Source organism: Lepidochelys olivacea, assembly GCF_965140295.1.
Source record: "Lepidochelys olivacea isolate rLepOli2 genome assembly, chromosome: 8".
NCBI classification, from domain to species: domain Eukaryota; kingdom Metazoa; phylum Chordata; order Testudines; family Cheloniidae; genus Lepidochelys; species Lepidochelys olivacea.
The window spans coordinates 61,296,056-61,440,234 of record NC_140418.1 but is presented as its reverse complement, the minus strand read 5'-3'; the positions used below and the strand labels follow the sequence as shown (position 1 = coordinate 61,440,234).

The 144,179-nt window shown below is 41.6% G+C and overlaps 3 protein-coding genes across 9 annotated transcripts; 2 read left to right on the top strand and 1 right to left on the bottom strand.

Annotated features, from left to right (window-relative positions):
• Positions 1-8,248: 8,248 nt before the first annotated feature.
• On the top strand, positions 8,249-13,725 carry GLRX2 (glutaredoxin 2). 4 transcript variants are annotated; one of them, XM_084636428.1, is made up of 4 exons: positions 8,249-8,336; positions 9,694-9,757; positions 11,550-11,726; positions 12,425-13,724. In XM_084636428.1, exons 2-4 carry the CDS (start codon positions 9,695-9,697, stop codon positions 12,569-12,571), a joined length of 387 nt encoding a protein of 128 aa, XP_084492554.1. In that variant the 5' UTR covers positions 8,249-8,336; position 9,694; the 3' UTR covers positions 12,572-13,724. The 4 variants fall into 4 exon arrangements, with proteins under 4 accessions (XP_084492554.1, XP_084492553.1, XP_084492556.1 ...); XM_084636427.1 differs by lacking the exon at positions 8,249-8,336 and adding an exon at positions 8,525-8,657; XM_084636430.1 differs by lacking the exon at positions 8,249-8,336 and adding an exon at positions 8,689-8,810 and having other exon boundaries at positions 12,425-13,725.
• Positions 13,726-23,022: 9,297 nt separating this feature from the next.
• RO60 (Ro60, Y RNA binding protein) lies at positions 23,023-52,077 on the bottom strand. 3 transcript variants are annotated; one of them, XM_084635744.1, is made up of 9 exons: positions 51,469-52,077; positions 41,955-42,555; positions 40,840-41,060; positions 40,386-40,532; positions 36,222-36,359; positions 33,463-33,579; positions 32,282-32,395; positions 30,172-30,318; positions 23,023-28,732 (listed from the first exon to the last, which is right to left on the bottom strand). In XM_084635744.1, the coding sequence occupies exons 2-9, from the start codon at positions 42,532-42,534 to the stop codon at positions 28,580-28,582; spliced, it is 1,617 nt and encodes a 538-aa protein (XP_084491870.1). In that variant the 5' UTR covers positions 42,535-42,555; positions 51,469-52,077; the 3' UTR covers positions 23,023-28,579. The 3 variants fall into 3 exon arrangements, with proteins under 3 accessions (XP_084491870.1, XP_084491868.1, XP_084491869.1); XM_084635742.1 differs by having other exon boundaries at positions 51,506-52,077; XM_084635743.1 differs by having other exon boundaries at positions 51,760-52,077.
• A 180-nt stretch (positions 52,078-52,257) lies between these two features.
• On the top strand, positions 52,258-83,445 carry UCHL5 (ubiquitin C-terminal hydrolase L5). 2 transcript variants are annotated; one of them, XM_084635745.1, is made up of 11 exons: positions 52,258-52,506; positions 56,267-56,330; positions 57,858-57,963; positions 70,810-70,935; positions 71,031-71,092; positions 71,180-71,310; positions 73,906-73,969; positions 74,554-74,656; positions 75,093-75,206; positions 79,166-79,264; positions 82,763-83,445. In XM_084635745.1, the coding sequence occupies exons 1-11, from the start codon at positions 52,425-52,427 to the stop codon at positions 82,805-82,807; spliced, it is 996 nt and encodes a 331-aa protein (XP_084491871.1). In that variant the 5' UTR covers positions 52,258-52,424; the 3' UTR covers positions 82,808-83,445. The 2 variants fall into 2 exon arrangements, with proteins under 2 accessions (XP_084491871.1, XP_084491872.1); XM_084635746.1 differs by lacking the exons at positions 52,258-52,506; positions 56,267-56,330 and adding an exon at positions 64,268-64,351.
• The last annotated feature ends 60,734 nt before the right edge of the window (positions 83,446-144,179 follow it).

The window sequence follows — 144,179 nt, the reverse complement described above, 5'->3', positions numbered from 1 at the left end:
TGACTGTGTAATATTACTGTGCATCACCAGATGGCATCATTACAGATAGTTTTACAAATTCTGTTAAACTACGAAGGACTGTATAATATTCTGAAGAAATGCTGATTGTTAACTATGGTGTAGTTCTTTTTATTGGGAGCTGTTCATGTTAGACAAGATTTTCAAAAGTGACCAATAATTTTGGGTATATCAATGGAGACACTCCAGAAAGAGGCCCGATTTTCAGAGCATGGGGCCTGACAAAATTCTAAAAAAGTCAAAAGAAAAGGAGTACTAGTGGCACCTTAGAGACTAACCAATTTATTTGAGCATTCGATGAAGTGAGCTGTAGCTCATGAAAGCTTATGCTCAAATAAATTGGTTAGTCTCTAAGGTGCCATTAGTACTCCTTTTCTTTTTGCGAATACAGACTAACATGGCTGCTACTCTGAAACCTAAAAAAGTCAGGCCCCTTTAAGGTGTTTCAAGCTGGGCACTCAAAAACTGATTTTCTTAAAATCATTAGTCACTTTTTAAAATTTGGCCATTACCAAGAAAGTAGGTTCTTTCTGACGTAGTCTATCTGACTGGAATCACCATGTGTAATAAGGACAGGTATTGCTGCTTAGACAATGGCAGCGTTCCAATAAATCCTTAGATTTTTGTAAGCAAGTATTACAAAATCCACACAAGCAAGCAAAACTGGATGTTGTCAAAACCTTATAAGAAACTTAATGGTAATTTAATGTCAATATTGCTCTTTCACTGCTGATCAAAGCACACACAAAAGATGGATGATCATATGCTGATTTACACCATCGATTGAGCAGCATCTCATTTATACATCACAAGTACATAGTTTGGGCTGTGAATAGAGCCTGGTGTAGCATACTTGCCATTAACTATATTGTCGTACTGCAACAACCTACAATTTTTTTTAAAAACATTGTTGTTCACAATGACTGAACTATTAGTTTGCTAGTTATAGTGCTTAATGAGATGTCCCAGTGTTAGAACCACTTTGGGAGACAAGTACAAATGCTTTTGGAACCTCTACGTATTTCCAAGCACTGATCCTGGATTAGAGAGTGTGGTGTATTGACAACTGCATTAAAATTATGATCTGTCACTTTAAATGCTCAGGGCGGTTTCCTGGTCCTGCTTGCAGATGAAGGAGTTCTGTAAGGAAGTGTAAGATTTGGGCCAAGCAGACTCAATTTGAAGACCAGCAGCCTAGAAAGAAGAGTAAGATGAGATGAGTTGTGCCTCTCTGTCTTAAGGAACAACCTGCTTTCTCTGTGTGTGTGTTTGGGGGTTCTTATGTATTATTCTGAATTGTAAGAAATAAAATGGTGTAATGTTGCAACTGTAGGGACCAGGCTGTGGGTAGTCTAAGGGTTAGAGTCAGGAGTCTGGAACCAGCACTGGGGTCAGCGTCAGGTGCCAAGCCAAAGGTCAGAACCGAAGTCAGAGTCTGGAGTCAAGCCAAGAGTCAGGAGTCAAGCCCAGGGTCAGAGTCAGTGTCAGGGGTTCAGCATAAAAGTAGGGACCTGGAGCGAGGCAGGAAACAGGAACTGAGAACAGACGGGGGTCTGGAACAAGGAGGGCAGGAATAGGAAGGGAGGCAGGAAACAGAAGTCAGACAAGTAGGTAGGGCCTGTAGTAGTAGCCAGCCAGGAATTCATCTAGTTGCTCAGACAACTTCCTGTACTTCTTTCTGGCTTAAGTTGTGTGCCCAGCCAATTGGTGGGGCTGGACATCTCCCCCAGTGGATGAGATTCTTTGTGAACTAAAGCTTTGCTAGCCCCGGCTTCTCCAGCCATTTGGTGAGCTGTGGCGGCCACATTCTGAGCACTGCCTGGGGACTTGTGGGCCCATGTTCAAGGCTTACCATCCTCCACAACAACCTTCCAGCAAGAGTAGCTTATGCTTTTATCTAACTTGTGTATGTATGTCACAAATGTAACAGAGATCAGAAAATGTTTTGAGACCTGGATAGAAGGCGAAAAGTGGGACAAATTTGAGGCTTAGCAAGCTTCTTGGCACTGTTCCTTTAAAATTAAAGGTGGCATCAATAATAGTAAAACACATCACAACTAATGTAGTACAAAACAAAATGCTAACAAGTCAAATACCACAGCATCATTATAGTAGTGGGAGAAGAATTAATATTTATTTTCTCTTGGTATCTGAAAACAAACCATAATAATAACAGTAACAAAACTTCAAGCAAACATCACAATCACACATTTACTGCCACTACTTTAAAAAAAAATCATGTTATCATGTTTCACTTGTTACATTGGGTTTGAATCTTGGGGAAATTAAACAGTTGAAGTGGTAGCAGATCTCCTCTGGCACATTTATCTGTTTTCTCATGATCGCAGAGTACAGTTTCTTCCATTCAAGTCTATACACACTGGAAATCCTTTATGTTTTAGTGACACCTGAAAGTGAGATTCTCTCACCTCCTCAGGAATAATATAACACTGAATTGTTAGGCCTACAGGACAGTTCAACAGCTGACATTCAAATCCTGGATGCTTTGAGGGTCCTTAACATTTTTCAAGACCAGCAGGAACAAAATGAGAGACTCACAGAATTCATGTTCTTCAAAGTAGAACACCATGAGCATGGTGAGATGCAGAGAATCAGGCAATCTTTCACAGCATTTCCTGTTCTGAGATGCTAGAAATATTATAACAAAAAACTATGCAACATTTAATATATATTACATATACATATCATGAATCACACATATTATATCATAATGTAACATATGAATGAATATACTATGATACAGTGTTTCTCAACCAGGGGTCCAGGGCCCGCTTGGGGGCCGCAAGCCATTTTCAGGTGGTCTGTCAAGCAGGGCTAGCATTAGACTTGCTGGGGCCCAGGGCAGAAAGATGAAGCCCCACCTCATGGGGCTGAAGCCCAGGGCCCCGAGCCCCACCACCCGGGGCTGACGCTGAAGCCTGGGCAACTGGCAATTGCCCTGATTGCTACCCCCTAACGCTGGTCCTGGCTTTTATATGCAGAAACACAGTTGTTGTGGCACAGGTGGGCCGTGGAGTTTTTATAGCATGTTGGGGGGGCCTCAGGAAGAACACGGCTGAGAAACCCTGCTACAATACACAGTAATATAATTAATTACATTATCTACCAAAATGCTATCAACTCTGAAGTACACTGCAGCAAAAGTTTAACTTGCATAATGCAACAGTGCACAACTATTTAGGAGGTGAAGAACTAACATTAAGGATAATTTTAGGTAGGCAGAATTTAATTGCCCAAATTGGAATTTGCTCATGTCACTGGAGCTAAAACCCCTTCTCTTGCAAAAAACTGCAATGGAGCTTTTAGTGTATGCAAATGGCCAGGACCTTAATTTTATGTCCCATCCAAAAGACAGTACTTTTTAAAACACAATGGCTTCAAACTGTTTGTTACATGCCATGCAGGCTCACACATAGATTTGCCAGTACAAAGTACACTTAGAATACACGTAGATCTGTATGGCACATCTTTAGTCTGTTTGTACAATCTTCCTTTATCCACTTTTCACAATCATCATAGTTCTGATGAATAAAAAAGTACTATATATACGCATTCATTATAAGCCGACCCCCCAAAATGGGTAGGTAAAAATGGCAAAAACTGTATGACCCTTTCATAAGCCGACCCTATATTTCACGGGTCGGCAAACTTCGGCTCCCGGCCCACCAGGGTAAGCCACTGGCGGGCTGGGACGTTTACCTAACAAAATGTCCCGGCCCGCCAGCGGCTTACCCTGACAGGCCGGGAGCCAAAGTTTGCCGACCCCTGTTGTAGACCACTGATGATGGAACGTCAATTCTGGATTTGCTTCTTTACAAATGTTCTAAAATTTTATTTTTACTTAAATTGTATATTTGTTATGTTATAATTGAGATAAAAGAAGTATTAATATAAATAAAACATTGGATATCGATTATATAATTTTTCTCAGTTCATGTCCATGTAAATAAAGAACTTAAAACATGTGCTTCCGTAAAGTTCAATTTTCCTAGTACTAGCTGTTTACTTTTCTTAGTATTGTTCTACTACAGGACTATATTATAATTATTTTTATAGCGCATACTTATATTGATCGTCAAATAATTTATTGATGTCAATATTGCAGCTGTTTAAAGTTGCAAAGGCTTTGTTTAGTGGACTAGATTGGCTTGAAATGAATGCTAAAAGAGCAGTGCTACAGATCTGCATGACATTTGACCCATGCATTTCACATAATGCTTCACCTTACAAGCCAATCAGAAAAACACAATGAATGATAGTACTATGGCACTGGTGTCAGTCCATTACTCTGTAATTTGATCTCTTCATGTATTTCTACCAATGGTACTTGTAAGTTTCGAGCCAATCTGAAAATATAATGTGCAGAATTGATGGAATCTGTAATAAAATTTAAATAGCCTGTTATCGTGACAGACGTGCCAATCTACAGGGCTGCTTTGAAATAAACAAAGAACAATAATAATTTGACAGTGATAAAGCAGGTGACATTCCTATATAAAGCCCTACAAAATCTATAACTAAATTATTATTTTCTAAGATTTTCATACTAGTATTTAAAATGAACGATGAAATCAAAAGAAAATGGTCTGCTTATAATGCAGCTTTCAAACTTAAAGTTGTTGAATATGCAGAAGCAAACAATAATTGCGCTGCTGCTCGTGAATTCTGTATCAATGAGAAGCAAATAAGAGAATGGCAAAAAAATAAAACAACACTAAAAGACATGCTAAGAAGCAAGAAAAAATGTCCAATGAGGTGCGCTTCATTTCCTGAGATGGAGAAAGATCTCAATGATTGGGTTGTTGAATGTCGACAAAATGGGTACGTCGTCACTAGAACTGGAATTCGTCTGTGTGCTCTGCAAATGTTGAAAGACAACAAATACAAGTCAGTAAAGCTGTCAATATTTGTCACATCAGCAGCTTGATGTACTCGCTTCAAGAACCATCATGGTCTCTGTCTTTGTCAGCAAACAAAGATAGTGCAAAAGCTGCTGAGAGATTTGGAAGAAAAAAATCGAATCTTTCCAAAGGCTTATTATAGAACATTGAAAGTAATACGCATTTGAGCTGTCACAAATAGGAAATATGGATGAATCACCGATAACATTCTATCTCCTGAGCAACAGAACAGTAACTGGTGTTGGTGAAAAAACAAGTTTTAATTAAAACCACTGGCCATGAACAAATCAATTTTATGGTGATTTTATTGTGTTTGGTAAATGGATCAAAGCTCCATCCTGTTGTTATTTTTAAAAGAAAAACCTTGCCTAAAAACATGGAATTTCCTGCTGGTGTCTTCATACGTGCACACAAAAATGGATGGATGGATGAAAGTGGGATTGAATGGCTGGAAAAGTGTGGAATAAGAGACCAGGAACACTTTTCAAGAAACCTGCTATGCTCATTTGGGACATGTTCAGAGCACACAAGACAGATGAGGTGAAAAATGTGGCCAAAAAAATGAAAACTACTTTGGCTGTAATACCTGGAGGCTTAACTTTTGTTCTACAACCGCTTGATGTGTGCCTGAACAAACCCTTTAAAGACAGGCTACACAAAATGTGGTCTGAATGGATGTGGTTAGGCATGGTGAAGTTGACAAAAGGCGGGAATCCTATGAAGCCCAAAATCAATCTAGTGGCCCAATGGGTCAAGGATGCATGGGGGTCCATTTCCTCGGAAATGATAGAAAAATCATTTAGGAAATGCTGTATCAGCAATGCGCTCGACAGGTCAGAAGACGATGCCATATTTGATGACGACACAATAGAGGTTGATGATGAGAAGGAATCTGAGGCTGAAGATGACACTGCTGACATCTATGATGAAAATGCCGGTGCAGCTGTCACTGAAGCCGAGTTTAATTAACTGTTTGGTGAATCGGAGACTGATTCGGACTTTGAAGGATTTTAAGATTTTTAAATAAGTACCTTAGACCAATATGAGACTTTAAAATCAGTAAATGGATATTTAAAACATTGACTGTAATTTTGAAGGTGAATACATATTTGTTCAGTTATTATTATAAGGACAACAGGTTTTTTGTTAGAATACATTAAAATAATTCTAGTGCTAGTACGAGAGACTGCTGAATTGGAATTAATTTGCAAACTGGATACAATTAACTTAGGCTTGAATAGAGACTGGGAGTAGATGTGTCATTACACAAAGTAAAACTATTTCCCCGTGTTTATTTCCCCCACTCCCCACTGTTCCTCGGACGTTCCTGTTAACTGCTGGAAATGGCCCACCTTGATTATCACTACAAAAGATTTTCTCCCCCCCCTTCGCCCCCCCCCCGCTCTCCTGCTGGTAATAGCTCATCTTAAGTGATCACTCTCCTTACAGTGTGTATGATAACACCCATTTTTTCATGTTCTGTGTGTATATAAATCTCCTCACTATATTTTCCACTGAATGCATCTGATTAAGTGAGCTGTAGCTCATGAAAGCTTATGCTCAAATAAATTGGTTAGTCTCTAAGGTGCCACTAGTACTCCTTTTCTTTTTTTAAAACAAAGATGTACTGGTCAGACAACATGGACTCAAGTGCCACCAATAGGCAGATGACACACCTAACTATCCTTTACCATATATGACCACACCACTGCCAACAAGCTGGCCCAGTCTTGAATGAGATCAGCTCATGGATGAACAGCAGGGAGAAGTTTAGCTGAACCTGAGCAAGAGAGAGAGAGAGAGGATGCTGGTGGCCAGAGGAAAGCCCTTTGAAAAGTCTGCAAACACAATGCAGTCTCCTTTGGCTGAAGGTACACACCCAAAATTGCTCAATTCAGTCTGTAGTTAAGAAGTAATCTTGGATTTCTTGCTGATGCTAAGCTCTCATACAGAAGTATCTGAGAGTGACTCATTCTATCATCTCCAATTGCTAGAAGATGATGTCCCATGTTGGTCAATGATGACCTGGCCTCAGTTATTCATTCCTTCATCAGCTGAACTACAGAATGTGATATACCTGGACATGAAGTCTTCAGCACTCAGGAAACTCCAACTAGTATACACCACTGCACCATGTCTTCTCAGCAAGATAGGCTGCTGCAAGCATCTCATACCTCTCCTCTCTAAATTGGCTTCCCATAGAATACCAAATAAAGTTCAAGGCCTGATTTTCAAAGCATGACATGGCCTGAGCCCAGAATATCTAAAAGACCCCTTCAGCGCCAGGGAGAAGAGTGCTGACAACTTGCTCTTGTGGCTCTATAAATAACAGGGGTAAAACTTCATGCAAGAAACAGAACTTTACCAGTGTCCGGGTATGTCTACACTAGAAACTTAAATTGACCTATATTAGGTCAGTTTACAGTCACCACATTAATTACTGTGGTGGTGTATGTCCACACTACCCTCCTTGGTTTGGTGGTGTGCGCTCTCACAGGGAACGCTGCCACCAACCCAAGAGAGGCAGCGCAGGGAGCTGAGAGATCTCTTGTCTCTGCTGGCAGCTCCCTGGTTTCCGGGCAGGATCCCAGGTTCCGGGCAGGCTGCCTCCTCCCTCTGCTCCCTGTTCCTGGCCAGGAGCTGCGCAGCTGGGGCTTCTCCCTTCCCCATTCCATGCCAGGAGCTGGGGGAAGCCATCCAGGGCTTCTCCCCTCCCCATTCCCCACTGGGAGCCAGGGAAAGCCACCTGGGGCTTCTTGCCTTCGGGGAGTGGGCTCCCCATGCCTGGCTTCTTGCGCTTGGTCCTAGCTGGGAGTGGGGAAGGGTGGGGGGAAGCTGTGTGGGCTTCTTACCCTGGCTCCATTCTCTCCGGGCTTCCAGGGGAGCAGGGGGCAGCTGAGCTCTAGTTGCCTGGCTTTCTTGTTAGTTTCAGGGCTCCTGCCCTGAACTTGACAAGACAGCCAACAGCCAATGAAAGGGATGCAGTGTCTGCAGTGATACACCTAACTACACAGACATAAGCCTAATGCCTCTGGGGGCGGTGGATTTATGATGTTGGTGTAGTAGGCACTTACATCAGCGGGAGCAAGGCTGTCATGTAGACATAACTAGGTCGAGGCAAGCTGCCTTATGTGGACCTCGCTGTGCAGTGAAACCAACCCTAAGACAGTGGAATTAACTCCCCCAAGAACCATCACAAACCTCGCCACCTTCTGCTCCCTGGGCCAAGGCGTTTCTCTGACACCAATACATAAGAATGTGGGTTAACACCTAACTAACCCCTCCCAAAACAAGCCACTGCACTGTGCCCACCTCTCCCCCAGGGTACAGGAGCGCGCAACCACGGCCGACAGACGTGCCTCCCGTCGCTTAATGCAGTAGCAGAAGGCGGCTGAGGTACCATGGCCAGGGAGAGGGACATGTTGGGGGGCGGGTTGTGGATGAAGGAGGTTGGGGGAGCCCAACAAAGGGCTGCCAGGAGCGGCGCAGGGACTGCTCTCCCGGGCCAGCGCTGTGGGATCGGGGCTGCAGCGGGCGGGGCGGTCCCTGGGCTCCGAGGGACGCTGCGCCTGCCGCGGGGACTGGGGGCCGCGCGAGACGCGGGCAGGCAGCGCGGCGGGCAGCCCAGCTCGCGCAGGAGGCGGCCGGGCTCCTCCCCCGGCGCGGCGAGCTCATGGCCTTGTGGGGAGCCCTGCGCGCCGCCGGCAGCCGGCTCAGGTCCGTGCGGCGGGGTCGGGGCCTCGCACCCACCTGAGTCCCCGGGGAAGGGCGGTCCTGGCCCCGCCCCCCCGTGCGGTCGCCCGCTTGCACCGTGCCCGCTGCGGACTGCCCCACTGTCACCGACCCCGTGGGGTCGCCGCCGAGCAGGGGGTGCGGCCCGCTCCCAGCCTCGCCGCCCATCGGGGCAGGCCAGGCCGTGCGCTGGTGCCGAGCCGCGCTCAGGATCCGCTCCCCTGGTGCTGGGCACTCCGAGCCCGGCAGGGAGCGAGCCAGGCCGGCTGAGCCTGCCAGCAGCTGGTCCGCCGGCTGCCGACCCCCCCACGGGGTCTGCCTGCCCCACGGCTCTCAGCAGCTCCGCCACATCTGGGCAGATAACACAGCCGAGCCCAAGGCAAATGGGGGCCATGCCCCCCGAACCGCCCGGGCATACCAGTACCGGTCTGGTCTCCTCTAGCACTAGGAGAGTTACACTGGTATAGTAAACTGGGGGAGGGAGATTGAGTGGTGTTGGTGTGTTAAGGATAAAGTTACACCGCTCTAATCCCTAGCACGCAAACTAGGACCACTGCAACTGCATCCTGGCTAGGGTGGGTTTGCCGCTTTAATTACACCAGCATAATTAAATAAGCAAAACATTCTAATGTAGATAATCCCTTCGTTAGGTGGCATTTTAAAAAGGAATGTTTCTGTAATTCACTTCAAACTAATGGCTGCCCTGCAATGCCAAACCCTGCAGAGACAAGATCTTGGGAAACCAGTGGGTTTCTGATGTATGATAGACTGAGTCAAGCTGTCTCTGTTCTGGGCACTTTGCCGATATGTAAAAATGGACAGTTTTTGCCTCCAAGAACTTTCAGTCTTGAACTAGACCTTAGTAATTAGAGTTTAAAGAAACCAACATATAATAGGTTGAGGGTAGTGAAGTTGTTTTGACAGAAATCCTTAGTATCATATTTAAAATAACCTGAGGAGAACCATAAAAATGATTGTTTTTCAAAAAGAGGTTTTATACTTCTAACATTTTTGTTTTTAGAATGGGAAATAATCCATCTACTTCAATGGGATTGTCTAATGCTGCTACTGTGAACAAGATCCAGGTAAATAAAGGGGTCATTTATTATTCAGAAAGAATTATTATTTCTAGCCTTTGAAAAATGGATAGTAATTTACTAACTTTTTTTTCTAATCAGTACAAGGATTGTTTTTTTATGACATAAGTCTATAGAATCTGATCTGTAAACTTAGTCCAGTTAATAATGTATTATGCTTTTGAACTTCAGTTCTGCAATCTAATCCATGTGGGCAGACCCTTATACTTTCAGTGTCCTGTTTAAATCAGTTAAGTTCAGCACTGGTGTCATTATTGAAAGATGATGTCAGGGGAGGGCTAAACCCTGTTAAGCCTATTAATTAAGCAATATCTCGGGTTTAGCTCCAGTAAAGTAATAGTCTTACATTTCTGGAAAGAACTTTATCCTTTTATCCACATTCATCTTTTGACTACACAGCCTATCAGACCTGCATCATTTTTACCTTTAGGTGACTTATCACAGCCATCTTACCCACAGCTCTGTTATGTTTTTGGGGATACTTGGAAGGGTCCATGCTGTCATGCCAGACCCCTACAGTGTTCTGTTCCTGGGGGTTTGTCATACCTTGTGTATGGTCTGTCTTAATATCTCTTTGGAAGTGTCTTCCTTGGACCACCCTTGCATTTTATCACCCAAACAATATAAAATGACACATGCACATTATGTTAAAAATACATTATTAAGGTTGCAAAATCAAGAACTCAAGTCAGGAAACATCAGAATTAAGGTAGCCTGCCCCTCTAACTGTTGAATGTCTTTTGGAGGAGAATGCACTTTAGTGGTCCCTTGTGCCCATTACCCCCCTCAAGTAGGGGCCCCTTCTCATCCATCTTTTACAATTTGTCCCTGTGCCAGTCCTCTCTCTTCCACGCTCCTGGCTTCTCATCCCTCGCCCTTTCTCCTCACCCACCCAGTCTCCACTCCTCAGGCTTCTCATCCAAGTTCTACTCTCCTTGTCCCACCAGTCCTAGTTTCCCCTCCAGCTCTTTGTGCTAGTCTTCTTGCCTTGCTTCATGGTCAGAAGGAGCCATTGTGAACAGTTAGAATGATCTCCTACATAACACAGGCCATAAAATATCCCTGAATTAAATTCTTGTTTGAACTTTTAGAAGGGTATCCAGTGATGGAGAAACTACCACAGCCCTTGGTAACTTGTTCCAGTGGTTAATTACCCTTGCTGTTAAAAATGTATGCCTCACAGAGGTAAAATAACACCTCTACTCATATTCACTATTCCTTTGATTCATCCAAGAATTGTATTAGCCCTTTTGGCCCCAGTGTCTCACTAGGTGCCAGAGTTGAGCGGATTATCCACCACCCCCAATCCTTTTCAGACTCTCCTCTTCCCAGGATAGAGTCCCCCGTACTGTAAGTACAGCCTACATTCTTTGTTTCTAGATATGAACTTCACATTTGGCCATTTCAAAACACACATTGTTTGCTTATGCCCAGCTTACAGAGTGATCATGATAGCTCTTTAACAGTGATCTATCCTCTTCATTATTTACCACTTCCCCAATCTTTGTGGCTCTTGCAAGCTTAATCAGTAATGATATTTTGTTTTCTTCCAGCTGATAAAAAATGTTAAACAACATAGGGTCAAGAACTAATCCTTGTGGGACCCCACTGGAAACACCTATTTATAACTTTTGGTAGTTGTTACCATAATGAAAAGACAAAACATATTGCCTTTGTCAAAGTCTTTATCTGTAAGAATGTGATAAATTAATTAAGTAAATTAGTACCCATGTGCAGAATACATTGACTCAACCTTTTTTTTAAAAAAAAAAAAATACAGGAAACCATTTCGGACAACTGTGTAGTGATTTTCTCTAAAACAACATGCACCTACTGCAAAATGGCAAAGAAACTGTTCCAGGATATGAATGTAAATTACACAGCAATAGAACTAGACATGTATGAAAATGGAAGCCAGTTTCAAGACATTCTTCATCAAATGACTGGCGGCAGGACAGTGAGTACATCTTTTCAGCTGTAGTAACTAAAATAGATGGGGGCTAATTCACTGAAGCACTAGCTCACCAACTGTGACCTCATCAGATCTTGTGTGCTCGCTGCATTGAACCTTATACATGAGCTACTAAGTAACACACAAGGTGCTTCAGGAAGCTGTAGTAAAGGTTCTGTAAGGTATCTCACATTCCTTATGGTACTGACATACCACTCCAAAGTTATGATAGTTACTGTACTGCTCCTCCTGCTGTCTTTCAGATGAGATTTTAAACAAAGGTCACATCAAAGACACAAAATTGAAATTCATCAGGAACACTTTTTGCTTGGGTAAAAGTGTTAGCCCCAGTATCCTAGCAACTTTGGGAATTACATTCTGTCTTTGTAACAAGTCCCTGTAACTTCATTTGAATCAAGTGTTTTTTCACTGCATGTTCTAAACCCATGTGCAAATGATATATCTTACTTTTAAGGAGAAGGTGCAGTGATGCCTCTGTTTAATGTAAAGCATCTCGGGACCTCTTTTATAGAAAGTTATTATGGAAATGTAAGACTGTCCACTAATATGGTGCATCAAATAGGAATGCTAAGCTTTTACGTACATGCTAAGTTTATGTGGCACTGCGGCAGCATGCATAATCACACTTGGTTTTTATCCTCCCTCCAACAAAATAACGAATGTAATTTTCATATACTTAACAGGTTCCAAGAGTGTTTATTAATGGGGCTTTTATCGGAGGTGCTACGGATACTCAAAGGCTTCACCAGCAAGGCAAGCTGCTTCCATTAGTTCATCAATGTCAAATGAGAAGAGTGAAAAATTCTGATCTGCCATGTGGCCTACCATAGCCTTAGTTACGAAAGTGCCCCTAATCTAGATGTTGGATACCTAATATCCATCTTTAGGCTTCTAAATAAATGGCCTGACTTTCAGAGGTGCTGAGAACCCACAAGGTCTAAAATTAGGCCATTTGTTTGGGGGCCTAACTCTGAATTTAGGTGCCAGTTGTTAAGCACCCAAACTTGAAAATGTAGGCCTATGTGTGCAGCATGGTCTACTAATCTAACTAGGGTTTGGAGCGGGTAAATCGTCAATTTGAAATCATTTATCTAACACAGACATTACGGCCTTGGGCAATACTTAAACCCTCCCTGCCTCAGCTTCACCGTTCATAAAATGGAAGTAAAAACAATTACCTACCTCACATAGCTTTTGTGTGGATTAGCTAATATTTTTGTTACAGTGCTTTGGAGACATAAAGGACATGTTTTAAATATGTTAAAGTGCTACACGAGGTTCTGTGAAATAGGTGACAAACACAACTCGTGAAAACTTGCACTGCTTATCACCTTCAAGACATTGTAGTATCCTATTGATTGTAATGTGAGTTGGTTTGCTAAACTTTCTAGCTAATTTTACTGTAATTGTGTTGGAACAAAAGATGACAGTGCAATTTAGTGTTTCCTATAGAATCAAGTCAGTGCTAAAGATTGATTCTTCTTTGTTCAATTACGTACACGGAAGACACTAAAAAGAACCAGTTAATGTTTATTTATATGAAGTCTGCAGTTACTGAGATTTTAATTACATTTCTGCAAATGTAAACGCTCTGTTATTAAAGACAGATCATGGTAAGCTACAGTAGTTGAGTTTTTCTTACAGTTCTGTATATACTCTCAAGTAACAGTTGGAAACTTACTTTTTTAAGCATAATGTTAAGTTCTAATCACTTTGAGACACTTAACAACCAGTCTGTTCTGTTTCATTAATGTAGTTAGTACATCTGCTGCGAACTCCCCTGCCAATTTTAGTAGTTTTACAATTATTCTCTGTTTTTTTTAAATGTGGTGAAGGTCCAACATACACGGTAAAAGTGAATCTGACTATATACAAATATATAAGGTAAACAAAGCTTTGTCTAATTGTTCAGGCACTGTAATGTTACATGTAACTATAGTAAGTAGATTTCATATAGAAATATGATGTTCTATGTCCATCTGTGTTCAATTGTCTGTATGCAATACATATGTACTTTTAAAAATATAAGTTACATACTGACTCACAGTTCCTGTGTGTAACTTTGAAATAAGCGTTTTTTTTCCCCCCGGCTGTGCTTTCCACCTAACTTTTTCAGGCCCTGACATATCTCACAGCTATTTACTTACTACTTAGAAGTCAGCATGCAAGATTGGGGTGGTCTACCTCTGGTTCTGAGACAACAGCTCAGATGTCACATGTGCTGCCCCGAGCTTTTCCAGCAGTAATGTGATATTCACTTGTCATTTCCTCCACTCCCCTATCACATTCTGTCGAGAGAGCTAATACTTTGTTTGCTGCTTGGAAGAGCTTTGAGCAGTCCTGGGGGACTGAAACAATCTGTCTTTAGTCAGGAAGACAACATTGCTTCAGTTTATTCAAATTCACCTCACAATCATATGGGCTAGAAACTTAAAAAAAAAAAATAAAAAAAAATCAAAAAAAAAAATCTGAAAACAGATGGTTTAGGCCTCTTCAAGTGCCAGGAAAAGCCTCACTTATCAGTTGCAAGTAGATTTTAAGTCATGAGTTAAGTTTTGGCAGGGAACTGTTGGAGTAATACAAATACAGTAATTTAACTAGTGTTAATACTACTAACGCGTGGTAAAGGCACCACCATTGGGTTGTCAGAGCTCCTGCAGTTTAACGGTGCACACTAATCAGGTAAATGCATGGCTCACATAAGTGTTGTTATGGTACAGAAGTTACTTGCAGAGGAGAGGCTTTCAGACATATGAATAATAAAAACAGCCTGGGAAGCTATGTAGTCCCTATGCACAATATTATAGGTCAAACATTGCAAATTCTGTACTAATAGCTAGAACAGTATAAGATGCTATACTGTTAACACAATTAAAACAGGGTAGATAGATGGTCAAAGGAATTTTCTGAGTTGAACAGTTGGTCATAATGTTGTCACAGGGATAAGACAGTGAACTGGGACTCACCCTTGCTTTATTTTTGGCTGGGCCACTTAAGTATGTGACATGGGGCAAATCACTTCACCTCTCAACTCATCTGTAAAACGGGGACAGTTATAGTTACTTTACTCTGTAAGGTGCTTTGAGATCTTTGGGTAACAAGCACTGTGTAACAGCTAATTAGAGTAAATCTGCTATATTTCTGCTATGCTTCATTCCTTTCCCTTTCAGTTCTCTATTTGTCAGCCCACTTCTCCCTCAACTGTATGGTTCTGAACATTTCCCTGCTGTAGTGTGACAGACTCATCCTGCATCTTATACACCAGCAGTTACATTGCAGCAGCGTAGTAGACACAGCGTGAGATACTCCTAAAGCTTCATCTTAGTATAAAACGGCACAGCTGTTGCAGAAAAGAGCATTTTTTTTAAAAAAAAACTCCCTTGGTTACTACTATCATGCATATCTGCCTTGTTACATAGATATCAGTCTTATAGCGGCTAGCGATCTTAAAGCTTGGTGCTAAATTGGCATGGGAGGGAGGAGCTGTTAAACATAAAGGATGCCTTTTAAAAAAAAAAAGGTTAAAAAAAATTAGGTGTATCAAGTTTAGTTTTCCTTGGCTTTGTTATAAAACAGTATTGATGCTCTGACCCCCCACAAGCTTTCCCTAGCACTTCAGGAGGCCTTTAATTGAAGGCTATGTCAGATTTTTTTAACCAAGACATCCTTTTTTCTGTCAATTAAGCATTGGAATTAAATAGGGTTTAACAAAAGTTCTGAACAGACACAAAATCCCTTCCCCTCTTAAATGCTCCACTTCCAGTCTCAATCTCATGTTTCACGTGTTCTTCAAATCACCACACATTCTATGAGGATGGACCCACCCTGAATGACTAAAGCTAAACTAAGTCAAGCAAAATTTTGAGGACAAAATCCTGCCTTTATACATCATAAAAAGAACCCAAGACCAATTTATTATTCTTTACAGATCATGATTAAGGTTGATTGTGGGAAGAGGGAAAAGTATGTATGTTAAATGTATTTCTATTTTTAAAAACCCCCAACTTTTCAGTGTTTTAAAAATTCTATTTTCAAGTTTTCCCTCTCTTCCAGTTTGTTGATACGTATCCACCTTACCTAGATGTTTAGTTAAGCTCTGCAAATCAAAAGGAGGCCACATACAACTTACTAAACTCTGTACCTAAGATGTACCTCACAAAGCTGGCATTATTTCATTTGCATCAATTCTCCAGTCCTCCACAGAGCTTCTGGTGCTGCTAAGGCTTCTCCTGAGATCTCCAACTGCCTGTAGCATGTGGCGAGGTTCTTGCAGCTGTCTGAGCAGGAACATCACTCCTGGTCAGTCTTATGTTCTCTCTGAATTTGAAGAGCAACTAGCAAAAGACTCAAAAACTAACACCATCTTTTTTACGGGCATCAGAAGCAAGAAGCCTGCCAAACAATGAGTGGGGCCACTGGACAATCAAGGTGCTAAAGCAGCACTCAAGAAAGAAAAGGCCATTGTGGAGAAGCTAAATGAATTTTTTGCATTGGTCTTCACTGCCCAAGATGGGAGGGAGACTTCCCACACCTGAGTCATTCTTTTAAAGTGACAAATCTGAGGAACTGTCCTATATTGAGGTGTCAATGGATGAGGTTTTTGGAACAAATTGATAAACAGAAATAAGTCACCAAGACCAGATGATATTCACCCAAGAGTTCTGAAGGAACTCAAATACAAAATTGCAGAACTACTAATTGTGGTATGTAAGCTATCACTTAAATCAGCTTCTGTACCAGATGACTGGAAGATAGCTAATATTATGCCAATTTATAAAAAAGGCTCCAGAGGCGATCTTGGCAATTACAGCCCAGTAAGCCAGTTTCAGTACCAGGCAAATTCATTGAATCTATAGTATTAGTAAAGAACAAAATTACCAGACACATAGATGAACATGATTTTTGGGGAAGAGTCAGCATGGCTTTTGTAAAGGGAAATCATGCCTCAATAATCTATTAGAATTCTTTGAAGGGGTGGGGTCAACAAACATGTGGACAAGGGGGAATCCAGTGGATATAGTGTACTTAGTTTTTCAGAAAGCCTTTAACAAGAGCCTTTGGTGACATTAAGCAGTCATGGGATAAGAGGGAAGATCCTCATGGATCAGTAACTGGTTAAAAGACAGAAAACAAAGGGTAGGAATAAATGATCACTTTTCAGAATGGAAAGAGATAAATAACTATCCCCCCACCCCAGGGATCTATACTGGAACCAGTGCTATTGAACATGTTCATAAATATTCTGGAAAAAGGGATAAACAAGGAGGTAGCAAAGTTTGCAGATGATACAAAATTACTCAAGAAGGTTAAGTCCAAAGTAGACTGCAAAGAGTTACAAGGGTTTCATAACACTGGCTGACTGGGGAACAAAATAGGAGATGAAATTTTGTATTGATAAATGCAAAGTAATGCATATTAAAAACATAATCCCTACTATACATTCAAAATGATGGGAGTCTAAATTAGCTGTTATCCCTCAAGAAAGATCTTGGAGTCATGGATAGCTCTCAGAAAACATCTGCTCCATAGGCAGCTGCAGTTAAAAGAGCTAATAGAATATCAGGAAAGGGACAGATAATAAGACAATAAATATAATGCCACTCTATAAATCCATGGTACGCCCAAATCTTGAATACTGTGCCATTTTGGTCACCCCATCTCTAAACAGGTATAATGGAAATGGACAAGGTACAGAGAAGGGCAACAAAAATTATTAAGGGTATGGAACAGCTTCCACATGAGGAAAGATTACAATTGGAAAAGAGACGATGGAGGGGGGATATGATGGAGGTCTATAAAATCATGAATGGTGTGGAGAAAGTGAAAGTGTTATTTATCCCTTCACATAACACAAGAACTAGGTGTCACACAATGAAATTAATAGGCAACAGGTTTAAAACAAACAAAGGGAAGTACTTCTTCATGCAACACATAGTGAACCTGTGGAACTTGTTGCCAGGGGATGTTGTGAAGATGAAAACTGCACCTGGATTCAAAACAGACTTAGATAGGTTCATGAAGGATAGGTCAATCAATGGCTATTAGCCAAGATGGTGAGTGATGCAACTCTATGCTCTTGGTGTCCCTAAGTTTCTGACTGCCACATGCTGGGACTGGATGATGAGATGGATCACCCGATGATCCCCTGTTCATTCCCTTTGAGGCATCTGGCATTGGCCACTATTGGGATACTGGGATAGATGGACCATTGGTCTGACTCTTAATGGCTATTCTTGTATTCTTATGTAGAGGGGCTAGCACACAACCGTGGTGGTCTTGCCCCTTGTGGCTCCCCTTCCTTCTCCTCAGACCTGGATAGACCCTTACTTGTCCTGTGGGAGTTAGGTATCATTAACTGGTACCTCTCCCTCCCTTGGGCTTGGGAATAGAAAGGATAAGAAATTTATGAAACAGTTCCAACGGAACTAATCCAATGCTTCAAGCTAATGTGGAACAAGGGTGTTCACGTGTAGAGTTGATCAGGAATAGCTATTTTGGAATAACTGTCCATGTTGACTAGCCTTTATTCCAGAAGTGTCCACATGAGGAACCATTCCAGAATGGCTGTTGCAGAATAGCTATCCCAGGCAAATTCCCCATATAGACAAGCCCTAAATAATTTCACTCAGAACTAGTGAAACAAATTTGGAGTTGGTAGGCTAACTTGTTGTGGTTTATCTGGGTCAATTTCAAAAAAATTGAAATCTTTTAATCCCATCTCAAAGGTCATGACTGATTAACTTGAAATTTCCATCCATAAACTCTGCTTCAGAAATTTGGGATAGATATGCTATGACTGAAGTTGAGATCAAAAGTGAATTACTTGCTTAAGTATGGGGAGACTACTGTCAATGGAAGCTTGGCAGTGGCTTCCAATGAAGGATTTCAAAGTGGTGTATAAACACTAGTGATATAGCCTCACAATATCCCTATATGGCAGTCAAGTTACTAACTCTGTTTTAGAAAACTTAAGTGGGGGACAAAGCATTGCACTTCATGCTGGAAGCATGTAATTATTAAGCAAGTTCTATAACTAATATTCTGTATTGCACATTTCACACGTCAACCAAAAAGATGGGAGGCAGGTGTTTTTATGGGTATTGAATTAAATGTGTTCTGTGTGCCTTAACTGAATTTTCATATTTCCAAATGCTCTGATTTCTTGAAAGTTCAACGTTAGTAGTGAAGTTCCTGGTTTGTAAATGTGTTAAAATAAATTTAAAAAATGACAACATTCTGGTCAGAAATGTTACCCAAAATCACCGATATGAACTTCCCCTTAAAATCTGTGTCTCAGAAGAAGTGAGCAGTTGTTCACATTGTTCAAGTTGGATGTTGTTCATGTTGACTGGATGTGTCAAACTTGATACATCATAGTGGTCAAGATTTTAAATATTTTCCTAGAGACCATTCTTCAAAGAAGCCGATCTGGGGCCTGTTAAGAGGGTTGTGTGCACATTCTGTTCAATTTCAGGTTGTTTTAATATGATTATCTTCTAAAGGTTTGGGGGCTCATATAACCCGCAAGAAATGTGGTTGCTTATTCAAATTTATGGAGGGCTCTCCACAAAGGTCTTCCATCTGCAACCAACTTCCCCTAATAGGGTGCTTATATCTGTAATTGTCTTCCAGGAAAGAAGTTCCAATGAATTGCTACCAGTCTCAAAAAATCTTACAAGACTAGGAAAGGGCTGTTTAAGTCCTCTGTTTACAGGAGATAGGTGAGAATGAGGCTGCTAACTTAATTGCTACTTTTGAGTTAAAGGAGATTTGGATTTTGCCTTCCTCCCTCATTTTTCTGTGTCCTCCTCCTCCATTATCTGGGCCACAAGATGTAAATCCAAGGCCTTGAGAAGATGGAATATACATTTTTATGAAATTAGAGGGCATGTGTGCTGGGCAAGTTATTGATACCTCTCTGTTTCTCCAATCTGTACTACAAAGGATCTGTTTTTCCAGCCCTGGCTGAGCAAACAACTACACACCATTTTCCAAATATAAAATCAAGATTACGGTTTCAGGATCTAGGCAGATTTTTGCTCACACCAAAATGCAGAGCCATGGGTTTGTTTAATATGACTTCACCACCATATGAAAATAAATAACTAAACAAAATATAGTTTGCTATTCATAGAGTTTATTTAGTACTCGTATCAAATTCTACAGTCATAATGCAGTTTATTAGCATTATTTCACTTGCAAGTAAACGTCTAAAAATAATAATTTCAATATAATGTACATCTAAGGCCAGGATATTGGTAACAGCAAGACCCTGCAGTATTTGAGAAATGTTGTTAATATGCAAACAGGAAAGCATATCCTTTTCTTCCTCAAAATGGACCATTATACTGTTAAAGATGCACTATTCACAATAAAAAAGGCTTACGGCTGATCAATTATTATTAGTCATTATTTGTATTAAAGTGGTGCCCAGAGGTCTCTCTCAGGATTGTGGCCCCAGACTGTACTGTACAAATTCACAGTAGGAGACAGTTCCTTCCCAAAGAGATGTAGCATCAAATATCTCTTCAGAGCAGAGAATATGATTAGAAAGAGACCCGATGTAATTTAAGACCTGCATACTTATTCTCACAATACACTTTATCGCCCTGAACTTTTTAGGTTGCAATTAATTTTTCAGTTTAAATAATACGCCCTCTCCACAGTTTCTGAAAGGCATAGTGCATCTTTAACGTATAGAAAGAGTTAATAAACACACTGATCCTGGATATATATTTTATTCTTATTATTGCAAAGTTTACTACATTTTACTAAATTCTTCACTGTCCTGGTAAGTTTTGATTTACAGGGACACATCCATCAAATTAAACACACAAATTTATACCTCTCTCACTAATTTTGTACTAAATAAAAACTATTTTGTACAAATACTGGTAACAAAGATTTTTCTTCTTTTTTTCCCCTCGATGTAGATTACTTAGGTCTGTTAATTAAAAACAAGACCTCAGATGAAGACTAGTAAATCTTCCCAGAGTGTAAAAAAATAATAGCATGCAAAGGAATTTTCTCAAGACCTTACTTTTCATTTTGTTACCTGTAAATTTTTAAAAATCTTTCTAAAATACTAACCCTTTGAGTTCTATGCTCTAGTAATCTGAGGGAATTGTTTAAGGCAAAATTCCACTAATAGTTCAGGAAACACACTGAGTGCCTATAGATACTAATGAGTGCCCATTTACTAAATAAAGATGAATGTGTTAGGGTACTCAAATGGTTAATGTTGTCATTATTTACCAAATTAAGGCTCTTCCTTCCAAAGATCTTTTCTCAAATGAGTTTAGTTTTATTCTATAGAAAGTAGCACAAAGCCATATTATATTTATATATATATATTATATATATTTTAAAGTGAGGTTTCTACTCTAAAACAGGACTCTAAAATCTGCATTATGGGGAGGGAGAGTGTTCCACGTTTATTGTTTATCGATGACTTCAGATCAAAACTGTATAGCTTACAATTACACAATGTTTTTCTAATTGCTAGCCTGCAAATTCAATCTGGGAGCTGAGAGTTAAAACACATACATCACCAATAAAAAAGATTCTGCAATAGGAACTCAGTTATGTTGATCATGATGTTTGAATCGAACAGAATCAAGGTTTCTCACCCAGACCAAACTCTGCATTGCTAAAATGTGTAATAAATTGGGGGAGGGAATTTACTGTAAATCAGTTAAGTATGCCTATAGAAATTTGAATACACCCCAACGTGCAAAACTACTGCATAAGAAAGTGACTTTTAAAACAATTATTTCAGTACCGTACTTTAAAATGAAAGTGTAGTAGAATAGTCATTTTATTTGTTATCTGTTGAGCTCAACTATTAAGAAGCTGGTAACATTTATTAGTTCGTACCATTTACTATTATTTCTATTAATTATTTGTCAAATAATCATTTTTACATGTTCCTACCTTTAAGTGTTACCATATGTTTATTTAAACTTAAATTCAAAATGCAGAAATATCTGAAGGAAAAATGTCACAATATTAGAAACTATAAACCCACATGTAACACACACACACACATATATACATTTACAGGCATCATACCTCCTGCTGAGATTTGTTAAACTTAACCTCAATTTTAGGTATGACAAGCAGCACATATACCATCTTACTGACTTACCTCACTCATTCAATATTTTCAGTAATGCTGTATGCTATGCAATCTTATGGTATGGTAAAAACGTAAAAACTTCTACCTATTACAAGAATAAGTCTGTTCAAACCATATCTTGACTGTACATATGTCTCTATAAAACCTTTGAAAATAGCTAGCATAAACCTGTAAAAATGATGAAATATTGTCAAATTAATTTAAAGCCTATACATGATAAAGAATCAATCTCCTTTCTCAAATTTCTGCCTACATTCTAGACACAAGAAAATTGCAGTAATGTTGCAAAGCTGCCTATCTATCCAGAATATTAATTTAATAGGTCCCTTTATTATGGAAATAATATAAACTCAATATATTTTAAAAAGAATAGAGAGCATGATCACTATATAAACTATAGAAATAGAGACTTTAAAATTGTACAAGGTAATTTAAAATGATAATTTTCTAAAAATAAAGCCTATTAAATCATCATACGGGTAGGTGTTGGATTATCTTTGAGAATTATTTTCCAAAAAGAAAAAATAAGAAAAAAAATAAAAACCTATTACTAACTTTCCATAATTGTTCTTAGAAATGTGTTGCTCATGTCCATTCCAATGTAGGTGTGCACATGCTGCATGCACCATCATCGGAAAGTTTTTCCCTCAGTGGTATCTGTCGGGTAGGCTCTGGTGCCCACTGGAGTCGCACCCTGATGGTGCAGTATATAGCATCCTGCCGACCCCTAATTTCCTTTTTGTCAGCTAACTCTGATATAGGGATAAAGCGGGCAGATTTTGGAATGGACATGAGCAACATATCTCAAACAACAACAGTTACGGATGGTTAGTAACCGTTTTTTCTTCAAGTGTTTGCTCATGTCCATTCTGATGTAGGTGACTCTGAAACAGTTGTGCAGGTGGAAGGTTTGGAGTTCATTGACACGCTGATTGTAGTGCTGCTCAGCTGAAGTCTGAGTCATCTCTAGCTTGTTAAGTGATAGGATAGTGTGTCATGAACATGTTTCAGAGTAGCAGCCGTGTTAGTCTGTATTCGCAAAAAGCAAAGGAGTACTTGTGGCACCTTAGAGACTAACCAATTTATTTGAGCATAAGCTTTCGTGAGCTTCAGCTCAATGCATCGGATGCATTGAGCTGTAGCTCACGAAAGCTTATGCTCAAATAAATTGGTTAGTCTCTAAGGTGCCACAAGTACTCCTTTGCTTTTTGTCATGAACATGTGGATCGACAACCATGTTGCCACTCTACAGATATCCTGGATTGACACTTGTGCCACACAAACACTATCCATGATGCTTGAGCTCTTGTAGAGTGGGCTGTCAACCTAAGAACTGGGACCTTTGCTAGGTCATATGTGTGGATACAGGTGATCCATGATAAAGATTCTTTGGGGAGAGATTGGTCAGCTTTTCATTTTGTCCGTGATAGCTATTAACAGTTGGGTGGACTTTCTAAAGGGTTTGGTCCTCTCTGTAAGAAGCTGGTGCACGCTTCACATCCAGCAAGTGTAGTCTCTGTTTTTCCCTATTAGCATGTGTCTTCAGATAGAAGACTGGCAGAATGATATCCTGATTACTATGAAATTGCAAGACCACCTTTGGCAGGAAAGATGGGTGTGGCCACAGCAGTACCTTGTCCTTGAAGGAGACCATATATGGTGATTCTGAGGTAAGCGTTCATATCTCAGAGACCCTTCTGGCAGAAGTAATGGCTACTAGGAAGGCCACCTTCTAAGACAGGTAAAGCAGGGAGAACATCGCCAGCAGCTCAAATGTAGGTCTGATCAGCCTTGACAGCACCAAGTTGATGTCCCACAGAGGCAGGGGCTGTCGTATGTGTGGATACAGTCGTTCCAGACCTTTAAAGAAAGAGCCACAGATTGCTTTGGAGAAGACCGATTGGCCATTCACCCGGGGTGAAACACAAAGATCGTGGGCAGATGAACCCTTATAGATGACACCATCAGACATTCCTGCTTTAAGTGGAGCAGGTAGTCCAGGATGAAGGACAGTGATAATTCCGTAGGCAAAAAAGTTTTCTGTGTCGACCAGACCGATAACCGCTTCCACTTTTCCAGATATGTGGCCCTAGTAGAAGGCTTCCTACACCTCAAGAACACCTTGCAAACTGGAGCTTCCAAGCCGTGAGGTAGCGGGATTTGAGGTTTGGGTGACGTAGGAGACTGTGATCTTGGGAGATCAAGTCTGGAAGCAGTGGCAAGCTGCCATTGCGTTGGTGGCCATGCAGCCAGCATCATGCCCTGGCCCATGTCTGCCTCCGGGTGTCGCCGAGCTGAGCCATGTCTGCTCCTGCGCAAAGCATTGGACTCGGCTTCCAAATCAGAGTCGGAAGATTTGCTTCTTGGAGACCAAGGTGGTGCCGACCAGTACTAGAAAGCGGTGCTGCGATGGAGGGGACCGGTGCCATGCCATCATTGCCAGCTTGCCCTTCGCTGGCGCCTGCCTTGGGTCCTCGGTGCTGGAGCTGCCACCAAGAGTTCCTGGATGGCTGGGGAAGGCAGCATCAGGAGAGAAAGGACTCTCGCTGCCTCAGAAAATTCTGGCATAGATGGTAGAGCCAGGGCTATTGTGCTGCAGTAGCTTTCCCTGGGAAGGGAGTCCACTGGCACTGGACTCAACAACCAACTTTACAGGGCCGGAGTCGACAGTGTTGCATGCGCCATCAGTGCCTCAGAGTGGCCTGGCACAGGTCGCACCCTCACAGCATCCCTATTACTCGTGGAATTTGGGGTTGCAGAGCACCCCCGGTCCACCTTGTTTTGTTTCTTCTTTGGCATCGGTGACAGTGAGTAGTGCCAGGAGTCTGTTGCCAGTGTTGACTTGATTTCCATCAGGGACACATGGCGATGCTGGGAGTCCTGGGTCACCGGTGCAGAGTCCTTTCTTGGTGCCAGGAAAAGGGAACAGCACCCCGCCTCCCACCCTTCTTTCTCAAAGCACAAGCCTGTCACCATTACATCCTTAAATATACACAATAGTTAGGTGTTATTCTCAGGTGTTAGGATAATGTTAAATATTTTTGAAATGCTTCCAAACTCCATTAGCCTCTTGCACAGCAGCACTATATATTACAAACCTGGCTATTACTAAGTGTTTTTCATTCTTTCAACAACCCACATACGTATTCTGTAGCTATCAATAACTCTAATGAAAATCTAGCATGTGGGTTCCTAGTGAAATGGAAATTGATTTGAAAGCCTCTTTATTCAGGCAGGTATCAGGAAATCAAATCACACCCCTAACTGGACTTTTCCCCACTGCAGACATTTGGAAATATTCGCTTTGAAAAACTGAACTTAATTTCAAACTAGCTCTTAAATTTCTCCTTTCTGTAATAAATCTCAGTGCACAATTATACTTTATTGTATTTTATCTAGAGCCAAATGGAAACAAACTGTTCCACCAATGCAAACAATAACATTAACATGATAAAGTCATCTCTCCTCTTTGGTGAAAAGGTAATACAGTATATTTACCATAAATAATTTAATTCTGAATAAAGTTCAGCAATTATGCCTTTAATTCACACATTTTAATGGTATTTTTTTTAATGTTACTGTAACTATTAGACTAGTTCTCACCCCCCCCCCCAACCACACACACACATAAACACTGCAATTTGCAAATTATCTTGACCTATTCATTCTGCAGACTAGAAACTGTTTGGTTACTGGATTTAAGACTAAAGAAGGAAACAACCATAGCAATCAGGTTATGCTCTATGCATATGTTATGCTCTATGCTCCCAACCTTAGGGTTCAGAACCATATGCAAAAAGAGAATGTGAGTGGAAATACGTCTTCCAGACTTGTGGGACTTTAACACTGACAAGGTCAGTATTAGCGTACATGCTAAACGTCCAGCTCTCCCTCTCTGTACTCTAGAAATCTTCAAGGGGAGGCTTAGGCGACGGCAGCCCTTCTGATTTGCCTCCCAACTCCTGCCAGAAGTAAGGCCTTTGCAGATCTCAAGCAATCTGCTATTGGGGAAAAGGACTCCTCTCTCTACCACTTCCATGGAAGGAAGGCACAAACCCTATTCATCCACTAATGGGAACATTTGGGGGGACAGCCCACATAGGGTACAATATAGTCCTATCAGTACAAACAAAACCAGTCAGAATGTAAAACTGTACCCTATTAGTATCTTTCAGTAGAGAGTAAGGTAAGTACTTAGGAGCATATTCCATACTCCATCTTTTCAATAATGGAGAGGATATGACTAGAAGTGGTACACAACTCTAACAGATGTACTTCATCTCCTGTAGACTGTACTGAATGTTTACCTTCACTCTGTTTATCTAGTTCAAGGATTTAGGTTTTCAACTGGGCTTATTTCAATGATTCAGTATTAGTGTAATTTTCCACTATTAATCTGTTAGTACGGTCATTAGTCCCATCAAATCCTTTTAATTATCATAGGTTTGTGCAAGAATTGCATAAGGTCATTTCATATTTTCTAAGTACACAGCTTCCTAATTTTCCAATCCATGTAATATTTATACTAAAACACTAGACTCTTATTAACTTCCCAATAATAAACTACTTACAACACCTACCCAGTTTTCATTAACTTCTCTGGCTCAGGAGTAAACATTTTTATTAACTATTCAACTATTGTGTGATTTAGAAAATATTACTATATTTAAAAAAAAAAACCACTTTTAATATAAAAATAAGATGGGGGACCTGCCTCTTGAAATTCCTTTTACAAAGAAAGCAGTGGAGTTGCTTCTGGATGTTGTCACCTGAAAAAACTGTTAGTAGCCCCGCATTTTGAAAACTTTATTCTACTACTGCACTGTCACTTACCAACTATTAACTGAAAGAAGTTCCATTCACTTTGACTGAAAGCCACTACTCCATTACCACCAGTTCTTCAAAAGACAATTTTAAAAACAGCTCAAATGCTGTCTTCACTGTTCTAATTAATCCTTGAAGTAGGGCATAAATGGGTAGTATGACACCTTGAACATTAGTCTGACAAATTGAGGCAGTAAGCCTGGGGCATGCAGTCACCCATCTATATTTTAAATATTGTCAGAGTCTAAAATCTCCATCCTACAAACACTAACTTTGAACTTATTTTCTTTATACTTTAAACATATTGAATAAGGAGATATCAAGAGTTTATACATTGTTCAAATGTGAACACCTGCTTTATATCTCAAAGGATATTTTCAGTATAGCAACAGAAGTGTGATGTATTATTTACTATAATTAGCTTATTTTATAACTACAATCTTTTTCAAACAAATACCAAATTAATCTTGTAAAATAACCACAGCTAGCAGGACACTGACAGCCACATGCATACAATTTAGGGAAAGATGTAAAGTATTACTTAAAAACCTTAAAGATAAAACTTGTGTTCTTAATCTGTGACATTCTGAAGAGACCTTTTGATGGATAGATAGGATAGATAGAAAACACACATTACTATTAATTCCTGCTCGAAAACAGAGTCAAGAAGTTTTCTGTAGACACAACTTTCTCCCCTATGCCTTTTGTCCTCTTCTTTCTTTATTGTCATACAGAAGATTAAAACTCTCATTTCCAAAACACTGCTAAACAAGTAAGATTTTGAGTGTGTAGGGGACAGCTGTATAATGCAGAAAGATCACTGTAAGAATGTCACTACAGAGTAGAAGTAGTTTTGAAAACAGATTACTGATTGAATTTCTTTTTAAAACAAATGCTAAGAAGTGCTCTGCTTTTTTGGATGGTAAGATTTCTTCAAAAGAATGAGCAGATAATACAGAAATTAACAGCTAATTTTTTTCTGGTTATGATGACCAAAACTTAAGAGTCACACTAATTCAGATGTATCTGTTAATCTTCATCGAAAAAGCACTTGAAACCTCAGCAAGCTATTACTTTGGAGGATGGGACTTGATTTTATGACTTCAGGGATCCTTTCTTTTGCCAAAAAGAGTTTGTAGAGATTTCTTACAAAGCATACAAATTCTACAATAGTCTGCAGAAATTGCAATTTACAAAAACTGCCTTTCAATTTACCAAAAAAGTTACATATTTTATTTTAGAAGATCCAGATAGTAATCTGTTCAGAAAAAGTCTGATTATCACAATTTAATCACATATTTCCACTTTTACTTTGTCAGTATAAAATTTGACAAGTAACTCTTACACTCCATCACAGTTACACGGTCTAGTGCACTCCAGAAAATAATTTCTCTTTTATAGATTTGAAACTGAACAATGGAAAAGGTTGAATCTTATTCTTCGCAAATACAAATATTAAAAGAAAACAAAACCAAAAACCGTGAGTAAACTGCTGTTAAATTGACACTATTTAAAAACAATAACACCATTTCCCTTTCCTGCCCAGACTCCCAATACCAGAAGTAACTCATCAATTTATTATTGAAGACAAAGGCATTGTACAGTGACAGAAAACCTTAGTATTGTTCAACTATTATAAATGAAATTAAATCGAACTGTGTAGCTATGTTTAGCAGGCTTTCCCATTGTTATTTTTAAACTACGTGCAACAGAAAAAAAAAAAGTCATTTCTCATCTGCTTTTCCCTTTACAAAAAGGTATCATTTTGATACGTGCATCATGTGCCATATTTTAGTACAGTACATTTGGCTGGCAGTTCTCAGGGCAGAGTCTCTTGCCAGCAACGGACCCACTGTGAATAACAGGTGCTAACAGATTAAATCAAATCCAAAGTGAAGTTGCGAATGACATCGAGAGCTCCTGTGTCAAAGCCACATATATCCAACATGCCTCTATCATCTGGGTCTGCTATGGTAAAGCCATTTGATGTCATTCCACACACGATCAGTTTAGATGGAATACCCATTTTCTAGAAATAGGAAGGAAAGCAAATAAAGCATTTTCAGTACACCAGAATATACACATGACAATTTATAAATCATCTGGGGCCTAAATCCTGAAGTCCTTACTCAGTTACTTCACAGTGCACTGATTCAGTGATGATGGCAACAGGAGATTTCATGAGTAAGGATTCCAAAAATCTAGCTGTTAATATTTTTTTAAACCAAAATTGAAGTCTCAGTTTGATTTATGTGAAGATGAAATAAATGCAATCAGTTGGTTTTACACACCACCAAAGCCTGTGGACAGGAATACAGAGTTAGCCTGTGCTGAAAAGTGGGTTATTTCAAATGGAAACATTTAAATTTTCTATTGACTACATTTCATATGATGACTGTTGTAAGTAATGGCCATCCAATCATCTAATAGGAGTGACAGCTGCATTTATGGATAAAACATAGCTCTTGCAGTCAGATCAGGTCTCAGCTCTGCCACAGACTTCTTGGTGACCCTTGGCCTAGCCATTCAACATCCCTGCCTCAATTTTACCCAACTGCAGAACAGAGGTAACACTTACCTACCTCACAAGGGTGATGTGGTGATTAACTAAGTCTTTAGTGTTTGTGAAGAACTTTGAGGTCCTCACATGAATTATATAAAGTAAAAGGTATAATATGAATATAAATTCAATCTCTCTCCTACTGAGGATGTCAAAGATCTATTTTATTCAGAATTTGAACAACATTACAGTGGAACATGTTTATAGTGAAGTCATTTTTCTGCAGTTTGACTTCATTATAAGTGAAGTTTCATTTCAAATCGACTTATAGGGAGAAAGCCTACAGAGCTTACAAGATCAGCACAAGAAAAGCTGCTGGAAGCTAGTAGCCCACAGAGCTAATAACTTCAGTAGCTTCCCTCCTGAAAAGATAATAAGCAACATAAGCTCTGCTTCCAGGGGCTTTTCACTCCTGTTTATCTGCCTTCTTTGCAGGCTCCCATAACCTCACACTGGCAGCTATTTCTATATAAGTTTTTACTACATTACTAAAAACAACTCTATCACAAAGCACTGAGGAATATCAGAACTTCACGTTTTTGGATAAGCAGAATTTCACTGATTTATCAATCATATATCCAATAGAAAAGTTCAAAAATTCACTAACCACTAAGTACATCAAATTTTGTCACGAAACTTAAACACAGGATGTAAATATTAGGCCAATAATTAATGACAAATTTATCTGAAAATTCCTGTTCTTTTCCCCCCCAAGAAATGCCATTCATTTCTCCCTGAGTGTACAAAGATTCCAAGAATGGATCTTTTTTTCTGTAATACAAAAGCATACGTTTATTGCATTAAACCACAAATGCTTATGTCTCCAAAACAAATTTCTTAACAATTTAATATTTTTTCCACAATTGTATGAGAGGACAATGATACTGTATTATCAGAAGGTTATTTACCTCTCTGTACTCCTTTAGAGCAACTGCAGGATGAATATATCCAGCAAAGGTCTCATTATCAGTGAACACAATAAAGATATCAGCAGCTGTGTGTGTTTTTTGAGCCCATATCATTGGAAGAGAACAATCAGTAGCACCCATTGGAATCTAAAAATACACAAGAATATTATTGAGAACTGTATAGGGCACTTCACCATAAAATCTGGAAGTATTACAATGATATCTTATAAATATTATCCTTTCATATTACTTGCTATGATTAACTATCCAACAGCAACGTGGCCCTGAAATTGAATAGTACAAAGAAGGACATGAGAGTTAACAGTTTTCCTACTTGTATCTACCATGAAGCATTCAATAGGTTACTCTTTCTTTGACATTAATTGCATTAGAAACATTGAACATAAATGTATCAACATATATTTTATAAATAAAAATAGGTAAAACACTGCCATTTGATAGCTTCTATAAATTCAAGGTATTTAAAAACAATGATGTTTATGTATAGAGCTGGTTGAAAATATTCCAGTGATACAGGGTTTTTGTCAGAAAATGCAGATTTATCAAACCTGAAGTGTTTTGTTGAAAAATATTGGGTTTGAGGAACCTTTGATGAACTACAGGTAGGATTCCAACAGTGAAACTAAACAAGAATCGTGTCAAGTTTAGTCAGTAGCTACTGGGTCCCAAAAAGCATATTTCCTCTGGGAATCACAATGTATTGTCTCCAAAACAAATTTCACCCCCCCCACCCCCAAGAATTTTCAGTTTGTGAGAAATTTCTAAAAATTGGGTTTCATTGCTACCGGAAATGAAACCAAATTTCAAAATACTGAAATTGCTATATAAAAATTTCAAATGTCAAAAGATTGAAAGTTCCCACAAACTGGAAATTCCAAGTTTCAGCCGGCTCTAGATAGATATTTAGAAAGTAGTCAAAAAGAATTTGTGAGCAATTATGTATAAACTGAACGTAAATTTCTCTGAGGATGGTTTTTCTTTGGGGGGGGGGGGGAGATGGGGTGGGGACCCTAAGGGACTCAAGTATAGCTTACAAGCAACTCAATACATTGAATTTAGCCTTAAAAACCTATGTTTAACTTGAGTTGGTTTGAGATAGACGTAGAGGAAATATGATACCTCAAGAATATGAATTGCAGTCTTTACCCTTCAACAAAATTGGCCAGTGCCAACAAAATTGAAAACATACAGAAAAATGAGTAGCAACATAAAGGGAAAATTAATAAAGTTTAGTAATTAAGAAAAGTCTGATAGCAGGCAGACAGTGAAGTTTTTCCCTTACAACTTAGTTATGAAGATAAACTCAAATTGCAGGCCCCATCCTGCAATGCAACATGGATGTCCACTGAAGTCCATGGAGTTCTACATGGGTGCACAAGTCTACCCGTGCTCATCAAATTGTAGGACTGGGCCTTGGATTTTGGCCTTTTTTATTCAATACTGTAATCGGAGGCTAACCTAACCATTGATGTCAACTGGAGTCTTATCCAACTGCAATGGGCTTTGGATAAGTCACCAGAGGAGTTTATTTCCAAGAAACTGATAAATTTTATGGCACGTACTGTTGTAAAGCACAAGTTAACAGCAATGAAAAGTATGAATTAGAACATTGCAGTGGCTATGCAGAATTGAAGATATAAAGATGATTCTTTATACAGTTACTTTGAAAACGTAAAGTACTTTAAGCACTATATGCAGAAGCTTCTTTGGTAACATTACAAAAAAAAAATTACACCATATTGCCTTACAGAATTTATTGTATGCTCATCCATTTTTTTAAGTTTATGAGATTACGTGCCAATACCACTTCTCTAAAATGAAGTGTAGAACTATTCAGATAGTAAAGTAATAGGATTTGCTCGACATAGCTTTTCAGAAGAAATCAGATATATTAAGAAAGGAAAAACAAGAAGATTTTACTAAAACGTATAATAAATTCGCAATGAGGATTAATTAGAAAGCAAATATTAGAAAGCAAAAATTAGAATGCAAATACTAAATGACCCAAATTATGTCTTAATTTTTGGCAATAGATTTATCAGAATTATACAGTAGCTACAGTACAACAAAACTAAAAGTGTTCACATACTTCATACATTTTCACTAATACTTGAGGTAATGTCATGTCTTTCGTCACTGGACAGGGGACCATTTCATGTGAAAAGGCAACAATATTGGAATCTTTCTCTGTGCGTGCAACAACCTGAGAGAAAAATAAGGTTTCGGGGAATTAGGTCAAGTATTTTAATTATGTCACTTTGAAATTATCTGCAGTTTGTTTTGTGATAATTCAACATATTTTCTACTGAAAACACAAAGCATCAAATTAAAGTAATACAGATATGACTGACCCCCAAAAAGTGAAGTTAATGTTTCAACTCTACCCTTAATTTGCAGTGTTATCCTAGAGTGCCTAAATATTGCAGCAATCCAAGATGAACTAATGGACCTAATCACTATAATAAAAAAACCTTAATTTTTAGTTTCCAGATACAAAGTTTTTATTTTTTCTGTTCTCTCTCTTTTTCCTTCCTTTCTGTTATAGGAAACAGACTACATTTTGAACATGGTACATTTCTATTTTTCTATATTCCTGAAATTTAAAAAGCACAAGTAATTTCATTTTAAAGTTTAAACTTTAAAAACAAATTGACTGCTATTTGAAATGTGCACTGAAGTATTTTCCTAAATTACTAATCCCCTGCAAAGTAATTTTAAAACCTAAAAAGGAAAAAAAGTATGTATTTTCCTCACAATTTAAAACATTATCATCCTTTCTAAATTAAAATTCCACATGAGTGAATACATTCCTCAAAGCATGGCTTGATGAGATGGATTCATGTATTAATATTTTCCCAAATCTCTTTCAACTCAGTCTGCATTGTGCTTCAAGGAAAGTGATTTTAAGTGTTTTCCGATAGAGCAAATAAAAGCAGCCTGAAGACTCTTCTAATAGATGTTGGGTACCAGCCTAGTATTCAGGCTGCTCTTATTGATTCTGGTTACCAACAGTCTCCAGGGGCCTTTCTAGCAACCATGCATAAGGGTATCCTAGCCATATCTTCTATGCCAGAAGCCAGGAGGGGGTTGGCACAGAAGCTACTTTTGGTGGCCCTATGCCACTCACAGGTTTCACCATGCTTAAGGAATCCTCTAGTGGCATCTTGAAGGCATCTTTGTGCCAGAAGAGCAGTACAATACTGACTTAGTGTTCTAAATAATCAAGCCTAAAGAATTCTGGATCGCTACAAGAAAAGATCCATTTCTTACCATACACATTGCTGCAGCAACTGTACTAGCATTGAGCACACTGCCCAAAACTTTTTGTGTCATGGAAGCACTGACATCAACTGCAAGCAAGAAACGCTTTCCTGTTGGTTCCACTGTCTAAACAAATGAGAGAAAAAAACCCATATATATAAAAATCTCAAAATACTTATTTATCTTCAATTCCGTCTCCCAGGAGAGTATATTTAAAAGCAGTTAAATAAATCGAGTGAATTCCCCCTCTCTTTTGACACAATATTAAATTTTTAAACAATTACTAAATCTTTGCTACAAAAATTCAATACTATGTTACACATTACATTTACATAATGCCTCTCATGCAAAAGATTTCTAAAATGATTTGCAGAGCCTTTTATAAAAATGGATAACTTTACCAAGCTCTGAAATACAGAGCCAATCCTATACAAGTAAAAACTACACAATAAGTTTTAGGAGGAAAAGAGCAACTTGAGCTGTCAAAGTAAATGGGAATTTAGCTTGACAGGAAGAAGTTACCCATGTTTAAATCTTGCCAAAAAGGAGATTAAATAATAACCCTGGCTCAGGTAAAAAATGTCATCAATTAAGATTTCAAGACAAGTGGTCAGGACCCCCATTTTTCATTTTATCTGAAAGACTGCATCTCTTAAAACAATTGCCCATGGATTCATTACAAAAAATTGTCAGAAAAGTACCTCCCTCTAAATCACCAAATCCACATGAAGTTCTCTCATGGGACAAATGAAACTAACCATACTACCAGCAGCTGAATTCAATTTAGCCAAACAATTATTTTGGTATTGTTTAAATGCAAAAGTACTATGACTTCAAAATATTAGTGACAGACCTTACAACACAATGTAACCTTTTAAGAATTACACACAGCTTACTTCAACATTTACGAGGATTTTTTCCATGAACAGTAGATTAGTAACTAGTGTAATTATAGAACTAATTAACTGGTGCATAAATATCTGAAAGTAAATGGACACAAAAATGTGGCAATAAAATGCAGTCTTGACTTCATAATATTCTATATTCAGGAAAGGCCCTAACACCCAAGGGAAAAAACAAACAATCCAACCAACCAAAACCAAAAACTAACTAGCTAACTGAGTGTTTTGGTTAACTCATCAAAATCATCACTTTCATGCTTAGCTTCATTGTTCATGTATTCCGCAGCTGAAACTGCTCGTTATCTGAAAACATCATCATACTGTGTTTTACAAAGTGGAATGCTAACAGCTGATGAAAGACAACTTTATTACGTAACAATTTCATAACATGATTTAGTAATATATTTTTATTTTGTGCCAATGCTTTTTAACAAAGATGGATAGCTACAAAAGTTAAAAGGACACTATAGTTTAAGGTGCCTAAATAAATGTGGGGAAAATTCAATTATGGGGAGAATACTTCTCCCCTAAACATTTCAGCTATTAATCATGCTTATCAGAAAGGCACATTTATATCACAGATCATAAAGTTCTTTAAAGCTGACTACATCTCATGATTAGACCTGGCTAACAAAATGGACAGCAAGAAGTCGGTCCCTAAATTTAAAATAAACAACCTCCCTCCCCCCAACTCGGGTGACCAGAGAGCAAGTAAAAAAAAAAAAAAAAAAAAATTAGGATCAGAGGTGGGTGGTAATAGGTGCCTCTGTAAGAAAAAGCCCCCAAAATCAGGACTGTCCCTATAAAATCAGGACATCTGGTCACCCTACTCCCAACATTAGGCTACGCTTAAACAAAACCACAAAACCACCACCCATTTTGGGCCATCTAGGTTTAAAAAACCCACTAACAATGCACTGGGTAGTTGGAAACAGACCCACTTGCACTATAAGAAAAAGAATTAAGGCAGTAGACAAAAAGTCCTTTAATAGTCTTGATGTAACAAGGTCCGCTCCCACCTCTTGTAAATGCCCCCTCTGGTTGGATGTGTCTGCATCCTTTCAGTTTTGGTGACCCCTTTCAGTGGTTCTTAGGCAGTTTTCCTAGTGACTCAGCCCTCTTACCGAGTCTCTCACACTATCTGCATGTGAACAAGAACAAACCCCTTCTGGGGTACACAGTCCACCAGGGTCTCTCTCAGTACCCCATTGGTGGTGTTTCTCTAGCCCTCTCTGGGCTCAGTCTTTAAGTAATCCCGACCCGGTTATGGGACCGTATCCCCAGGGCTTCCTCCCTGGAAACACTATCTTCCTGCGGCCCTCCCCAGGCTCACTCCCTACTCAGTAGCAGCCAGCCAAGAGCTCCTTCATTGCTCCCTGGGGCCCTGCTAGCAAACTGTCTTTAGCTCAGACCTAGCAGCCAGCCAGAAGCCTCTCCTTCCCCTGGTCCCTGCCAGCAGACTGTCCGTGGTCCTGCTGCTCTTCCAGCCAGACATGCAGTCTTTTCTTCTCCAGCTCCAAGCACCAGCTAACTATTGCTTTGTTCTTCACCTCCTTTTTTATGGCCCTCCTGACGCCTGATTGGATGCTTCCTTGCAACCATTCTAGGCCTCTTGGAGGACCACTTCACTGCTCCTTTCTGGGAATGGGTATGGCAGAATCCTGAGGCCTCCAGCAGGGGGCCTTTGGGCCTAGTCCACCCCATCATACTTGGACAGAATTTTAGGACCAACCTCAACCTCAGTAAGTAAGAATACTCGTCTATCTTATTGCTTACTCTGCTTTAAATCACTCCAGATATTTGCAAAGCCAGGTTTATGACTTCTCTAGCAGAGATCTACAACATGATAGTTAAACAGACCATTACCTTGAATGTTTTGTAAAAAGAGGCATCAAGAGCTTCTAAAATGTCTTTATCAGGAAGCCACCGAAGTTTTCCCCGGTTTCCATGTCCTGTTTTGTAGGTTTCTAATGCAACCAAAACATGGAATGGATGTATTCGAGCCTATAAACAAAACATGCTTTAAAAATACATTTAAAGTACAAAGAAGTTCAATTATTGCTGCAAATATTAACTACAAATTACATTCTCTCTCTGCAGTTGCAATTATCTGCCTTATTTTATTGTTTCTTCACATTTTTAAAATACAATTATAGGCACTTATCTAGTGCTCTGTCCACTTATTTCATAAATTAAAAATCACAAGAAAATAAAAACAAATGGCTACGCACAAATATATCCACTTTAGTCCCCACATCCCTTAACAACAACATACTTAAAGAGAGAAAAGAAGGTTATGGAGCTGCTTGCACCTCCGTCCCCTTTCTGGTCTGAGTGCACCCTCCTCAGCTGTTCGGCCTCATACCTTTATTTGACTCAGGGTGGAACTTAGCAATTCTCCCACTCTTAGACCTTGACCTGGGTACAATTACCCTTCAAAAACCAGTGATATGCAGTGACCAACAACCTTCTTAAAAACAAAAGTATTTTTTATTTAGCAGTAGGAACAAAGCTTTAGAGAAAAATTATTTTAAAACAAACAGTCTACACACATGTCTATCTTAACTAAATTCCCACCATTTCATGATGGCGACCTACGTAAGCCTAGCTTCTCCAGACACCGCAACAGATTCCTGAATCTAAGGCTAGTTTCAGTCTGGTTCCTTGCTTAGGTCTCCTTTTTAAAACCTTCTAGAGTTCTTTGTTCTCCTGTGCCTGGAAGGTCTGAGCCATTCCTGTTGAAACCAGTTTCACAGGCTGGCCATAGGCCAGAGACAAAATAATTAAGTCCAATAGTTTTGGCATCGTCCCTTACAAACTCTTAAGTGTTTGCTGATAAATGGCTATATTGAGTGATTCTTCTCCTTCCGACCTACATTGCAGACAGCCCAACTGAGTTAAACCAATGTAGTCATACAGCAAACAACAACCAGGCCGATACAGAATATAAAATTATTACAGGGAACCCCCAGAAACTTCACAATGAGCTTTACAGTATGCCCCAAAGGTTAACAAGTCTGGGCTCCGGAAAATCAGGGAGGGAGGGTGAAGCAACTTAAAAAAAATTCAAGGACTTACCACAGAATTTTTTTTTCCCAGTAGCTCTCTCTGGGAGAGAACTCCAGATCCACTGCCTCTGCTAATCTCAACTGTGGCAGTATACCATGGCATGAATCACTCAGCTAATCAGGTACCCACACATTTAAGGCTTTATAGTTATAACCAACACTTTGAATTCCACCCAGAAGCTTACTGGAATCAGTGCAGATCACACAGCACTGGTCTGAAGTGCTCCCAACGTGCAACTCCACTTAATAAGCAGACTGCAGCATTCACACTACCTTCAGCTTCCAAATAGTCCTAATGTGTACCCTGTGCACAGTGCATTAAAGCGTCTAATCTTGAGAGTTAACAAAAGCATGGATAATTGTGGCACCAAGGCCCTCTCTCTCTCTCTCTCTCTCTCTCTCACAAAACATACATAAAATTGCACTCTTTTGATCAGGCACAGATGAAAAATCTCCACTCAAGCACGCAGGCGCATCCCAGGATCTAACAATAGCATCATATTGTCATCTGTTTTACAAATTGCAGTGATACTCCCTCTGTGAGGGGCACGGGTATGAGGGTGCCCACCAACATAAACTCAATTTTCTCTGGATTAATTTGCAGCCAGCTAGCTCTCATCCATGCCCTAAGTTAATCAAGGCATTAGGTAAGTTGTTCCACTTCTCCAGCTGGATCAGATGCAATGGAGATGTAGAGTAGGATGTCATAAACCTACTGACTGCATTGCAGCCTATGTCTCTTCACTAACCCTCCCAACAATCATATACACATTCATCAAAGAAGTGACAATATCAATCCCCGCAGCACCCTACATGAGTGCTTGGGTCAGAGCTGAAGTTGCCCATAAACACCTTTAGAATTTTTTTTTAAAAGAACAGAATCAAACAGCAGCAGCTCCACCCACCCAAACTTGTTCGCAAACAAGCCAACAAAATCTTATGGTCAACCGTACAACAGATCCAAAAAAAAAATTCAACACAGATACTTTTAGACCAATCTAGTGTAAGATGAAAACATCAACAATTCAAAGTAATAACAAAAGGGGTGGGTGGGGAGGGAAGACCTTTGCCTGGGAATCTTCTAACTTGGAGAATTCTTAACAGGATTGTATTCTGTCCCTCAAATCTTCCATCTTAATAACCGAAAGAGATTTCTTTTAAGTTGACCTACTATAGCACTTAAATAGGGTTCCATCTCAGAGCTAAGTGGAAAAAAGAAATCCTTTTTCAAAATTGAAAAGTTGTCACTTTTATGTATTAAATATGAAAGTACGCTGCCAAATTCAGTTATTTGAAACTGACTTTTTTGGAAAAGTACTGTGTTAGCCTATTGGAGTGGTCCCCGAACTTTTCAGGGTCATTCTCCTCCTTGTTCGTGTCCACACCCACGCCTCCTGAAGCAGCATTCAGGCTATGCGGACAGGGGTAAGGGGGCCGAGGCTGGGACCGCAGCTGGGGGCTGGGAGCAGAGCTGCAGCCGGGCTGCGGGGGAGGCTGGCAGCTGGGGCTGCGGCTGGGTGTGGAGCCGTGGTTGAGGGCCAAGACTGAGGGTGGCTGGAAGCAGGGTCAGAGCAGAACTGGGGCCAAAGCAGGGCTGGGTGGCGCTCCCTCCCTGCCCCCTGTCAGGGCTGACTTGGGCCCCGATGTGCCCCCCTGAATGTTTCCCCATAGGGGTTGCGCCCCACAGTTTGGGGACCACCAGTCTATTGTCTGTTACGTAGTTTAGCCACTGTTTTTTATTTTGCTTTACTAATTTATTTTTCCCTCATTTTGTTCTCCCTAAGTGGTGTTTATGTAGCTTGCTTGTGCCAGCAAGGAACTGTGCAGGTCCAACAGATCTAAACATGTACACACCTTCTCCCCTCTTTCATAATAGTTCCTCCCCTCTTTTGGTCACTCCTTTCCTTGCCAGTTCTGATGCTGTAAGCTTTTTGGAGGGATCTGGAAAAGAGGAGACCCTTTCTTCTGACAGGCTTCTGCTCTTCTGTGGGCCTCTTGGAGAAGATCCTGGAAAATGAAGATTCCCTGATTGCAGTCTTCTCTGCATCATCCCCAGTCCATGGAATGCCCAGGGAAGGAGCCATATGCCTTCTCTGCCTCCTGCTGAAGTCCAAGTGACTCATCCATCATTGTGGCAAGGACCAACCCACTTTCTTCCTTCATTTTCTCACCAAGTGCCTCAAAAGGCTCAGACAGTAACAGGGTGTGGGGGGAAAAGTGTCTCTTCCCCACTTATCATGCTTTGTCTTCCCTTCCTGTCTTGGCTCTATGCACGTCTCCTCCACTTGCTTTCCTAGTTTCCTTAGGGATCCTTAGGAATGAGGCAATACCCTCACAATCTCATTTCTGCTCCTCCAATTTTCAGGCCCCTGAGAAAGGAGAAAGTACACCAGGCTGCTCTTCCACTCCATTCCCAGGCTTCTGCTATACCTATACTTTTCCATTAACAATAATATTAAAATTTCAGACATTCATAAATTATAAAGTATTTCTAATTATATAGCAGCATCCAACCAAACTCTGAAACAGCAACTGCTGCACTTTTACCCCACTATTGGAGTAGCTTCAGAAAATCATGTTCAATTGATTACTAAAGCAGTGCATGAGAATGCTTAAGTTATAACATTAATGCATGAGACCAGCAAATGAAATTCTCCATGGCTCCAACTCAGGAAAACACTTAGTCAAATACTTAAAGTTAACTACATGCTCAAGTGCTTTCCTGAATCTGGGTTCATAAGCAAAGCAGAGTCAACTGCAGAGTAGTAAGAAAGAACTTTCACATAAAAAGGTTATCTTCGATTAGCAATTATTGTATGTGATTGGATTTAACTATGTCAAAGCACACCTAAACATTTTTCAACAAAGAAAATACATACACTTCTGAAGTTTTTAAGAAATGCAATTTAGGAAGAGAATCATATCAGAAGTAAAAGCACTGAGTAGTGAAAACAGTTCTTACCTTTTTTAACAATTTCTCATTTCTCAGTCTTTCACACACTATTGCTACTTCTGGGCTTGCTGGTTCAAGTACTGAATTTGCAGTCATCTTTCCTAGGTTCCTCAACATTGCTGTAATGGGCATCTCCTGCAACAATGCCTTCCACACCTGTTACAGTAATATATGGAAAGGGGGGAAAAAGATAATATTTTAATTTGATGAGAGACTCTGTCTCTCGTATACACAAAACATCAAGCAAAATATGCAAACAATGTATTTTAAAGTGTCAGAATTACACAGAGAACTTCATCATGTTGATTAACTACTTATTAATGTTTTAAAACTCGCTTTAAGAGTTCCATTTGGATAAAAATACATTTTCAGCAATCCAAACTCGTCAAGATATACAAGACGAATTTTAGAAGGACACTAGTCATTTGATGCAAGATGTTAATATTTACATACACATACCCACCTCTTTAGATTTCAAATGATTTGTCTGGAGATGCTCCCTAACTAACCTATACTCTTCTATCAAATGAATAACTTCCAATTCATCTTTCGTGTGTTTCACTTTCTCCACAGCCTCCAGATATTTTAACAATTTTTCAGTCTCAGAAGAAAATTCCTTGTCTTTATATGCCTCCTGGACTTCCTTCCACCCCTTGGTGATATACTTAGTAACTACAGCAAGTCCTATGAAAAGACAAAAATATTTTCCATTCAGGATTATGACCCAGGTAACAGAGAGTTCAGTAAGTCTGGCAGGAGAGTTGATTAGAAGGATGCTTTTAACTATGGTTTCATTCCCAGAACTGCTAGCCAGCTACCAATAGAGTGGGTCTAAGTTAGAACACTACAGTCATATACATTAGGCTGCACAATTCAGAATACTTTCCAAGATTTATTTTATTTTATTCTATTCACTGTATCATCTCCCTTTGGAAGGCTGAAACTTAATACAGGTAGTTTTCTTTACAATGTTTTTTCCCCTACCCTGTGCCACAGCAAGAACAGTGTTGTGAAAAATAAGGGGATAAAACTAGTCAGAACATTTAATGAAAAGATGACTGTCAATGTGCTATGTATAAATATTTCAGTTACCCCAACACACTACAAAGCTTTAAAACATTTTGAAGTAATCTGCATTTTTTAAGATATAAAAATAGATTATATTTGAGGAGAAACATAAAACTGTGACCAAAGGTCAAAAATAATGAGGAAACAACAGATCTGGTTGAATAATGAAAAAATAAATGTATTTGCCAACTTCTGGGGAAAAAAAAATAACTAAATGATTTGAAAGAATTATTCAGCCATCTCTTGACAGGAGTCACAAAAAATAACCAAAGACCACATTTATTCTTAAAGAGTCAAGATAAACAGACCATATTTTCAAGCTATCAGCTTCTGTATTATTTCTAAAGTTTAACCTACAGGATACATGGATGCTGAGAGACCACTACTCCATCAAGACCTTTAAACTTCCAGGACAGACGTATGCTAGAAATGAAAGGTTTAATAGGATATCTGATATACCATATTTTCTTAACTAGTCCAGTCTCAAGGTCAATAAAACATTACTGTTACCTTCACTGGCAGGTTTTAGGTGGGACAACCTCAGCAGATCTTTATGAGACCAACCATTTCTTTGTTTATATTTTGTAACTGCTAAAGCAACAGCCAGGCCATTCTTTCCATTGTACCAGTCTGCAACAGCTTTTCTCAGGGCACGGCCCCACATGCCACACTTCATGCCCACCTTCAGATCCTTTTTAAACTGGATGAAAGTAAACAGATGAGTTGGTATGCGGCAGACTTCAGAAACAGCCTTAAATGCTGCTTGTTTTGTTTTTGCATCAGAGCACTGTGAACAAATTGCAAGAGCAAAAAGCATGGGCTCCTGTTTTGCTGCCCTGCCTTCTTGGCTGAACGTCTTTATTTCCTGTACCACATCACAACCTTTGCCATCTTCAATCAGTCTTATTAAAACTTCAGCATTTTCAAAGCCCAGTTTCTGCTCCTTGATGTAGTAAGTACCACCTTCTGAACCAAAACATAAGAAACGGTGGAGTCGATTCATATCTGTGACCTGCCATACATATCCACCTTCCGAGTTCAGCACCTGCTTGTCATTCAAGGGCTGCATTTGATTTGCGTCTTCATCCATTGCTTAAGAGTTTCAGGAAGCCTGTTAAAAAAGAAAGAGTACAATTTTACTACAAATAAATGTTGAACTATATTGGATTTTTTGGCTTGTAACATTTCCTCCTCTTACATCTGTAGCCAAATGAGTACATCATATCTGTAATGCCTTCTCCCCTTGCCCCTTCTAGATTTACATTAAACATAGTTCAGAACAGCAATAACATAGTCCAGTAAGCGCTTAAGTTACTAAAGGGCATCTTCAAGGAACATATTTAAAAATTGGGTTTATGCCCTCTTTGGCTTTGATGTAACATATAAACAAGTTGTGAAAAGGGTTTGCTTCAAACAGGGATATCAAGTTTGGTTTTAATTTCCCCCGAGTTTGCTGGTGGTCTCAAAGCATTTTTATTGTGAGCTCTAACAGCTTAACTGAAGGGGCAGAAGTACTCAATATTCAAATACATTCTTTATCCAAAATGTTAGTCACTGAAGTTAAGTAAGTGTTGATTAAAAAAAAAAAAAAAAGCCATAAGCAGTCTGACTAAAAACCCTTTTCTGAGTGATGTCAGCATTTTACTAGTTCTCCAGGCAGGAAAGTCTTCCAGAGCAGCTAGGTCCTGAATTTCTGTGGGACAGATTGTACCTAAAACTAGCAAAATGATACTAAACTTTATGAAGGGGGATTTTTTAAATTCAAGCTAATTAGAAAGAAACTTAATCCCAAAGATGAAAATTTAAATTCCTTAGAATCAGCATACAGGCTAGTTAAAGGTGACCTGCCAAGGGAAGGAGGGTGTTTGTGCTCTTTTGGTTATAAAAGATTTTTTTTTTTATTAAAATTTATCATATCTTGTCCCCCCCATTATTTGCTGGACGGCTGAATGAAGACACTGCATTTGATAAAGGTAGGAAACTTGAGCAACTCAGAATGCTAGAGAGTCCTAGACTTAAAAACAAAACAAAAAAACTGTGTATTTTGTTTATTTTGGTTATCATCTATTTAAATGAAACACCTGACAAATAACGAAGACAAATTCCATCTTTAATAAAGATTCAAACACTCTTGTCCTTTCAGATGCAAACTGAGAAAGCTCACAAGCAAAGAGAGAAAGAGAAACAAAATACATCCCAAACCTTTCAGGTCTTGTTTACACACTGCTACACAGAGAACTAACATAATATCATCTGTAGGCATACCATATTCTTATTCCTAACCAAAATAAGATGCAAGGCCATAAAATGTATATGGTTAAACTTAAGGTAAAAAGTTATTTTTTGAGAAGTAAAAATCCAGTTGTAGTATAGCCAAAAGAAAGAATCATATAACAAATGAAACATAAGGTGGAAATTAGAAGACCTAAGAGGAAATCTGAAGATATAGAACTTGCATGTTATGTCTTGGGCTACTAAGTATCAGAAAGAACAATCCTTTGAGTGTCAGAGTATCTTCTCGATTACTAGAGAGTAAAAGGAGCAACAGAAAAGAATATATTAGCTTCTCTGCAAAGTACTTTGCTGCATTAATTTTAAGTACAGAAGATCACAGACCTATTCTTTTGGGAGTAAAAAAAGATGAGGCACTGTCACATCCTGTGGTAACTAATCATGACTAGCTCACACATTTTTATAGGTGTTAAACTCTATTAGTGTTTAAAAGCATTTTAGTTAAAAACATAATCAACATTTATTAATTCTATTCCTACTTTGGATAGACATCTCACAGACTGAAGAGAGCCAGTATTCTACCCCCTACATGTGATGAGATATACGCACACCCTATCCAGGAATTTCAAGGGAAAGAGTTAAAGAAAGAGTTGCGGTCTCATTGTATCCCTACTCTGCTAGAGTTTTTTTCTGAAGCAGTGAGGTGCCAGCAACTGGATTAGGAATGGTAATTTTATTCATCTTTTATTTTCATATAAAATTTCCAAGAAGTATTTCTCACTGTGAGTTTTCAAAGCAAATATGTGCAACTTTCTTTTAAAGGTCAACAGCTCTCCATTCAAAAACTGCTTGCAACCAAACTCTAATTTTAAAACACACGCTGACTTCTGAGACACGCCAGATACCCTGAAAATACCAAGTGTTAGCTAAATTGGGTGCATCTAATTGTTTTGCAACAAAAAGTGTTTTGATATCTGAAACACATGATATTCCAACATGCATGAAGTAGTATGCTTTGCCATATGGCAGCTATAGTTACATCATACTTTCAAAATACTGGGCTACATTAATCTTTGAAGTCAAGTGTTACACAAGAGATTAATAGAGTCAATTAACTAACTACAAAGATTTTCTTCCAAATGTAGAAAGATTTTGGTATAGAACACTAACCTGAACATCTCAGTAATAATACAAATGGGATGTGAAAGAGATTGTGACTCTCAGTAATCAGAATCCTGTGTGTGAAATCTATGGGGTGATTTTACCCTGTGTTGTAAGTACCTGCACTTTTCTGTAATTCTGTATTGTGATGGGTTGGACCCCGGGGGATGCCACCTGATGGGCGGAGACACTACTGAATCTACCTGTTCTGCAGCATAGGCCCCCTTTAACCTGTCTTGCTGAGCCCAGTTATTAAAGCCTCCTCTAATTCACACAAAGGCAGGGCCACACCCAGCTGCAGAACAGCTCTAGGAAGATTCAGTTTAAGGGACTTGCTCCAGCACTCAGATGTCCACCTCCCTTGGAATGCAGATCTAAAGATATATAGTGAAATTTGCCCCCTCCCCCGAGCGTGGAAAGAGGTGTGCACACTTCTTGCCCCCACAATTAGAAATTACGGAAACTGGGTTTAATAATAAACAAAACAAATTTTATTAAACTATAAAAGGCAGATTTTAAGTGGTAAAACAGAACAAAGCAGATTACTCAGCAAATGGAATCAAACACACAAACTAAGCTAGTTTCACTAAAGAAATTGGTTACAAATAGTATTTCTCACCCTAGATATTGTTGCAGGCAGGTTGCAAAGTTTCTGTGGTTCAGAGTTCCAGTTATATTCCTTTTCAGACTGAACCCCTGTCTCAGTCTGGACTCCACCCGCCCCCCGCCTTGCCTTGCCTTCCCTTCCCTTCCGGTGGCTTTTGCAGATTTTCCTCTTGGGCAGGTTTCAGAGGGGTAGCAGTGTTAGTCTGTATCAGCAATCCTTGTGGCACCTTAGAGACTAACAAATTTATTTGGTCACCTTTTTGACCACCAGGGGCTGCTGTGGCACCAGAAGAGAGGGCAGCCGCCTCCGAGCCAGAGCAGCCGTGGAGAGGGAGGGGCAATGTATACCATCTCACAGTACCCTGCTGCAGGGCCAGGTGAAGAGGCACAGGCCACAGATGGAGCAGGGCATATGGGGCTGCTGGGGGAGTAGCAGACTGGGGTTCAGAAGGGCTAGTGGGGGACAGACTGGGGTGGGGGCACAAGAGCTAGTGGGGTGACAACATTGAGCCAGGGGCTAAATGGAAGTCAGGATGCAGGGCCATATAGAGACAGGGGAAGTGGGGTGGCTGAGAGGAAGTGCAGGGACACATGTGGATGGGGGGAAGAGGGTGCCTGAGTGGGGAAGAAGGGACAAATGTAGACAGGGGAGTGCAAGGACACATAGGGAGAGGGGCAGATGTGCCTGACTGAATGGGAGAGGCTAGGGGTCAGCCAGGGTCTGCATGAGGGATGCTCCCTAAGAATCCCTCCCTGCACCAAAAAAACCCTGTTCCATACTTTTCCCAACCATACCCAACAACCCTTCAAATTCATAACCAAGCTTTTAAATTTTTGGCACAGAATTCCCCCAGAAATATAAATAGCACCTTTCCCACTCAATTTATCTATTCCAAAACAATTAGATGCTAGTAGTGCAGTGACTCTTTGGTCAAATTTAATAATATATGCTCAGCAACCACTTGCACATAGCTCTGGCCATCCAAATATCAATACAAACAGATTATCCATTATTTTTAATTTAAAAAATAAAAGTTAAGTATCAATCACGAATTTCCTCTTGGACAGCCAAAGATACTGGCAAGTGTCCATTTAATATTTCATTTTAAAGGACTTTACTTCTCTCTTTACTATTGGACTGCATTTGAATCCAAGTCTTGGTGCAAGACTCAAAGCAATGACATTCTGGCTCAAGTCAAGAATTCTACCACCTTAGTTACTCTGACACCAACATCAATGCAAGTCCTACTATGTTGGGATAGCTACTTTGTAACAAGAAAAACCACACTTACTGAGCCAAATAATACTCACAGGTACTCATTTTGGCTACCAAGTGATTATTAGCAGGACTTGTAGGCTCAAGAATGTACGATTCCTGCCAATAGCAGAAAGATTAGGAATAGATGCTGATGATGCAAACTAAAAACATGAAGTTAAAACTTAATTTCAATTAAAATATTGATTCAAATTTTTAAAAACTAATTTAAACATTTTAAAATCATGATTTACATTGATCACATTAAATTTTAATGATTTTTCAATGTTATTGGTACATAGTTATTTTTAGTCTTTTGTATTTTTTTAAAACATGTACATGAACCTTCCTTATTTACAGAGCATAATTTTATCCACTGTGAAGACTTACAGGCATATATAGTACCTTTTATACAGAAAGTTCCTAAAGGAATTTATAAATCTCATTTTCAAACTACATACAATTTCATCCACCTATGGCCTTATCTGGGATGGAACCCAGTAGCTATTAAACAGTGCATGGAGACACTACATCGCAGCTTAGGATACAAAGTGAAGAACAATATCCAATCCTACTGAAATTTAGGAAGGAAACATTTATTCTCTTAAATTTTTGTTTATTGGTATATAATTTCAATTACAGAATACAAGCATTACAAAACTTAAAACTCTAATATACGTTCTATTCCTGATGATTGCACAGACACCTATCATCATCTTACCTAAAAGCACACTAAAGAATTTTTAGTGCACTATAGTACTGTAATGCCTATAGATGGGCCACGGCTGTGCAGCAAGCTACTGCATTGTAGTCACACCCTGTCTTGCCCTGCAGTAATATCCTGTGTAGTCAAATCCTTAGAGCTGTATGTTTGGTTATTTTTACATTCTGCAATTAAAAAAGTGGAATGTATGTCCTGCACATCACCCATACAAGTTAATATTTCTACAAAAACTACCATGTGATTTTTGAAGAACCAAATTATCAGCTGTAAGCCTCATTAGAAACACAGTCCCCTTCCAACAGAGAACTGTGCTCCCTAATGCCACAGAGGAGTTCAGCATTGACTCAGAGTTACTCCTGGGGAAATTCTGTGGGACTGTGTACCTGCCAAAAATACCCACCCCTCCCGCGGATCTCCTGTGTTTCCCTATGGAAAACGGCAGGGAAGCAAACGAAACTGTGCTGGGGGGGAGGGGGGGTAAGAGGGCAACCATTAGAGTATTGCCCTCCCTTCCAAACAGAGATGGGGCATGGGGGTGCACAGGGGGTTACATGCCTCTGCCCCCCCTCATTCTGCAAGTGCAGAGCTTCCCAGCTGAAGGAGGCTGTGTCTCTGCTCTACTGATTTTGCAGCTCAACGCCGCCTCCTGGGTCCTAGTGACAGTTGTGCTCCCCTTCTGTGTGCTGGGAGGCTTCCTGTTTTCTATTCTGTACAAAGAGTGCCTGCAGTGGGGCTGGGTGGAAGAGGCAGTGGGGAAGAAAGGGGGGGTGGAATAGGGCAGGGGGAGGGGAATGTGGGAGTGAGCAGAGGAAGATGGAGAAGAAAAGGGGATAGCGGAATTGCAGGGGGAAGTGGGACCTTGGCATGCGGCATCCCCTCGGCGGTAGCTGGGGCTCCCCCGTTAAGGAGGTCCATCGAACCCTCACCCTGACAAGCCACACCCCACTACACCTGAACCCCTCCGACAAACCCCCCACACCCAGACCCCCAACCAACTGCACCTGGACCCCCACCCCATCAAGTGCCACTCCCCCAGCACCCAGATCCACCCCAAGCCTCCCACACCCAGACCCCCGTGCTGAGCCCTATCTCCCCACACCCAGTGCTGCCCCTCCCCTACCAGCCCCAACCACCTTCAACTGCATCCCCTGCAGATTCCCATTGCTCCTGCCCCAGAACCCCCCCAATGAGCCTGTGTGCATTCAGGTGTCCCACTGAGCTGCCCACACCCAGATTACCCCACACAGAAACCTCTCACCCCACACCCTGATCCCCCCACACTTGGATACTGCTGGGCTGAGCCTGCTCATGCACACCTGGTGCACCTGGCACAGAGAGGCAGGGAGTCGGGGGTGTTTCTGGGGCAGGGCCAGTCCTTGCACTGCGTCAGGGTCAGCTGCAGCCTCACTGCCGAGTCTCTATGCTGGGGGAGGTGGGGGCTTCAGGGTGATCTCCCATCTCAATGCAGCCAGTGCCCTGTGCTCCCCACTGCCATGCTGGAGCCACATTTATTTACTGACAAATACAATTTGCAGAATTTTAAAATATTGTGTGCATAATTTTTAGGCGCAGAATTCTCTCAGGAATACAGAGTGCAACATTCTTGTAGGCCAAAATCCTAATAGGGAAAAACTGTCTTAAGTAAATTGTACTCTATTTTGCTTTATACTCCATTTTGCTACCTTCAAATTAGTAAAAATAAAAAAAATAAAATGTACTCCTTAAATTAGTAAGAAGAAATTGTTCTAAGTTTATTCTTTCCTAATTGTGTTAATAATTGTTCTTAAAAGTATAAAAGTTTTATGGCTCTAATTACTGCCTTATTTACTGTTTGGTATGTAAGTAAAAAAAGTGTGATAATTAATTAAAAAAAGACAGCTGGACCAAACAGTCAAGAAGGGAGTGAAGGAGTAGAGAGGCATCAGCTTTATCATCAGAATCACCCAGGTGGCAAATTGACGACCTCAAAGCAAAGGCATACACCCCAAAAACAAAATAAAAAATAAAGCAAAAAGAAAAAAAAATAAAAATAAAAAATCAGCTGCAAATAGTCCCAGTAACAACCCAAATAATGCTAATTAATAGCAACCTTAACTACCTTGTAATTAACAGCTCCAGTGTAACACAGCAAGGTCCAAAGACTTGTAATAAAACTTCTTCTTATAAAAAAAAAAAAAGGGTGTATTGCCCTGGGACTTTGGGTTCATTCTGCATCAACATCAAAGCTTCGAAGGCGTTCAACAAAGGCCTGGCTCCCCTCCCTCCTGTGCAATTTCAGCTGACCACTGGAACTGACAAAGCAACACTAAAAACTGGTAACTATACAATCTAGCTGCAAAACTGTGTGTCTGTGTGTGTGTAAATAAAAGCATATACTGATGTTAACGCTTAAAGGCGTATTGCCTTATTCCCTTTAAAAAAAAAGTCCGTATGCTTCTTATAAGCATAACATTCTGAATCACCATTTCCCACAAGACCACAGCGAATAACTGTCTCAGAATAACTACAGCTGTATCAGTTGCAACTACACTGAATTTGTTCATTTGTGCTATACAAGTACATAAAAGTGGTTTAAAAAGCAAAGTCTCACATAATTAATCCAAATTTTAAAGGTTTACATAAAAAACACATTTAAAGAAAAGCTATAATAAAACTACAGGTTCCAACCTAATTTTAACAAATTGCTACATTTAACAGGTATTTGAATTGCAAATGAAATACAACACTTACAAGTTAATTTGAAATTAAACTTTGGTTTTATGTTGGCTAAATTATAAAAAACACTGGACTGGAAATCTACTATGATTTGTATATTTATATTTGTAAGCCCTTTGAGGCTATATCTTTTTCTGTTCTGTAAAGAACTGTATTCATTTGCAGTCTTTTAAAAAATACTAATATAGAGACCAACAGCTTAGAAGGATTCAAAATTCAAAAAAGGATTAGATATTTATATAAATACTGAGAATATTCACTGTCAAATTAGATGGGATTTTTTTTAAAAAAGCACTCAAAAAACCCACAGCTTTAGAGCAATATAGACCACTAATGCTTCAGGACATAAGCTTTCTTCTGAGGGGATTAATAAGAAACTTCCCATTAACAGTTTGTTTCATAGTTGCCTGCTTCACAGTTTTTGCACATCTGCTAACAACTGCTGTCACATGGAGAACAATGGCCTACCTAAACCACTGGTTTGATTAAATAAAGCACTTCCTATGTTCCTATAAAAATAATATGGCCTCTCTCTTAAAGGAAGATTGGCACAGAACCTTTGACAAGGAAATGGGGTTTGATAATATTAATTTCTAGTTTAGGTATAGCATTTTTCACTTGCAGACTCCCATTTCCATTTTAAAGATGGGGAAATGAAGGCAGTGGGAGATGAAGTGACTGCCCAAGGTCACCCAGCAGCAGAGCTTGGAATCTGAATCTCGAATTTCCTGAGTCCCAGTCCATTGCTCTTCACAGTAGCCTACACTGCCTCTCCCTCCCTCTATCACTCTTTAGTCTGATTTATAGAGAGTTATAAAGATGACACGTGGTCCACAATATATGGAAAGAAAATCTGTGAAAAGAGTATCCAAGCTAGGGACAAGGGGAAAAAAATTGTCTGGCAAGCATCCTCTTCTATAAGACCTGCACATTCACTTTTTATAGCAACCTAAAATTTTATTCTTCAAATGTGATTTTTTTACCAAGAAACCATTCTTCAAAGGGCTGTACGGACCACATCTTGCTTTCAACCCTTTATATGACTTTTTGAGGTATCTTAACGAAAAAGACTGCGGGAAACAAATTCCAGTATCCCAGAACACCTGGACCACGAACACCAGTGCTCTGCGCGCTGTGTGTGCGCCTCCCCCTCTGTAGTTTTTTCTACCCTTCCCTTATACAAGAGATCTCGGGCACCTGTCCTGGGGGGTTTACTAGGCGCCCCTTCCCGCAGAGAGCTGCTCTGCCAACCCACGAACACTGGTCGTTCGCACGCCCTCCCCCCATTGGGAATAGCAGCAGCGAGCGAAACGCTCCACCCCAGCGCCTACCCCTGCTTCCCCCAGCCGCTCCCGGGCCTCTCCTCACCGAGGGGGTGGCGAAAGCAGGAGAGGCCTCCGCTCGCAGAAAGGCTCCACACCCAGCCTTAAGAAGACGGACGGCTCTCGGTGCCTCTGGCAGGGGCAAGGCCGTCGGGAGGGGCGATCCTTAAGAGGGCGTGAAAGGTGTGTGGCTAGGCCGCTGCCCAAGGGAGGCCCTGCCTGCAGCTCGGACCAGTGGCGTTGCACGGGACGCTCGGCGGAGACGGCGGCTGTTGTTGCTCAAGCGGGGCCGGGCCCTACCTGCGCGCGTGAGCCGGGGACCGGGCGCAGCAGGAGGTGGCGGCTCCGCCAAGGCTTCCGCAATCAGCCCGCGGCCGGCTCTGTTTCTCCTCGCGCAGCAGGCTTCCCTCGAAGTCAGCCCCTCCCTGGTCGGATTCCTGTCAGGACAGCATCGCTAAGACCCGGATGGAGCCGCTCTTCCTTCCCTTCCCACAGTGACCAAGCTCCGAGGCCCCGGATGGAACCGCTCCGCCTATCCTCCCCCCGGCCCCCGGGGACTAGCGACCGCGGATGTAGTTCCCCGTTTCAGCATCCTGAACAGCGACGGGCTGGGCAGGGAAAGGCGGAGCATTGGGACCCGGATAAACTTCTCCGTCGCGCCTCCCATTAGTTCCCTCTCCAAAGACCCGGATGGCCCGCTCCCATCAGGCACAGCGGCGGAGGACCCGGATCCCCCTCAGCGGGTAAGCTGAGGCCGCTTCCGTGACTGGAAGTAGTATCCCGGATGTAGTCTAGCTGCTCGCTTTCCGTCCGGGCCGAGCTCGCCCTCACTTCACCATAGAGATGACAGCGTGGGCCGCGGAGCCTGCCGGGAAGGAAGCGGCGGCGTGCGTGGGGGCGTGCAGAGAGCCTCAGCCGGCGGCTGGTGGCAGCGGCTGCTCCGTGAGAGCCTGGGACCCGCCACCATGTCGGGAGGAGGCAGCGCCGGGGAGTGGTGCCTGATGGAGAGCGACCCGGGCGTCTTCACGGAGCTCATCAAGGGCTTTGGTGAGGGGTCGAGCGGGGCCCGGGCAGGGGGCTGGGACCGGTGTCTGGGCAGGTGGCGGGCGGGCGGGCACTCTTGAGGCCTGCAGCTGCCCCTCCGCCTCTTGCGGGACGGGGGTGGCGCGTCGTTCGGGACCTGCCTGAACTTCGCCCCGAGCCTTTTCAGCGGCGTTGCTGGGGTGCGACACCCCCTACCTCTAGCAGGTGCAGATGGGCTGAGGCGGCGCTTTTGCTCTGGTGGGATCGGAAGGAGAGATGCCCAAATCTCCCAGCCGTCCCCCTCCGCTGGGAGGGTGCAGTGCCCAGCACCTGCTCAGCCTCTCCAGGGCTAGCTCTTCGCAGGGAAAGCCACGGCCCGCTCCGCTCCTTCTACGCTTCAGCCTGCCTCGACACATCCCAGCCTGCAGCACTGTTCAGCTCCCCCGAAACCCAGTGGGGCCCCATTTGTGCTTGAAAATGGGACTGCGTGGTTGTTATGGGGCAGCTGCGGCCCTCAAGCACTGAACTAATGCTGTTTCTTTGAGGAAGACCTTTGAGGCGTGCACACAGCTCAATAGCTGCAGTGAGCCCTGGCCAGGGTGTACACATCAGCATTTTGAGAGTAACTTAAAAAGAAAAATCCTGAATGAACAAACCTGTATACAGGTTTGCATGAGCATGTGCCTTCTGATGTGAGAGGTTTCTTTTAGCTCAGTATGTTGCATTTAAGATGTAGTACTTACATAGCACACTTCTGTCTTCCAAGTATTTCATAAATGGTAACTAGTACTCAGAAAACTTGTGTGAGGTAGGTAAATAATATCTTAATTTTACAACTTTGGACACTGAGTTATAGAGGACCAAGTGCTACCTTGATTTACACCACATACAATACAATTGGCACTATTGGGATTGTATGGATTGTTAATCAGTGTAGAATTTGGCCCAAAGAAGCTAAATTGTGTATCCAGGTCCACATAGTAGATTAAAGTCCTTTACTAGACTATCTTGACATATAGTTCTAAGCATGTTTCAGAGTAACAGCCGTGTTAGTCTGTATTCGCAAAAAGAAAAGGAGTACTTGTGGCACCTTGGAGACTAACCAATTTATTAGAGCATAAGCTTTCGTGAGCTACAGCTCACTTCATCTAATAAATTGGTTAGTCTCTAAGGTGCCACAAGTACTCCAGTTCTAAGCATGTTTCTTACCTTCTCTGCCTTTTCTTCTTCACTTACCTGACCCATGAATAAGTCTGACATTTTACACCAGGGCTTGCAAAAATACCTTGGTAGTGACACAAGTGTGGGCACTTAAGCCATCCATTTTTGCAAGCCATAAACTTTTTTCTTTTTTTTAAAATAAAAAGTTTCCATCCTTCATGGCTGTGAAGATGAAATGTGAATTATAAACCGTTGTAGTGTTCCTATGCTGGAGTCTTCAGACACAGATCCAGTGTGTCTTCTTTTGCTTGCAGCTTTGTGAAGCAGCACAACCCAAATGAGATTAACACATTTCTGGGCAGTAAAACTGTTACTGCTGAGAATCATTTTGGCAGCCCTGAAATTGTCAAATCATATTAATTTCATGCTGCTGCTGTTTGTGAAAGCTAAGAGTCAGGCACTGTAATTATTCATAATTTTTTGCGGGGAGGCAATGGGGGAGAGTGGTAGAATAGCAGAGACTTTCCTGCAGTCCAGAAAGCCTACAAGGGGTAAAATAGTGGAGATATGATCCTAGTCTTTAGGCAGCTGTAAGGAGGTGCCCCTCAAGAGTGCTGTATCTTCTGGAAAGAGGAAGAATTCTAGAGGGACGTGGAGCTAAGGTTTATCACATGAACTAGCCAGAAGCTGATATGAAGTTTCCTCATACCAAGATACTCAGACACCTTGGAAGAAATTTCAGCATACTTCCCAGCATGTGTTGATTGCAGGAAGCGCTGAATTTCTCACCAAAGGTTTGGTCCTGGACCTCACCAGTAAAGCCTGTCCCACCCCATCCTTTGTATCTTCATCTGGCTAGTAAATCTAGTTTTCCAGCTTGTACATCTCTGGAAAACTTCTCAAACTCTATTTTACATAGTCTGATTCTGTAAACTCTTGTGATGGCTAATTTAATTTCTTCTGTAGCTAATGAGGAAGGAATTAATATAATTTGACAACTGGATGATGCAAAAGACTGGTAATGGGATAAAGCATGTTTTGTTTTTACATTTGTGTCAGTGTCAAAATTGATCAATTTAAATGATCAAATTTGAAAGCCATTCAGTTGCCTGTGTTTCGTGAATTGTACTGGCCGTGTGTCTGATATGTGGAGCAAGAGCATTATCAAACTGTGTATATGCAACCTCCTCCCCGAGGGATAATTTAACAATTTGTCTTCTATGGAACCTGTTCATTATTCACTCTTCCGGTCTCCCACTGAAATAGGTTTAGATCCTCAGATGCTACAGACATCCATCAATAAACATTTTTAGTTCTTGGAGGATTTTTTTTTTTATGAGAGTGAAACCCAAATCCTCATTTGAAGCCTGAGTATTGAAACAAAAGACTTTGAGACACATCTGAGGACTGTTGATTGTTTGAATGTTGTACTATGTTATGCAAAAAGATTGGTTCTCTGTCTCCTGGTTAAAAATCCAGCTCTTAATTGGCCTTGTTGGCAATTGGCAGCACTATCAGTGAAGTGAAAGACTGAAAATGAACTATGCAGACTAAACCTTCCTTATTCCTAGAGATGGTCCTACCACGTCAAATCTGAGGCATATTGACAAGCTGTGCAGGAAGCTTGTGTTGATACTCGGTTTATGGGCAAATTGAGAACTTTAGTCTCCAGGATTGCCTAGTTTGCTCCTTTCACAAGTACTGACCTGATTTTTTTTAAAAAAACTATTTTTGTAGTAGTTAAATATGAATGAATATTAAGTCAAATTAATATGTTTATGTAGTGTTTTACATACTTTTACCTACAGTATCTTATTGCTGTCTCTCTGTCACAAAGTGAAAATTAGTGGCCTTATGAGATTCTTGTGGTTCTCCATTAAAATATTTAATTGACTGTTTCTTATTCAGTAAACAGTGATTCCCCTCCCCCCACAATGATTTGCTTTCATGCTTCTGCTTAATTTAGAAATGGAAGATTTTGTGGCTAAAAGCATAGGTCTGGAAGTTCCTGGGGTTATCTTCTTGGCTTAGTCATACACTTCCTTTGTGATGAACAAGTTACTAAATTTTTTGGACACAAGTTTGCTCCTTTAAAAAATGAGGCTAATTATTCTACTTTGGATATATGATGCTATAGTAATGTTTGCGAAGGACGGTTACCTCCTCTGATGGAAGGTGCTGCTATGGTGGAAGGGTTATAACTATCACTACTAATATATAGCTTAAGTAATACAAACACTAATTGAATATATATATTTATACATGAAGTAAATTAATGGTTTTAAAAGAAAGCTGCAAACTTTGTATTATACTTGACCCAAAATATCTCCTGCTGACTTTTGTGGTTTTACAGTCCCGTTATTTCTTAAATAAAGACTGAAAAATCAACACAAACAGTGGAATCTAATGACACAGTGACACTCTGTTCATTTGACAATGCTCACTCTATAAAATTACGCAAACTGGACTAAATAACTTTTTCTTTAATCTCTCATCCATATCAGTCATAGGCTTTTTTTCTTAAGTCTGGGCTTAGTTATAAGTAAGTTTCTTTGTGTGTACATATATATGGCTTTTTCCTCTCCAATTTAGGATAGTTAAAACTATAGCTTTGCTCTTTCAGGTTGCAGGGGAGCACAAGTTGAAGAAATATGGAGTCTGGAGCCAGAGAACTTTGAAAAATTAAAGTAAGCTATTGGATCATAGAATATTAGGGTTGGAAGAGACCTCAGGAGGTCATCTAGTCCAATCCCCTGCTCAAAGCAGGACCAACCCCAACTAAACCATCCCAGCCAGGGCTTTGTCAAGCCGGGCCTTAAAAACCTCCAACGATGGAGATTTCACCAGCTATGTAACCCATTCCAGTGCTTCACCACCCTCCTAGTGAAATAGGTTTTCCTAATATCCAACCTAGACCTCCCCCACTGTATCTTGAGACCATTGCTCCTTGTTCTGTCATTTGCCACCACTAAGAACAGCCTAGCTCCATTCCCTTTGGAACCCCCCTTCAGGTAGTTGAAGGCTGCTGTCAAATCCCCCCTTATTCTTCTCTTCTGCAGACTAAATAAGCTCAGTTCCCTCAGCCTCTCCTCATAAGTCATGTGCCCCATTTTCGTTGCCCTCCTCTGGACTCTCCAGTTTGTCCACATCTTTTCGGTAGGGCCAACAACTGGACACAATACTGCAGATGTGGCCTCACCAGTGCCAAATAGAGGGGAATAATCACTTTCCTCCATCTGCTGGCAGTGGTCCTACTAATGCATCCCAATATGCTGTTAGCCTTCTTGGCAACAAGGGCATACTGTTGACTCTCTAGTTGTCGTTGTGGCCTTTGTTTTAGAGCTGACCCTAAATTCAGATTACTATGATGGGAGAAAAATCTGTGCTGATGCAATTTAAAAATATTTCATAAAACATTTTTAGAAGGACTTTTTCCCTCTACAAATGTTATTTATCAATGTTATGGTAATACCTGAGATCAGTGTCCCATTGTGCTGGATAATTTACAAACCTAGTAAGAGACAGTCCATCTTGTGAAAGACATAAAACTAAATAGACAAGAAAAACAAATGATGAGGAGAGAGAGAGAATTACCTTCATTTTACAGATTGAGAACTTGTATGAAATCTTCACTGGGAATCTTAGCTTTATGGATTTTTCCTTTTGCACTTAGCAGGATTACCAAATTTATAGTTTCAGTGCTTATCAATGCTTGGATAATGAATCTGATATTTGTTTCCAAAGAAAGTGTTATGAATATTATTATTGATGAACTCGCCAGATGTATCATGCAGGGTTTTTTTAATCATCCAGTATATTTCCTGTGTGGAGGGTGGTGGTGGTGTGGGGAGGAACAGGGTCTAAGGTTAATATGTACTGGATTTCTTTAACTTCACTTTAACCTCTGAATGTGTATTAGAACAGAAGCAAACTGGCACTTAAAGCCCAGTTTACCAAGTGATCAATGAGCCAAAATTTTACTTTTCAACAGTGCTATTTGAGCACTAACTCCACCTGGAATTGTGGGTGGCATCTCTGAAAATTTTTAATCATTCAAAGTTAGAGGTCACATCTCGGAGTCTGAGCCGAACTGACAATGTTTAGAAGGGAAGAGTTAACTGAGTTGCCTTATCAGATGGATACACTGAGATTTAAAATAGTTTGCACAGTTCTTTATCTACACACTTTTTCTGCTTTGACCTTTTATTTTATAGACCCGTTCATGGGCTGATCTTCCTCTTCAAGTGGCAGCCGGGAGAAGAGCCAGCAGGCTCTGTTGTTCAGGATTCCAGACTAGACACAATATTTTTTGCTAAACAGGTACAGTAATTTCAGTGACTTCCTTAGGTGCCCCATGAAACAGGGTTTTTTAGTGCAGAAAAACAGAAGATAACTGAAGGGTGCACAAAGGTGAACAACTGTGTACGAGGTATGTTTAGTCAGACAAAATCTTGCCAAACAAGGAAAAGTAAAATCCTGTTGGGAGAAGGAGCTGAAGAGTAAATGAAAATGATGCTTTTAAAACTTCCTTTCAGTGTCATAAAGGATTATTTTGAAGGTTTTTTTTTCTTTAAATCTTCATGAGTCAATGATATTTTGAAACCACTTTCAACAAAAGATTATGGGGGAAAATTTTATTTCAGTCCATCAAAGTAGAACTGCTATCACTATATTTCTCAAATGCTTTTTGTTATAGGAAATGCTCACATTCTAGAGCCATATTTACCTGTTCCCTGTACAAACTTGATCTGAAAGTATTCCTTTAATTATTTATATCTGAAATACATAAGGTTTGAAACAAACGATTGAAAATGTTGTTTATGCTAATGAAATCCATCTTATATCATTAAAGATATAATGCACTAATACAGAATTCTTGTATTTTTTGCTTTGGCAGGCAGATCAATGTATATCATTAGTGACTTAGAAAAGCAAGGAAGAGTAACCAGATCAAATGTAAATTTTCTAACCAAGAGAAGTTAGTTCAGTAGTAGGTTTTTTTGTTTTGTTTTGTTTTTTTGTGTTTTTTTTTAAATGCATATAGGTGTGTATGACTGGCTAGAGCTGGCCTTTGTGGCTTCTTACAGAAGGCCCTGTGTCTGCCTGCACCCTGCCCCAGGAAAGGAGCAACAAAGGTGGGTCCTCCAGGCCTGCCTAAAGAGGCTGCACAGAAGCAGCCAATCAGACCAGGAGGCTCAGAAAAAAGGAGTTGTAATGCCTTAGCAGATTAGTTGTTGGCTGGGACCAGAGGGGCAAAGAAGGGTGCTCCCCTGTCTCTGGCCAGAGAAGCTCAAAGGACAAGTAGAGCTGGGTTCTGGCTGCATTTGTTCAAGCTCAGGGAGAGAGGACCTGAAAACTTAACCCTAAGTAAGGGGCAAAGATAAAGGGGCCAGATAGAGGGAGGCCTGGGGAAGTAGCAGCAACAAATCTAAGTGAGCAGTACATGGCAGCTATTGACAGTGTTCCTGAGCTGAAACCAGGTGTGGGGGAGCCAGGGTTCCTCCACGGACCACTGGCAAAGTGGTGCAAACCCCAAGAACGGGGTAAGGTTTGTTTGGAGGCCCAAGCGAAGGGCTGAATTAAAGGGCCCAGGACTGAGACTGAAGATCCTGGTGAGGCCAGATAGACAGTTTTGGTTGGACTTCTGTTACCCTGGAAGGAGTTAGTTTTGATTGTATGACCCGGCCAGAGGGCTGAGCCACTGAAGATCCACCAAGCAAAGTTGACAACCTACAGGGGATGTCAGGAGTGGGAAAGGACTGTGGTAGCATACCCAGCCGCTAGGAGGCACTCAAGAGGTGAGCTTTCCCCTCTATCACAACTTGGTATCACAGCTGGGGTTACGAGACTCACGTGAGTGATGCTTACTCCTGTCTCTAGTGCATGAGGTCTGATATCCCATCTGAAGCTTGACAGTGAGCCCGGAAGCCATGACATCATCCAAATAAGCCTGGGTGTCTCTAGTGCCAAAGGGAAAGGAGGCAGATGGCCTGCTACGTAGATACATCTACTGTGCGTTTGAAGGCAATGCAAGTTCAGTTTGCCCCTGGAGTAACAGAGACAAGACTGATTATTGGCAGATACAGAGTACTGAGATGCTGGGAGAGGTCAAGGTCCCGAAGGATGCCTTCCCTCAGATGCCAGAGGCTCTGATGGCTGCTAAATAGACTGATAAAACATGGTTTGGGGCCATGAAGAGTTAAGGCCAATGGGAAATGTGGTAAGTGTATCAGCAGTTCAGTGAGGCTCACAGAGAGTAGCGGAACGTGTGATTTGAACTGCCAAAACAGCTAGACAGGCTAGAGAAGCAGCAGCACCTGTTATGGATCCTGCAGGAAAGAAGCAGCAATGACTTCAAGCACTGGGTAGACAAGAATGATCCAGTGGGACTGAAACTGACTGAAGAGTTGTTATGGTTGTGGACACTGCTTGCTCTTGAGTGAACTGGGGTGGGGAAAGACTGAGTTGCTGGGGTGAGCTGTGGGAAGAACCACAAACTCCGCTAGTGGCAGGGAGGTGGACAAGGATAATTGTCTTTGGTTTGAAGAGATGGGCCACATAAAAAAGGTTTTGCCCTTTTGAAGATGGACTTGCTGCAGGAAGAGATGCAGGAGCCCAAAGAATAAGTAAGGTAAGAAAAAGGTGTCTGATGGCACAAACGCCGCTGCGCTCAGTGCCTCAGAGCCGGACTTGGAAACAGCATATACAACTGGTCGGCAAACCTATCCAGTGGAGTATGGAGGAGTGTGGAATGAAACAACTACGATCACTGGCACAAATCTTGTTGAGGTGTCAGTGTACACAGACGTGCCCCGGGGGGCCAGGAGGTGACACCAAAGAGCCCACAAGGGGAACCTGGTGACATGAGGCAGACTCAACTGGCAGTCCTAAGAAAACATGAGCTGTTGGATGTCTTTCGGAGGAGATAAGACCAAGGCTTCTGAAAAGGGCTCAGCCTTGAGAGCAGAGAATGTAAGAAGCCCTCTCTTCTTGCCAAAGAAGTATAGTAGGGGACTTGATGCTATGAAAGAAGCTAGATGGAAGGCTCTGGAGGAAAATAAGCCTGAATTGCAGAAGCTCTTCAGGCAGAGTTGCTGAGAGAAGACCCTGACTTTGCAGGGCACCTGACTAATCAAGGCAAGGACTACAAAAACTCTCCATACAGAAGCCTGAGACAGAAGACCCTACCAACCAGGGCACGGACTAATAAAAGCTCTCCATAGAGAAGGGCCTGGGAGAGAATACCCCGAGAAAGCAGGGCAAAGACTGCATAGGAGAGAACATTGTCTTCAGGCAGGACCACCACCCCAAATCCTTTCTGTGTGGGGAGGTATGTGATGAGGTATACCTGGCCTTCATGGCTCTATACAGGAGGTCCAACAGTTCTACACCCTGCTGTAGGAAAGGAGTGACAAAGGTGGGTATTCCAGACTTGCCTAGAGAGGCTGCACAGAAGCAGCCAATTGGAGCCCAGCAGGCTCAGATAAAAATAATTGTAGGGGCTTAGCAGGTCAGTTCTTGGCTGGGGCTAGAGGCTCAAAGAGAGGTGCTCCTCTTTTTGGCCCAAGGAGCTCAAGGGACAACTAGAGCTTGGTTCTGCTGCAGTTGCTCCAGTTGGGGGAGAGGACCTGAGAACTGCACCCCTAAGGTAAGCAATGAAGATAAAGGGGCCAGGTAGGAGGTCGCCCAGGGTAGAGACAGCAGTGAATTGAAGTGAGCAGTACATGGCTGCAGTTTATAAGGTTCCTAAGTTGGAACTTGGAGTAGTGGCTGAGACCAGGTTCCCCCACTGTCCAAGTGATGTGAACCTTAAGAAGGAAAGAAGCATGTTTGGAGCATGAAGCATGAATGCATGGATTAAGAAGCATGTTTGGAGGCCTGAGCAAAGAACTAAATATAAAGTGCCCATAGCTGGGACTGAAGATCCAGATGAGGACAGACATAGTTTTGGTTGGACTTTTGTTACCCTGGAAGAGACTATGCCACTGAAGACCCACCAAGCAAGGCTGACAACCTACAGGTTACACCAGGAGCAGGAAGAGGACTATGGTACTGCACCCAGCTACTAGGATGCTCATAAGAGGTGAGCCCCACCCATCATATCTTGCCTCTCAAACATAGAGGTATAGCATTCAGTTTAAACCCAATATTCATCCTTCCCACAAAATTTATATTATGTTCCTATTTGTCCTTGTAAAGATCTGAAATCTCGCAAATCTTGAAACAGAGCTTATAGAAATGTATCATAAGTAGAACACTGTTATTTTTGTTCCTTGTTTTGTGTCTCTGTTCTAAATTGAGACCATGATCTGACATTTGCATTTTTGGAAGTTGAGAGGTATCCACATAGATCTATGCACAAGTAGAAATGTGGGAGATAAAAGCATACTTAACCTCTCTGTCATAGCTTCTCTATATCTGTGCTTCTGTCATACGCTGATGAAAATTCATCTATGCTTTGTTCTTACCCCGTTGTCTTCCTTTTTCACTCCTCTTTTGCCCTGCTGTAGAGGCCCTCGTTCCTTGGCCTTTCCTAATCCCACTTTCTTCCCTTTCTCTGCAAACCTTCTCAAACAAGAAGTCTAAGATCCAGCTGTGATCTTGTAACACCATGAGGTAGCCGACAGTTTCTGTCTAGTGTCTGGATGAATGGTTGGTTGCATATTCGCTATTCTGGGTTCTGCTTTCTATCATAATCAAACATGCTGTTGCTTTTTAAATATTCCAGACCACTTGTGTGTTCCCCCACTTTACGCTTGCTCATGTCTTTTCTCTTCCTCCATTAGGCTTGTTTCTGAAGCATTGCACTTAGTGTTTAACAACTTGTTTTATTTGATTATGTTTAAAGGAGCCTTATTAGAATTGAACTCTAGAATGCAAATACAGAGACTTAAGCTCAAATAACATTACAATTCTGAATGGAAAAAGCTAGGAAACCTCAAAACAAATGGTGAAAGAGTGTTTAATTTCCAGGGTTCTTGGTATTTTCTGAACCCTGAAAGTATAGCTCATCTTTGTAATGGGAGAAAGGGAAGTCCGTAGGCTTTTTGGGATACCCTCTTACAGACAGTAATGACTGCTTTGGAGTGTCTGGCCTACTGTACAAATACAATAAATATATTTCTTTTAAATGGTGAAAAGTAGCTAATATGCGCTGGTAACTGCTCTTAAAGTAGTAGTGCATGATTTTGCCACATGATGGCACCAAATATTTGAAATATGACCTACGAGGGAATGGGCTCGTACCTTTTTGCTTGTTTCACCTTGTCCGTATTAGACAAGTGCAGCAGCTTAAGTAAATCAAAGCACTTGATGATATAAGGATGCCTGAAAGAGTTTTGCTTGTTTCATACATTAGAAATTCACATTTGTCTGGACTGAAAGATTTAGTGTGACTAGAGATCTAGTAAAATTATGGCTTACAGGAGAGTGAAAGCTGATCATTAAGAGGGGAAGAGTGTTGTGTTTTGTTTTTTTTTTAAAAGAGACTGCTAAATAGGTGTTTGAAGTTTTAAACTTTTAGTGATTAAAATTTAGGGGAAAGTAAACCTGCGTTTAAAGAATCAGCCACATCAGTTGTGGTCTGAGAGCTGCAAAACAAGGGAAGATCAGGGCTGTTTCTTACATTTCTAAGATGTAAGAAATGGGTGGGGAGTGGGGGCAGTAAAACTTCCTTTATACATCATAAAGAAACAAAAAGGGGCATAAGCCTAGTTTTGTTTTTTCTTTTCCTTTGCAGGTCATCTTCAGAACAGATTGCTATTTTATAAAGTCTTTCCATTGCCTCTTTTTTTTTTTTTTTTTTTTTTTAAAGAACAGATGAATAAAATACCTTTTTTTTGTATGTAATCCACCATAGTGTATGGGGAGGGTGAGCAGATCTTCTGTCTGGGCAAGCAAACTTTCCTGGCAATTGTGTAAAACTGCAGTAAGCCAGTGGAGTAATAAACATTAGGGATTGGTGGCCTGTCAGTTTGCATAGTCACTTTAAAAAAAATAATACAGTGAGAGTTCCAAACATCTTGAGGATCCCAACTCTTTTGTTCTCAAAACCCAGATTTTTAGCCATCTTCCTTCCATATGTTCTTTCTCTAAAAAATTACAATCTAGATAGAGACCTTGTACTCTGTGTTCTTAACTTCTGTGTTGAGAAGTTTTTTTTTAATCTTTATATTGATAAGACTAAGTGTATGTCCTTGTATGATAGTGCTATAATATGGCAACTAAATTAAGGTATTCTCAGTGCTACAATTCAATTTGTACCTAAGCTTCCATACATCTTGAAACTTTCAAAAAAAGATTTCTGAATGTAAACTTCACATGAAAAGATCATAACTCTGAAACAGTGTTTTATTATAAAATTTAAATACCTCGCATGACAATGGAACAATCTAAAAACAAGATTTGGATGCATCTGAGCACTTTTGCAGCACATGAATATGTACCGTAGTTGTGGGTTAGTAACTGAAATCTAACAGCTACTGTGTATTACAGGTTAGAGCTTGAGTATTTTGAGAAATAAATTGAATGATAGTTTGTTTAATATGCATGCTTATTAACTTTTTATTATCTTCATCAGTTTTATATGTACTCATGTTAAATTTGGCCTCCCTGTTATGCCTAGGTATGATATGGTCCTCTATTTGGGGGCTCAGAACTCTGGATGATCTTACATGCCATTTGAGCTAGGATACCTAGGCACAATGAGGTGAGTTAAGGATACGATTTCAGCCTTAACTCTGAATGTCTTAACGTCTGTGTGTTGTTAACCAGACCCTTAATTTTATTTTCCAAACACAGTGGTTACATGTGTTAATGCCACCACTAAGGTATTCAATAATCATTAATGTTGTTGCAAACCACTGTTTGTTTGTCAAGGAACAATTGCTCATGGCTTAGCACAAAGGTCTTGGCAGAAGTAGACCCATCTCTCCAAGAGCAACATTTGCACAAGTTGCCACTGTGGGTTGATACATTTATACTGATTTTTTTGGGGGGGAGTGTCCAATATTTTACTAGCCAAGTATCAGGATGACACATGCATTTTTACTGAGTATTCATTCACAGTTTTTCAGCAGCATGATAGAACACTAACTAGGAACTAAGCACGTTGTACCTGGGCGAGGAGGAAGGGTCACTTCCAAAGAATGGATTTTAGGCATAACTGCATCCCAGTAATCTGGGGAGATTTGTTGTGTTCATGTAACGCTCCCATTGACTTAAATTGGTTGAGGATCAAGCCCTTTATGTTTGCAGGTTTAGTAATGCTAAATTTGAGCATTGAGATTGGCCCAATTTGAGCATTAACCAAGTTAATAGACAAATGAATTAATTATTGAACATTTGCAGCTCATTGCACATACAATACAGTCATGGAGGGATTGTCTATAATGGAGTATAACTAATATAGAGAACTTACCTTGGTTCTGGAAGGTAAAATTGTGCATCTGTTGAAAATAACAAGTCTTAGAACCCAAATCTACCCTATAGTAACATGGTTGCATTTGGCTGCAGATCTAGTAAAATCATCTATTTTGTGGCATGCAGAAGTTTAGAAGATGAATCTACAAGATTCACAGTGATACAAACCCATATATTATAATGCAAAAGAGAATAGCTGACCTACAAGACCAAGGTACTTCTCCCCTGTCCACAAGAAAGTGGATTGGCATATTGCATTGTAATATATGTGATGCTACACGAGAAATCAACCCAGAAACTCAAGCTGATGCACAAGGTTGATGCCCACTTATTAATGTGAATATCACCGGGAGCATGTGACATGTGTGCTCTGGGATATGCATTAACTGCATATTGGTTTCTGAGTGGACTTATGATGATCGGTTTAAATCAGTAAAGCCAAAAGCTTTGTACTAGCTTATTTAAGATAGCCTTATGCCATACTGCTGCAGTGTGGCATCAACACAGATGCTTAAGTAGAAGGGCAAATACTTGGGGAGACACCAATAGAACCAAAGAAAAGACAAGGTGGGAGTGGGGTTAAGTAACCTAATCTTCCTTTCTGTTTTTGCTCTTGTATGTCTGGCTGTCATCTGAAGTGCCCATCTTCATCTTCAGTTACCATGTTGATTTCCCATCCAACCCCTTAGCCTCCCACCTCCATGTCTTCCCTTCCTTGTTTGACTTTCAGTCTTGGATCAGCTTTTCTAGTTACCAAAACAGCCATTTGCTCAATCTTGTCTTCACTGCTCCTTTTTACCCTCTTTGTGTCTTCCTGTCCTTCTGTAACTTATGTTTATGACTTATGTCCCCTCCTCTGATTTATCAACTCAGTAATGGACTCCTTTGCCCCTCATTCTTGGTGCAAAGCCCATCCCACCACTCATAGCTCACTCCTAACATCCACATGCTCCACTTGCTCAGCAACTTACTTCACTACAAACTTCTTTTTCTCTTGCAGTTCCTCTATTAAGAAGAGCTACTTCTCTACTCTCAATTATCCTAGGCCTGCAATCCCATCTATATGCCACTATTTGGCTCTGTCGTAAAACTCTCTCATTGTTCTCCCACTATCTTGCCAACTTTTTAGAAAGAGATGTTCCCTTTTCCCTACTTCTCTCCATAGTCACTGAAGTTTATCACCCACTTTTCAGTTGCCCCCATTACCCCATCATCTCCTGTTTTATGATTCCCTATCCCCCCCACTTTTGTTTTTCTCCTTAATCTCTTGGTCTTCCGTTCAGTTTTTCATCTTATAATAAATCTGCTGTGGTCTCCCCTCATTCGAAGGTCCTACTCTAGACTTCATCTGTCTCTCCAGCTAATCCCATCTCCCTTCTCTCTGTCACCTAAAGTTCATATATATTCCATCTTCAACTGTTACCTCAACTTCTCCCCTTCATTCTGGCTTGTGACCTTTGCACTCTACTGCAACTGCTCTCACCAGTATCTAGAAGTACCCTTCCTGGTCATTTGTCAGAGCTTCTATTTCCAACCTCATCATCCTCAACATTGAGAACCTTCTATACATATCATGCAGTTTTTAAAATCTTGTCCATCCTTATCTTTCACAGCTGTGTGCTGTTTTTCACTTTCTGCCAATCTTCAGTATGTCTTCATGCTTCTACTCCCCTTTCTCACTTCCTTAGTTGAGGACATGATGGTGTTCCCTTGTGCTCTATCCCTTGGCTTGACTGTATAATTGTGGATGTAGATGCTCTGTGTAAACATGTGTAACTGTCATTGTGTCCTAATTCTACTATTGCTTCCCATTGTCTTACACCCACTTATTGCATCTTATTTCAAAAATGACTACTTTCTATGAAGCAAAGTCTGTCTTACTGATTATTTGTTGTACACAATGCTTAGAACATTGGGACTCCAATCTTAACAGGTGGCTTTTGGGCATTACCAATCAATTAATTATATCTGGCATGGTGTACAACATTAGAACAGCTGAGTCTTCTCAAAAAAGGGGTGATGTTTGAGGTTCTTTCTAGGAGGTGAGGGGGCAAGGAAAATGAGGAGAGGGTAGAGGGTCAAATCTGTGAATTCAATAAGATAAGAAATAACTGTCCATCTTGGCTTTGTCCTTCATACCAAGATGGCTGTATTTAATGTGTAACTTGTGAATTACTCAAAATAACTTTTTTGTCTTCCCCCTCCTCCTATATACATTTTGAGGCATGTTGTAACACTGCACGTTTGGTAGAAGAGCCGTACAATCTCCAAGAGCATAATTCCATATTTTCCATTAAATAGCAGATCTAGGTTAACTGTATTTCCTACATGCAAAGCTATGCATGCGCTTGAAGGGGAAAAAGGCTAAATATGTATTCTAATTCAGTAGTATAGATGCAGTCCAGTTTTCTAGTGACACACTTAGTTTTGGACAATTGAATGTAAATTCATATCATGGAGCAATATACTGTTCACTACATAAAGTACAAATAGAGCACTTTCTAGCACCGTGGTATCTTGTGGATTTTGTTTTGTTTTCCCCAATCTTGACAAAGAAAAGGTGTCAGTGTGTTCTGACCTTCTTTGACTAGAATACGGATGTTCTCTGTTCACTTTTTTTTGTTGGAAGTGGTTTCATGTTTACAGCCCTGAAATATATTTCAAATACTTGATATATAATTAAGCTCTTACATTGTCTTCTTTTAAAATGTATGTAAACCTTTATGCTGGATGTTACTCACACAGACTGGAAAGTCTTCTCCCCATCCTCTCTCCCCCCCCAAGCCTTCAAATTTACTGAGTGAAACAGCTAATAATCCTCCCTCATGCTGCACATAGCCCCAAACCAATACAAAGTAATTTCTTGTCCAAATTCTGCCCTTTAATTACACCCTTGTCAACTCCATTGACTTCAGTGGAGTCACATAAAGGTAACTAAGGGCAGAATATGGCCTCATATCTTTTATGACCACTTTTTGAAAGGTAGTATTCACTCTCCATCCTTCAACATATATAGACCCTATATTTCACTTCCCTTTAAAAAAAAAAAAAATTAGGGCTGTCGAATAATTTGCAGTTAACTCATGCGATTAACTCAAAATTTTTTTAAAAAATTATGATTAATTGTACTGTTAAACAATAGAATATCAATTGAAATTTAATATTTTTGGGTGTTTTTCTACCATATTGATTTTGATTGCAACACAGAATACAAAGTGTACAGTGCTCACTTTATATTTTTTATTACAAATATTTTCACTGTAAAAATGATAAAAGAAATAGTATTTTTCAATTCACCTCATAGTGCAATCTCTTCATCGTGAAAGTGTAACTTACAAATGTAGAGTTTTATTTTTTTATTACATAACTGCACAACAAAACAATGTAAAACTTTAGAGCCTACTGGTCCACTCAGTCCTACTTCTTGTTCAGCGAATCGCTAACACAAACAAGTTTGTTTACATTTATGGGAGATGCTGCTTGCTTCTTATTTACAATGTCACCTGAAAGTGAGAACAGGTGTTCGCATGGCACTTTCCTTGCCAGTGTTGCCAGGTATTTACGTGCCATATGCCCCTTCGTGCTGCAGCCACCATTCCAGAGGACATGCTTCCATGCTGATGGTGCTCTTTTAAAAATTAAAAAAAAAATGCATGAATTAAATTTGTGACTGAAGTCCTTGGGGGAGAATTGTAGGTCTCCTGTTCTGTTTTACCTGCATTCTGCCATATATTTCATGTTATAGCAGTCTCGGATGATGACCCAGCACATGTTCATTTGACAAAACACAAAGAAAATACAGTGTGAGATTTCCAAAAGTAGCTACAGCACTCAACCCAAGGTTTAAGAATCTGAAGTGCTGTCCAAAATCTGAGAGGGATGAGGTGTGGAGCATGCTTTCAGAAGTCTTAAAAGAGCTAAGCTCTGATGTGGAAACTATAGAACCCCAACCACCAAAAACAGAAATCAACTTCCTTCTGGTGGTATCTGACTCAGATAATGAAAACGAACATGTGTCTTCGGTCCGCTCTGCTTTGGATCATTATTGAGCAGAAACTGTCATCAGCATGGACACATGACCTCTGGAATGGTGGTTGAAGCATGAAGGAACATATATGCATCTTTAGTGCATCTGGCATGTAAATATCTTGCGATACCGACTACAACATTGCCAGGCAAACTCCTGTTCTCACTTTCAGGTGACATTGTAAACAAGAAGCGGGCAACATTATCTCCTGCAAATTGTAACCAAACTTGTTTGTCTGAGTGACTGGCAAACAAGAAGTAGGACTGAGTGGACTTGTAGGCTCTAAAGTTTTACATTTGTTTTATTTTTGTATGTAGTTATTTTTTTGTACATAATTCTGTATTTGTAAGTTCAGCTTTCATGATAAAGATGTTGCACTACAGTACTTGTATTAGAATTGAAAAATACTATTTCTTTTGTTTTTTACAGTGCAAATATTTGTAATATAAAGTGAGAACTATACACTTTGTATTCGGTGTTGTAATTGAAATCAATATATTTGAAAATGTAGAAAACATCCAAAAATATTTAAATACATGGTATTCTATTGTTTAACAGCGCGATTAATCGCGATTAATTTTTTTTAATCACTTGACAGACTTAAAACACATGTTTTAGGCTATGTATCTCTCTTAATGTACAAAAGCTCTGACTAACATTAAGGTTTTGATTTACTTTTTCAAAAGGTAGAATATTTTTTACCAAAAAAATATTCAGGAAGGCGAATTAAGGCTGATACTCTATCTTATTATTAACTGGCTTGAATTTTTTGTTGTACTAGTTTGTGGAGTAGTCTCAGCTTTTAAAAATAAACTTGGATTGAAGGAAGATATGTGCTCTATAAAATGAGGTGAACAGCAAAAACTTTTGAGTGAAATTTATAAAACTTTTTAAATTCAGAACAGATCTGAATTTGAGAATAACTCTTAATGTATTTACTAAGTTTATTTTTTTTTAACAGGACCATCTTAACTCTAGGTCGTATGCGGTACCTTCTTTGCCAAAATATAAATTTTTAAATCTTTTCCCCTGTTTGTCTAATTGTAGTGTTCATTGAATGGTATCATTATATTTTTAAGGGGGAAATAGAAACAGCTTTTCTAGAGATATGTACAACCAGGTTCAGACAGGTTTTTTTTGTGTTCAGTAATACCTTACTCTGCCTGTGGTACCATTGAAATCAAGCAAGGTGCTAGTCTGCCTGAGTAAGGATGAAGCCCTGAATCACTAGTAGAATAGGGTTATACACTAAAAGTAACACATGCGTCTTAAAAGTAAGCAAAAGATTCTTTGCTGTGCTTTAGCAATTGATGACATCACTACATCTTTCTTTGTCAGGTTGTTGCGTTCTTTACTCTGTTTTTAACTCTTCTTTTAGAGGAAGTGAGAGGGCAAATTACAGGGTGTTTCTAATATATTTACTTAGAATAATTGAACTTTTTGTCTGTTTTGCCAATTGCACCCATACAACCAGCATCACTTGGTTTGTCTTGTACAGCAGAGCTTTTATGGCTGTCCAGGCTAGATTTACTACCTAGGTGGAGTAAATGTTTACCAAAAAATAGGTACTGCTTCCAGACTGCATTTTTGTAACCTAAATCAGAGCCATGTAATCTATGGAGAATAAGGGTTTATAAAGGAAGAATTGGCCCAACTTTAATTCTTTTTATGTGATCATCTGTAATGAACCTGTCCTCACTTTCCATACCTCTTTCTAGGTAATAAACAATGCTTGTGCTACTCAAGCCATAGTAAGTGTGCTGTTAAACTGTATCCATCAAGATATCCATCTAGGAGAGACACTAGCAGAATTTAAAGAATTTTCACAAAGTTTTGATGCTGCGGTAAGTGCAACTAACTTTTGTACTTGATGTACACTGATTTGAACAATTGGCTTATGTTCTATTTATCTTATTTTATCTTTTATGTATATTTTTAGATGAAAGGTTTGGCACTAAGCAACTCTGAAGTGATTCGGCAGGTTCACAACAGTTTTGCCAGGTAACAAAAGTTGTGCATGTTACGAATCATACAAAATCCAGTAACCTTTTCTCTTTCCATTCAGCATTGTATCTATTTACCTTTTAGACAGCAAATGTTTGAGTTTGATGCAAAGTCATCAGCAAAAGAAGAAGATGCATTTCACTTTGTAAGCTATGTTCCTGTTAATGGAAGGCTGTATGAACTAGATGGACTAAGGGAAGGACCAATTGATTTAGGTAAGTTTAGTTCACTGTGGCGAATTTAAACATTGTACCTTGTTGCATTTTTGGTGGTCATATGTGACCAAAACAAATTGTTCTTTTGAGATAACAGCTGGTTCTGGTTAATACTTTTGATCTTTCACTGAGAGACTTATTTAGACGGTGTATTGAAAAGGGTGATCAACTGGATTAGTCCGTCCCCCCCTTTTTTTTTCCAGGTTTTTTCCTTTCAGCTAGTTTTTGTGATGTCAGAATCTTAAAATTCTGTTATTCATTCCCTTAATATTTTAGTTCCAAGGCAAAATCAACTGGACAAAGAAGTAGAGCCTGTTAATGCTAGGTCAAGAAGTTAAATCTAATCTTTTCATTCCACTTAAAATGTAATCATCTATCAGATGTCTCTTCTAATTTTTAAGATTTGCAAAGTCTTATTTGGTATTAAACTAACTCAGTTTCACCTGGTACAATACTTGTTACCATATTTCTTCATGTTGCCTTCCACCTCCTTTTTTTATATTCCAGGGAACATGTTAATCATCTTTGTAATCCTAATGTTATGAGAGTAGAAATGTCACTACTTGGCTTTAAATTGATGCTTTATTTGTCCCTTGTAATATTTATTATGGTAAAGTAAAAACTAGTAAAGTAAATACATCATCGAAAGGTGGATTTCTGTCAGTTTCTCAAATATTAAGACAAATGTCAAATATTTAGTTTCAGTATAGTGCATCTTTCATTTTGAAAGATTCTGATCCCTTTTAAAAAAAAAAACAAAAAAACTTCCTACTGGACAATGGCCCTGATGTAGTCAGACCTGCATGTCATATCATTGAAGTATATAGGCTTTCTGTGGACATAGGGGTCTGTTGGCATGAAATCCATTTGCAGGATGGGGAGTATGCTTATAGTAACTGTTCAACTCACTACTATAGCAAAATACAGAATTTAAAAGCATGCTATGCAACAGTTTAGGACTGGAAGTGAAGAATACAGATAAAACTACAGGGGGAGTTGTAGGTCTCTTTGTTCTAGTCCTCTTTGAAAGGAGAGTACAGGAACTCCTCACAAAGTTGTCCTGGTTAACGTCATTTCGTTGTTAGGTTGCTGATCAAGTAGAGAACGTGCTCATTTAAAGTTGTGCGATGCTCCCTGCTTTGTCCACTGCTTGCAGGAAGAGCAGCCCGTTGGAACTAGCTGGTGGGGGCTTGGAACCAGGGTGGACCAGCAGCCCCCCATCAGCTCCCCGTTCCCTGTGCAGCAACCACCCAGCAGGCTATCAATTGCCAGCAGTTCAGCTTTCCCTCCCCCCACTGCCATGTGCTGTTCCTGCCCTCTGCCTTGGAGCTGCTCCTTGGAGCCTCCTGCTTGCTGTGCGGGGAATGGGGGCGGGGGAAGAGGGGAGCTAATTTCAGGGTGTCCCCCTCCCCCCCGCTCCTGCACCCCGCTTACCCCATTTCCATAGAGCAGCGGGGTGGGGGGGACACTACAGGGCTTAAGACGGAGGGAGCTTCCTGGAAGCAGCTTCTGTCTCAACTTGGTGATCTACTTAAAAAGGCAGTCTACTTAGAGTGGGGTCAGCGTACTTAAAGGGGCAATGCGCGTCTCTCTCTCTCTCTCTCTCTCTGCCGTGCTATCTCCCCTCCTTCCATTCGTGCTGCTTTGTAGAGTGTGAGGCTACATTAACAACAAAGGGTTAACCCTTGAGGGTTCAGCTGATTAGTAGTTCATCATTTAGCAGTCAGGCATTCCCTGGGAAATATCCCACCCTCCGACTTCGCCACCTCAACCAAGCTTCACAATCATCATCGCTGTGTACCAGTATTAAATTGTTCGTTTAAAACTTATACTGTGTGTGTGTGTGAGTCTGCACGTGCGCTCTAACCCCCCCCCCCATTTACATTAATTCTTATGGGGAAATTAGATTTGCTTAACATCGTTTAGCTTGAAGTCACATTTCTCAGGAACATAACTACAACATTAAGCGAGGAGTTACTGTAGATCAAAGTGCTACAAGGAACTATTAATGCACATTAAATGTTCATTTAGAGAAGCCCTTACTGTTACATCTTCAAGTGCCTTGCAAGTGCTAAGTATTGTTTTAAAACATGGGGAGGAACCCTCCAAAATTTGGAGAACAAAATGGAAGAATAGGTGATGCTAACGTTATAAAGGTTTCCAAAGTCTAAATTTCTGGCAGAAATTACTGGATGAGGAAAAAAAATCAGGATTTTCATGTACTTGCTCCCTTCCTCACTCACCCACCCAATTTGGAAAACCAAATTTCTACCTTTACGCTCTCACCAAAAGACTTGTCCTTTTTTTCCCTTGCCAATAATAGAGTAAAGGTTAGAACACCCTCCCCCCCCCTTTTAAAATCTACTCCAGCTTTGTTGCTTTTCTAAATATTGTTCAATAGAGTACTGAAAGGTATTAACAAGAACCAGTGATTAACTTTGTATTTCAAAAAGACCATTTTGAACAATTTAGTATTGTCATTCTCCAGAGAAGAGATCCACTAAGTAGCCTTTGCAAATGAGTATCCAGAGCTTGAATTTGCAGAAAAGCTGGCTTTTTCTTTTTTTTTAAACCTTTTTTATGTATTCTATCTAGGTGCCTGTAATCAAGATGATTGGATCAGTGCTGTCAGGCCTGTCATAGAGAAACGAATACAAAAGTAAATGTCAGGTGCTTTTTTTTTTTTTTTTTTTTTTTTGTGAAGAACATACATGTATACCTTTTTACTGCAAAAGAACCAATTCCTAACTTTCTTTGGTTAAAAGTAGTATTCTTTTTTCTTGTTAGCTTTCTAAAAATAAACTACGGCCATCAGTTTTTTCTAACTACTTAACCCTCCTCCCCAAATCACAACTCCAAAACAACCTGGGCTAGAAACACAACTTGTTTTGTGATCTCAGTTATGGAGGACAGTTACTAAAGTTTTATATTTTAAAAAGCGGTGAACTAATTGTCAAATTATATAAGCAGAAAGATTAACATTTAAGCTCAGGTGGGGAAAACTCTGGCGCAGGTGCTTTAAAAGGTACTACTGGACTAATTGCCATATTTAGTGTTCAGTGCAGTCATCTATGATGTGATTTTGTTTCACAATAAGAGTGGAACAATATCCACAACTTTAATGTGAAATATAAATATATATATTTACTTACAATTAAGGAAACCATAGAGGATTTTTGTTTGTTGATTTGGAGATGCTGTGCAAATGATTGTAATTTTGAAAACTATGTTCTCTTCTTTTAGATACAGTGAAGGGGAGATAAGATTTAATCTTATGGCCATTGTGTCTGACAGAAAAATGATATATGAGCAAAAGATAGCAGAACTACAGCAGCAACTTTCAGAGGTAGGATATGATATTTAAATAATGCAATTGTTCCATGCCACTGTCACTTTTTGCTTAGAAGGGTTATAAAAATAACTTTTAGTTAGTATTTATTTTGCAACTAACCATTCCATTCCTGCCCCATAAAGGGGAAGGAGGGGGGAGAAAAGAAAAACGCCGGCAGTATTTTTACTCCAGAAAGGGAGACATGCCAGAGACTATGAAGTCTGCTATGGACTTCATGTTGTTGATTTTTAAATGGAAGATGCGCAGATACTATTAATATACTAAGGTAGAATTAGGTGTAGCATATTGCTAGCAAATAGGTGTAGCATATTTCTACTACAGTTCTTAAAAAACTTTAAATCTTAATTTAGGTAATAGCAGTATAAACACTGTACAGACCAGACTTTTTATAAAATTCTAACTTTGTGGCATTCATTTTACTTTCTTTAAGGAAGAGCCAATGGATACAGACCAGAGTGGTAATATGTTAAGTTCTATTCAGTCAGAAGTTGCAAAATATCAGATGTTAATTGAAGAAGAGAACCAAAAACTAAAAAGATACAAGGTACATGTTTTTCTTTTTGATTTTCATAGTAAAACTGTCAGGAAGATCATAATGAAGAGCCAGCTTGATGTGAGGCCTGGAAAGGAGGCCAATCTCATGCTTCTGCACATCAGGGTTGGAGGAATTAAAAGGGTATTAGCAAGGCACTGCACTACATTATTCACATGCGTCAACATACTTCTCAGTTATTGGTTGGTTTGTTCACTCACACCTTTCTTTCTAGATACCTGGGAAACTGATATTTTTATCTACTCTTTTTATTTGGCTCATAGAAGATCAGGGTTGAAAGGGACCTCAGGAGGTCATCTAGTCCAACCCCCTGCTCAAAGCAGATCAGTCCCAATTAAATCATCCCAGCCAGGGCTTTGTCAAGCCTGACCTTAAAAACTTCTACGGAAGGAGATTGTACCACCTCCCTAGGTAACGCATTCCAGTGTTTCACCACCCTCCTAGTGAAAAAGTTTTTCCTAATATCCAACCTAAACCTCCCCCACTGCAACTTGAGACCATTACTCCTTGTCCTGTCGTCTTCTACCACTGAGAATAGTCTAGAACCATCCTCTTTGGAACCACCTCTCAGGTAGTTGAAAGTATCTATCAAATCCCCCCTCATTCTTATCTTCTGCAGACTAAACAGTCCCAGTTCCCTCAGCCTCTCCTCATAAGTCATGTGTTCCAGACCCCTAATAATTTTTGTTGCCCTCCGCTGGACTCTCTCCAATTTTTCCACATCCTTCTTGTAGTGTGGGGCCCAAAACTGGACACACTACTCCAGATGAGGCCTCTGTCGAATAGAGGGGAACGATCACGTTTCTCAGTCTGCTGGCTATGCCCCTACTTATACATCCCAAAATGCCATTGGCCTTCTTGGCAACAAGGGCACACTGCTGACTCATATCCAGCTTCTTGTCCACTGTCACCTCAGGTCCTTTTCCGCAGAACTGCTGCCTAGCCATTCGGTCCCTAGTCTGTAGCGGTGCATTGGATTCTTCCGTCCTAAGTGCAGGACCCTGCATTTATCCTTGTTGAACCTAATCAGATTTCTTTTGGCCCAATTTTCCAATTTGTCTAGGTCCCTCTATATCCTATCCCTACCTGCCACAATATCTACCACTCCTCCTAGTTTAGTATCATCTGCAAATTTGCTGAGAGTGCAATCCACACCATCCTCCAGATCATTTATGAAGATATTGAACAAAACCGGCCCCAGGACTGACCCATGGGGCACTCCACTTGATACCGGCTGCCATCTAGACATGGAGCCATAGATCACTACCCGTTGAGCCCGACAATCTAGCCAACTTTCTACCCACCTTATAGTGCATTCATCCAGCCCATACTTCTTTCACTTGCTGACAAGAATACTGTGGGAGACCGTGTCAAAAGCTTTGCTAAGGTCAAGAAACAATACATCTACTGCTTTCCCTTCATCCACAGAACCAGTAATCTCATCATAGAAGGCGATTAGATTAGTCAGGCATGACCTTCCCTTGGTGAATCCATGCTGACTGTTCCTGATCACTTTCCTCTCATGTAAGTGCTTCAGGATTGATTCCTTGAGGACCTGCTCCTTGATTTTTCCGGGGACTGAGGTGAGGCTGACTGGCCTGTAGTTCCCAGGATCCTCCTTCTTCCCTTTTTTAAAGATGGGCACTACGTTAGCCTTTTTCCAGTTGTCCGGGACTTCCCCCGATCGCCATGAGTTTTCAAAGATAATGGCCAATGGCTCTCTCGGATGCAAAGCATCCGGCCCCATGGACTTGTGCACATCCAGCTTTTCTAAATAGTCCCTAACCACTTCTTTCTCCACAGAGGGCTGGCCACCTACTCCTCATGCTGTGTTGCCTAGCGCAGCAGTCTGGGAGCTGACCTTGTTTGTGAAGACAGAGGCAAAAAAAGCATTGAGTACATTAGCTTTTTCCACATCCTCTGTCACTAGGTTGCCTCCCTTATTCAGTGAGGTTGCCTCCCTCATTCATAATAACAATCACATTTTCTTATGCATATTCTCTAAAGCCTCCCCTATTCTGCCATCTCCTCCTGTTCAAGTATGTGTATATATAAAAGTTCATCAAAAAGCTCTTGTAAATAGTGAAGTATAGAACTCTTGGAAAGAGACAGTTGCATGTGTCTCAAGAACTTATAACTATGGTCACCAATAATTCTGCTCTGTTGTGGCATTCTTTTACTTCTCAGAATTTGTTCTTTTTGCTATAGTGATTTTTTTAATTTAATTTTATTTTATTTTTGGTCATCCCTCTGAACTCCTTTTATAAGATTGATATTTCTAATGAACTTTTCCATCTTTCTTTGTTATAAGTGTATGCTTTAAATTAATGAACATTTGATACCCAGCTGATCAGATGTGTGTACTGGACTGGCAATGAACGACAGAAAAATGAAAGTACTTAGCTGTTTGCTGTTCTGTAACAGAACATCTCTGTGATCCCTGAATATGGCATTGAAACAGCTTTCGGTTTTTTGGTCTTTACATTCGGTACAGATGTGAGATTGTACACTGTTTAGAAAGTAGCAGAGCATATTTTTATTCTTCGCTTTTTGAAGTCCAGCTCCTAGTTTTTGATAAATGGAATGAAGTGCAGAAGAAATTGGCATGTTTAACTGAGGTTCTGACTCATTATCTTAAATAAGGAATTTAACTGTATTCATAGAAATGAAAAATGGGGAAGATTTTGAGATACGTCTGCAGTGCAGTTAGACACCCACAGCAGATTTAAGATAAGACTGTTTTAGTTGGTGACGCAGATGTTTGCGATTGGGCTGCAGTCCGGTCTCTAGTATTTTGTAAGGTGAGAGGGCCCCAGAGCCTAGGCCCAGGCCTGAAAATCTGCACCAGCAACTAAAACAGTCCCTTGAACCTGAGTCAGCTGGCACAGGCCAGCCATGTGCTTTTTGAAAAAGTTGCAGTGTAGATCTACCTTTTTTGATCAACATTTGGAGCTGGTCACCAATGATTTCAGGGGATATAAAAGAAACAACCAATAGGCAACTTCAAAATTATTTGCTTTAGTTTTTCCGAAGTGATGGCCAGCTAGGTCCATTGTTTTTTATACCTACAGAATATATTCTGTGGTATGTTTAGAGAAAAAAGAGAATGAGTTAGTTAGGTAACCATATAGGATTTTTCCCATCTTTAATATCTATGAATATCTCTCTGCTCCTTGCAGGGTAGGATAGAAAATAAATTATTTTAAATATGCAGGTCACCCTCAAGGGAGATACTCCTAAAGCTTTTTACTAAAGTGTAAAATTTACAGTATACGGGATACACTAATTTCTTTTGGAGAAACTTATTTTACTAGTTCCCTGAAGATAGAATTTTTTTTATTGAAACCTTTGCCACCTTTAAGAACTTAAATTCTGTTTCTGTTCTGCAGATATAGGCCTTTGCTATATTACGTGGTACTATGAGATGTATTAGGAGGATTTATGTTTGTAAAGCATCTTTCCTCTGTGATGTCAAAAATTGATAAATACTACTAATTACTTTTTGTATTGCAATTTTGTCTAAGTGAACCAGTCCTGGAGCAGAGCCCCATTGCGCTAGGGAGTGTACAAATACATAACAAAAAGACATTTCCTGCTCTAAAGAGCTTATAGTTGAAGTATAAAATGAGAGATGGGGAGCACAGTTAAACAGTATTTGTCAGCATGATAAGGAGGAGCTACAATATGCTAGCTGTCTAATCATTTTCAGGTTGAGTGTGGTTTTTTTGGTAGGTGCCATGGCAGATGAGTGTTAAGGAGGGTTTATATTTATGTCATACAAACTTCGTGTAATGCATTGACTCTTCCGAAGTGCTCTGCACCTCACTATCTGAACTCGGTAACTGGCTCAAAAAGAGAATGTAACCTTAAGGGAACTCTTATAATGGGGGGGAGGGATCCCTTTTGTCTGACACATAGCAGTTCCATTAATGTCTGCAATTAATTTTCAGATTGAAAATATTAGAAGAAAACATAACTACCTGCCTTTCATCATGGAATTGTTAAAAACTTTAGCAGAACACCAACAGTTAATACCACTGGTAGAGAAGGTGAGCATTTCTTGTAGGACTTTTTTTAAAGAAGCAAGATATATTAATTCATGTATTTTGTATGTTTTCTACCTGAACAGAAATGTAGCTGCACTTCTAAAACTGGAATTCTTAAGTGGAAGAGGTTTATTTAGTTAAACTTGCTGTGTGCAGCTAAATGGCAAGTGTACATGGGTATTCCCCCCCACCTCCAGCCCTGTGTTTTTAAGATGCAGTGTGCTTACCAAGATGGGGGTGCACACTCTGCTGAGCAAAAGCTCCAGAGAGTATCTTCCCTGATAACCCAAAGTCCCCTAATGCTGTAAAAGCAGGGGACCTTTCAATAACGACTATATTAGTGAAGTAGAGGGCAAAAAGAATCACAGACTGCTGGCTGAAGTTGCATGAGGAAATCTTACTAAGGGCTAGTCTACACTAGAAATGCGTGCAGCTGCGCCACTGTAGTGCATCTGGTGAAGACACAGCCGATGGAAGAAAGCTCTCCCACTGACTTATTAAATCCATCTCCCCGAGGGCAGTAGCTGTATCAGCGGCAATGACCTAGTGCTGTCCACACTGGCACTTAGGTTGGTGTAACTTGCGTTGCTTAGTGGGTGGCTTATTCACACCTCTGAGAGACATACGATATACTCTGGTGTAGAGAAACCCTAAAACTCATCTCCCCAAGGGGAGCAGGGAAATCTAAAACTTATCCACACACAAGGCCTGTGCATCTTTTGTCTTATCAGATTATAGGACCCAGTCTATCCAGTAAACTCCCTACTTAATGTCTGCTCGCTTAACGTTGTTTCGATGTTACATCTCTGCTCCATTACAGAACATGCTCATTTAAAGTTGTGCAGTGCTCCACTATAATGTCGTTTGGCCGCCTGCTTTGTCCATGATTGGCAGCCGCCTACCCCCAGCGCCTCCCGCTCGCTGGCAGACCCCGCACATCAGCGCCTTCCCCCTGCTCTCCCCGCCTCCTGCCCATGGCAATCAGCTGGTTTGCGGTGTTCAGGAGGGAGGGGAGAGAAGCGAGGACATGGCACGCCTCCTGAACACCGCAAACCAGCTGATTTCCGGAGGCAGGGGAGGGAGTGGGGAAGCTGCGTGCCACGTCCTTGCTGCTCCCCCCAGCCTCCTGAATGCCGCAAGACTGCCGCAGGCAGGAGGTGGAGGGAGCAGGAGGAAGGTGCTGATCTGTGGGGTCTGCCGGCGGGTGAGAGGCGCTGGGGGGAGGTTGTAGGGGAGCTGATAAGGGAGCTGCCAGCCTGTTTAATACCTATATTAAATTGCTTGTTTAACATGTATATAATGCCTTTTGTCTGGCAAAAAAAAATTTCCCTGGAACCTAACCCCCCCACTATTTACTATTAATTCTTATGGGGAAATTGAATTCGCTTAACATTGTTTCACTTAAAGTCACATTTTTCAGGAACAGAAGAGTTACCGTACAGTGTAAAACTGATTTTATCTATCTGTGAACACTAGATGGCAACCCATGTGTGGCTGTATTGGTGCATAGGGCCATCATGTTGTACATGTCTGCTTATTTTGTTTCCTGACTTTATTGATTTTGCTAACTTTTGCTGTTTCCTTTCTATGCTTCTTCCACTGATAGTTTTGATTTACTGTTAAACATGCTTTGATTTAAGCTTTAAATAAAGTCTGTAATGTTTGTTGTCTCCCTGTAAGATCATTAAACTGATAGGTTATTCAAACAGCTGACTTAATTGCGGTTTTTATCATGTTACTGGCTTGCATATCTGTCTCATGTGCAGTAAATATAACATGTATCCCTGATGTTAGATCCTTACATTAAATAAATAGCGATTTATTTAGCTTAACAAGCATCTCCATTTAACTGAACATTTTGGGGCTGGGGAGGGACACGGGGGGGACGGAGTTTAGAAGCCCAGTTGCTTGGGCAGATCACTGTTCTACCAGTTGACGTTAGGACAGTTCTTTTGAGGTGAAGGCATTTTGGTCTCTGCCACTTCCTAGTGTTTTGTCTAATGTTTTTACCATGTGAAATGTAGACAGAAAAACTTTTAAGGCTCTTTAAGTAGTTGCCCTCACTTCTCTCTCTGTACAGGTGCAAAAGTGAAGGAACTTCCTTACAGTTAATAGTTTAAATGTGACCCAGAGAAATTAAGCCAGCTTTGAATTTTCTTGGTTTGAATTAAACTATATATTTAACAGACTTGTGTTACCAACAGTATTGTATGGTTTTTGTATTAAATTACATATTATGAGTTTTTGTCTCACTACTGAACTTCCAGGGAGACTTGGTGACTTAGAGGATTCGTAACAGGACACACAGAATTTTACTTCAGGTCCTTTAGTTAGAGCCAAACCAGTTCAGTAGCAAGCAGCAGTCAGAACTAGGTGCATGCACACCTTTATACAAAGAACCACAGTTACTATATGGACAGGTGTGAATAGTCTTTCTCAATATCATTTTAGTCTTTAAAATCTGTATATAAAGGGAAGAGGTCAAGTAATGTGACATCAAGTTAAATGTTACCGGATGCTTGTAAGATTTAATGTGAAAACTACTTCAAACTTGAATGATTGAGATAAGTGAGAATTTCTTGATTGTATCTTTTTGGCATATTAGTGTGATCTGTGTCTAAAGAAAGTTTTAGCTTGATTTAGAGCTCCATATATACACATCAAGAGGAAAGTCACCCCTCAGAATTCTGTTGCTGATCTTAGTTTAGTGTGCAGCTACCACAGCAAATGATATGATGAATAACAAGATAAAATAGAAATCCCTCTTCATTTTCGAATGACAGATTTTTTTGCATCCTAAGGGAAATGATTGCCTGTCTGATCTTCTCACATAACTATTCAACACAATATTTTCTATTGCTAAAAACAAAATTTGCATATCAGTATTTTTATAACATGGTGTTATGAAAATGATGTACCAGGCTGCAAGTTTGTTGCAAAACGGTTATGTCCATTTGTGTGGAACCTAGACATTTAACACGTGGAAAACTGAGCAAGAAATTTTATTTGCAGATAACCTCACCCTTAGTTTCTGTGTTTTTCTTCCTCCTGTGCTTCTTGATGATGAAGCAAAATATCAGTAAAAATATGTTTGTTGCTTCAGAGCTCATCAACGGTCGAGTGAAGAATAAACAGCATGAGCAGATGATCTCCAGAGTAATAAAAATCTTATTGTTGGATATCTCTCCTTAGAAACTTAAGACTAAACTGTTCTTAAGTAGTGTTGATTTTTCAGATTTTTCCACAAGGGCTCAAGAGGTCTTTAACCTGTTTTGCATTATATAAGTGTATACCCAGAGATGATCCTAAGGTTTAGTAGCTGCATGTACGGCATTCGACAAGCATCCAAATTATGTTTAAAAGTGGCTTTTGTTAGACCACAATTGATATTTTACTGTCCGTTCCAGGAGGTAACGGACGGTCATGTATATTTTGAGTTGCAGACAAAAGTAGGCAGTATTCTCAACGAGGTATAACATGCTCTCTATTTTTACCTTTTAGGCAAAAGAAAAACAGAATGCCAAGAAAGCTCAGGAGGCCAAGTGAAGACAATTTTGGATGAAAAATGTATACAATAATGTGCTTCTGACCTTGTTTTCATGAAACAAGCCTACAAGACTTTTCCATAAACTTTAAATTTGTCCAGCGCACGTTTGGCAATTGTAACAGTTTTGTCTTGTATCGTATGTACGGGTCTATAAATCTCCTCCCCTTGCATCATGTGCATGTAGTACCTACTAAGTAATGTTTAGAGTCTCTTGATCAAATTTCCATTATTTAACGGTTGTGTCTGATCAATTCCTCATAGCTTATTGGGAAGTAGAACCGCCATTGTTAGAGATCTGAAAATGTGCAAATAATGTACCCATATATTTTTAATCTCTTCCTAATGAAAATATTTACACTTTATCCCATGTTAATGGACTTGGATTTCGAATGATGCAGAGAATGTCAGAATTTTAAAATAACAGTTGGGCTTTCTCTGTTCATCACCATTAACAGTTGTTATAGTCTCTGACTCTTCACCAACTTCCCCCATGTCTTTGTTTTTATGAACTTTGACTAATTTTTTACAGAGTTGAAAAGTATGAATTTAGCTGTAAACCACTTGCAAAGACCAATGTGTACTCTCAAAAGATCTACATTGCTTTAGTAGAAAAGATAATAAATATTCCCATTTTTATTTTGGCAAACTTTTTTCAGGTGGTATTTTGTAGCCCTATCATTTGGTAATGTGACTGTTTTGGGTAGGATAGTACTTGAAATCTTGGCTTCTTGACCATATACATCAAACTTGCAACAAGGAAGTTCACAATTTGATTTCAGGAGATAATATTTCTGGAGATGTGTTTTATTCCACAGTTTTAGTTGTAAACCTTTAAACGTACACTTCGGTAGGTTTGTGGGGGTGTTTCTTGACCAGTAGGAGAGAGAGATTTGGGAGGTGACTTAACCATATAAGAGAACTAAATGCATGGGAAAACTTAAAATACCAGAGTTTTAAAAACAAAATTTCGGCAATGACCTCAGTCCAGACCATGGGAAAACTAGCATTGCAATTACTCTTATTGATTTCACTAGCTCTGCTAGCGAAATGATAACACTGTTTTAAATCTCAAAGCGAGAGAGGAAGGTGTTTGTATTCTAACATATGGCGATGCATTGTTAAAGTGGTTTGATATTGCACAACATATTTACAGATCTTCTACTCTATTTGACTACCTATACAGGATGGTTCCTGATAGTATAATCTGAACTGATTCTGCTCAGTCTGGTTTTGAATAAGTCAGACATGATTCTGCCACTAACTTAGGGAGAATTTCTCCCCCCACCCCCATTTCTTTTCCCCTTCAATCTAAAGTGTGTGTGTGTTTCATGAAATTGTCTTTTCTTTATTAATAGATTGTGCTTATTTTGAAACCTTCCTCATTTTTTGGAGGAAAACTGTGTTCAAAGCACATTGATCCTTCTTTGAGAGATGTCCCTGTGGGTGCTCCTCTTCAGGTCAAGGTGCGTCCCAGCACCTTCAATCAGAGATTTCTAGGGCAGTACCCCTCTTGAGCTGTCAGTGTTTGAACAGTGCATGCGCAGCCTGGGCTCCTCAGTTCCTTCTCTACCGTCCCCGGCTAGAGACTGAGTTTAGCAGTGCTCTTTGACATTAGCTAATTAGTTTGTTTCTCAGTTTAGTTAGATAGTTTCAGTCATTAGAGTTACTACTTAGATAAGTTACATTCACTGTTACATTTATTTCTTTACAAGGGGGAAAAAAAAACACCTCCACGGTTTCGGACATGCCTGGCTCCCTGGAATTCAAGAGATGCACCTCCTGTAAGGATGCCATCCCCATCTCGGACAGGCATTCATAGTGCATACGCTGTTTGGGGGAGTCTCGTACCCCCAAAATGCGTCCATGGCAACAAATTGAAAGCACGGACCCGCAAGGACAGAGAGCTCAGACTTAAAATGCTGCTCCTGGAAAACTCCCTCAGACCTGCGTCTGACCCTGGTCAGCAAACCCCTGTGACACCCTCCAGAGGCAAAACAAAAGCAAAAAAAGCGGCCAGCTTCCTCTCCCCTCAGGAGCCATTCCTGGGGAAAAAGTTAAAACCGGCTTTCCTGTCTCCGCTAACTCTGGCTCCGTGGCTCAGCACCTTCCAAGTGGCAGGCACCTCAGACCAACCATGAGTTGGCTGCCCCACTACACGGTGCTGAGGCTCAGGGCTTTCAGTTGCCTGCCTCTTTCAGCTCTCCTTTGGCCACCTCTGTCAGTACAGTGCCGAGAGCTGCAACAGTGCTGACAGTACAAGCGGCAGCTGCAGCACCGTCCTTTGATCTTATGGAGCTGCTTTTGCAACCGCCGCTCTCAGCACCAAGCCTCCTGAGGTCTCCAGCCTCCCTTGCAGTGCCTACTTCAGGGGCTCCTACTCCACAGAGCCAGCTTGCGACCCTGGGACACCCTTCAGTGCGCCAGCAAATGCCCCAGCAGACTCTGTCTCCACCAGCTACACCGGCGTCGACTCCTGGTCAGTCAGCTCTACCTCGGTTTTTACAGCCAGAGCAATTAAGGGTGTCCCATGCTTCTGACTCTCCTCTTCTTGGCACCGGTCTATCACTGAGACCTTTAGCACCCTACCTTCAGTACTCCCCTACCACTTCAAGCCCCTCCAATGAAGCGTGGGAGGAAGAGGAATATGATGACCAGATGTTTTCCTCTCAATACTCTCCCCAGATTCAGTTACCTACAACTGGGAGACGCATTACAGCACGATATCCCCTATCCTCAAGGCTATCCACGCTTTTTGGTATGGCAATCCCTGGATGGGACCACCTATACCCCACCGGGGCAATGGCCACACTGGGGTCCATGGACCTACATCACACCACACTTAGGTCTTCTGCAGACTGCCCAGAGGAAAGCTGTCAGACCCTCCCCACTGCCTGCTTACACTGAAACGCAGATAAGAGCTGAAATGGTCGCCACCCCTACAGAGGACACTGCCCCACACACCTCTTCTATAGTGATAACACCACAAGATGCCATTTTCCCCCACCACCTCCCGCTACTGATGAGCTTGCTCACTTTCAAGAGTTGTTTCAGAGAGTAGCAGAAGAGCTCAAGATTACCCTGGAGGAGGTACCTGAAACACACCACAAGCTTACTGACCTCCTGCAAGCTGCGACCTCCTCCAAAATAGCCCCACCAATTAATAGGGCCATTATGGAACCTGCTTAAAAACTATTTGGCAGACCCCAGCTACAATAACACCCACTAGCAAGATACTGGACTGCAAATATTTTGTCCCACCTAAGGGTGCTGAGTTTCTATTTACGAACCCCTCACCTAATTTGCTAATGATCGACGCGGCCAATCAGAAAAACAAATACCAACACTTCCGCTCCTCTCCTTCAGACAAAGATAACAAGAGACTGGACTCCTTTGACCGCAAAGTGTATTCTTCTTCCACTTTGCAATTTAGAGTAGTGAACTATGCGGCGCTCTTAGCAAAATATGACCACAAAAATTATGCTAATGTAATGCAATTTATTGATGATGTGTCGGAGGATAAACGACAACAATTTAAAGCAGTGGTGTCCGAGGGCCAATTGATCTCCCACACAGCTCTTCAAGCCGCCCTCGATGCTGCAGACGCAGCAGCCAGATCCACAGCCGCCGTCATGCGGCGGGCCTCATGACTTGCTTCTTCCTCCTTTCCAAAGGAGATACAGAATACGGTCGAAGATCTCCCTTTTGATGGAGACAAGCTCTTCACCTCTACAACCAATGAGGTCCTTCACTCCATGAAGGACTCCCATGCCACACTCTGATCCTTAGGCATCTGAACACCTGCCTCAAAGAAGAGACAATGTAGATATCAGCCATACCAACTGCTGCGTTACCATACCTTTGTGCAGCATCCACCTTTCAGACACTATGATACGCAACAACACCACCACCACCACCACAGGCCCAGGAACCAGCAATGTCGCCCTCTGCAAACAACAACGGCGACCCACCCTCCTAACCCAAATAAACAAATTTGAAGTCTTGGTTGAGGGTATAGAAAACCTTGCTCCCTCTCCAGTGCTAACTCCAACCAGCCGTTTTTTTTGGACACTGTTTGCTGGCCAACTGGAAAACCATCACCACGGACAGATGGGTCCTGGAAATTATCAGATTGGATTATGCCATCCCCTTCCTCTCCTTACCTCCCACCCACCCTCTAGCCCCATCCCTCTTCAGGGACCCCTCTCACGAACAATTGCTTTGTCAGGAGGTACAACATCTCATACATCTCAGAGCAATAGAGGATGTACCCCCTCAACACAGAGGGAAAGGGTTTTACTCCCACTACTTCATGACAGAAAAGAAAAACGGCGGTTGGCGCCCTATCCCCAGTCTTCTTCATTTGAACAAGTTCATCAAGGAACAGAAATTCTGGATGGTTACTCTCCCAATGATTCGGACGCTGGAGCAAGGAGATTGTTTTTCAACTCTTGACCTCCAAGATGCATGTTTCCATGTCTCTATCCACCCTGCCCATCGACGTTTCCTCAGGTTTGCTGTGGGAGCTCAACACTACCAATACAGAGTCCTCACATTTATCCCCTCTGTTGCACCATGTATCTTCTCAATCTGCGAGCAGTTGTAATAGCGCATCTCAGGAAAAAAGGAATCCTCATATTTCCTTTCCTGAACGATTGTCTCCTCAAGTCTCCTACTCAGTTAGAAGCAAACCACGCAATTCCTGCAACCCTTCACTGCTTCCGCACCTTGGGCCTGCAAATAAACAAAAACAAATCTACCTTACAACCTACCCGACAAATCGACTTCATCGGCACACACCTTGATTCCACGACAGATTCCACACAATGGACATCCTTATTACCCAGATACGTGCCAGCACAGACTACAGTCCGAGTCTCCCTACAGCTCTTAAGACATATGGCTGCTTGCACATTTGTGGTCACACACGCTCACCTGTACATGCAATGCCTTCAGGGTTGGCTAGCCACAGTATACAAACCAAACAAGCACAGGGTAAACAGGTTACTAACTATGCTCCTGAAAGTCAAGGACTCACTTCTCTGGTACACCTCTCCCATCAATCTCTGCACCGGGATTCCCTTCCGACAAGATCCCCCTTCAATTACCATCACCATAGATGCATCCCTCACAGGATGGGAAGCACACATTGGCCACCTTACCACTCAGGGTCTCTAGGCCACTTCAGAAACCAAGCTTCACATAAATTTGCTAGAGCTCCAGGCCATACGCAATGCCTGCCTCCATTTCCTTCCCATCATCCAAAACGGCTGAATTCGAATAATGACCGACAACATCGCGTACTTGTTTTACGTCAACAGACTGGGAGAGGGGAGCCCAGTCACACTCCCTTTGCACAGAGTCGGTAAAACTTTGGAACTGGTGCCTTCAACACAATATCCATATCTCCACCTCATACCTGCTAGGTTCTCAGAATACCACCACAGACGAGCTCAGCTGATTGTTCCCCATACAGCATGAGTGGGAACTCAACAACACCATTCTTTCCAACATTTTCCAGACCTGGGGCTACCCCAACTGAATCTATTTGCCACAGCAACAAACAAGAAATGCCTGACATTCTGCTCCAGAGCAGGCCTGAAGAAACACTCACGGGGAGATGCCTTTGTGCTCCCTTGGACCGAAACTCTCATGCGTTCTCACCAATGCCTCTATTGCACAGAGTAATTCAGAAGATACGAACAGACAGAGCCAACATCATTCTCATAGCCCCAGCGTGGCCCAGACAACCATGGTACCCCTTCATTCTGCACGTCAGTCAAGCCACCCATTCCTCTTCCCCCAATCAGCAACCTCCTATCATAATGCAGGAGACAACTATTTCACCCCAGCATACACCATCTTCACCTGAGGACCTAGCTGATCAATGGTTCTCTAATGCGGAGTTAACATGTTCGGACCAAGTGCACACTGTCTTGCTATGCAGCAGAACACACAACACGTGCACTACCTGCCTGCATAAATGGAAACGGTTCACATCTTGGTGCGCTGACAAGCAGACCTCTCCAGTTTCTGCTTCACTCCCACTGATACTGGATTACCTGTTACACCTTAAAACATCGGCCTCTCTACGAGCTCACTCAAGGTCCACCTCACGGCAGTCGCCGCCTTCCACCATAAGATTGACAACGTAATGGTCTTTGCCCATCCAGTCACCAAATGGTTCCTGAAGGGTATCCAGATGTTCTACCCAGACGTGAAACTGCCTGCTACACCTTGGGATTTACACCTAGTCCTCAAAGCCCTGATGAATACACCCTTTTGAACTGATTGCTACCTGCTCCCTTCTCCACCTATCCGTGAAGACTGCCTTCCTCATAGCAATCATGACTGAGTAGGAGAAATGGGGGTGCTTATGGCGGACCCTCTGTGTACCACATTCTTCCGCAATAAGGTCACGCTCCGCACGCATCCAAGGTTCTTCCCTAAGTTACTCTTCCTTTCACCTCAGTGAACCTATACACCTCCCAACATTTTTCCCAAACCTCACACTAACGCCTTTGAATCAACAGTGCACACTCTTGATGTTTGCAGAGCGTTATCCTTTTACCTTGATAAAACAAAACTGTTTAGGAAAACCCGCAGACTTTTTGTGTCTACTACTCAGTACTCACAAGGAAATGCTATCTCTACACACAAACTTTCCAAACGGATTGCTGACTGCATATGCCTTGGTTACCCACTCAGGCAAATACAGCCTCCTACATCAATTAGAACACACACTACCAGAGCTGTCTCCACCTCCACAGCCTTTCTCCGTAATGTTCCACGGCCTGACATATGCAAGGCATCTATCTGGGTATCGAATCTTACCTGCGCCAGTCACTACGCTTTCATCCACACTGCAGCGTCTGACACCAGATTGGGTAGAGCTGTCTTGTCAACAGCTTTTGTCAAGGTTCCTTCCCCACTCTGAACTCTAGGGTACAGATGTGGGGACCTGCATGAAAGAGACCCCCTAAGCTTATTCGTACCAGCTTTAGGTTAAAAACTTCCCCAAGGTACCTTGCCTTGTCCTTGAACCCTATGCTGCCACCACCAAGCGTGTTAAACAAAGAACAGAGAAAGAGCTCACTTGGAGACTTCTTCCCCCAAAATATTCCCCCAAACCCTGCACCCCCTTTTCTGGGGAAGGCTTGATAAAAATCCTCACCAATTTGTACAGGTGAACACAGACCCAAACCCTTGGATCTTAAGAACAATGAAAAAGCAATCAGGTTCTTAAAAAAAGAATTTTAATTAAAGGAAAGGTAAAAGAATCACCTCTGTAAAAATCAGGATGGTAAATACCTTACAGGGTAATCAGATTCAAAACGTAGAGAATCCCTCTAGGCAAAACCTTAAGTTACAAAAAGACATAAAAACAGGAATATACATTCCATTCAGCACAGCTTATTTTACCAGCCATTAAACAAAAGGAAATCTAACGCATTTCTAGCTAGATTACTTACTTACTAACAGAAGTTCTGAGACTGCATTCCTGATCTGTTCCCGGCAAAAGCATCACACAGACAGACAGATGCTTTGTTTTCCCCCTGCTCCCTATTTGAAAGTATCTTGTCTCCTCATTGGTCACTTTGGTCAGATGATAGCGAGGTCATCTTAGCTTCTTAACCCTTTACAGGTGAAAGGGTTTTGCCTCTGGCCAGGAGGGATTTTATAGCACTGTATAAAGAAAGGTGGTTACTCTTCCCTTTATTTTTATGACAGCCTTCTTGCCTCATCCGAAGTCCCAGCCATCCTAAGGGATACTGCTTTTCAGCCACCTGAAGTGGAGCGCCCACAGGGACATCTCTCGAAGAAGAGGGGGAGGTTACTGCACTCACCCTGTGCAGTAACTGATGTTCTTTGAGATGAGTGCCCCCGTAGGTGCTCCACTACCCGCCCTCCTCCCCTCTATTTCGGAAGGAGGCCGGGCTGTGCACGCACTAGTCAAACACTGACAGCTCGAGAGGCAGGCACAGCGTGTGCGCAGCCCGTAGGGGTACTGCTGTAGAAATCTCCGATTGAAGGTGCTGGGACGCACCTTGATCTGAAGTTGAGCACCCACAGGGACGTTCATCTCGAAGAACGTAAGTTACTGCACAGGGTGAGTAACCTCCTCTTACAATGAATAAAATGTCCTACTGCCTTTAAAAAGGCAGTTATATAATGAAAGTATTAAATACGATTCAAAGGGGTAATACATGCTAATATTATGTTCGGTTCACTTTTTGTCCCCACCCAGAAGTCCTATTTAAGAAATACAGTAAAATCAATTCAGAGAAAAGACACTTGACTTAGAAAAGAAAGGCAACATTTAAAACTGGTAAAAAAATTAGTTTTACATAACCTGCCTGTAGGCATACCTCCTTGGGCTGTAAGTTCCTCTGATTGTATATGCTTTGCAGGGCCGGGTCTGCCCTTTATTCAGGGAGATTCTTTAAGGAAATATAGGAAATCATGCCTTAACTGCTACTGCAATGCTACTGGTCTCTGTGCCTCACAACTCCCTGTACAAGCAATGTCAACAATGCACATGGGTCCATGGGTTCCATGATATTTTTTTCCCATCTTGGTGGTTCCTTTATTTCCATCCCTTTTTTGGATCCAAAGGTATTCTTATTAGCAGGGGCGGAAGTTAACACTGTACTCCCTGTAGCTGTTGATGTGGTATTTCTGCTACCTTAACCCATGGTGGTGGGGGAGAAGGGAAATCTGTGTATGGATTTCACTAATTGCTTTGCTCCATCTGATGACGGGAAGATTCTGCTGCTGCCTGCTTCCCTCATACATGATACTGAAGATTTATACCATTCCATTCCACTTAAAAGTGAATGCTCTGTTGAAGTATAATAGCATTTTTTTCTCTCCTAGCAGTGAGGAAACCCAATTGAAATGTGGGAGGATGAGAGCTGGTGTCTCTCTGGGACATGGGAGCCAATTTAATATGTGTTCAATGTACAGATCAAGTAAGCAACCAGTGAGAACAAATGAGATGTCGAGAGTTCCCCTGGCTTCACTGACTAATTAGCATGTCCATTGCTTGGGATGGGGAAGAAAATTCTTTTCACAGTGACAAGCCTCTCTGGGATCAGGTTGTGTTTGGAGCTCTATTTCTGCAGGGGCCACAGTCTTTTAAAAAATGGAAATAGGGTTTGTTTGTTTTTTTGTTGTTTTTTTTTTTTAAATGGCAGCCTAGGACTCAGACTGTACCAGACCATCCATACAAAACTTCATGATATTTCACTTTTATAGCTATATTTTGGCACTACACACAAGATCTCAGCTGGGAGAGTCTAGTAAACTTTTTTTTTGGATTGAGGGGAAGGGGGTTTGGGAAGGCTTTATTGAGGATTGGTGGGGGAGGGATTGACTAAGGAGTGGCAAAAGTTACTCTTGAAACTGGAAAAACATTAGTGGGTGTTGTCAACCAGCACCTTTGTGTCCAAATCACTTAATTTTTCCTACTCTACCAAAAGTCTATCCCAATCCAACTCTTGCTTGTAGAGTTGCAGAAGGGGGAGAGGGTGTCAAGATCAAGCTTGTAACAGACTCAGTTGCAGCCTTACTGTATCACTCCATGATCAAATAACCAGGAACTGTGTCAACACTAACCTAACTTTTGTATGGGGAAAACCAATTCAATTAATGAAGAAGCTGAGCATTTTTTTAAGCTTAAGCCCATTGCCCTTTTATGTAGTGCTATATACACCTTTTCTCCTGAACAAAAGCCTGTTCTGAATTTTTCAAAGGTTATTGGGACCAATCAATAAAGTACTTTTCCTCAGTGGGGACCTTAGATTTAATTGCAGTACAAATAAGCTGCCTGCTTCAAGCCAATTGGCCGTGGAAGTGAATCACTTTTCCAGAGAGCAAGAACACAACAGCCATACTGCGTCAGACCAATGGTTCATCTAGCCACGTATCCTGTCTCTGATAGTGTCCAGAACCAGAGCTCCTGGGAGACTGTACACAACAGGACAATTTGGAGAGATCTACCCCAGTCTTACCCTAAACCTCTGACTAGCAGGAGGGACACCTGAAGCATGGAGTTACATCCCAGACTATCTTGCCTAATAGTCAATAATAGACCTATCCTTCATGAACTTATCTAGTTCTTTTCTGTACCTAGTATGTCCTTCGCAGCATCCCATGGCAATGAATTCCACAGGTTAATTGTGCGTTGTGTATTTAAAAAACACAAAAACCCTTCTTTTTTGTATTAAATCTCTGCCTTATTAATTTCATTTGATGACCTGTGGTTTTTGTGTTGTGGGAAAAAATTGAAACTTTAAAAGCTGTATTATAAGCTGATAAAGCAAATGTGGCAAATTAGATTTTTCCTTCTTTAATTTAAAGGTGTGTTTTTCCTTCCTTCTGTATCTAGGGAGGTGATGGCATTACCATTCTGGTTGTGGAACAAGTGGATTCATCCAGGAGCTGTGGTTTCTGCTGGCGTAAACAAATGAAAAATTGTTGTAGAAGGGCTTCCACAACCTGATGTATGTTGTCTATACTTAATATAAGCCTCATATGTTTAGTTTCTGTGAAGAATTCTGCCTGCTCTTGGTTTTTCCTGTCTCCATCAAAGAGAGCAGGCGTATGTTCAAAAATTCAGCTACTTGCTGAGAGGTGGTTGTAGTAAGCTCTCCTTGATCACACTGCATTGTGCTCTTGCTGCCCGTGTCAAGTGTAATAATAACAAAGAATGCTTCCTTGTCTCTGTTAATGTCAAGGTTTCCTGACATTTGGCTCAGGTTTGGGTCATTCTTAATCCTGTTTCTCTCTTTCATTGTAATGTTCAAGTGAGTTATGCCAGTTAATGTGTTAGTGACTGTCACCACACTTAAAAGAGAAGATTTTCGTATACCACGTCAAATTAGCCTGATTTCAGAGTAGCAGCCGTGTTAGTCTGTATCCGCAAAAAGAACAGGAGTACTTGTGGCACCTTAGAGACTAACCAATTTATTTGAACATAAGCTTTCGTGAGAAGTGAGCTGTAGCTCACGAAAGCTTATGCTCACATTAGTTTGAGTAATTTAGACATAATTTAAAATGTTATTTACAGAAATACATGAACTTAACTAAATGTGAAAATAATTACCCTAAAACTTCAGTGAGACTAGATGGGTGCATGATGCATCCCTACAAACCTTACAGTATTTCACAGGAGGCTTGAGGTCAGCATGAAGGCTGTCCCAGAACAAATCTATTAATACCATATTATAAAATGATGGTATCTTTTCTTCCCCAAGTGTTTGTTTACTTCCTTATTGCTAAGAAGTGCATTGACCTTTATAATGAATGTAAATGGAAAACATCATTCTAACTATACGTATACAATGATGGGGTCTAAATTAGCTGTTACCACTCAAGAAAGAGATCTTGGAGTCATTGTGGTTAGTTCTCTGAAATCATCCACTCAATCTGCAGTGGCAGTCAAAAAAACGAACAGAATGTTGTGAATCCTCAAGAAAGGGATAGATAATAAGACAGAAAGTATTATATGGCTTCTATATAAATCCATGGTACGCCTACACCTTGAATACTGCATGCAGATGTGGTCGCCTTATCTCAAAAAAGATATATTGGAAAAGGTTCAGAAAAGGGCAACAAAAATTATTAGCGGTATAGAATGGCTTCCATATGAGGAGAGATTAATAAGACCGGGACTTTTCAGTTTGGAAAAGAGGCGACTAAGGGGGATATGATAGAGGTATATAAAATCATGAGTGGTATAGAGAAAGTAAATAAGGAAGTGTTATTTACTCCTTCTCATAATACAAGAACAAGGAGCCACCAAATGAAATTAATAGGTAGCTGGTTTAAAACAAACACAAGAAAGTATTTTTTCACGCAACGCACTGTCAACCTCTGGAACTCCTTGCCATACTGTAATGGGGTTCAAAAGGGAGCTAGATAAATTCATGGAAGATTGGTCCATCAATGGCTATTAGCCAGGATGGGCAGGAATGGTGTCCATGGCCTCTGTTTGCCAGAAGCTGGGATTGGGTGACAGGGCATGGATCACTTGATGATAACCTGTCTGTTCATTCCCTTTGGGGCACCTGCCATTGGCCACTGTCAGAGGACAGGATACTGGGCTTGATGGACTTTTGGTCTGACCTACTATGGCCATTCTTATGTAACAATAAATAATTTAACACAAGCTTCCCCAGAATGGAAACAAAGTATTAGATGAAAGTCCTGATTCAGACAGTGAGGGCATTAGCAGGGCAAGCAATTGTCTTCGCAAAGTAGATGAGATTTTAGAAAAGAAAAACTGGCAAACAAGTATAAAGCTAGTATTAAGTATGTTTAGAATAGATGTTTATATTAATCTACATGTGTTAAAAAACTGACTTCCCATTTGCAGTTGCTGAGTTCATATTACAACATCTTAAATCTCCAAATAAACTCTCATTGTCTATGCAGATAGAGAAGAGATCTAGCTAAATATATTTTTCTAAGGTTTCAGAGTAATAGCTGTGCTAGTCTGTATCAGCAAAAATATCAAGGAGTCCTTGTGGCAGCTTAGAGACTAACAAATTTATTAGGGCATAAGCTTTCATGGGCTAAAACCAATGCAATCAAGGTGGACATCGCCCATTTCCAACAGTTGACAAGAAAGTGTGAGTATCAGCAGAGGGAAAATTACTTTTTGTAGTGACCAAGAAACTGCAGAACTGGAATTAATTTGCAAACTGGAAACCATCAAATTAGGCCTGAATAAAGACTGGGAGTGGATGGGTCACTTCAAAAAGTAATTTTCCCTCTGTTCATGAAGTGGGTTTTAGCCCACAAAAGCTTATGCCCAAATAAATTTGTTAGTCTCTAAGGTGCCACAAGGACTCCTCGATATTTTTCTAAGGTTCATTGTAGCCTCTTCAATAACTGAGTATTACTGATAGAGTACTCAAACTCCTTTAATGTCCATACCTGTTCTAGTATGTATACACCAATTGCTGCATCAGCTACTTAAATGTATTAACCAATGTTATATATTCTAATTATGCAGTATATGTTGTGAAAATAGGATGTATAGTATATAGTGTGTATGGCCGCTTAGAGGCTGTTTCACAGGATACAATCAAAGACAAGGTCATTTCAGGGACTGAATGCTTAAAACCATTAATCACAGGTGTTTTTCTGTTACTAACATCTATTAGGTAATCTAATCTATTTTCCTGTCTGTATAGAATTCTTCTCTACAGCATGTTCTCTGATGCGCTGTCAAATCTAGTTTCAAATTACTCGATGGGTGGGGATTTTATATGTCGCTCTACTGTCAGAAAGTGTTTCCTTATATTTAGGTCCCATTTTAAGGTGAAATTCATGAAACCTCCTCCTTTAAAATCGTTCTTAAAAAAACCTACTATTTACAGGAATCTTTCCTTCCTTCCCTCCCACATTTCCTCACTCTCCATTTTCTAAAAGTTTGGTCCACGTCCTGTTTGGTTATTTGTCTTTTTGGGGGGAGAATAAAACGAACACCTTCAGGGCCTAATCCTGCAAACATATCTGCATTTGTGAACCCTTAATTCTTCTGCAGAGTTCTACTGAAGTCCATGAGATTATGCATGGGAGTAAAGAGCAGTGCATGTGGATCTATTTGCAGGGTCAGGCTCTTAGACTGCAAGCTCTTTTAAGCATTTTTCTGGTAGGTTAAAAATTTTAAGTACCACCGTGTTAATAATAATAATAATTTAATAATATAATATTCCTTTGTTTAATTTCTCCCCATTTGTCAAGGCTGATTCCCCACTCTGGCACTTCGAGTGCAGAAGGTGGGGGCCCGCAAGGATTCTACAAATTAATACTGGCCACTCCAGGCTGGTATTAAACTCCCAAGGTTACAGCTTCTCTCTGACCTTGTATGGGTAGATGCTGCCACCACCCAAGTGCAAAAAACCCCTTTCGACCAAGGAACGCACACTTGGGAATTACTCCTTGTGGGGTACCCGAAAGCCCCCCCCCCCGCACCCCCGGGGAAAAGCGGAGAAAGAAAACAAGGGAAATCAGCTGTTGCCACCAGCTAATTAAATAACATATGCCCAAACCTCTTAGGACACCAGAAACCCAATCCAGTTCCTAAAGGTAAATTTTATTAAAAACAAAAAGAAAGAAAATAAATCTGGAACTTAGGCTATTGCTAGATTTAAAAAGAGCAAATATAATAATTAAACATCAAGAATGGTTTTCTTGAGGTCTAGCATAAAGGTTACAAGCAAAACAAAAGCAAATGGGGTTAGCACGGAGCTGTCCACAAGCCGTACAGAAATAAGAGATAAACCTAATCGTGTCTTTCTAGACATTTCCTGATCTACTTACATATCTGAGGTTTCAAATTGAGTAGTTTCTAGGTATGATCTGGTGATTTTTCATACCTGGTCTACAGCTTTTTACAGCATAGCTCCATCCCTGTCTCTGCTCTGTCCCCTCTCTCTGGAGAATAACAACAGAGAGACAAAACGGGAGTTTTTTCCCAATTTTAAAAAGTTCTAGCCTTCCCATTGGCTCTTTTGGTCAGGTGCCCACTCTCTTCCTTTTGCCTGTGGGCTTTTTTTTAACCCTTTACAGGTAAAACAAGTAGAGAACAGCTACTAACAGGGATTTTATAGCTAACTGGTTGGCTGGGTGCCCATAAAAGGGAGCTACCCAACCCTCCGTCATTTATCACACCATTACTCCTAGTTATGGAGATAATACATATATATTTAAAAGGCATGATCTTTAGGCACTTCATTACAATATCATTAAATATAAAAAAGCAATATCACCATAGAGTGAGTGCAGGGAAAAAACATAGGACATATTTACCTCAAACCCTCACGAGGTTTAATCTTCCATCCTTGATGTTTTGTAATGTTTTTTGACACCCCAAACTTTTTTTGTTTGGGTATATGCTAGAGGCACAGCTCTGCACTTAAATACTTGTCAGAGAGACTCAGGTGGTGAACAAACTTTACAAGTGATGTACTCGGCTTCTTAAAACCTCTGCCCTGCAACTGAAAATACAGCATTTCTTCCAAGATCTAATGACCTCTACATTCACTTCTACAGAGAGTTTTACCAGTTTTGTTTTAGTGCCATCTGGTGATTCCCAATAATATTACACTGTTTCAGTTTGTAAAACTTAGGTGTTTGTCACTTTGGATAGGCTATCACCAGCAGGAGAGTGAATTTGTGTGGGGGGGTGGAGGGTGAGAAAACCTGGATTTGTGCTGGAAATGGCCCACCTGATGATCACTTTAGATAAGCTATTACCAGCAGGACAGTGGGGTGGGAGGAGGTATTGTTTCATATTCTCTGTGTATATATAAAGTCTGCTGCAGTTTCCACGGTATGCATCCGATGAAGTGAGCTGTAGCTCACGAAAGCTCATGCTCAAATAAATTGGTTAGTCTCTAAGGTGCCACAAGTACTCCTTTTCTTTTTGTAATTTCTCGGTTTATGCAACGGAAAAACAATTTAAGGTAAAGATAAACAACTTCTAATTGTCAGGGAAACATTACAGTAACAGATGCTTATGGAGAATGGACAGTACTTTCCAATGCCTCCAACAGCCTTTGTCAATCTGGACACTAAAATGTTTTATGCTCTGGGATGGATCTTGAAGGGCTAAGCAACTTTAGCTCCCATTCCAATCAATATTCATATATGAATCCAGAGTCTTCTGTTCTAGAAGAATTAAAAATAACATGGCTGCTACTCTGAAAAAATAATACATATGCATGTATTGCTTCAGACTACAGAACTTTGCACAGGAGTCATCCCTTTGCAATCAGTGAGACTCTGTGTAAATAGCTAAAAGAAAAGGAGTACTTGTGGCACCTTGGAGACTAACCAATTTATTTGAGCATGAGCTTTCGTGAGCTACAGCTCACTTCATGAAGTGAGCTGTAGCTCACGAAAGCTCATGCTCAAATAGTGAGCTGTAGCTCACGAAAGCTCATGCTCAAATAAATTGGTTAGTCTCTAAGGTGCCACAAGTACTCCTTTTCTTTTTGCGAATACAGACTAACACGGCTGTTACTCTGAAACCTGTGTAAATAGCTAGCCGTCAACAACACTGAGAACCTAGTTACTCATTGAGTACAGTGCAAATGCCTTTGTTAGTTATTGGACCCTAGATTAACAGCTATGATTATTATTGTTAAAATTGCCTTGTTCCCATGCAGTCTTAACAATGTCAATGTGAAAAAGAATCCCAGAAGTGGTGTCAAATTTACAATGAATTGAAATACATTGTGAACTTTGTGTAAATATCTGCAGCTGCTCTCTATTTGAGTTCAAAGGAATTAAAGGTGCCTTGTTGCACTAGATGCAACCTTTTACAGAAGCCATTGATACAGACTCCATAAGAAACTGGAATAATTCATGTTACTTAACAAAAAAAATAGTTTTATTAAGAGTAAATAAAAACAATCAATGAACAATTTTTATAGTGGTGGAGCAAAGTGGTGGAGCAAATTTTTATAGTGGTGGAGCAATACAATTTTTATAGTGGTGGAGCAAAGAAGGGTAATATTAAAACCATGCTGAAGAAGTGGACTTAGGAGACTTGGGTTCATTTCCTGGCTCTTCCTGTGTGATCTTGGGCAGGTTAGTTAATCTCTTTGTGCCTCAGTTCCCCATCTGTAACATAGGGGTGATAAAACTTCTTTACCTTCTCTGTTTAGGTTGCAAGCTCTTTGGAGTAAGGTATGGCTCTTACTATGTGTTTGTGTGGTGCTTAGCACAATGAGAGCCCTGTCTTGGCTGGGGCTTCTTATAATGTATCACATAATTCCAAATATTAATAAAACCAGCTGTAAAGAAAATGGTGAAGTTCTTCTATTAGTGTATATTACTTTTATATACATCTGCAGGGGCTTTTAAATTGCAGTTACTTGTAGGTAACGTGATCTTTAATCCACTTCAGCGGGAATGGAGCAATGTAAGGAGCTCTGAATATGTTGTCTGGCATTTATTTTATCTTTTGATGTCAAGAAATAGTTTATTTACAAAAATAGTGATAACACTGTGAAAGGCATATATGCAGAATTACAATGTCTGGCTTGTGTCCTTTCAATAGACTCTGACACTGAAGCGGTGTTGTCTGTTATGTGCAATATCGAAAACTACTGCAATAAGCAATTCAACCATGGAGAGACCCTTCCCTTTATTAATAACATGCAGTGGAGCTTATTCTACTGAAGGTATTTTCCATGTCTACTGATGAAAATACAGTTATCTTGCCATGATAAGCAAGTGTTTTCCCCAATTTGTAGTTTTGGGGGCCTTTAATTACACTAGTTGAAGACAATGTTAATGTTCTGATTGATTTTTAACACACATTACTAACTGCTTGGGTGACATCTCAGACAGTAACATAGCACCTTCTGAAACTTTATCAGCACCAGATATTTACAGTTCAGTAAATGAAAAATAAAGTCATCTTAAGTAAATATTTTTCTTAATTTCTGCTAATGTTTAAACGAGTGGATATGAAACACCTGCCATACAAATAATTACCTGTGCTTTTAACTGCAGGGAGTGCTTTTTAATTGAAAGGGAATAATGACACTTTCTACATACACACATACATTTGGCTTGTTTCTCACACTAGATACCCAGTGAGGACCAAAGGATATTGTTTCCCCAACCAGTCAGATTCCCCTACCCTCTATAAGGATTTTACCTTAATGGGTAATGTTTAACTAGCTAAATGAATGAAAACAAGACCAAACCAGCTATAAAATAGAACAGATTTAATATTCTCTATAGGGTTTATTAAACTATCTCACTATACACTATTGATTGCTGCTATTGATGCCAAAAGGTGAATAAAGATAGTAAGAAGCATATAGGTGTGTGTGGTGTTAGGATAGTGGTATTCAAAGTGCCCTTGTAGTCTACCAATGCATAAGCTGGCTTGACATGTTTCTGTTAGACTGTGTCTCACTAATTTTAAATTCCATTTTAATAAAATAAATCACTGTTATGGCTTATGGAACATACCTTTCCACCAGAAAAAACAGTGTCCAATAGAAGTGCAAGCCCTATGCCCTGAAGTCCTATAGATAGGCTAGGCAGAATTTGATTTTAGGGTGGTTTATTTTGTGTAATTTTGATGGATAATATCAATGATTATCTTTAAGCATTTTAATCAATTTAAACTTTCAGTTGCACAAAATTATGGGTTTTAAGCATTTTTTCCCAATGTTTATCTATTTAAATTTTCACAGTTGCAGGAAATTATGGGGGGCTCAGAAGATGAGGGGGCAGGTCAGAATTATTTAATAACCGCAGACTTGGAGATTCAAAAAGTTAACACTTTATAACAGTTAAAACACAAACTGTCAACATCATGTCAACATTTTAGCCTTAAATCAAACTCAAGTTCTCAAGCAGAATTTTTATTTACTTTACCTATCTGTACATTTAGATTATTATTGATGGAAATATTTGTTCATTGGTTTGTGTGTGTATGGCAAAATCGATGTTTACCAATGTTTACTGATAAAAATATTATCCTTTCAAGCCTACCTAAAGAGTAAGGAGCTTATTATTGACATGTGTTGGTGAACGGGGAGAAGAGCAGTCCAGACTGGCCTGAGAACTCCAGAGGGGGGCAGAGGCTCCATAGGGGAAGGAGCTCTTTACTGGCATCTGTTGGTGAGCAAGGGGAAGTGAGTGAATGGGCTAGTTTTTATCTGCATTTCAGTTCTCCAACAGTTTTGGGCGTTTTGGCTAAAATACAGTTAATTTTTTTGTGTTGGGGACCAATAAAATGCTATAGACCCTGGTGGGAAATGAAAGGACCAGAAACTACACCAGCTGTTGATTGTGTTGATTGTATGGAGAAGGATTCCATATGCCTGCAGAATGCGCCATAGGCTGATCCTGTGAATGCTATCAAAAGCAAAAGAGAGCTTTACTGGGCGAGAGGGAAAAGGGGTACAACAGAATAAACTTGGGAAAGTCAGAAATTAATAGATTAACAATGTCTATTATCCTACTCCCCTTTTCTCTCTCCCCCAGTAAAGCTCTCTCTGTTAAACTCCTGGACTCCGTGTTCGTGCATGGGCAAGTATAGGGTGATAAATATAGTTTCCTGGGTTTCTGGGGGAGGGCTTGAGATGGCATTGTTTAAGTTATCAGAAGGAATCCCTGGAAAACAGAACCTGGTCCTTTTTGCTGCCAACGACACCTACCAGAAGGGTTACTGAAGGATAAGAAAAATGACTTTGTTTTCTAACTCCCCACCTTTCCCCAAACACCTTTTTTTTTTTTTTAATGGCTCCCCTGGATTATTTGGGCTACTTCTCTAATCCCCTAGAAGCCTAAATATCCTTTCAGCAAAAGTCTGGGATTCAATAGTAATCTTAAACTCACTTTCTACTGTAAAAACTAAATTTGCAATACTGAACAATTCTTGTTTTAGTTTTTAACATTAGAAAGTGATTAAAAGTGACTGGAGATCCCCAAATTTTTTCTGAGAAAGCAGCTTGTCCTTTGGAAAAGTTTAAACATGTAACTTCTCCTTCAGCCTCTTTCTTTTCCTCCTGCCCCTATTAAATTTCATCTTCCCTATTAACTCCACCCACTTAATATAAGATGTTCTCAAAGGCAATAAGCTATCAGATGTACACTACCAAGAATCGGTACATGGGTGACATCAAAAAGTTCTAACTAGACAATCCAAATGTGTCATTATACATTTTTTTAGTGGTAGCAAGGCTCTGGTACTGGAGAGACCGGGGTCCTGGATAGTTCACCTCTGACTGACACTGTAGTAAGGAAAGTGGTCGTATTATGGGCCAGTGCTTAGCAAGGAACACTCTGACATCCTCTTAAATTAAACTTAATTCACATTCAAAAAAAAGTACTGCAACCAGGAGTAAGCAATGTAGCCATCTGGGATAGGAGGCATACACTTCCCCTTTTCTCTGACTTTCCCACCTCTCTTCTATCCTCCTACAGCTGTTCTCATACCTCAGATGTTAACCCAGTGGTGAAGAACAGATAGATAGATTGAAGGAGTCAGAAAGAAGAGTTTCATCCTCTCAGGTTTGTGGTTTTACCTGTTGGACTGACTGCATAGGTTGTTCTGTCTGGGCAGCGTAGAGGAGAAGCAGTAGAAGTGCCTTAATCTCAGTCTATGGGAGTGAGCCAGACACCAATGGCCCATCAGAGGAACTCACTAGAAACCATCCCTGCTGCTCCTGGCTCCTTCTTTCCACAGGCCAGGGAAAGAAGAATCCCTGCTTGTTCCCCTAAAAGGTGACTAGGGAAGACTACACCTGCCAAGCTCTGTGCCAAGTTCTGTGACATTTCATGCAACCTACTTAATGAGGTAACTTGTATAAAACCATGAACTTTATTTTAAAATAACTGTGTAGAGTTATTGTTGGTGGAAGGTGCTGGCTTGACAGCCATGGTAAATGGAGTCATTTGTATATACCCAGAGCTGCAGCAGTGCAAGCTTCCCACACATGGCCTTGCCAGCTATCTCAGTGGGGTAGTGGGTTTTCTCTAGGGCAGTGTTTCTCACCCAGTGGGCATTGAAAATTTTATTACAATCCAAAGTAAAGAAACCCTTGTTCTCTCTCCACCCCATGTGTTCTCCGACAATCTCTAAAAACACAAATTAATTGGCTTATCACTGATAACATTTTTTTTTTACAGTTTTATAATAAATGTAGAGGGACCGTGAACATTTTTTTCTTTACTTTGAACAATGGGTTGCTTGAAAAGGCTGGGAAACTCTACTTTCGTGGTACCAGGAGTCGTTCACTATCTATTATCCAGGCTTTTTTGGGTTTCTCCTCCTTTGAATCCCTACTGAGCTGAGTGGGATTCCATCTAGTGACTTACAGAAGTAAGGTTGTATAGGAATGCCCTGAAGCATCCAGTTGCCCAATAAATCTTAAATAAAAATCCCTAGATATAGCCTGCATTCGTCTTAAAAGAAGCTTTTGCTTGCAAAGTCAAGCACTCAAAAGTTAGAATTAAGGTTACTTGAGCAGCTTTAATTCAGTCCCTCTGTGTATATGCATTATGATTCAGACTTTAATGACATTATCCTATATTATTTTGCCTTGAGTGGGTTGGCAGCATAGTTTGAACCCAGGCCCTTCAAATCCACAGTATAGCTCACCTCCACTAAAGCTAATAGGTAACTGGTATGGTCCAGCCACTTAAGTGGGACTTGACACTTCTAGTGGGTTACTAGTGAACTTTTTCTGATACAGCAGTGGCAAGCTGGGTATCAAGATTCCTGGGTCTGAGAGCGGAGTTTAGGTTAGTTATAACAGACAACATAGCCAAGCACTTGAGCAGGGCTGGCTCTACAGTTTTTGCTGCTGCAAGCAGTGAAAAAACTGCTGAAAGGAAGAAGCTGCCGCCAAGGCCGGCAAAGGGGAGAAGCTGCGGCCGAATTGCCACCGCGGCTGGAGGAACTTCTGCTCCTTTCTAACTGCTGCCCCAAGCACCTGCTTGGAACGCTGGTGCCTGGAGCCGGCCCTGCGCTTTAGAAGTACTATAGTTGAGTGGATGAGACTGGGGTCTCTGACAATAGATACTTGGGTTCTGTTTCCAGGTATGAGTACAAGGCCTTGCTCAGTAATGAAGACTGTGAACTGCTGGTATGTTAACAGCAGTGTGTGAAAGAAGCGATCCTAGGTCTCATGGTTTTCTGGCTTACAGCCTAGAGTATTCTACCTCAGGCCAGATACTATATGGAAGCACATGTGTTTTTGGCAGTCTCTCTCTCTTTCCTTGCCCCATATTGTACTTTATATGTGGGCAAGTGTGATAAAGACAAAATGCATTAAGGTTACCAAGATGTGACATTTCTTGGCTCTGGTGAAAGAGACAGCTGACTTGGGATGAGGTGGCGAAGACAATATAGGTATGATAGTGGGGGAAGTAAGGGAAGTCAGAAAGACCTGAGTAGAGGACAGGGAGAAAGTGCTGGATGATTTCTAGGAGGGGGAGAAGATTGGGTGAACAGGCAGAATTGGGACTGAGGAAAAAGGCACCTACTTTCCTCCGTAAACAAGATATAGTCACTGAGTATTTGGTATTTGTGCTGTGGATGGCAAGCTAATCACAGTATAGGGTTTTTTTTCTTTTTTCCCCTTGGCAGGATGACCTTCCAAATAAATCCACAGAGATTTCTAGATAACTGCAGAGTCTTTTTGTTTCTGAATTTACATTTGCCTGAGGTTTTGTGCTACTTTAACTTTTTGCAATATTTTTTTCAAGCAAAAATTGGACACGTTTTTGCAGAAAGTGAATAAAGTATCTGCACCATGAATTTGTAGTTCTTTTATTTAAAAGAATATTTGCAAATGCTGCTTTCCCTGGGATTCAGTCATCTCTCCTGTGGAAAATGGGACTCCTGTGTATGCGTCTTAGGCAGAACTGGAACCATACTCTTGCTTTGTATGACATTTTGTTTCAATAATTCCTCAAAATACACCACTTAGTAGAATTTGACGCATTTGTTCTGAACTACAGAACATCTTAGAACATCAGTTTTATTCCAACAGTATTTATTAGACAGGGCCTTTTACTTTGACACTTAAAATTTCATTCTTTAAACAGTCTTATGTAACAGAGCTCCTTTTCTGGAGGGTACTGTCATATGATTCTGAGATTTATAGTTTGTTTTCAATGGTGTTAATTCTCTCGATGTTTGTTACGCTTCCATTAAGTTTAAGATGTTGGATAATAAAAGGACTAACTGTCTTAGGATGCTTATGACCTAAGAGAATTAGAAGGATAATGGAAGCATTAGTGATTTCCCTAAAACAGCAAGATTATGTTGAGGAAGCGGCAATGGATGATGCTGTGCTATAAATTGTGATTAATTTATCATTGAATTTGATTCACATCTCGACTCATTGCAAACTACTAATTAGATATGAAGTGTTTTCTCTCATCACAAATAGCACACAGAGTTCAAATGAAAATAACAGGTTCTATACAGTGAATAGTAGAGGGAACAGTAAGGGAATAGTTATTCCCTTAATCAAGTAGAGATCTTAAACTCTCCTGTAAACCATCTCCAGTGTTGTTATGAATTTGTTTCATAATGAGCATGAAATACATCAACTAAAATACTAGAGAATATCAATAAATCTGATCAGTCATGAAGACTGCATTTAAAGCAACAGGAAATACCAAAATAAACAAACAAGGGAAATTAGAAGAAAAGTATTTAATTAGAAATGCTGGAAATTGAATTAATATAGTTTTAATGCAAAAACTACCTTTTTCCATTAACGCTTTTATGTTTGAATGGCAGTGTGCAGGACTGGTCCCAGGGAATGAAAAGTGAGAGGGGAGTGTATTTCTTCAACCCGAACTGTAAGTTTTCTGCCTGTATAAAACAAGCCTAATGTTCCATGTGCATCTAATTTCTTTCAACAGTTATTGTATGTTTCAGAGTAACAGCCGTGTTAGTCTGTATTCGCAAAAAGAAAAGGAGTACTTGTGGCACCTTAGAGACTAACCAATTTATTTGAGCATGAGCTTTCGTGAGCTACAGCTCACTTCATCGGATGCATGCCGTGGAAACTGCAGCAGACTTTATTTATACACAGAGAATATGAAAAAATACCTCCTCCCACCCCACTGTCCTGCTGGTAATAGCTTATCTAAAGTGATCATCAGGTGGGCCATTTCCAGCACAAATCCAGGTTTTCTCACCCTCCACCCCCCCACACAAATTCACTCTCCTGCTGGTGATAGCCCATCCAAAGTGACAACTCTTTACACAATGTGCATGATAATAAAGTTGGGCCATTCCCTGCACAAATCCAGGTTCTCTCACCCCCTCACCCCCCTCCCAAAAACCACACACACAAACTCACTATCCTGCTGGTAATAGCTCATCCAAAGTGACCATTCTCCCTACAATGTGCATAATTAAGGTGGGCCATTTCCAGCACAAATCCAGGTTTTCTCACATCCCCCCCACCCCCATACACACACAAACTCACTCTCCTGCTGGTAATAGCTCATCCAAACTGACCACTCTCCAAGTTTAAATCCAAGTTAAACCAGAACATCTGGGGGAGGGGGTAGGAAAAAACAAGAGGAAATAGGCTACCTTGCATAATGACTTAGCCACTCCCAGTCTCTATTTAAGTCTAAATTAATAGTATCCAATTTGCAAATGAATTCCAATTCAGCAGTTTCTCGCTGGAGTCTGGATTTGAAGTTTTTTTGTTTTAAGATAGCGACCTTCATGTCTGTGATTGCGTGACCAGAGAGATTGAAGTGTTCTCCGACTGGTTTATGAATGTTATAATTCTTGACATCTGATTTGTGTCCATTTATTCTTCTACGTAGGGACTGTCCAGTTTGACCAATGTACATGGCAGAGGGGCATTGCTGGCACATGATGGCATATATCACATTGGTGGATGTGCAGGTATACGAGCCTCTGATAGTGTGGCTGATGTTACTAGGCCCTGTGATGGTGTCCCCTGAATAGATATGTGGGCACAATTGGCAACGGGCTTTGTTGCAAGGATAAGTTCCTGGGTTAGTGGTTCTGTTGTGTGGTATGTGGTTGTTGGTGAGTATTTGCTTCAGGTTGCGGGGCTGTCTGTAGGCAAGGACTGGCCTGTCTCCCAAGATTTGTGAGAGTGTTGGGTCATCCTTTAGGATAGGTTGTAGATCCTTAATAATGCGTTGGAGGGGTTTTAGTTGGGGGCTGAAGGTGACGGCTAGTGGCGTTCTGTTATTTTCTTTGTTAGGCCTGTCCTGTAGTAGGTAACTTCTGGGAACTCTTCTGGCTCTGTCAATCTGTTTCTTTACTTCAGCAGGTGGGTATTGTAGCTGTAAGAAAGCTTGACAGAGATCTTGTAGGTGTTTGTCTCTGTCTGAGGGGTTGGAGCAAATGCGGTTGTATCGCAGAGCTTGGCTGTAGACGATGAATCGTGTGGTGTGGTCAGGGTGAAAGGTGGAGGCATGCAGGTAGGAATAGCGGTCAGTAGGTTTCCGGTATAGGGTGGTGTTTATGTGACCATTGTTTAATAACAGAACGCCACTAGCCGTCACCTTCAGCCCCCAACTAAAACCCCTCCAACGCATTATTAAGGATCTACAACCTATCCTAAAGGATGACCAAACACTCTCACAAATCTTGGGAGACAGGCCAGTCCTTGCCTACAGATAGCCCCGCAACCTGAAGCAAATACTCACCAACAACCACATACCACACAACAGAACCACTAACCCAGGAACTTATCCTTGCAACAAAGCCCGTTGCCAATTGTGCCCACATATCTATTCAGGGGACACCATCACAGGGCCTAAGAACATCAGCCACACTATCAGAGGCTCGTATACCTGCACATCCACCAATGTGATATATGCCATCATGTGCCAGCAATGCCCCTCTGCCATGTACATTGGTCAAACTGGACAGTCCCTACGTAGAAGAATAAATGGACACAAATCAGATGTCAAGAATTATAACATTCATAAACCAGTCGGAGAACACTTCAATCTCTCTGGTCACGCAATCACAGACATGAAGGTCGCTATCTTAAAACAAAAAAACTTCAAATCCAGACTCCAGCGAGAAACTGCTGAATTGGAATTCATTTGCAAATTGGATACTATTAATTTAGGCTTAAATAGAGACTGGGAGTGGCTAAGTCATTATGCAAGGTAGCCTATTTCCTCTTGTTTTTTCCTACCCCCCCCCCCCCAGATGTTCTGGTTTAACTTGGATTTAAACTTGGAGAGTGGTCAGTTTGGATGAGCTATTACCAGCAGGAGAGTGAGTTTGTGTGTGTATGGGGGTGGGGGGGATGTGAGAAAACCTGGATTTGTGCTGGAAATGGCCCACCTTAATTATGCACATTGTAGGGAGAATGGTCACTTTGGATGAGCTATTACCAGCAGGATAGTGAGTTTGTGTGTGTGGTTTTTGGGAGGGGGGTGAGGGGGTGAGAGAACCTGGATTTGTGCAGGGAATGGCCCAACTTTATTATCATGCACATTGTGTAAAGAGTTGTCACTTTGGATGGGCTATCACCAGCAGGAGAATGAATTTGTGTGGGGTGGTGGAGGGTGAGAAAACCTGGATTTGTGCTGGAAATGGCCCACCTGATGATCACTTTAGATAAGCTATTACCAGCAGGACAGTGGGGTGGGAGGAGGTATTGTTTCATATTCTCTGTGTATAAATAAAGTCTGCTGCGGTTTCCACGGCATGCATCCGATGAAGTGAGCTGTAGCTCACGAAAGCTCATGCTCAAATAAATTGGTTAGTCTCTAAGGTGCCACAAGTACTCCTTTTCTTTTTAGTTATTGTATGTGTGGATATCTGTATATGTTTTAAGGGAATCCTCTAAAATGACTAATTTAATTAAATCCTTGCTATACTCAATCCTTGGAGGTTTAGATTTATATTGTGTGTGTAAAGCTACAGATCACTAACTTTAAGTAGCTACATGGTGCTTAAGTAGCAAATTCTGGTATGACTTTGGAAAAATGCTGAAGAAGTTTGGAATCCGTGTAGGTGTCTTTCTTTTGAATATATAGAGCCATAAGAGTGCATAACAATTAACAGCAGAGATCCAGATCCTCAGCTGATGTAAATTGGTGTAGCTCCATGAAAATAAATGAAGGTATGCTGACTTACATCAGCTGAGGTCCTGGCCCAGAATCTCTCCCCTATTCAAGAGTTCACAGCCTCAGGACTCAATCAAGGAAATCTCTTAAGCACATGCTTAACTTGAAGCATGTGAATTATCCTGCTGAAGCCAAAGGGACTGGTCATATGTTTAAGTGGTTTGTGCTGCATATCACTGATCCACGGGTCCGGTGCTCTCTCGCACAGCTCTGGAACAGTCCCTAAGAGGACCCCTTCAGTGTGTTACCCCCTCTCCTTGGGGTCACTCTCTTTCACTGGGTAAGCCCCTTGGCTTCACCATCTCCTGGGACAGACCCTCTGAACCTTCAGCACTCCTTCTTCACTCCAAGTGCTCCCCTCAGTGAGTCCACTCAAATTGGCCACGTGGGGAAGACTTGCACACCCAAGGGAGCAATGCACCCTTAGCTTCCTTAATCTGGAGTGACTCTCAGACCAGGTTGTAAAAAACAGAAGGGTTTATTAGATGTTCAGAACACAGGGTAAAAATCCTTGGTTGACATAGAGAGTTACAGCATAGTCCATCTGGGGGTCAGTCCTGAGCCCCAAACTCTCTTTCTTTCCCCAGCCCAGAAGAGTCCTGCTCCAGAAGTGTGTCCTGCATTCAGCTATACTATACACACTATACAATCCCCTCTGCCCCTTTCCAGTCCTTTGTTCTTCTTTCCGAGCAAACCTCTCAGCACCTGGCTATCCACCTTAGTTCTTTGCTCTCCAGTGGTCAAAACTGGCTGGCTTCCTGCAGAAGGGGTCAGCAGTCCCTGGTCATGTTACCATGATGTCCATAGGTACCAGATGTCCATGCAATCAGAGTTGTCATTGCCTTCTGAGATTCTGCATGGGCATGGGGTCCAGACTCCAGACAGCCAGGCGACGATCACACCTGGATCTCTACAAAGAATAAACAACCTTTTCCCACCACCCAGTTAATCATGCAGTACATAGAGGAAACTGAGGCACACAATATTAATCCAAAATATTATGAAAAATTCCCACTTCATCATACTGCACCATAACCTAATAGTATGTATGAGTACACTATTACACAGAGCAAACTGGCTAATTGTTAAGCTTTGTGGAGTGGACGGACTCTGAGAAATCTTTCTGAAGAAGGAAACTGAGGGAGGATATTTGGCAACAGTTAACTTGGAGTTTATCTGAAGCAGGAGAGGCATGGGAGAAGGCCTGCAATAGAGTGTGGGAGAAGGAGACCAAAGAAGCAGTCAGGGGGAAAGCCTGGGCTAAGTCTAAGGAGCAGCAACTGTTTTCCCTTCCAAAAGATGCTCAGCAGTGCAGCCTCTTTGACGTCACTCTTTGACACTTAAAAGCATTTCTTCCAGAAAAGATGCTGCAAGATCAGAAATGCTGAGTGGCTGGAACTGTTATGTCTGTCCTTGAAGTGGGAGGAGAGACTTCCAGGACATTATTACTGTGTTTCATGAATCACTGTAAGCTATTTCTCTGCCTTCTGTTAATAGTTGGAAACCACAGAAAGCTATTCATGTTACTGTTTGGGTTACTTAACAGCTTCTGACAAACTAGGCTTACAAATTTACATAGGCTCAAGACACCAAACATGGTAATATCTCTAACCACCCAAAACAGAGCCAGGTACTCTTGTGCTGTCTTCATGAACAGCAGAAGATGGATGGTGTCATGTGTCTTGGAGGGTTAAGCAATGCTTGTTTTCCAGATGTCTATGAAAGTGCAACTACATTAATAGTTTATGGAAAACTGTGAAAACAAACTGTTTCAACAATCAGCTTAAGGCCAGCAAAGAGCACTCAGATTGCCAAAACAAGCAGTACTCTAAACTGGACAGTGTAATCACCTAGACAACTCTGCTCTGCAGCTCTTGCACAGTGGACAAAATTGGCAAGTAAAGAAAACATGGCTATTCTAGTTTACAGCTATTTTTTGGGGTGATAAAAATTGATTGTTCTGGTCTAGTCCAACCAGGACTCATACAATAACTGTATTATACTAGCTATAAAAAAGTTCACCATATTGTTCCTCCCCAAATGAGGCTGAATATAATCAGACACATAACAGAGTTAGCAAACTGACAGTGTTTATTGAAAAAACATTTTCAGATTATCTGGCTGCCTGGACTCTATTTTGTGAATTCTGGTGAGATAGATTCTCATATACATTTGTATGTATGGTTAATAGATCTTATACATACACATGATTGCAAAGTCCTTGTAGCAGGTTTCTAGCAGTACAAGATTTGTGCAATTGTATAACAGTGGTAGCAAGTGACACAAATGGTCATCTTTCTTATACACAGCAGTATAATAGTAGAGAATCTTTTTGTGTGCATAAGCATGTAACTTGTATAAAAAGAAAAAAGCAATGCCTCCCCCATTTGATGCAGTATTGCTAACCACTCATATTCAAAAATCCCGAGTCAGACCCTTAAAAAGAATGAGATTTGTAAGCTAAATAATATAATGGAGTTTTTTTTGCTTGCCTTCTGATTTTTGAGCCTTTAGGTTGCACGCAATTCATGTGTTCAAGCTGCTCTTAGTAAACATGAGGGCTAGAATTTTTTTAACAAAAGCTGAAATTTTCACATAATCATGCGACTCCAGTACATAATTTAAGAAAAACACCAAATATTGTGAGAATTCTGAGAGTTAGTACTCTCACACACATTCACATACATGCTTATCTTTTAAACTCTTCTTAAGACTTAATGGGACTGGTCATGGGAGAAAAGTTAAGCCTTTATGTGTTTCCAAGAGTGGGGCCTAGGTGTGCGAATAGTAGCTCCATCAATTTCATTCTGTTCTTTCCTTAATGAATCACTGGAAGCTGTTGGTTTGGTATCTTGTCTGATGGCAGAATCCACACTGTACTAGGTGTTTTCAGATGTTCAAGAAGGGGCAGTCCCTGCCTTGAGGAGCTCATAGTCTAAGGAAGATCTGAGCTGGCTACAGGGGTTTGTTTTGTTTGATAATCTGATGCAGGTATTCTGGTATAGTTGCAAAGAGGGCAGATAAAAGGAACGGGGAAGAAAAAAGGAGACATGTACAGTATTAATAATATGTTCCACTCCTATAACACCTTCTATAGTGAGCTATAGCTGCATGTAGATAGAGAGAAATTGTGTTTGTCAATGGGGATCAAACCCAGAATCTCCAGTGCAACCCTCTGTTACTTGAGTCCTTTAGTTCTTAGTAAATGGCAATCCTCCTACCTTTGCTGGGCCAGCTGGTAAAGTTGGATATGATCACCCAACACCCAAAGAGCTTCATGAATTAGGGGTGTTGATTTATTGTTCTTAGAGGCCCCAGTTCATATCAGCCCCATTTTGTTAGATTTTGTATATAGACACAGTGAGAGACAGTCGTGAGTTGAAGAGCTTACAAATGAAATAGACAAAACAGAAAAAGAAGGTGAGGAAAAGGAAGGCACAAAGTGGAGTATTATCCCCACCTTGCAAATGGAGAAGTTGAGGCAAAGGCAGGTTATGTGACTTGCTCAAGGTTACACTGGAAGTCTGTGTCACAATCAAGAATAGAACCTACCTATTCTGACTCTCAGGCCTGTGTCCTAACAATAAGTCCAGGTCTCTGGTAAGAATATTTCAATTATAGCAATTAAGATTTTCAATATTCTAACTGTGTACAATTTAAATACCTTATTCTCGGTACAGTACTTGAAAATTGAAAATCAGAAATGCGTTTTTCTGGATCTTTGAGGAAGCTTAGTTGTGAATCCAAACTTGTGGGGCACTCTCACCCCTTCTAATGATCAACCATTGAATGACTACTCATTCTTCTGCTAGAACAGGGTATCAGGAGAGCAAAGAAAGCAATGAATCCTGTTTCTCAGTGGTGTGGGCAGTAAATATGGTTGCCAATCCTCAAGGATTGTCCTGGAGTCTCAGGAATTAAAGATTAATCTTTAATTAAAGATTATGTCGTGATGAAACCCTCCAGAATTCATCCAGCCAGAATTGGCAACCCTAACAGTAAATGGGAAGAATCACTTCCGGCCCTTAAGGCTCAGGTGCAATTTCAATTAACATTAATGACTCAATTATACACATTTTTTATGGAGACATATGGTTTTCAACAAAGATATGAATGATAATATGGTTCTGATCCTCTAGAATATGAATGTGTCAGGACAAAATAAAAAACTAATGCAATTCATTTGCTCAATGAAACACGAACAAAACGTTTTGTGTCTGATATCAAAAACTTTTGGATTGAGCCAGAATATGAACTTCTGTTGACCACTAAACATCTGGGTATTTAATTTCCTTTTCTACCTGTCCATTCACATCTACAACATGTGCCTGAAGGTACAGAAGAGTATGCAAAGCCATGGCAAATTATGTTTCAGTGCAAACATGCAGTTTTATAACCAGGACTAATGTAATAACTTTTTACTCACCATATGGTCTATTGTGTACACAGATATAATATACAGCAAATAAAGTAGGAGCTAAGCTTTATAAGTCAGAAGTGCTGTAAAATGTTAATGACTGTGCTATTGCAAAGGGGAGCGGGGATCATGATATGCTTCAGTGTCTATTTTAGATAGTCCAAGTTTACAGTTTTCCAGACTTGGCAAATATTTTTCTCAAACTACACAGTGAAAACAGTGATATAAAACTACTCTTTCACCAAGACCAAACCAAAGACCTTGTTCTTATTCTGACATAAAGACCGTGTTTTACCAATTCAAAACCCTCCATATTCTTGCACTTTCAAATGGGGGCAAAGTCTAATCTGTGAAGTCTGAGCCAAACAAATATAAATGGTAGGAGAATAGGACAGCAGGCCAGATCCACCAGCAATTCCACAAATATCAAACGGGGCAGATGTGGGCTCACAGATTTTAAAGAACAGGGACATTGAACAGTTATGGGTTTACTATGTTCCAAAGGGCTAGTTGAGAGACTTGAATCTCAAACAGCTATTGTGGGAGCTGAAGTGAATACCAGATAGATACTTGTGGTATTTTGCCTGTTGCTGCTTATCCTTTTCTTGTTAATGGAAATGCCCGTTAATGGTGTCACATCACGATTTTGGTCAGTGTTGTTGCAGCACTCTCAGAACTAGTTCTTGTAGTGATGTTAAAATTGTTTTCTTTCCCACTGCTTGGTAGGTGCCTGATCCTGCAAACGCTTATGAATGTGGCTTTACTCACACGGGGATTCCCTTTGAAATCACTGAACGTACATCTACACTGCAGCTTGGAGCATTGTCTCCCAGCTCGGGTAGATAGGCATATGCTAGCTCTGCTTGAGCTTGTGTGCTAAGAATAGCGGTATGGGTGTTGTGGCATGGGCTAGCCACCTGACTACAAGCCTGCCTGACACCTGAGTCCAAACTCAGGTGTTCAGACTGTGCCACAGTGTCCACACTGCTATTTTTAGCATGCTAGCTCTACTCGAGCTAGCTGGTGCCTTTCTACCTGGGCTGGGAGGCGTGCTCCCAGTTGCAGTGTAGCCATACCCTGAGTTCCCCACATGAGGAATCCTACTGAAATCAATGTGAATCCTCCGCTGAGTAAAGTTACTCGTGTGTGTAGGAATGGGGGCTATAGATATAAACCAAATATTTGGGCAAGGGGTACCCATGAGCAATTAGTTGCTGCACTTCTAGCTTCTCCGCAGTTATGAGTCCCTGATGAGTAATTGCAGGTAAGGAGTAATAATAAAGTCTGGTATTATGTAAACCCAAATTGGGTACATAAACTTGAATTTAGAAGGTTTCTAGGGGAGTTTTGAATTAAAAATGCAGTGTTTTAGTTTAGACTGGGCCTTAGTCCATAGTGTTCTTTCTCCATTGTTAATCACTGTGCTTTTACATATTTACAAACCTGGTAAGGAGTTCAGTGCTTAACATTACCACTTCTTTTTCCTAAACCACATGCTGAGCTCTTAAAATAAAAAAGTCCTGAATGTAATGTTCCCGTTCTTCATTTTTACCTAATCTTACCTCCCCTCCCTTGTTTTATCTCCTTGTCTGATTTTCTTTTCAAAGTGTAGTTATGTGATGAGTATGTTTCAATGATTCACAATAAGAGAAACATGGAGAAAAATGGAAAATGTAGTGATATTTATAGATGAAGCAGCTGGTCATGTATTTGTTGGCTTTCCAAGCATCAGTGATATACTGGCAGGCATCTGGAGAGGGGAGCTTGTAATGGGAATGGGACTCTCCTCTGAGCTAGCCAAATGGGGGAGACCAGGCTCATTCCTCTACGTCCACTCACTTCCAGAGATTGTGTCTTCAGACCAGCCAGTCCTAAATTCCTGGAACCCAGAGCTCATAATAAGGGCCCTTCTGAAGCTGCACACTTGGCACATTTTTTGCACTGGCCTGTAAATATGCTTTTACCACTAACTAGAAAAGCAGTGCATTTAGAATAATTGCTCCAGCTAGCCATGGGGGGGCCGGTGACTCAGCCATTGGGGAAGGCTACCCCCCCGACCCTCCCTTTCTGCCCCACTCCCCTGCAGGAGCCCAGAGCACCCCCGCCATGGCCCCCAGTGCTAGGCGGCCGGGCGACATGCCCGAGTGCCCCCAGCCCCAGTGCACCGGGTGGCTGGGAGGTGCGGCCACAGTGCTCCCAGCCTTAGTGTGCTGGGTGGCATAGCTGCAGCACCCCCAGTCCTGGTACGCTGGGTGGCTGCCCCCAGCCCTGGTTTGCCAGGCAGCCAGCCTCAGAGCACCGAGTGGCTGGGCGGCATGGCTGCAGCGTCCCCAGCCCTGGAGCACTGGGTGGGTAGCACGGTCCACGCACCGGGTGGCCAGTGCGGCCTCAGCACCAGCTGCCCTGAGTTTCTGTGGGAGACAGGCAGGCCAGCCACCTCCAGCCCCAGCCAGCCTGGCCAAGGCAGAGTGCCAGGAACTTCAGGAGGGGGGCTGGGGGTGGAGCCATGCCAGGCTGTTTGGGGAGGCACAGCTTCCCCCTGCCTACGATACTCGCTGCCCATGCAGCTAGCTCAATTAGCCATAAAATAACTAGTTTTATGATAAATAGCTTGTTGGTGGGATTTTCTAAGACACTTGGACACTTTTGAAACTTCATCTGTAAACCATTTAACATAACTCTAGGCTGCCCTTCGTGCCATTAGCAGACAATGAGACTTTTGTGCTCCTAAATAATTTTAGGTGCTTTTGTGAAAATGCCACCCTAGAATCCATGAACCACGGCCACGTATTCAAAAAGTTGGGATGCCACGTATTCAAAAAGTTATTTTCAATCCATAGAATCATAGAATCATAGAATATCAGGGTTGGAAGGGACCCCAGAAGGTCATCTAGTCCAACCCCCTGCTCAAAGCAGGACCAATTCCCAGTTAAATCATCCCAGCCAGGGCTTTGTCAAGCCTGACCTTAAAAACCTCTAAGGAAGGAGATTGTACCACCTCCCTAGGTAACTCATTCCAGTGTTTCACCACCCTCTTAGTGAAAAAGTTTTTCCTAATATCCAATCTAAACCTCCCCCACTGCAACTTGATTTTCTTTTCCACTATACTACTGGCTGAGCTTATCCTTTGTGTTAACAGCAGCCAGTGGAAGCCGTTTGCATTGTACAATGCATTGGTTTGGTCCTACAAAATCCAGGAACTAAGCTATGTTCTTGATTGCCATCTATTGGTACTTTATCTATTAACTATTTATAGATACACATATAAAGCACCCCTGTAATGCTTTGGAACTTCTCTACACTACACCCAAGCCTGCCAATGGTGGTGGGGGGCAATTGCCCAGGGGCCCAGGCTATTTAAAAGGGCCTGGGAGCCCCTAGCTGCCGCCGCTGGCAGCACAGCAGAGCTAAGGCACGATTCCTGCATGCCATTGGCCGCTTCTGGAAGTGACCGTCACACTGCACATCCCTTGTGGCCCTTGGGGAGGGGATCTCTGCGTGCTGCCCCTGCCCCGAGCCCAACTCCGCAGCTCCCATTGGCTGGGAACTGCAGCCAATGGGAGCTGTGGGGGCAGAGCCTGCGGGCAGTGGCGCATCCGGAGACACCCTGGGCCCCCGCCTAGGAGCTGCTGCCAGAAGGGTGTGCTGGTTGCTTTTGGGAGCAGCCCAAGGTAAGCGCCAACCCCCTGACCTCTTCCTGCATCCCAACACCCTGCCCAGCCTAGAGCCCGCACCCTGCACCCAAACTGCCTCCCAGAGCCTGCACCCCCTTCTGCACCCAAACTGCCTCCCAGAGCCTGCACCCCCTTCTGCACCCAAACTCCATCCCAGAGCCTGCACCCCAACCCCCTGCCCCAGCGTGGTGAAAGTGAGTGAGGGTGGGGGAGGATGGAGTGAGCAGGGAGTGGGGCCTCAGAGGAGGGGTGGGACGGGACATGGTCTCAGGGAAGGGATGGGGCAAGGGTCTTTGAGTTTGCATGATTAGACAGTTGGCAACCCTACCTGGCAGGTATGTGGAAGCCCTAGCCATGCCAGAAAAGCGTGTCCAGCAGCGCAGCCGGCAGCTCGCTAGGCACTAGCCAACGCAGGCGCAGCACCGTCCAAATGTCAGGTAGACCGCATCCGCGTGGGTGTGGCTTGTGCATGCGTGAGGGCCCATTGATTATTCTGCCCTGGGCCCGGAATTACTGTCGGCAGACCTGACTACACCCAGTGTGGTGGGGGATATCAGGTAGATATGACCAAACTGTGTTTATAACCGTGTTAAAGGGGCCATGCTACAGTCGTGATTTTTTTTTTCAGGGTTCTATCTGTGCAGGCAAAAAACCTTTTTATAACACATTGGGAGCAAAGCCATTGTAAATGAGTCCCCAGCAAAGTTGTATTTGTCGTGTAGATAGACCTTAAACACACTGAAAGAAGCACCTTCCGCAAATTTCAGTGGATAGCAAATTAATCACAAGTTTCTAAAAACTGAAATTGAATCAATTAGAGTGAAATCTTGAATGCACTTCATTTTTGTAATGGCTTATCCACGTAAGTGTGTGCTCAAGTCAATTCTTTTACATTCTGAATTATCTATTTTATTTGCATCTTCCCTCTCTTTCAGTAAGTCCTAGGTTATAACTAATTATTAAAGGTCAGTTAACTTTGTAGTTTTTAAAAGGGACTGAATTGTTGACAGGAAGGACTGAAATAGTTATCAAAATCTACCATTTGCCTCAAGACTGTATGCAACTCATCACTTCCAGAAGCATTCCACAATTGTACAGTGTATATTCTGTGTTTAATGGATTATATGTTTGGCATGTGAGTAGTCATTTAACATTTTATGTTCTTTAGTAATTATGTTGCCATGCTTGCATAGATGTAGCCTAGAAAGAAGCTTGTCTAAAATGATGCCAGCAACCAAGATATACTGTAAATAATGTAAATTTAAAAAACCCTGCATATACTTAAAAGGTCTTCAGTAGCAATATAGCTCAAAATCCCAAATTGCAAATTCTGCTGTTTGATCTGTCCTGAGTTCCCGGGCATCTTTTTTTTTATTTTATTTTTCCTTTGCAAAAGCCTGAGTGGATATTGCTGCCACGCTAAGATCTCTAGGTACCCATCTCCCCAGTAAACATCCAGATCAGGATTATGTCAGTCGCAGCATCCAAGATGGCAACACTTACCATGCACTAGGCATGCAAATTCAGAATAAATTTGAAGCGCTCTCTGTTTCTTTAACTGATATTAGCTCAACTGGAAATAGCGAGGAACCCTTTCCCCCACACACCAGAGATATTGAAGATGTATTTATTTTGTGTAATCTCAGAACCCAATATCTGGCATGGCCTGCTGCCTCCTAGCCCATGGGGTTACTGGAATTGTGCCTAGCTTCTCACACCTGATGTAGAGTATCCTAAATCTTTGGTGGGTTCTAAACTGGTGTTTGAACCAGTGGGAATTGATCTGTAAAATTTCACCACTGCTTGGGAGATACATCTTCGACTTGAGTTTGTGCAAGGTTGCACACACACAAACCTGTCTATCCTAATTGACGCTTAAGCCCCTTTTAATATTAAAATTGGCTTCTTCGCCAGTTCTGTAGTGAGATACAAGTCAGAAAATGAGTGGCAATTACTAAGTTAGTTTTAAAAGAGAAAAATCCATGCTAATTTATTCAACTCTGCTTTTAAAAACAACAAGCTATTGTACTTAAAAGCTTCTGTTCTATTTTGGGAAATTCTATCCCATGATATTTACTTTATTGAAATGAATAGTTACACAGAATAACTTTCTGCATATACAGAAAATTCATTGTTTAGTTGACTTGTACTGAAAATAGAGAGATCTATCAAACATGTCAACATTTTAATGGTATTTATGAGTTTTCTGTTCTCTTTACACTGTGCTTATTGTGGGCCCTTCTGACTTTCAGATTTATTTCATTTCAGGAGGGAAACACTGTGGTGGACTAATTTTGTCTAAATAATGAACCCATGTTCAATATTTCAATTGAAAGTAGCACTAACCCATGTTTGGATAAGTTTCGAGTTTTTATTTTTAATCTAAATAGATACATTCAGAAGGAATCCTTGGAATCTTAGTAATGTCACTTTTGAGTTCATGGAAGAGAAGGGAAAAAATTGCACAAGGGCTAATACAGAGCCCTCAACTGCTTAAGCTGTCTTAGCACCATTGCCATAATGACGCAACATCATTTTACTCCTCCTGAGGATCTGACCCTTTTTTATGTCATTGTCAGGATTTTCTGCAGTGAGCAAGTTCATGAGCAGAAAATAATAGCGTACAAAATGTACCAGTAAACTTATCAGTTTTATCTCATCACTACTTCACTGGGTGAACTGGTTCAAACTGGTGACTAGGAGAAGCAGTTCTTGCATCTCGTTCCTATCTATGTGTACACACAGTCATGAAGGCCATGTCATAAATTGTATTTTTCATGCACTTTTGACAGTCTTATCTACCTTCTGCCCCAATCACTGTCCTGTGTGATTTACACAAACATTCCCACCTTCTGAGGAGAGTCAAACAGACATCACCCCCACTCCTCTCATTCCATTGCTTGTCTGAAAGCTCAGGACATATTCTAGGTCAGCGGCGGGCAAACTTTTTGGCCTGAGGACCACACTGGTTTCTGAAATTGTATGGAGGGCTGGTTAGGGGAGGCTGTGCCTCCCCAAACAGCCAGGCGTGGCCCCACCCCCTATCCGCCCCCCACCCCCCTGCTTCTTGCCCGCTGACTGCCCCCCCAGGACTCCTGCCCTATCCAACCCCCCCCTTCTTGTCCCCTGACGGCCCCCCCGGGACCCCTGCCCCATTCAACCACCCCCTCTCCCTGACCGCCCCTGGACCCCCCACCCCGACTGCCCCCCACTACCCCGTCCAACTTCCCTCTCCTTCCTGACTGACCCCCCAGAACCCCTGCCCCCATTTAACCCCCCCTCGTTCCTCTGACCGCCCCGACACCTATCCACACCCCTGCCCCCTGACCACCACCCCCAAACTCCTCTGCCCTCTATCCAACCCCCCCCTACTCCCTGTCCCCTTAACGTGCTGCCTGGAGTACCGCCCAGAGCACCAGGACAGACAGCCGTGTTGGCCGGCTGGAGCCAGCCACGCCACCGCGCAGCACAGAGCACCGGGTCAGGCCGCTGCCCAGAGCATTGTGCCGGCAGCGCAGGGAGCTGAGGCTGCAGGGGAGGGGGAACAGCGGGGGAGGGGCCAGGGCTAGCCTCCCGGGGCAGGAGCTCAGGAGCCTGGCAGGAGGGTCCCGGGGGTCAGATGTGGCCCACGGGCCGTAGTTTGTCCACCTCTCTTCTAGGTAGAGGCATTGCCACGTTCTCCTACTTTGAAAGGATTCTCAAGGCCAGGCATATAGAACAAACTGCCAAGCAACTGGTTTCAGTTCCTCAGTTCATACAACAGCTGTGTTTTTGCTCTTTACACAACATGCATAATTTGAAGAAACCACATGGGCAAAGTGGGGTCCAAGTGACCATGTTGACTAAATACCTATAACTAGGGTGACCAGCTGTCCCATTTTTAAAGGGACAGTCCTGTTTTTTGGGACTTTTTCTTATATAGGCGCCTGTTATCCCCTACCTCCTGTCACATTTTTTCACAGATGCTATCTGGTCACCCTACCTGTAAAATGCAAGACCTAGCTACACATACCTGTGGTTACTCTGGCATGGTTCTTCTAATGGCTTCTGGAACAAAATGAGGGCAATTATTTAAAGAGATACTACCCAATTCCTATACACTACAACAAACGGGCTTGTTTATGCACTCTTTCGAACAGAAGGGGAAGCAGTCACATTGTTCTATCATTGCCTTCTTAGCAAGAAACTTCCTGTTACAAAACGAGCTATATCTGACTTGTGTATATAGTCCATTGTTTGTTGCCCTTTCAAAGCCTTCCGCACCAGGATATGATTTTATCACTTCATTTGCAAAAGGAAATGTCGTGTGCAATGCCTTGCATGTGACTCACTGTGCTAGGATCTGGAGCAAATACATTTTGCATTTTGTAGTATGAGCTGGCCTGTGGGAGAAAACAAGTTAGTGCAAAGGGAGAAATGCATCTCTCTAAAAACCAAATAATTAACAATCCTCTCCTCCCTTTGTGTGGGATGGGGAGGGAACAAAACCCAGGAGAAATAGGACAGGGGGTGCAGGGACTCCATAGCACATTCCTGTTCTTCTCTAAGAGCCTGCAGAAATGTGTCCACAGGCACAGCATGATATTGGGGGCCTTTAGAGGGGAAGTGCCCTTAACTTTGTCACTCTCTCTATCCCCGATAATGTCACGGCTAACCTGGTGGCTGAACTTTGTGACTTTGTCCTTACCCATAACTATTTTACATTTGGGGACAATGTATACCTTCAGATCAGCGGCACTGCTATGGGTACCCGCATGGCCCCACAGTATGCCAACATTTTTATGGCTGATTTAGAACAACGCTTCCTCAGCTCTCGTCCCCTAAAGCCCCTACTCTACTTGCGCTATATTGATGACATCTTCGTCATCTGGACCCATGGAAAAGAAGCCCTTGAGGAATTCCACCATGATTTCAACAATTTCCATCCCACCATCAACCTCAGCCTGGTCCAGCCACACAAGAGATCCACTTCCTGGACACTACAGTGCTAATAAACAATGGTCACATAAACACCACCCTATACCGGAAACCTACTGACCGCTATTCCTACCTGCATGCCTCCAGCTTTCACCCTGACCACACCACACGATCCATCGTCTACAGCAAAGCTCTGTGATACAACCGCATTTGCTCCAACCCCTCAGACAGAGACAAACACCTACAAGATCTCTGTCAAGCTTTCTTACAACTACAATACCCACCTGCGGAAGTGAAGAAACAGATTGATAGAGCCAGAAGAGTTCCCAGAAGTTACCTACTACAGGACAGGCCTAACAAAGAAAATAACAGAACGCCACTAGCCGTCACCTTCAGCCCCCAACTAAAACCCCTCCAACGCATTATTAAGGATCTACAACCTATCCTAAAGGATGACCCAACACTCTCACAAATCTTGGGAGACAGGCCAGTCCTTGCCTACAGATAGCCCCACAACCTGAAGCAAATACTCACCAACAACCACATACCACACAACAGAACCACTAACCCAGGAACTTATCCTTGCAACAAAGCCCGTTGCCAACTGTGCCCACATATCTATTCAGGGGACACCATCACAGGGCCTAATAACATCAGCCACACTATCAGAGGCTCGTTCACCTGCACATCCACCAATGTGATATATGCCATCATGTGCCAGCAATGCCCCTCTGCCATTTACATTGGTCAAACTGGACAGTCTCTACGTAAAAGAATAAATGGACACAAATCAGATGTCAAGAATTATAACATTCATAAACCAGTCGGAGAACACTTCAATCTCTCTGGTCACGCAATCACAGACATGAAGGTCGCTATCTTAAAACAAAAAAACTTCAAATCCAGACTCCAGCGAGAAACTGCTGAATTGGAATTCATTTACAAATCGGATACTATTAATTTAGGCTTAAATAGAGACTGGGAGTGGCTAAGTCATTATGCAAGGTAGCCTATTTCCTCTTGTTTTTTCCTACCCCCCTCCCCCCAGATGTTCTGGTTTAACTTGGATTTAAACTTGGAGAGTGGTCACTTTGGATGAGCTATTACCAGCAGGATAGTGAGTTTGTGTGTGTGGTTTTTGGGAGGGGGGTGAGGGGGTGAGAGAACCTGGATTTGTGCAGGAAATGGCCCAACTTGATGATCACTTTAGATAAGCTATTACCAGCAGGACAGTGGGGTGGGAGGAAGTATTGTTTCATATTCTCTGTGTGTATATAAAGTCTGCTGCAGTTTCCACGGTATGCATCCGATGAAGTGAGTTGTAGCTCTCGAAAGCTCATGCTCAAATAAATTGGTTAGTCTCTAAGGTGCCACAAGTACTCCTTTTCTTTTTACTCTCTCTAAAGTTCACTTTGCAGAATTTAAGCAATTTGGCCTTTCACTACTAGTAGTAGGGATTTTAGGGGGCTACATTGTAAATGGGGAAGACTTCCAACTTTCAGAGATGCAGACAGGGCTGTCTCTACCAATTATGGTGCCCAACGCATCCCACGGCTCACCCTTGCCACTCCCCGCACGGGGGGTCTGGGCTGCGCTCAAGGCCTGTGGGGCCACAGAGGCAGGAGCTGTAGGGGGCTGCTTTGGGGGGCCCCACAGGCCCAGAGCAGCCCGAGAGATTTGCGGGGGGGCCTGGTGCCGGCAGCAGGAAGCAGAATGACCTGGTCCCAGCCGCTCTGCTCCCCCCGCCCAGCCGTGTCGCTCAGGAGAGGGAACTAGGGGGAAGGGGTCTGGCCCCACCACGCACCGGTGGCGGAGAGTGGAGTGATACAGTGGGGAGCCAGCGGACTGGAGTGGGCTGGGGCTGGGTTGCTCTGCTTCCTGCCACAGCCAGTGAGTGCGGGGGTAGGCCTGACCCCTGCTGCCATTGCCAGGCCCTGACCGCCAATCCCCTGGGCCGTGTCCATTCTGGGGGAGGGGGTTTGTGAGAAGGGGTGGAAAGTGGAGGTGAGGCGGAGGGAGTTGTCCCGGCCCCCGCACCTCCCTAGAAACGCACACGGGGGGGCCAGCTGTGGGATGGGGCTGGCCACTGGCGCTGCCTCATATGAAGCACTCAGCTGCGTAGGGCACCATGAAATTTGGGGCAATTTGGTGCCCCGAATTTCATGGTGCCCTATGCAGCTGCATATTCTGCGTATGCTTAAGGATGGCCCTGGACTCAGAGGATGGGCACCACTGGATCCAGGGAGGCAGAAGCCATTCAGCATGTGCAGCTACCATAACCTTTCAGATGGCTGTGATGTCCTACCTGGACGCATAACTCCCACCAAGTACAGTTTTTGTTGACTGAGGCTGTCCTTTGGCTGGTTAGTTGCGACTATACAGGGAACCAGGTGGGAATTACTCATGTTTTAAGCAATAACAACATGGACTCAAGTAGGTCTACAAAGGACAATGCTGATAAGAGCAGCTTGTTCCTGACTCCACTCTTCCTGGCTCCACTCCATTGTGCCAAAGAGCCAGTTCACTGCTTCAGGGGTTCCACAAGGTCCCAGGTACACTGTTGTAGAGCAGGGGTTTCCACCACTCCAGAAGATGCCATGAGATGTCAGCTGCATCTCCGTTTCTTGTGCTTGGAAAGGACAATCTAGTTAATCTTTTCCGTATATGCACAACTCCAATGTACTCCAATGTATGTGTAGCTTCACTCCAATCATCTCACTTGTAGCAATAAACAACTAAGCTAATTTTAGAATCAAATATAGGTAACAGAAGCAGCTGACATATCTACCATCTGATGTGTTGTGAAACCTAATTGATATTAAAGCCTTTTACTATATCCTAGTGGAATACTTCCTCAGTAGCCAGGAAAGGAAACCACTGAGAAATCTTTTACCAGGCTGACCTAAACGAACAGTGGCTCTTTAAGATTGGACTAATGTGAGATGAAACTGAATGATGCAATAAACTTTTATCTCACAGGAACAGAGGCCAGATGACAACTTTCCGAGTACAATTTGGCATGTAATCTTGAAAGAGAGAAAAGAAATTGTGACACTTTTTTTTGCCTTGCATGAGCTAGGAGAAAACACTAGTGATTGGACATTCTGTACTTGAACCCAGGGCTGGCTTGCAATTTCAGGCATATCATGTATCATAGTTATTAAAACAGTACTTTAATGACAACAGAAGTCCAAATGTCCTTCAGAATTGCATGTAAGCTGTAGCAGGACAAGTACTGACGCACCTTACGTCGTGTTTCAGTGTATATTTTAGCAACTCTGTTTTATTGATCATGTTTCCCATATCGGCAGTCTGAACGCAGGCACAGGCATACGAAATTTAACAACACTTCTCTTGTTTGAAAGGGGGGAGGAAACCTGGTATTCAGCAGGCACTTGTATCTTTAAACATTAGAGCATCTGCTATGTGTGGGAGGCAGGGGAGACCTCACTAACTGCAAAAGAGCTCATAAAACTAAAATTGTTTCTGCTTACACAAGCAACATTATTAATTAAACTGATATGCGCAGGTGTTGCTGCTGTAGTAAATGTTATGTCCCCAACAGAATTAAAAATGAAATTAACAATCACTGTCAAATTAAGGGCACCTTTTTTAAGCAACAGATCTACTTTCCGTGGGGAGCATTGTACTTTTTCCTCCTTGCACTGATGAGTGGGAATAATTTGCTGATGGCCTATACTGGTAGAAAATAGATGTTCTCTGTACTGGTGCATCTGCACTGACTGAACAGCGTGTATGGCTGGGGGTTGGATGAGGGGGGAATCAAGGGGGCTGGGACTTGGGATCCACTCCCGAGTCCCAGCCCACTTGATTCAGAGTGCACTCCTGCATAGAATCATAGAATCATAGAATATCAGGGTTGGAAGGGACCCCTGAAGGTCATCTAGTCCAACCCCCTGCTCGAAGCAGGACCAATTCCCAGTTAAATCATCCCAGCCAGGACTTTGTCAAGCCTGACCTTAAAAACCTCTAAGGAAGGAGATTGTACCACCTCCCTAGGTAACGCATTCCAGTGTTTCACCAACCTCTTAGTGAAAAAGTTTTTCCTAATATCCAGCCTAAACCTCCCCCACTGCAACTTGAGACCATTACTCCTCGTTCTGTCATCTGCTACCATTGAGAACAGTCGAGAGCCATCCTCTTTGGAACCCCCTTTCAGGTAGTTGAAAGCAGCTATCAAATCCCCCCTCATTCTTCTCTTCTGCAGGCTAAACAATCCCAGCTCCCTCAGCCTCTCCTTATAAGTCATGTGTTCTAGACCCCTAATCGTTTTTGTTGCCCTTCGCTGGACTCTCTCCAATTTATCCACATCCTTCTTGAAGTGTGGGGCCCAAAACTGGACACAGTACTCCAGATGAGGCCTCACCAATGTCGAATAGAGGGGAACGATCACGTCCCTCGATCTGCTCGCTATGCCCCTACTTATACATCCCAAAATGCCATTGGCCTTCTTGGTAACAAGGGCACACTGCTGACTCATATCCAGCTTCTCGTCCACTGTCACCCGTAGGTCCTTTTCCGCAGAACTGCTGCCTAGCCATTCGGTCCCTAGTCTGTAGCGGTGCATTGGATTCTTCCATCCTAAGTGCAGGACCCTGCACTTATCCTTATTGAACCTCATCAGATTTCTTTTGGCCCAATTCTCCAATTTGTCTAGGTCCTTCTGTATCCTATCCCTCCCCTCCAGCGTATCTACCACTCCTCCCAGTTTAGTATCATCCGCAAATTTGCTGAGAGTGCAATCCACACCATCCTCCAGATCATTTATGAAGATATTGAACAAAACCGGCCCCAGGACCGACCCTTGGGGCACTCCACTTGATACCGGCTGACAACTAGACATGGAGCCATTGATCACTACCCGTTGAGCCTGACAATCTAGCCAGCTTTCTACCCACCTTATAGTGCATTCATCCAGCCCATACTTCCTTAACTTGCTGACAAGAATACTGTGGGAGACCGTGTCAAAAGCTTTGCTAAAGTCAAGATACAATACATCCACTGCTTTCCCTTCATCCACAGAACCAGTAATCTCATCATAAAAGGCGATTAGATTAGTCAGGCATGACCTTCCCTTGGTGAATCCATGCTGGCTGTTCCTGATCACTTTCCTCTCATGCAAGTGCTTCAGGATCGATTCTTTGAGGACCTGCTCCATGATTTTTCCAGGGACTGAGGTGAGGCTGACTGGCCTGTAGTTCCCTGGATCCTCCTTCTTCCCTTTTTTAAAGATTGGCACTACATTAGCCTTTTTCCAGTCATCCGGGACTTCCCCCGTTCGCCAAGAGTTTTCAAAGATAATGGCCAATGGCTCTGCAATCACAGCCGCCAATTCCTTCAGCACTCTCGGATGCAACTCGTCCGGCCCCATGGACTTGTGCATGTCCAGCTTTTCTAAATAGTCCCTAACCACCTCTATCTCCATAGAGGGCTGGCCATCTCTCCCCCATTTTGTGATGCCCAGCGCAGCAGTCTGGGAGCTGACCTTGTTAGAAGACAGAGGCAAAAAAAGCATTGAGTACATTAGCTTTTTCCACATCCTCTGTCACTAGGTTGCCTCCCTCATTCAGTAAGGGGCCCACACTTTCCTTGGCTTTCTTCTTGTTGCCAACATACCTGAAGAAACCCTTCTTGTTACTCTTGACATCTCTTGCTAGCTGCAGCTCCAGGTGCGATTTGGCCCTCCTGATATCATTCCTACATGCCCGAGCAATATTTTTATACTCTTCCCTGGTCATATGTCCAACCTTCCACTTCTTGTAAGCTTCTTTTTTATGTTTAAGATCCGCTAGGATTTCACCATTAAGCCAAGCTGGTCGCCTGCCATATTTACTATTCTTTCGACTCATCGGGATGGTTTGTCCCTGTAACCTCAACAGGGATTCCTTGAAATACAGCCAGCTCTCCTGGACTCCTTTCCCCTTCAAGTTAGTCTGCCAGGGGATCCTGGCCATCCGTTCCCTGAGGGAGTCGAAGTCTGCTTTCCTGAAGTCCAGGGTCCGTATCCTGCTGCTTACCTTTCTTCCCTGCGTGCTGAGCCCAAGGTCCAGGTAGCCAATGCAGGAGTATAAAGGGGTTCTTATTCCCCAGTGTGGGCATCTAGACCAAGAGTAATGGCTGTTTGCTGTAGTCTCACAAGATTTTACTGCTGCTTACTCCCATCACCCTGCAGAACCAATGCCTATCGGATGGTGAGCTGCATTCAGTTCTGGTGTTCAGATCATCAAGTCTCAATAACAGGGCCAAATCTGCTGTTGGGCATTCTATTCTATTTATGTTCTTATTGTGCTTGTCACTGTGGTATCTAAGCATGGAGTTACCAAGCGTATACTAGCTTGTCCTCTCCTTCAGCTCTGCTCTGTCACTTCTCTTAGCCACTCTCTAGCCTCTAATCCTAAACAGTTTTTGCTGCCTTCCACTCTATTTAAACCCCCTTCCTCATCCATTTCTATCCTCTCTTCTCTCTCTGTCTGGCAAGATCATGCTAAATTTTAAAAAGTAAAATTGTTGGCATGTGACAGAAGCTGTCCTACTCCTCCTCACTTCTTCATTTTGTTTTCCTTTAGCTCTGTGTCCAATTCCAAGGTATCCACATCTTATCAGACAAACCCGCTCCTCTCATGCCTCCTGACCTCCTTTGTTATCTGTTTCATTCTTTTTCTGTTTCTCATCAAACACACTTTCTCCTCTGATCATTTTCCCTCTACATTTAGACATGCTGTTTCCCCTCTCTTAGAAGTGCAGTCAAGTTCTGCTAGAGTCCAACTGTCATGGGTCTCAACACATTACATGGGAAGGGAAGGATATAGGCCTTTCCTGGCTAGCTTACAATTTAACTAACAAATTTAACACTCTGGCCAGAGCTGACATCACTAATGGAGGTGGCAAATAAGACCCCAATTCAACTCCCATTGAAGTTGATGGGAATTGACTTTTTGGTAAGAGTTGGATCCGGCCTAAAAGTAGGGTTGCCAACTGTCTAATCGCACAGCCACAAACACCCTTGCCCTGCCCCTTCCCTGAGGCCCCACCCTGCCCCGTGCCTTCTCAGAGGCCCTGCACTATTTACTCCATCCATCGCTCGCTCTCCCCCACCCTTGCTCACTTTCACTGGGCTGGGGCAAGGGGTCTGGGCTGAGGGGGTCGGGACAAGGGGTTTGAAGTGTGGTTGGGGGCTCTGGGTTGAGCCTGGGGCAGGGGTTGGGGTGCAGGAGGGGGCTCCGGGATGGAGTAGGGGGTTGAGGTGTGATTAATCACGCTCTTAAACAATAATAGAATACCATTTATTTAAATATTTTTGGATGTTTTCTACATTTTCAAATATATTGATTTCAATTACAACACAGAATACAAAGTGTACAGTGCTCACCTTATATTTATTTTTTATTACAAATATTTTCACAGTAAAAAACAAAAGAAATATATCAATTAATCTAATACAAGTACTGTAGTGCAATCTCTTTATCATGAAAGTTGAACTTACAAATGTAGACTTATGTACAAAAAAAATCCATTCAGAAATAAAACAATGTAAAACTTTAGAACCTACAAGTCTATTCAGTCCTACTTCAGCCAATCGTTCAGACAAACAAGTTTGGTTACAATTTGCAGGAGATAATGTTGCCCATTTCTTGTTTACAATGTCACCTGAAAGTGAGAACGGGAGTTTGCATAGCACGGTTTTAGCTGGCATCACAAGATATTTATATACCAGATGCACTAAAGATTCATATGTCCCTTCATGCTTCAACCACCATTCCAGAGGACATGCGTCCATGCTGATGACAGGTTTTTCTCGATAACGATCCAAAGCAGAGCAGCCCGATCTATGTTCATTTTCATCATCTGAGTCAGATGCCACCAGCAGGTTGATTTTCTTATTTTCAGGTTCTGTCGTTTCCTCATCATAGTGTTGCTCTTTTAAGACTTCTGAAAGCATGCTCCACACCTCATCCCCCTCCAATTTTTGGAAGGCACTTCAGATTCTTAAACCTCGGGTTGAGTGCTGAAGCTATTTTTAGAAATCGCACATTGGTACCTTCTTTGCATTTTGTCAAATCTGCTGTGAAAGTGTTCTTAAAATGAACAACATGTGCTGGATCATCATCCGAGACTGCTATAACATGAAATATATGTCAGAGTGCGGGTAAAACAGAACAGGAGACATACAATTCTCCCCCAAGGAGTTGTCACAAATTTAATTAACGCACTATTTTTTTAACGAGCATCATTAGCATGGAAGCAAGTCCTCTGGAATGGTTGCTGAAGCGTAAAGAGGCATACGAATGGTTAGCATATCTGGCACGTAAATACCTTGCAACGTTGGCTACAAAAGTGCCATGTGAACTCCTGTTCTCAATCTCAGGTGACTTTGTAAATGAGAAGCAGGCAGCAGTATCTCCTCTAAATGTAAACAGACTTGTTTGTCTTAGCCATTGGCTGAACAAGAAGTAGGACTGAGTGGACTTGTAGGCGCTAAAGTTTTACATTGTTTTGTTATGTAACAAAGAAAAAAATCTACATTTATAAGTTACACTTTCACAATAAAGGGATTGCACTACAGTATTTGTATGAGGTGAATTGAAAAATACTATTTCTTTTGTTTATCATTTTTACAGTGCAAATATTTGTAATAAAAATAATACTATAAAGTGAGCACTGTACATTTTGAATTCTGTGTTGTAATAGAAATCAATATATTTGAAAATGTAGAAAAACACCCAAAATATTTAATAACTTTCAATTGGTATTCTATTGTTTAACAGTGCAATAAATTTTTTAATTGTGATTACTTTTTTTTTAGTTAATCGTGTGAGTTAACTGCGACTAATCGGCAGCCCATATATTTTTAATTTTGGCTTTTAATAGTTATTTTTCAGTATCCTGGAAGTTCAAATGGTCTCTCTTCCTCTCCGAGTCAACTGTAGGTTATATTTTAACATTTGTATGATGAAACATCTGTACTGAGGGTGCTTTGTGCTAGCTTCTAAACAATTATAAAATATAAAAGTTAAAACAAAAATACTTTTCTTTTACAGTAGATTTTTATGTGATATTAACAATTAGTTACTCTAATCCAATACAGGAGGAAACTCTTACCATTTTGTAGGAGAAACAAAACAAATATAGGCTATACACTGATCTTAGCCTTGTTCCGGAGACCTTCGAGGGAAAAAACCCTGAAATAGTTCAGTAAACTAACAAGTTACAAACAACAATGCCGAACTCACAGTCCATTTGGATATGCACACTGCACATGCAATGGGTCCCATTTGAGCTGATCATTGCACAGAATGAATGGCTGATTCATAAATATCACCAGATTGGAAGGCATGAACCAACAGGCTTTGTCCTATCAGGGGATATGTCCAAATCACAGATTTCATATCCAGATTTGAACTTCCCCTGACTTTGAAGCATTCTAGCTGTTCTCTAGTCCCAATAGAAAAAAAAACAACTTAATAATAGTAACTGTAAATATGTTTGATCCCTGATTACTACATCAGGAGTAACTCTATTTGCACAATTCCTTACTGTTGTGCTTGCTAAAGGCATGTTCTTGTTCATTACATTTCATGGATAAAACGCCCATTGACTTTAATGGGGTTCAGAGCAGACCACAAAAATGTAAAGAGAGAAATAATCAGGAATGTAGGTATGTATTTATCGAGTTGCATTTTTCAAATAAAAATAGTGTATTGGTTCAATGGATATATGACAAAAACTGAGTACATTTTTCTTAATTATATTACGCGTGTTGATGGGGCTATACATAATTTTTGTTATGGCTGCTGAAAACCATTTTCAACTACCACTTTAAAAAGTCCTGTTCTGTTCAGATTGCTTAGCACCAGATGGCATAAATGTGCTCCCAATTCAGCAAAGCACATGCTTAAGTCCCTTTTGATTTCACTGGGGATCTACTAGTTCTTAAAGTTAATCGTGTGCTTAAGGACCTTGCTGAAGCGGAGTCAATGACTTTCCAGATCTGTTCTTGAAGACCAGTGCAGAACAGGGACAGTTCCACAGTGTAGATAGGGACTTTCACTAAACATTCATTTCATAGTCTTTGTTAATAGTCTGAACTTGCAATTCATAGAGTACATAATTCATTCCAGCTGTAAACATCTCCAATGTTCTCTGTAACACTGAACAGTGAAATCCCCTCCATCCCTGATCCTATTAATTATGGAAAGTTAGTGGATTAGTCATGTTCACAAAATGGAAAATGCTGTTCTGTATGTGATAGAAAGGCTTCCTTAAATAAAATGTTTCCATTTCATGATCTTTGTCATAATTTGACTGCATTTTTACTGGTGAGGGTTGGTGCCTCTGGATGGTGTGGAAGAAATCTGTTGTGAGAGGGATATGAAGGGGGCAGGAATGGGTGCTTGGGTAGAGTGGGGTAGCGGGGGTGGCATGGAAGATGGCACAAAAGAGAATGAGAGATAAAGTGATTAGTGAGGTGGGATAAGGTGAAGTATGGAGAAGTATGAAACAAGACCAGAAATATAGGTGTGGGCTGACTACCTGATTTGGCTTATAGTTTGTATTACAATAGAATCGTAGAAGATTAGGGTTGGAAGAGAGCTCAGGAGGTCATCTAGTCCAACCCCCATCTCAAAGCAGGACCAACACCAACTAAATCATCCCAGCCAGGGCTTTGTCAAGCCGGGCCTTAAAAACCTCTAAGGATAGAGATGCCACCACCACCTCCCTAGGTAACCCATTCCAGTGCTTCACCACCCTCCTAGTGAAATAGTGTTTCCTAATATCCAACCTAGACCTCCCTCACTGAATGTTGAGACCATTGCTCCTTGTTCTGTCATCTGCCACCACTGAGAACAGCCTAGCTCCATCCTCTTTTGAACTCCTCTTCAGGTAGTTGAAAGCTGCTATCAAATCCCCCCTCACTCTTCTCTTCTGCAGACTAAATAAGCCCAGTTCCCTCAGCCTCTCCTCATAAGTCATGTGCCCTAGCCCCCCTAATCATTTTTGTTGCCCTCCACTGGACTCTCTCCAATTTGTCTACATCCTTTCTGTAGTGGGGGGCCCAAAACTGGACGCATTACTCCAGATGTGGCCTCATGTGCACTCTGACAGGACTCAAAAGCTTTTGAAAATCCTAACCTATAAGTACTATCATTGACTTCAGTGGGAGCTGTTAGGTCAATCTGAATGTTTTTGAAAATCTTACCCATAGTATTTTTCAGAAACTGTAGCCCCTGTTTAAGGAGGTAGTTAAGTATATGGCTAACCTTAAGCATTTGAGTAACCTCATTAAATTAAGGGTCTACTCATGCTTAAAGTTATGTTCCTGCTTGAGCCACTTCCTGAACTAGCGGCCTTAAACTGTAATAAAATTAAACAACTTGTGAATGTCAAAGTAGTCCGTTTACTCAGAGAAATTTTCTGAAATGGGATTTGTAAATCCTCCTTCATAACCACATATTTACCATTTGGTCCCGTTCCAAACAAACTAGAAATACTACAATTTACCTAGGTCATTAGTTTAATATTTTCCTGAAAAGCTTGCAAGCTACAGGCAATAGCAAATGCACCTCGACTGCACACTGAGAAGAGCATATCAACTAATGAGTCTACCTTATACTGTGGTAATCTGCCTGCATGGTTTTCAGACCTTCACTGCTGCATTCCTTCAAGGATATTAAAGCATTTCCACTATAAAAGACCTTATTATATAAATGTAACAACTTTTCATCCATCAAGTGTTAGAAATCTTGCGTCCTCCTTTAGCCAACAGTAAATCAGAAGCAGGGAACCTTGGCAAGCATAAACAAAAATCTACAATGTACCACATTGGTAAAAGTTTCCTTTGAGAGCCAGTCAAAGGGAATTGTGTATATTATGAAAATATAGCACAAAAAAAGTAGCAAAAAGCAGGTGAAGGATCTTTCTCTACTAATTTGTTGAATCATCTTGGTGCCAACAGTTAGAGTGTCTGAGGTACTGTGTTTAGTCATGTTTTAGAAATTAATGCAAGGCTGCCAGATCTTTCAGATTACTCATTGGAATGAAGTCTGCACACTACAAAGATCTGATCACCAACAGACCAAATTCTCCTCCATTATATATGCGCAAACTTGTTGAAGCCTTGTTGAAGGTTGTACAAACACAAATGAGAGAAGAATCTGGACCCTTATATTAACTCATTGTTAGAATATGAGCAAGTCCCAAACCATGCTGTCTCTACAGCAATTTACCCTGCAACATTGTTGCTTTTCTGTCCAATCTGGGAACTATATAAGGCATGAACTTTTTTTAAAAAAGTACTTAATCTTCAAACAGGTAAAGTTTTTTAAAAAGTCTAAAAAGTCAGTACCTTAGCAGACATGAATTTCCTTGTCAATGTGAGTGTTGTCTCCAAAGTGCAACTTTAGGCGGTTAAATACCATGGAACAGAATTTCATCCTTCCAACACTGTATACATCTTAATATAATTTATATGTATCAAATAGATGTGCAGTACAGTGGGTGCATTTGGGTATTTATGAGAGTATTTTTTTATTTTGTTTGGAGATTAATTTCTATTAAGATACATTTTCTATGAATTACAGTTGAAATAATAAACTATGTAGCAGAATTTGACATTGTCAGTATTTTCTTCAGCACCATTCTTGTCTGATGGAGAAAAGAGTAACACGTGCTAAGAACTGGACTGAACAAAAGAAGAATTACTGGAAGTGACTGAGACAGGTTGTTTGTAGGAATTCAGTATGTGTATAAATATTTCAACCAGAATCACTTCTTTATACTCCTTTGCAACTGATAGGAGCACAACGTGCAGTTCACGGTGTTACGCTGACAGTTCCTTCAGTTGTTGGTAATAAATGTCTCATATGCCAGACTTTCAGCTGTGCTTCTAAATACACATATGGATCTGCTTGCTCATGCCTATATCACATTTATGAAAATATGTAGATTGGGTAGTTACATACCCAGCTACTTGCCTTTTGCATGCAAATGTAGTTTTTGTTCGTGCAAATGGGATATGTATGAACTTTGCATTCACAAATTGAGATCCAGCTGAAAACTTGGCCCCATATACTGTACTTGATCAAGGCACTTTACTAGGTTCTCTTAATTAGCTTTGGATTTTTTTCTGGAGGGAGGTGTATTCATTTATTTTTTTCAGTCAGATTGGCTTCTATTTGTTGGCAACAGTCTTTTCTCAGATCTTCAATGCGCTTCAGTATTCTGCTTTCCTAACATATAAATCTCTCATGCCTTTCAATCTGGAGCATATAGAGCAGAATACTATAATAGCTGACAGAGTTTTTTTAATTGCATCTGTATTTTTACAGTGTTTTTGCATTTCTACAAAAATTTATAACCAATGAATACGTATCTAAAGAAAGAAAATTAATTGGATATAAGTGGCATACTTCTATGTCACTGCACTGAAATGAGAGCTCTTTTAAATGAGGCAGCTATATTATCAACCTTCTAGTGAGTAATTAACTAGTCATGGAAAATGCTGTGTGATGGCTTTCTTGTAAGTTTGTATTTGCAAACGATGACACCTTTGCATCTGCGCACTGTATTCAAAATTCTTGTAGATTACAAAATAAAGAATACATACAAAGCTATTCTTGTTTGACTGAAAATGTGGCTTTTACAAATCTTACATCCTGATCCTGCAATTGGACTGCTGTGGGGGCCCCGCTGAAACCATGCAGAGACTCACAAATACACCAGTCAACCTGTGGAACTCCTTGCCTGAGGAGGTTGTGAAGGCTAGGACTATAACAGGGTTTAAAAGAGAACTGGATAAATTCATGGCGGTTAAGTCCATTAATGGCTATTAGCCGGGATGGGTAAGGAATGGTGTCTTTAGCCTCTGTTTGTCAGAGGATGGCTGGAGAGAGATTACTAGATCATTACCTGTTAGGTTCGCTCCCCCTGGGGCACCTGGCATTGGCCACTGTCGGTAGACAGGATACTGGGCTGGATGGACCTTTGGTCTGACCCAGTATGGCCTTTCTTATGTTCTTATGTTCTTAAAGACTTTTTCTGTGGGTTTTTTTTTTTAACCACTGTGGGGGAAGGCATAACTAAAAATAGTAACAGCCAATAAAGCAGAAGTTGAGTTTGCTGATCTTTCAAAGGCATTCATCCAACTCAACCCTTTTCAGGGTCTGGCTGAAAAACAGATTGGAATAGTTGAAGCAGAAAGCAAAATCTTATTTAAGAACAAGATTTAATCATGAACTCAGTAAGTCAGCTAACGGCACCTGCTGTTCCCTAAGGGCTCAGTCCAGCACTCCATGATGTTATTAGGAACCATTCCAAAGGTTTCTACTGACTTTAGTAGGAGCTGGGTCTAAGAGTTACTTAACTTGTCTTAAAAGTAGGCATTGTGTTTATTTAACTCCCAGTGGATCAAATCTTGCTGTGTTTGCTCAGGCCAATGCCCCACTGCATCCAATGTGAATTTGGCCTGAATACAAAATGAGTAAGTAGTTGAGAGGAAGTAGGGTCTTGTGAGTGAGGAAGTGGACTGTGAGTCAGAAGGTCTGTATTCTATTCTCATTCCATAATAGATTTGCAGTGAGTCTGGGCAAGTCATTGTCCCTCTCTGTGCAGCTGGTGTAAAATGGAGGTAGTACTCCCCAAAGTTGATGATGATGGTGAGGCTCTCAGGTACAATAGTGATGCAGAAAATAAATAAGCACAGCAGGATTTGGTCTACTGTGATCAGGCTTTGCAGAAAGTTCACAAAACTCTTTAGTGTATTCTATTAAAATAAATGTACCAGAAGTACGTGTGGAGGCAAAATTAGTCAGTAGACAGAGCCAGGGCTCTCCCTAGCTATTCTGGGGCCTTACACAGCCCCTGCCTGCAGGAGGGCAGGGGGGCAGGCTTCTGCGGGGTGGGAGTGGGGGGGCTGGCCCCAGGGTTCCGTGGGGGGGCGGGGCTGGCTTGGGGGGCAGGAGGGAACCACCCCCCAGCACTCACCGGCGGCGCAGCTGGGGCCAAGTTGCTGCACTTCCCGCCGCCGGTGAGTGCAGGCCCGGCCCCACTGCAGAGTTCAGGGGAATGGGGGCGGGGCGGGGGCAAGGCGGGGCGAAGCGGGGCGGGGGCCCTGGGGAAGAGCCAGAGCAGGGACTGGAGCAGCACACAGCTGTGCAGGGCACCAGGAAATTGTACAAATTTCCTGGTGCCCTACGCAGCTGCATACTTTTCGTATGTGTAAGGATGGCCCCGGACAGAGCAGAAGATGTGGATTTGGAAGATTCTGTTTCTAATCCTGCCTTTAACAGTGACTCTCCTTGAATAAATTATTAACCTCTCTGTGCATCGGTTGCCTCATCATTAAAAAGGGAACAATCTGAATATATGTGTCTGAAAAGTGTTTTGAGTCTCTCCCATGGAAAATGCTGTGTAAATACATAGTTTGTTTTTCTCTATTTCCCCAAAGCTATTGCGTTTTTCATTCTCGTCATGAAAGAGCCCCACTTCCCTTTTTTTCTCCCCGTGTTCCTTTTTCACTTGGCTCAGGAGCTGAAACTGAGCTATGATTGTGAAATTATCTGTCTCCCACACTTTCAACATCTCATGAACATCATGAACAACAGCAATACATTCTAACCATGACCCCTTATGTGTGGTAAAGAATACACTGGAAAGCAAACACACTGGATCACAAGGGTAGCTTGTTCTTTGCCTTTGTATGGTAGCTCTGTTTAGGGATGTAAATTCATCTTGTTTATTGTTTCCTTTCTTTGTTTTAAAGCTTAAACCTTTTTTTGATTAATTAAATAATGATCAGTCAGAAACAAACTTCCTCATTAGCCTGAGATGCATGAATAATCAGTTTAACAAACATTTTCCAGTGTGCATGAATAAATAGCTCTTTCTGGATCCTTGTAAAGGTTTGCTCCAGCAATTTGATTCAGTTATTTTTGGTCCCTGTGTAATTGTTCCTTATCCTTCTGAAACCACGAGTAATGATTATATAAAGGAAATTCACTAGTGAGGGTAGCTTTCCAGGGTGAGGACATAGCCTCCTATGCAGAAGTGATGCTGGTGACTTGGGGTGACCTGTGCTCTGAGTCAGCCCTGAACGTATGTCCCTGCATGATGGTGAGGGAACAGCACTATTCTGCTGGAGGTACTATCTTTTGATGCTAGACATAAAATGGAGGTCCACTTAATCCCTTTTGGTCAATGACATCCCATAGCCCTATTTATAAGGGTAGGGGAATTTAATGTCCTGGCTAACCTCCATTCTGGTCATTCTCACTACCAAAATTCCTCTAATAATTTCAATTGGAAAAGTTATTCCTCCTTTTCCTTAAGACACTGCAGTGTTTATTGCCAGTCAAGAGCTTGAGTGAAATTCTCCTTCTGGACAGAACTAATAATTAAAGAGGTTTAAGAGATACAGACAGAATTAATAATTAAAGAGGTTTAAGAGATACAGAGCATTAACTATTTCATTTTGACAAACCAAGCAGGTTTTTATATGTTCCACTATACTCAGAAGAATATGGGTCTACAAAAAAAAATAATAAATGCAGCATTTTTAAGAGGAGGAGTTATTGATGATACAATAGGTGGAAACACTACAATAGTAATGGAAACCTTGAGTGTGCATCAGCTGAGGTGTTAGGTTTTCTTTGTGATAATAAGTTAGCCTACAGAAGAAGTCTGAGGGTCACAACAGGAAGCATCTGCCTTGCTGGAAGTTAGACCAACATGCAGTGATTTCCATCTTATTTCAGCAACAATTCTGCAATGAAATCCCAGCTGCTCCCCCCTTAGAGCATAAAACGACACTAAAAATGCCCCAGCTAGTCAATCTGAACATGGCTTTGGAAAATCTCAGTGTGGACAAAAAATATAGACGCATAGCTGCCTCTCACCATCAGAGGAATATTGTTATGTGCTTGCTCGTTGCACCAGGTATTGATTCAGGTGCTGACAGCATGCTCTGGGCTGTACAAACAAACAAACTACAGACTTTGCTTCAAATGCTTATGGTACAGTTGCTGGGTGAGCAAGTCCCAGGTTCTAAATTAACCTTGTTCCCTCATTTCTACATCTGCTATGAACTCTGATACCTATATCAATAGCAGTTTTAAAATCTATGTTGCTTCATTTCAAATGAGCACAGTATGAATTCTGAAAGAAAACAATGATAAAAGCAGTACCAGTTGTTGGATGCAATAAAGGTCTAGTTCTGTTTGTATGTATTGTTTGGGTTGTGTGTCCGTTAGAGCCTGCACTCTCTCTGACTTTCCTGTGTATGTTCCTGTAGCCCTGGGATAGTACACACAGTTCCATTTTGGGCAGCCACGGATTAGGTAGGGAATCACCTTAATATCTGTACCTTAATAAATATGTTTCTTTCATCACCTGATCTGCTGTGTGTCAACAGTGCGGGTGATGAAATGGAGAGTTCCCATGATGCAAAAGTAGCGAGGCTTTCCTTTTTCCTTTCTTCTTCTCACTGCAGACTGCACACTGAACAAGTTGGCTGGAGAAAGGTGAGGCTTTTGACTTTGTGTGTGTGTAAGGTTATGCGCTGTTCAGCAACTACAAGGCAAGATTCAAGCAGGAACAGCTGGCAAAAATAATAAAGAGAGGCTGAAGAAACATGCCCTCTTTCTTGTAAGTGAAATGCATATGCCCTGCTTTGGGTTGTCTAGCGGATGAGCCAGACATACTCTACATACTCGGGGACAGTCAACTGTCAAAAAGGAATCCTTTGTTGGAATAGTTCCGTGGGTGTTATTTCCTGGAAGAAAATGTGGACTTTCTGTTGGAATCTGTGGCCTCACTAGGAAAGGGTGTTAGCAGCCTTCTTGAAACTCTTTCCCATGAAACTCATGACTTCCAGGCTGCTACAGGCATTATAGGTCAAGTGAGCTGGTATCAATAGTTATTATAATCCCCTGGTAAAAATGGTGCATAATAATTATCTCAACATCCAGAAGACTAAAGAGCCCTTTTTTACAGGGTGCCTGATTTGGCCATCCTTATTCACAACTGAGTAGAAAACAATTATAGTTGTCAGAAGAAAATGGAGAAGGGACAGTGGATTTGGTTGATGAGGGAGAACTGGGGCAGTGTCTGAGGCTTAGGTATACTTACCAGTCGACTATTGGTTGTAATGTTATATTAAATGCACAGACTGTGGGATGGAACTAGATGTGGTCCTGTGGCATTAATGAGGACAGTAATGTGGATATACCACAAGATCATCCACTAAGAAGTGGTCAGCCCTTCACTTGGGGGCCTAACTCTTGACTTTGCAAAAGGAGAGGTGCCCCCACCTGCATGTCCTTGTTATGGAGTGGCAGAGTTAGACAGATGTCTCCATCTGATTCCAAAGCAGCAGTGAATGTAACCTTTATACTACACCTAGAGGCTTTCACAGAGGAGTTTAATAAAATATCAGTCAGGAACAAATCATAGCCAACAAATCGACGGTATTAGGAACTAAATGAGAGGGCATGTGGGGAGGTATGCACAGCTCCTCCTCTGATAAAAGGAGAAAGAAAGCTCCCCCTTCTTTCCCTTACTCAGGTAAATAGAGCTCCCCCACTACTCCCTTACCCTTTAACCTGCACGGTCAGACATTCCTCATCCTGTTTCTACCTTAACTACTGCCTGCTAAAGCTGATGTCCTTCAAAGTGAGTGTCAGTAATGTAGATCAGATGTATAACAAAAAATTACATGAAGGCCTGCAACCCTCCATTGCCACAAAATCCCATGTGTAGGCCCTGATCAACCCCATCTGCCTATCTAGTGTTATTTTCTGGCATGGAGGACACCTAGCCTCCTAGTTTTGTGTAGAGACATTAGGAAATAGCAGGGCAGTTTTCCCTTCCCATGCTGCAACCCAAGAACCATTCGGAGCTTGTCCGACTACTGCATCCCACACAGGCATGGGAAAGCAAGGCCTGGTCTACATGCAAATTTTGTACCAGCATAACTATTTCAGTTAGGGGAGTGATTTTTTACTGAAATAGCTACACAGGTATGACTTCTAGCATGGATGCTGCGATACCAGTATAAAAGTGTTTACAGCAGTATAGCCAGTTACCTTCCCTGAATAGGAATAAACTATATTGGTATAAGCTCATTTAGAGCAATATAACTGCATCTACAGTAGGGTTTTGTATCGGTATAACTATAGCTATAAAGCAGTACATCTTTTATGTACAGTCAAGGCCCAAGTTATAATGGCATCTGTGGACCCTGCAGAGGACATGGTGGTAGCGACAGCCAGAAAGGGAACCTGAAGGAAAAATATTGGGTTTGATCACATGGTGGAAATTACATCAGATGGAAACTTAGAAGTGCCCCATGACAGTCTGCACTTACGTTTGTACTGACCTCCAGCTAGAGAGAACCATATTGCACGCTGTGTTTCATTGTAACTTTCGCTACCATGACCTTGAAAAACAGAACTAAAAATATTGTACTTTCATGGTGAGCACCATGAATTTGAAAAGGGGGAAAAAGGAAAGTGCTTTCAGTTCTGTAACTGACATTTTATCAGTTGTAGGAATGAGGTCTTCTCAAGGGAGTTCAAATGAGCCTGGAGAGTCTGAATCTCTGGCCAGAAGATCTTACTCCAGCTCTTTATCAAAGCAATGCACATACCCTTCACAGCACTCTTAGCTCATATGCACAGCTCTTAAGGCCAGAAGGGGCAACTAGATCATCTAGTGTGACCTCCTGCATAAAACAGGCTGCAGACTTTCACCCCGTTGCTCCAGTACTGAGCCCATTAACCAGTATTTTGGATAAAGCATACCTTCCAACAGGCGTATGGTCTTGCTCTGAAGACATCAAGAGACATAGAAGCCCCCACTTCCCTTGTTCCAAGGTTAATCAACCTCATTCTTAAAAATTTGAGCCTTATTTCTAATTTGAATTTGTCTAATTTTTATATCTGGTCATCATGTTTTACAGGGGGAATGAATCTATCATCCTTATTCAGGATTGAGTGGTAGCTTGTGTATTGTACACTTGACACAAGGGGGCCCTCATTCTGACTGGGACCATAGGTATTACCCAATGTAAATATTGTCATAGACCCAGGCCAGTTGGGTACAGCAGAGTAGCCTTATTGGGATCCAGGAAGTGGGCGGGCGAAGCTCGCCCACTGCTAAAGGATCCCCCCCCCCAGCCTAAGGGGGGGGATCCACAGGACCTGGGAAACCAAATAATTACGGGGGACAACTAATGAACAGGGACGGGAGTGCGGTCAAAGGGTCAAACGAAGGGAACTGGATGGGGACACTGAGCAGAGAACCCCGGACAGCGCCCACCGCTCCTCAAAGGCGTCAAGGGAGTCAGTGGACGCCGCGCAGAGGAACTCTGCCCGGAGACGTGAACGGACAGAGGATCGGAAATAGCCCCCGCAGTCGCAGGAGACTATCGGCCAACCTCCTCGCCCTGGTTTTATAGATGGCCACTTTAGCCAGGGCCAGGAGGAGATTGACCAGGAGGTCCCACGACTTAGTGAGGCCACGGACAGGGAGTGCATAGATAAGGAGGTGAGGAGAAAAGTGCAACCAAAACCTTAACAAAATATTCGTGAGGAGCTGGAATAGGGGCTGCAACCTGGCGCACTCCAGATAGACGTGCGCCAGGGTTTCCCTCACGCTGCAGAAGGGGCAGGTGTCTGGGATTGGGGTGAACCGCGCCAAGTACACGCCCGTGCTCACGGCCCCATGAAGGAGCCGCCAACTGATAACCCCGGCGGGCCTCGGCACTAAGGTGGAATAGAGGCTGGCCCACCAGGGCTCCTCACCCTCTAGAGGTGGCAGGAGGTCCTGCCACTTTGTGTCAGGGCGGGACGCGAGGGTGAGGACATGAAGGGTGTGGAGCACGAGCGTGTAGAGATGTTGTTTTGGTGTGGTCTGAAACCGGACCGGCTGCAGCTTGCATAGCCAGCTCACGGTGAAGGGGCGGGGGGGGGGTCGGGTCCATGGGGCAGGGGCCTGATGAAAAGGTCCGGAGGGCCTGGGGTGGAGGGTGGGCGGGGTGCGCCCTCTCGCAGGACCCGGTCGAGGTAAACCCGAGCAGCGGGCGGCAAAGCGGTCCTCACCTCCTGAAGTACGCGCAGGGCAATACAAGGTCTGGAGAGCCCCATGCGCTGAGCGAGCATCAGGGGATCCAGCCAGTCTCCCCGGTCATAGTCCAGGAGGGGTCTGACTCTGGTGACTTCTGCCAGGACCAACCTCTGGCACACCGAGAGGGACTCCGCCACCTGCACACGGAGCTGGGAATTGTGTAGCAGGGGCTCCGTGAGGAGATCTTCCCCCGCGGAGACCGCCACGGACCTGGTCGCTGTGAACAGTTTCCAGGTCCGGAGGAGGTCCTGGTAGAAGACCGGCAGCCCGGAGAGGTCTTGTGGAAGACCCCTCGGATGGAGATAAAGGAGCTGCCGGTCATATCGGAGCCCTCGGAAGCGGGCAGGAAGGCGTGCGCCAATATGCTCCACGCCGGACTACCTGCACCATAAAGGAGCCTCTGCAGGGCCTGGAGGCGGAAGACATAGACCTGAGTGTGGAGACACTTCAGGCCCTGCCCTCCCTCCTCCAGGGATAGATGGAGAATCCCTGCAGAGACCCAGTGCAGTCCTGACCAGAAGAACTCCAGAATCAATTTCCGGAGGTTGGCCAGGAAATCCAGGGCCGGAACCAGGGTGT

What these genes read in the sequence shown, in the direction of transcription:
- GLRX2 (XM_084636427.1), top strand. Translation starts at nt 8,614, where the DNA reads ATGGCCTTGTGGGGAGCCCTGCGCGCCGCCGGCAGCCGGCTCAG. An exon ending in CTACTGTGAACAAGATCCAG is followed by an intron (nt 9,758 to 11,549) that starts GTAAATAAAGGG and finishes AAAAAAATACAG; the next exon opens with GAAACCATTTCGGACAACTG. An exon ending in AAATGACTGGCGGCAGGACA is followed by an intron (nt 11,727 to 12,424) that starts GTGAGTACATCT and finishes TATACTTAACAG; the next exon opens with GTTCCAAGAGTGTTTATTAA.
- RO60 (XM_084635744.1), bottom strand. Translation starts at nt 42,534, where the DNA reads ATGGATGAAGACGCAAATCAAATGCAGCCCTTGAATGACAAGCAGGTG. An exon ending in CTTTTTACAAAACATTCAAG is followed by an intron (nt 33,580 to 36,221) that starts GTAATGGTCTGT and finishes TCATTTGTTTAG; the next exon opens with ACAGTGGAACCAACAGGAAA. An exon ending in CTCTAAAGGAGTACAGAGAG is followed by an intron (nt 28,733 to 30,171) that starts GTAAATAACCTT and finishes TCCTATTTCTAG; the next exon opens with AAAATGGGTATTCCATCTAA.
- UCHL5 (XM_084635745.1), top strand. Translation starts at nt 52,425, where the DNA reads ATGTCGGGAGGAGGCAGCGCCGGGGAGTGGTGCCTGATGGAGAGCGAC. An exon ending in GTTCACAACAGTTTTGCCAG is followed by an intron (nt 71,093 to 71,179) that starts GTAACAAAAGTT and finishes TTTACCTTTTAG; the next exon opens with ACAGCAAATGTTTGAGTTTG. An exon ending in TACAGCAGCAACTTTCAGAG is followed by an intron (nt 74,657 to 75,092) that starts GTAGGATATGAT and finishes ACTTTCTTTAAG; the next exon opens with GAAGAGCCAATGGATACAGA.